Genomic DNA, 116437 nt, shown 5'->3' on the forward strand with positions numbered 1-116437 from the left:
GTCCCACATGCAGATTCTACAGCTATTATTATAAATGAGCTAGTTTTTGTGTACTAACCATGCAAACAAAAATATTGCCCTGTTCATCCTCCTCCTCCTCCTCCTCCTCCTCCTCCTCCTCTCTCTCTCTCTCTCTCTCACACACACACACACACACACACACACACACACACAATGTGTTTTACATCACAGTCAGAATCAGTATGCCTCTTCTGGTTGGCTACTGTGAGATCAGGATGCTTCACTTGACAGTAGAGGTTCTTATGTTCTTAGGTGCCTGAGTTTAGATCCCAGGAAAGAGAGAGCCAGAGATAGATCTTTACGGTGTCTAGAATGGACAAACAAATGATGTATATTCTGAAACCTTACAATTTACCTTGTTTTAGAGACGTGCGCATTCAAACCAGGCTTGTTTCTTATCTGGGCTTCCGTCTGTATCATGTCTTGCCTGTAAATATTAAATGTTGTTGTATTATTATTTGAGGCATGCTTCTTTTATTAGTTGGAAGAACGACTGGCTAAAGGAGGCTGCGTGGCAGAGTCCGCTCAGGCAGGCTTGCACACGTATCCAGTCTTGAAAACCACATTTTGCTTCATATCCATTTGCTGCAGGACAATTACATTCTTCCTCAAAAGAGATGAACGCCTTGAATTTTAAATTCCTAAACAGTGGCAAAGTAGGTTAGGCTGAGAGTAGAGATTGGTGATTTCATTTTTCCAATCTCTAATTCACTTCTTCATGTTTCCACATCAGTTTGCAAATTCTTCCTTTTTAAAGACTTCGGTAAGATTCATCGTTTTAGTGTGAATTGGGACATTTTTATGCAGTTTTCCCCAATATACACATTTTTTGCAATGCATTTTTATACCTTGTTTTCACTAATATACACTTTGCCCTAGTACATATATTTGCATACACATTCCTTGGTTGGAGAGCTGCATTGCAAAATTCAAAAAAGTGCTCACTACAAAGGATGGGCCTGTTTTGGTTTGCATCTTGTTTTGTGAATTAGGCAAGTGTGAATTACATAAGTTCACATTTAAATGTGAACTCGATCAAATTGCAGTTCCTTAGCTGAAAGACATTGACTTGCACAAGGCCACCCTAATGCTTGAGCTCTTCGCTCTTCGCTCTCCCTCTCCCTTTCTTTCTCTTGTATGCCCCCCCCCAATTCCAAAGCACCTTCCTTCTAAGTTCTTTATTAATTTGTATCCACTCTTCCTAACAACGAGGAAGAAATTCACTTCGGTTCACGAACCTACCTGATTTGTACTTCCCAAAACAAGATACAAACAGGAAATCCGCTCCACTTCCCAGTGAGGAGGAGTTGCAGTGGACCATGTGGCCACCCACTCCCCTCCGGGGGCCGTTAGGCATTGGTTGATCTTACGATGGGGGAGGGGAGGTGTGGCCATCACCTGCCCCTCCAAACTTAAAGGTATTCTGTTAAAGGAATCCAGGGGTGTAGATCTTGTCCAAAGTCCAGGGCTGGGCCTGGGCCATGCCACGACCCCGTCGGGAACCCAGGGGGAGTTTGAGTTGGTTTGCATCGACGGGGCTCCCCCTACCGGTGGTTGACCCTTACTGGACTCCCTGCATGATGGGCAGGAGTCAGATATAGTTGGGTCAATTCCAATGCCTAAGCCAATACCGCTCACATTCTTTAACCAATAAAGTTGTGGCCTAAATTTGCGTAATAACATTAACCTAATTTCTGTGACCTTGTGTCTTATTCATCAACGAGGGGGTGGTCTTGGGGTCTCGACACGCAATGCAACAAAATCCACGCGTCTCTGAATTCTGCAGTGCAGCTCTCCAATAAAAAGAGAGAGATTTGTATTAAAAGGAACGTATTAGAAAGCGTGCGTCAAAACATAATGTTGAAAGTAACATTAAAATGCATCATATCAGAGAAATGGTTTGCAACAATGTGTACACAAGGAGAAATGTGCTCCAAAATGGTATATAGGACTCTGTCATGCACCAAGTTAGATCACCATATCTCAGTCTTTCCCACAATCATTGGCAATGGATCTCCAGGGCTTCAGACAGGAGCTGAACCTGGGACCTTCTGCATAAGAGGCGGCACAGGATGTTTTGCTACTGTAAGCAAAACATCCCCCCTCCCCGCCGCTGCCCACAGATTCAGGCCCCCTCCCTGCCCCCACTGTCGCCCCTGCGCTACCACCTTGCCACCACAACTAACACAGAACGCAACTAATTTATAATATGATCATGGGGCATCCAGAAAGTATTGCACAATGCAGCTGCACAAGGACATGAATCATTCCCAAAATATAATTGCAAACCAGCCTCTTGCATAAAATGCACCTTAAGTATGCCTACAAACTCAATGAGCTTGCTTTTGCCAGGTAATTTCATTTACCGTATTTTTCCGTGTATAAGATGACGTTATTTTAGTTTAAAATTATGCTAAAAATTTTGGGTCGTCTTATACATGGGTAGTGGAGAGGGGGGATGGGCATTTGGTGGCTGCCATGAGCAGGAGATTGTCAGCGGCATATTTGCTGGTGATTGGCCAGTGCGGCAAGTTCTGCAGGCTAGTGGCTGCTGCGGCAATAGGGCGGGCGATTGGCGCTTGCTTTCTGCTTGCGTGCCAAAGATTGGTGGCTTTGTTGATGTGTGGGCGATTGGCTGTGGCGGTCCTGCGGGTGAGCGGTTTTCTTCAGAGCACCCCCCCCAAAAAAAAGCTCAACAACTCTGGGCAATCTCCCCCCCCCCCCATTTTCTTAATTTGGAGTCCCCAAAATACGGTATGTTAGGTCTATTCTGAGACACTCACATCTCTTCATCAACTCAAAGAAACATTTCTCTTTTCTGAACTTGATAGTATTCTGTGCTGTACACTGACATGTTTAAAAGTTTCTCCGATTGTCCTTGAATCTTCCTGCCACGCTTGCCATCCAGTGTGATGTGCAATGCCCTTTAAGAACCACTGCTCCAAGACTTCACTTGGTATCCACAATGCTGGATCTTTTTTGTTTGTTCCATTAATCTCTCATTTTCCCCTGGTATTTAAGGACACACAAGCAGAGATTGTTTAGTCTGTTGAGAGAGAGATAGGCGGGGTCCTATTCCAACGTCATAAACTGCTCTGCTCCCACTTTGTGCACACCCCAAGTTAGTCCTTCAGATAGCAACAGTTCGCCAGTGGAAGAGTTTGCAGAAGGTTCGTCCGACAAGACACAGGCGTTTTGCTGCTTGAACTTGGCTCCACTGCCGGAAACTCACAGCTCCTGATAGCTGGAGGAGATGGCTTTGAGCACAAGCGGCTTGGTGGCCCTAGTTGCCTTTTATGTTGTTACTTTAGCAACTGGAATATGGGCTTCCTGGAAAGCCAAGAAGCTGAAAAGCAGGAAGCCCAGTGAAGTGGCCATGGTGGGAAACAGGAAAATGGGGTTTTGCCTTGGACTGTTCACTGCTACCGGTAAGTACCAATTTCCCAAAAACCAAGGAGGTTGTGGACTCTCCTTCCTTGGAGGTTTCTAAGCAGAGGTTGGATGGCCATCTGTCATGGATGCTTTAGTTGAGATTCCTGCATTGCCAGGGGTTGGATTATAAGATCTTTGGGGTCCCTTCCAACTTACAATTCTAATGACTCATGGTGTGAGGCATCATGATGTTATAGATGGGCTTTGTAATGACACAGGATTGCCAGTTTTTAAAAGGAACTAACCTGATATCTAGGCAGGGTCCAGAAATGTGGCTGGGTGGTTATGCCAAAATTCAGAAGGGGAAAGTCAGAGTTTTCGTGTTTGTGTGTACGTTTTTGTGTCCGTGGTCTTTCCCAGCATTAATGGGGAGATGTTGGAGATGAAACATGAGACCTTTTGAATGCAAAGGGAGTATTCTACCACTGAACTACTGCATCTGAGTCTTAGGTCTAGAAGTTTTTTTTTGCAGCAGATTGATTTTAAAGCACTTCTTTCCCAAGGTTATTTATTTATTTATATTTTAAAGTTTTTTCTCCAGTTATACAAAATAAAGTGGGGAAAAAGAAAGAAGAAGGTGCAATATAGACTAATATAGCAGTTTTTATTTTATTTTAAAGCACTTCTTTTCCAAAGTTTTTTTTTATTAATTAATATTTTAAAGTTTTTCAGTTATACAAAATTATATATATATATCTTATATGCATATATGATTATTAATAACCTGCTATATTCTGTATACACTTGTTCCAAATATCAATATATTTATCCAAACAAAGCCTGCATCTATAAGCAATCCGTTCATATGTTGTGAGTGCTGTCAAGTCTTCAATCCATTGATTAAAGAGGGCCAGATTTTTGTTTTTCCAGTTCATCAATATCAGTCTTTTGGGCATACTTAGAACACATAGAATCCATTTTTGTTGTCTGTCCACTTGTCAACTTCCATATAATAAGTGTATAATTCAAAAGAATATTTCCCTCTGAATATTTTAAGTTTTTCCATACAGTTGTATTTACACAGTTCAACACTTTCACCCAAAACTTAGTGGGAATAGGACACTGTAAGAATACTATGTTTCCAAGAGGCATTATCCTCCAACAAGGAGCTGCATTCGACAGTCCTTTTCTATGCAAAACTAATGGAGTCCAATAGATTCTAAATATTATTTTCTGTTGTGTAAGCCTTAGTTTAAGATCCATCCATGCCTTTGCTATGGAAGCTAAAACACTGTCACACTGTCTACCTGGTCTACAGGAACAACCAAATCTTTTTTCCAGTTGTTTCTTATAGTCTGCATATCAAACTTATTTATTAATAACAAATATCTATAAAAAGTAATTGCCGTTTTTTTTGTTTCAAAAGATTTGGACAACTGTTCTAATACCTCTGATGTCTCAGAGGCTGAAAAAGCAGCCAATGCAAACACTGGTTTTTATTTTAATTAGTTTTTATTAAAGATTTTATTGTGCTACAAAACAAACAAACAGGGGAAAGTACCATATTTTTCCATGTATAAGACTAGTTTTCACCCCTAAAAAATAATGTCAAAAATTAGGGGGCGTCTTATACATGGGGCCCATCTCCCCCCATTTTCTTAAATCTGAGTCCCCCAAAATAGGGGGCATCTTCTATATGGGGGCGTCTTATAGACAGAAAAATATGGTACATCTTTTGTCTGCACTTTCAATTCATAGAGTCTTTTTCACAGTTTGTTTACATGTAGCGAGAGACGTTTTTGTCATGGACCTCTTGTGATTGGGGGAAAATAGAAGGGGGGAGAGATGGGGATGTTGTTCTTTGTTACAAGACATTGTAGCTGCAGATATTGCTATTGGAATGCATCTGATGGGTGGTAATTATCTCTTAAAACACTTAACGTATAAAATTCGTCTTCCTCATCTATCACTTGAACCCAAGTCATTATGCCGTTTCCATCCAATTTTTCCATACATGCCATCTTTTACCCAATTTTAAAAATGGGATTCCCCCACAAAGTTAATTTAGCGTGGATCAAATCTGGTTTTTTATTTGGCATTATATTCCATATCTTTCTAACTAACTTAATTGTGTCAAGAGTTTCCTTAATTTTAAAATATTTTGATCCTAATATCGTCCAACCAACCAAAGGTGCTATGTATGCCACTTCTTTTCCAAAGTCAATCAATAAATAAAACCTCTCGTCAGTCTGAAAGAGAAAGTATTGCAAAAGAGGTTTTCATTGCCAGGGATTGAGACCTGAGATGTCCTAAGTGCAATGTAAATATTCTATCACTGAGACATGGTCCTTCCCTTATTCAGGGGCTTATAGGAATTGGAGCTAAAGGCAGCACAGCAAAGCATTTATTTTTAGCTGGGATGTCCATTTTGAGCGAATGTCCAAGTTTAAGTGTGTTCTTCCTGCTTTCTTTCAGCCACGTGGGTTGGAGGAGCATATATCAATGGCACTGCTGAAATTGTCTACCTGCCTTCAAGAGGACTCATGTGGGTCCAAGCCCCAGCAGGATTTGCTCTGTCTCTCCTTATTGGTAAAGTTTTCAAAACAGCTTAAATATATAACTACAGTGGTACCTCGGGTTAAGTACTTAATTCGTTCCAGAGGTCCGTTCTTAACCTGAAACTGTTCTTAACCTGAAGCACCACTTTAGCTAATGGGGCCTCCCGCTGCTGCCACATGATTTCTGTTCTCATCCTGAGGTAAAGTTCTTAACCTGAGGTACTCTTTCTGGGTTAGCGGAGTCTGTAACCTGAAGCGTCTGTAACCTGAAGCGTATGTAACCTGAGGTACCACTGTATTCCATCCAATAAAAATCAGTACTGGAAATGATGAGAGCCTCATCCAAGGGGAATGCAGAAGTCTGACTTTGGTTCACATTGTTTCCTCACAAATTGCCCTTGTCGCACATACAAAAAGTCTCTCAAGGAGCAATCCAAACACAAGAGCCGCTGGGATGAGGGGGTTTCTGGATAGGTGGATCTTGGGCTGAATCTGGACTAAATTTCCCTATCTTGGGTCAGCCATAAATACTTCAGTGCAAACCCTCCATTTCTGATCCTGTGAAGCCGAAGCCAGGAAAATACCCAAAAAGGGGTGCTCCAAGGGTGTGGCAGAGGCAGGGCAGAGGAGAAGACACCCCCTATTTCAAACTCCTTTCAGCTCAGTCACATGACCTAGCAACCCAGCAGGTTGCCATCCAGCCATCTCTGAAGGTCACTGTGATGACTATTCCCAGGTCAGAGTGCTGGTCCAGGAGTGAGGAGACCCCGGTTCAAACCTCCACTCAGCTATGGAACTTGCTAGGTGATCTCAGACCAGTCACCTCCTCTCAGACTACAGGATTGTTGTTAAGGATAAAATGGGAAAGAGGAACCATGTCTGCCACTTTTAGCTCCTCAGGGGAAATTTTGGGTATCTAAAAACATTGCTTCCGCCCCGATGACAATAATAATTGCAATACAACTGCTTTTTAACAGGTGGGCTCTTCTTTGTCAATCCAATGAGATCGAAGAAGTACGTGACAATGATGGATCCACTCCAAGAAACATATGGGAATGTGATGGCAAGCCTCATGTTTATTCCATCGTTGATAGGGGACATATTCTGGTTTGCAGCTATTCTTGCTTCCTTAGGTAACTAAACATCTCTTGCTTGTCTTAAGGACTGAAGGCTTGTTTCAGTAAAGTAGGAACTGCTTTAAATACGGCCCATGAGTCGCTGCAGCCCACATTTCCACTTCATCCAATTCAAATGTCTACGGCTAGGGAAAAGTAGATGGAGTGATTTGCCCTAAATCGGATGGGGAACCTCAGACCAGGCAGCCCAATGTGGCCCTCTAGATCTCTCTCTCTCTCTCTGGCTCTTGGCATTCTCCCCAGGCCACAACCCCTCCTCAGCCTTGTCCTGCCACAACCCTACTTCATACCTGCCCTGAGGAATAATCAGAACTGAACTCCACATCTGGGAATGTTCATAATGTCTAGAGCAGCCTTTCCCAACCTCTGGCACTCCAGATGTTTTGGTGTTCAAAGGCCATCAGCCCCAGATGGTGTGGTCAATGATCACAGTCCAATGATTGGAACTGCAGACTAGTAACAACTGGAGGGCATCTGGTTGGGGGGAAAACATCTAGTCTAGAAGAATATCTCTCCCTATGTTAATGCTTGTTATCTCTTAAGGAGCAATTCTGTCACTTGTGTTGCACACTAATATAACGATGTAAGGGAAATCATGTAGCATTAAATTTCATGCTGTAGCTTAACGTTGTCCTTTTTTCCACAGGTGCAACCATGCAGGTCATTTTGGATATCCATGGTATTTTAGTCATTATTATCTCTGCATGCACGGTTATAATCTATACTTTATTAGGTGGCCTGTACTCGGTTGCATATACAGATGTAATACAGCTGGTCTTTATAACAGTCAGCCTGGTAAGTCCCAATATTGTTATTTTACTACTCACTTGAAATGTTGGTGTGATTTTTAAAAAAAAAAACCCATAACCATATTCTACACACATGGGGCTTGGTCTCAGTCTCTGCGAGGCTGTGATGGGTACAAAATGCTAGGACAAAATTATGAGTCTGGGGATAATCTTTGCCTGCAGTGAATCTGAGCACCATGAAAGTGAATGAGCGCTCTCTCTACATGTGTGGAGCTGGAGCTTCAGGTGCGAGCAGGAGCTTCTATAAGCACACTGGAGCCAGTTCTCTATAGTAATCATCAGCAACCAGCTGCTAGTAAATCAAATATTGTCTGTGGGTGAGCAGCTATCGACCCATCACTCACCTATGTCCTCTGTTTGATGGATTTTGGTGAGCAGGGCTGGGTATTTTATTTTACTTTCCTCTTTTCACTTGTGGGTAGCATATTTTGCAAACCAGAACTCAAGGCTGGTGTCCTTGTGGGAACCTGGTGGGGAAATAATTCTGATGTTTCTCTTTTTACCTCAAGTGGGTTTGTATCCCCTTCGCCCTCATGAACCCTGCAACGAAAAGCATTTCCTACACTGCTGGGCACGACGTCTTCCAAGCATCTTGGATTGGAAAAATGGAAGTGCAGTACCTTGGAAGGTGGCTCGATGACTTCTTATATTTGGTAAGAACTGCTCCTAAGGCAGATGGAGGGTAAGCTGGTGGCGCTTGCTGTTTTTATTTCATTCTGGCCAGACCGTAGAAATAGCTGTATTGGATGAGCTGGGGAAATGTATACCATGTCTGCAGAGGAAAAACACCCCTTCACAGGTGCAATTTGAATCTGAGTCCCATCTGTGGGTTAAACCACAGAGCCTAGGACTTGCCGATCAGAAGGTTGGTGGTTCGAAGCCCCGTGACAGGGTGAGCTCCCGTTGCTCGGTCCCTGCTCCTGCCAACCTAGCAGTTCAAAAGCACATCAAAGTGCAAGTAGATAAATAGGTACTGCTCCAGCGGGAAGGTAAACAGCGTTTCCGTGTGCTGCTCTGGTTCGCCAGAAGCGGCTTAGTCATGCTGGCCACATGACCTGGAAGCTGTACGCTGGCTCCCTCGGCCAATAAACGAGATGAGCGCCGCAACCCCAGAGTCGGTCACGACTGGACCTAATGGTCAGGGGTCCCTTTACCACATCTGAGAATGGATTTCCAAGTGGCTTCCTGTAATGCCCACATTACTGGCTACGCTGATAACTTTGAACTGCCCTGCTCTCTGCTCAAGTTTGGTCCACAGTGAGTGAGGGAATTAAATATTTGGCCCTCGGGCTAGTATTGCCCCTTTCTAACATTTATTTCTGCGGTTTTCTTTTTGTAAATAAAATCGGGATTAAGGGTTTTTCCCCCTCAGGACGGTGGATGGTTGTTTGTGTTGTGTTTGTGAAGTGGTGGTAGCACTTGCCCTTCTTCTGATAGGAAATGCTTTGCAGGGGGAACAGACCCAAAAATGGGGGGGGGTGTCAGGAAGGGTCAGTTGTTGGGGAGTCAGAAATGTCCCTACTTTCACCTCAGGAATGTTGGAGGGTATGAGATTGCCATTTGTTCTGATCTATTGCTGAATAGATTCCTAAGGGTTTTCCCTTCGAAGAAACAAGGCAAGAGGGAAACCACTTGGAACCACAGCAAAATTGGGAGTGAGCCCTTCGTCGCTCAAACAAGACTCAGTTGGAACGGAAGGCCACAAGGCCTAACAGCACTTGGATTGGATTGCCTGAAGCGACTTTGGGGCTGCCTGTATGTGGTGGGAGGCTGACCGATATGTTCATAACCTTCTGCTTCTCTTCCAGGTTCTTGGGAGTATCCCGTGGCAAATCTATTTCCAGCGCGTTCTCTCGGCTTCTTCTCCAAACGAAGGAAGGCTCATCTCCTATTTTTCTGGACTGGGGTGCTTCATCATGGCCATCCCTTCTGTTATCATTGGGGCTGTCGCTGCTTCCACAGGTAAGATTAGCACGCTCCATAACACCACCCAGAGGATCGCGAATCCTCCCTGACTCTTCTGGGGAGAAATAAGTTGCCGCCTTGGGTGTGATGAATTTTAGGGACAGCCAATTTCGTTCAACGATATGCTGTTCCTAGCCTAGCCTACTCTACCCGTTGGAAAAAGTGATAGGGAAGACTTCCTGTTCCTTTGCATGCGTTAACCCTCATCCTGAAATATGTTCAAACCTTTTAACATACATGACGCTTCTCTGTTTCCTTTCTAAGACTGGAATCAGACTGCCTATGGCCTCCCCAGTCCCAACGACAGAGGAGAGTCTGCCCTTATTCTCCCACTGGTTCTCTACCATCTGTGCCCAACGTATGTCGCCCTTGGTGGCTTGGGCGCCCTGGCTGCTGCCGTGATGTCTTCTGGCGATTCTGCTTTGCTCTCTGCTGGTACCTTGTTTGCTCACAACATATACAGGAAAGTCTTCAGGAAAAATGTGAGTTGTTGCAAATAATATCGACACCAGCGGGTGGAGGGAGGTCTGTGGGGGATCCAAGTGTCTTCACTATATTATTTTTGGTGCCTGCTAAAAAATTTGTTTTGTTTTGACAAGCCCACCCAGATATGTAGAATGTTGATTTGTATTTTAATCTGTTTTTAGTTTATCGTGGATTTTACGATACGATAATCTTTATTGTCATTGTCCTATACAGAATAACGAAATTGAAAAAAAATCTACATCAGACATTCAAAAACCAACAAGCCTGCTATCCCAACTATCCCAACCTGGTTAGCCCCTAAAAACTCTGATACCCCATAATTGAATACAATATACTCACACAAAGACTACCTTACACTGCGTTTAAAATCTCTATACTGATTTAATTGTTGCTTGCAACTGTTTTTACAAACAGTTTTATTGTTTTATTCCTTTCATAAATTGCATTGAGGGTTTTTTTAATACAATCAAGCAGTGCATACATTTTTATGAAATAAAATTAAAGAAAATTAAGCAGGAATTTCCTCCCGATGCAAAACAGAAGCATGATTTTCCCGCACCTGGGGAGGAAAAGGTTAAATCCTTTCTCCATGTCTGCTCTGATGCTGTCAATTGTCCCCCCCGCCCCACCATGATATTTGTATTAAAAAACGAAAGAAACTGAATGTTAAATGCAAGGCCAAATCTAGGTTCTCTCTATAAGAAGAGAGAAACTTGAAAGGCCACAACAGAAATATGCAGTGGAACATAATAAAATTTAAAGATAGGAAGCCAGTAGTTACACAGAGTTACACCACTCAGAATGATCACAGGAAATAGATTCGTAACATTTCGTAAAATATATTGCAAGGCTCCTCATCTCATTATCTCATTAGCTAAAATGGCTCTTGGGGTTTGTGGTAAGCAGTTGACTTTACCAGAAAGAATATCGCAGAGACCTTTCTTTTAAAACAAAATAAAATTCTTAATTTAAGGGATTCCTGGGAATTTCCAGGAACTGGTAACAACAGGGTTCAAGGCCACCCCAAATCCCAGAAAGACAATTTAAATAATAATACAGTGGTACCTCTAGTTACAAACTTAATTCGTTCCGGAGATCTGTTCTTAACCTGAAACTGTTCTTAATGAGAGGCGTGCTTTCGCTAATGAAGCCTCTTGTTGCTGCTGTGCCACCGGCACACGATTTCCATTCTCATCCTGGGGCAAAGTTCTCAACTCGAGGTAACTCTTCCAGGTTAGCAGTGCTTGTAACCTGAAGCGTTTGCAACCTGAGGCGTTTGTAACTTGAGGTACCACTGTAATAATAAGTGATATTGGTAAAAGTTACCCAGCTTACTGTAGTTGTGTTTAGGACCTAGCAGCCCACCTGAACTCAGCTATGAAGCTCCCTGGGAGACCTGGGAGGGCCAGTCGCCACGTCTCGGCCCCCAGCCTACCTCAAAGGGTTGTTGTACGGGTAAAATGGAGAGGAGGAGAGTCATGCACGCCACCTTGAATTCGTTGGAGGAGAGGCGGCTGTAAGAATAACGGAGGACGGCAGGAGGTTGGATACAGGGAGCTGTTGTGTGAGCAAGCTGAAGAGCAAGCTTCGCAGAGCCTCTTTTTATTAGCAGAAGTCAACAATTGGAAACGGTAGTGAAAACACTCTGAACATGACGTATTTCCATCTAAGCACATTTCCAGCGTTATCAAATACACTGGCACCTCGGGTTACATACGCTTCAGGTTACAGACTCCGCTAACCCAGAAATAGTGCTTCAGGTTAAGAACTTTGCTTCAGGATAAGAACAAAAATCATGCTCCGGCAGCAGGAGGCCCCATTAGCTAAAGTGGTGCTTCAGGTTAAGAACAGTTTCAGGTTAAGTACAGACCTCCAGAACGAATTAAGTACTTAACCCAAGGTACCACTGTACACGTGTTAGCAGGTGTTTCCCTAAAATGTTCCCCGATACTTGATTACATCTGCGTCCCCGGTCATGCTCCAGCCAAGCGTTATGTCGAGTGACCAAATCTGTGAGAAGACAAACGGTCAGGGGAAACCCCCTGTTTGCTAGCCAAGAGGCACAAGTTCAGGGAGCATGGGCGCAAGGCTCCTGGGCACGCTGTTGCCTGCCAGGTGCAAGGTGTGCCTCAGCACAAGCGGAGCGTTACCTCCACAGAAATGTAATAGCACCTAAACCAATAATAAAACACCTATTTCTTTATTTCCAGGCGTCAGAGGAAGAAGTGTTATGGGCGATGAGAATGTCCATGGTGATCTTTGGGATGATGTCTGCAGGTCTAGCTTTTCACTCCCATTCCATTTATGACCTCTGGTTCCTGAGTGGAGAACTCGTCTACGCTCTCCTCTTCCCCCAGCTCTGCTGCGTCCTCTTCATTCGCAACACCAACACTTACGGCTCCGCCGCCGGGTTCTTCTTGGGCCTCCTCCTGCGCCTCTTGGCGGGGGAGCCTGCCCTGGACATCCCCCCGGTCATCCATTACCCAGGATGCTCTCTGGTGGACGGGACCTACGTCCAGCTGTTCCCATTTAAGCTGTTCACCATGCTGGTATCTCTGCTGACCATCGTCTCCGTCTCGCATCTGTCCGCCTTTCTATTTAAGGCCAACGTCCTTCCCCGCAGATGGGACGTCTGTAAGATCGTGCGAGCTGACAGGGTGGTCATTTCCTTACCCCAGAGGCGTAAAAGAGTTGCCTGTGCCAGAACAGAGTTTTGAGCAAATGGGAGACAGATTGCATTGGTATTTTACCCATGATCCTTCTTGAAGGATCCTTAGCTCTTTGAATGAGGTCATCTTCCATGTTGTGTGATTTGTTGTTGTTGTTGTTGTTGTTGTTGAAGTCCATACTCATAGCAAAGGGCCCTCTCCCATTGTGGCACAACCTCCAACACCTTTCTTTTTTCCTAGTCCTGTTAATCCAATGGCTGGGCTCTTTTTGGAAAACATGAAGCCTTTGAAGCCCTTTCATTGGTGCTGCAGCTACAGAAATTCAGTGGGTGCAGAATGCTGCGGTGAGACTCCTTACGGGGTCCTCACCGCGGGATCACATTCACCCGGTGCTATACCAGCTGCGCTGGCTCCCGGTGGAGTACAGGATCAGGTTTAAGGTGCTGGTTTTAACCTTTAAAGCCCTATACGGCCTAGGACCCTCGTACGTACGGGACCGCCTCTCCTGATATGTCCCACGGAGGACCTTACAGTCTTCAAATAAAAACATCTTGGAGATCCTGGGCCACAGAGAGGTTAGGCTGGCCTCAACCAGAGCCAGGGCTTTTTTGGCTGTGGCCCCGATCTGGTGGAACGCTCTGCCACAAGAGACTAGGGCCCTGCGGGACTTTACATCTTTCTGCAAGGCACAGTCTGACCCCCTCCTTTGCCGATCCTTGTAGAACTCTGGCCCAGTGGTTGCCATTTGACTTTGAATTGATTTTAGAATGCTGTGTTACTTTTATTGCTGTTAGCCACTCTGAGCCCAGCTCCAGCTGGGGAGGGCGGGATATAAATAAAATATTATTATTATTATTATTATTATTATTATTATTATTATTATTCGATCGTTTAGTTGTATAGAGTGTCTTAATTGATTGGTTACTTTTGCCAAATTTGTAGCCCTCTGTGTAATGGGGGGGGGGGTGGAATTCCAATTCTGAAATGCATCCTTTATCAACAGTACCATCAACACTAGGAATGGAGCATGTGTCCTAATTTACAGAGGACGGTCCTCTATTTGAAGGTGTTGCCTGAAGGGTTGGCCTTTTTAAGATTCCCAAAGAGGGAGAGCAGGAGGAGCTCCACAAAGCTACAATTCCCAGAGTGGCTTAACAGCCAATGCCACTTCACAGGGAACTCTGAGATTTGTAGCTCTGAGAAAAGGAACAGGTATCTCCTAACATCTCTCAGCACCCTTAACAAACAACAGCTCCCAGGATTCTTTGCAGGAAGCCATGTTTAAATGAATGGTGTGAAAGTGACTCCAGTTTCTAAATAGCAGTTGCTCAGCACAAATAATAAGAGAGGTCAGTTGCCTCAGTGCCTTCTGTTTGTGATTTCCAGATACTGGACTTGATGGATCTTCCTTCAAAAACTTGATTTTCTTTTGGTATTAATAAAACGCATGATCTAAAACAAGACCTGCTTTGATGGTTTGATCACCTCATATTGCGCCTCTAATTACGTTGTCTTCCATATATTTTGCCGTATATTTTACTGTTATTTGCAAGCCACTCTGAGGCACTTGTGTAAAGTGACTAATAAGCCCCCAACCTGCAACAGTCAGCCATCATTCTGTACCCATTGAAATTAAAATTTTGCAATGTTAATTTCAGAAGGTACAGATTTCTGTTCACAAGTTGTGGAGGCTTGTCCATCTGAAAAATCTATTGGATCTGAAGACTCTGAAAGCAAATATAAGACATCATTTTCACGGTCTACTTTAAAAGCCCTATGGCAGGCTTGCTTAACCTCGGCCCTCCAGATGTTTTTGGCCTACAACTCCCATGATCCCTAGCTAGCAGGACCAGTGGTCAGGGATGTTGTAAACAAAAATTGCCCTTTTCCCTTATGGGGTATCCAAGAGCCCATATAGAGTCCTTACATAGGTTTCCTATTGGTAGGAGAGAATAACAGAGGCCAACCAGAGAATATTGAGAAGCAAAGCAGCTAGTAAGCTTGATCTTTCTTGAACTGTTGCAACAGGGTGCTCCCCTTACCCGCAGGAGAGGAAGAGGAACCCAGAAAAATGGCGTGCAAGGCCATATAAAGACTTTTGAAATTGCCACCCTGTAGATCAAGACTACCCCCAGAAACATCATACATACATCACAGAAAAGGTGGTCTAAAATAGAAATTTGAATGTTGTTTTTCTCCTGTCATTGTTTATCTCCTGTCTGGCAGGTTACTTGATTGGATTGCCTGGGGAGCCTGGCCAGTCTTTTGTAGTGATAAATACTTAGTTCCTGGGCCAGGTCACAGGCTTACACCTTATTCATATCTTAAATGTGCCCTTAAGACAGGATTTATGAGGAAAGAGACAATGGGGAGGTTTCCCACTTGACCTTGTAGAGAATACATTTACTCAGTTTAGGAATCAAAATGGTTCCAGGTTGGTCTTCTTGTGCTGATCTATGTACGTGCTTGGTTGGTACACTTTATGAACATTACCATATATCTAAGACCATAAAATTCCTATCACAGGGATGATGGGAATTGTAGTCTCAAAACATCTGAAGGCCCAAGGTTGAGGAAGCCTGCCCTATGGTTTGACCAGCCTCTCTCATCCCCTCATGCTTTACTTCAATGTCTACATTAACTCAAGCTTCAAATGAAAATTCTAACTCAGCCTGGAAGCTAGGCAGCGTATATCAGTGTTATAAGTCTGTAGTTAACTAACTGTATACCCTAAAATGTTCCCCACAATCTTTTGCTGAACTGCAACAGGCTCTTCAGAAAACAAGTTAACACGGAAAGGGATTCCCTTAAGGTAAATAATATGCTGGGTATAGGGAAAGGGATAGATCAGTTATAGCTAATCCTCTACACACCCACATATGTGGGTTAGCAAACAAAAGAAAAATGGCTGGTGCCTGTTTTAACAAATGCAGGACTTGCGCATAAAGAGCCCCAGTAGCATACTTTAAATCCCACTGTTAGGCAGGTTTAGTGAAACATAAGAAGAGGCTTTTAAACCTTCTTTTAATGCATTCAAACTACCTCAGGCAACTGGCTCCCTTTACCCCTCCTGCCGAGAAACAGACTACACACTGAAGTAAGTTTAAAATATACTTTACTTACAGTTGTGCATTGTTCTTATCAGTAATAAGAAAATGCAGATAAATGTTCTTAGTGGAAAAAATACATCAAAGAATGTTGAGGCAACTACTGAAATTGTTCAACTTTTTTTTAAAGAAAAAAAACAATGTTGTTGAGGTTTTTTTTTTACCAAAAATGACAAAAAATGTTATTTTTCAATTGACTTGTCTTTGAAATCCCAGTAATGTCTGCAAAGATGCAGATGTATAGCAACCCTAGGCATGTCTGCCTCTGTCACTTGCAGAGAGAGAGAGAGAGAGAGAGAAAGAAAGAGAGAGAGAGAGAGAGAGAGAGAGAGAGAGAGAGAGAGAAATGGAACAGGAAATGAACCTTACTTCCTCTCAGGAGGAGAGGAGAGGCAACACCACTGAACCTTCTCTAACAATTTAGAACTCTGTGATCCGTAACCCTTTCGCACCTAACTAGCATTGTTAGGTTTGATTTCAAATCTCCCACAGGTAGATACTTCTAACCTAAAGCATCCTAAAATTGCCAAAACCCACCACACCATTAGAAGAGAGACGAAAAGAAACAGAATTGTAACCTTTGTGCAAAATTTCTGAAAACCCTAATGCAACATAAGGCAGATAAGGAGTGTTGCAGCTCCTGCTAAGCCAGTGCTCCATTTGTAAATGCCTTTTTGTTCCATTATTAATGACTTTAGGTCCCACTCTTTATAGGAACTTGAAAAACCACAAGAGACTGCAGGAAAACTGCACTCAGAGTGATCTTGAAAGATGGATCTCTGTTTACAAAGGCAGACATGCAAAGGAAAAGGGCCCTTTGAAAACTATGGCTCTTAATCAGCAATCTAAGTTCAGATTTCACAGCAGAGACGGGCACCCTTTTGTCTGCTGAGACTTGAGCACCACATTCTCTTGGGGGCAATGTGTTCGGAGGTGTGTGGTAGCAGAGGGTAGGGCCACCCCTCTTTCTTAAAAGCATAAGAGGCGGCAGCTGGATCCGGCCAATGGCCCACCCCAGTCCAGCAACCTGTTCTCACAGTGGCTGACCATTTGCTGTGGGAAGCTCACAAACAGGAACTCAGCGCATTAACCCTCTCCCCTCCTGCAGTTTCTAGCAACTGCTATTCAGACACATTTATGCCTCTGAAAGTGGAGGTAGAACACAGCCGTCATGTCCGGTATCCATGGATAGCCTTGTCCACCATGAACTTGTCCAATCCTCTTTTTAATCCATCCAATGTGGTGGCCATCACTGCATCCCATGGAAGCGAGCTCCATAGTTTAACTATGCACTGCATGAAGAAGTACTTTCTTTGATCTTCCAACATTTTTTTTTAACCAGATGCAAATTTATTGCTGTATCTCCTGCCGCAACAAGATAATTCAGGGAAGCTCAGGTCAATACTAAACGTGTTCTAAATGTGAAACTTTTTTTTAATTAACGTATAAAACACATACATATACAACACACTACCTAATATCAACATACCTACCCACCTACCCCACCAAGTGACTTGACTTCCAGCCATTCTTGTTCGCTACTTTATTTTTCCAACTAGCTTAAACATTTCATTATTTCTTTAATCATATCTTTTATCTTACCTTTACTCTCCTTTCACTCTAATCATTTTCTGGAATCACTCAGTATCTGTCAGAAATTCTACTTTTTCCACATAATGATCTTCCAACATTTAGGTCCATGAGTTCATCTCATTATCAGATGAACTCTTTCCATGCCGTGTATAACATTTTACACTTCTGTTGTTTCAACTCTTATTCATCTTTTCAATGATGATGATGATGATAATAATGTTATTATTTATACCCTGCCCATCTGGCTGGGTTTCACTAGCCACTTTTGGAGGATTACAGCATATATAAAACATAGTAAAACATCAAACATTAAAAACTTCCTGATACAGGGCTGCCTTCAGATGTCTTCTAAAAGTTGTATAGTTCTTTATCTCCTTGACAACTCAAGGGAGGGTGTTCCACCGGGAGGGTGCCACTACCGAGAAGGCCCTCTGCCTGGTTGCCTGTAACTTCGCTTCTCGCAGTGAGGGAACCGCCAGAAGACCCTCAGAGGACCTCAGTGTCTAAGCAAAAAAGTCCCCATTGGTCTTATCCACTCAATCTGGTGGAGCTGTCTTCACATGCAGGGGAAGTCCCTAACTCACTGAGGGTTTGAGACCCATCAGCACCTTTCACCTGGTTTAGCCAGCCATGTGCCCAAAGTCACATGCTGACAGCTTCTAAGAGTCACAGATGAATGGAGGGTCAGGTGGGGACCAAAGGTGGACAAACTACCCAGAAGGAGCATGATGTGCTGAAGTGGAGGAAGGGGCGTGCGGTGGGCGCGTTCCACCCCAGGTGCCACCACTGAGGGGGGTGACAAAATGCCGGGCGGCACTCACCACAGGGCCTGCAGCATGCCCGAGCCACACATTTCTCCTGGGAGACGTGGTGGTGTGGATGCGCACAGGCTCCATGCTGCCCAAACGGTCCACCTGCTGCCTTCCCCCCAGCTGTAGGGCGGCTGAGTGGGAGGAGAAAGGCAGACTCTGGAGGCCCCATGGTGCGCCCTGCCCCTATGGGCAGCTTGCCCCACCCTTGGGCGCGCTGCCTCAGGTGCCCGAGTGGCTTCCTCCGCCGCTGATGACGTGTCCCCCACCAGGGGTCCCCTAGCACCCCAAACACTCCTACTCCCTGAAATTAGACCTACTGAAATTAATGGGCCTAACTTAGTTGTGCTAACCAGCGTGATATAGTGGTTAAGAGTGGTAGACTCGTAATCTGGTGAACCGGGTTCAATTCCCCGCTCCTCCACATGCAGCTGCTGGGTGACCTTGGGCTAGTCACACTTCTCTGAAGTCTCTCAGCCTCACTCACCTCACAGAGTGTTTGTTGTGGGGGAGAAAGGAAAGGAGATTGTTAGCTGCTTTGAGACTCCTGAAGGGGAGTGATAAAGCGGGATATCAAATCCAAACTCTTCTTCTTCTTCTTCTTCTTCTTCTTCTTCTTCTTCTTCTTCTTCATCATCATTCATGCATTCCAGTGGGTCTACTCTGAGCTGCATATGACCCTATGGCTGTTATGGCTGAAGTCCGGCTCAGTTTAGCGTTTCCCTCAGAAGCAAGCCCGGCTCAGTGCAGTGTAACAGGCAGAACAGAAACCAGAGGAATTATTCATCCGCTTGTCATGCAGCAGAGCCGGCTGAGTGGCTCATTTCCTGAAAGGAACATTACACTGCGTGCTGCTCCTGTTCTCCGCCAATTGCATCCTAAATCAATAGCGGAGGGAGGGTTAGATATTTATTTATTTTAAGGGCGTGAGAGCCGAGGCAAAGAGCCAGGCTTCACCTCACAGTTCGGTCTGGGTTTTCCGAGGGAAGGCTCTGCGTCTGAGGGAACGCAGTGAAACCTGAGGGAACCTGCAGAGACTGACACCTCACAGCCCCTTGGGTATCCGATTGTTTGCTGGCTTGCAGGAACAGGAGATGGAAGAGAAGAGCGGGGTGTGGGACGGACAAGACACACATGCACACCCCAATCTGGATTCTGACATGCGGCTCTCCCGACACTGGATTAAATGAAGGCCGGCAAACGTTTCCCTTCTTCTGATGAGGCCTCTCGGCTGTCTGCAGAGCTGCAGACAAGACGTACGGCTAGCAGTCGCCATCCTCTGCCTGACAGCTGGCTGGGCTCTGCCGAGTAAGTGCTTTGGGCTCCTCGCAGTCCCCACACTTCTTTCCGCCGCCAGACCAGGTTGTGGTGCCAGGTGCATTGTTGAGCTTGGGTCCTGCGCATAGGTGTCAACTTTTCCCTTTTCTTGCGAGGAATCCTATTCGGCATAAGGGAATTTCCCTCAAAAAATGGAAAACGTTGGTCCTGCGTGCAGGTTTGCCACAGGCGTCATCTTCTTGGCCGCTGTGAGAATGGCGTACTGGGCTAGATAGGGTCATTGCTCTGATCCAGAAGAGCCCATGAACATGGTCCCACAGTGGCCAGACAGATGCTTGTGGGAAACCCTTGAGCAGGATCTGAGCAAAAGAGCCCTCTGCTCTCCTCCTGGTTTCCAGCATGTTCCTTGTGTGTTCCTTTCCTAAACAGTCTCATCACTTCCATCCCTGCTGCCTCCCTGTGTGGTGTGTGTTTGTGTGGTTCGAGATGCATCTGTATGGAATTGTTTTTTTAAGACCTTTCGAAGTTGCTTCTGTTGTTTGCGGGAAAGAAGGGCCACGTATAAATTAAACAGATTAGTGCCTTTTGCTAATAATCCCCAACTAAGCATGCAGCTCCTAAAGCCCAGCACTGCTAGAGGGGGGAACTTTAGCCTAATAAATTGTCTTCCTCCATCTTCTTTGCCTTCGGCTCCCTTCTTCCTTTGTGGCGAAGTGTAGGCGTTTGCTGGGCTGTGGGCCAAAGCAGGCATGGCAGGTCGTTTAGGTTTAGAATAATAGAATCACAGAATTGTAGAGTTGGAAGGGACCACGAGGATCATCTAGCCCAACCCCCAGAAATCTTTCGCCGAATGTGAGGCTTGAATCCATGACCCTGAGATTAAGAGTCTCACGCTCTACTGACTGAGCTATTCTCTGGGTTTTTTTTTCACTTAAGGTATTTGGGCTTGGTCTGGAAAGGAACACAGCCTGGTGCTCTCTCTCTCTCTCTCTCTCTCTCTCTCTCTCTCTCTCACACACACACACACACACACACACACAATCTCTCTGCACACTAGAGTTATTCCTTTGGGCATCGGGAGTCCATATATTACATATTTTCCAAACCGTGTACAGTGGTACCTCGGGTTAAGAACTTAATTCATTCTGGAGGCCCGTTCTTAACCTGAAACTGTTCTTAACCTGAAGTACCACTTTAGCTAATGGGGTCTCCCACTGCCGCCGCACAATTTCTGTTCTCATGCTGAAGCAAAGTTCTTAACCCAAGGTACTATTTCTAGGTTAGCGGGGTCTGTAACCTGAAGCGTCTGTAACCTGAAGCGTCTGTAACCCGAGGTACCACTGTATGTAGGTATACATGGTTGTATGTGTACCCAACCACAGTACCCAACCAGTCATTTGAGGCTCTGGTTGCCCCTACCATTGGACAGAGTGAGGCAAGTGCTTCAGGTGGCAGATGAAGGCAGGCAGCAGGGGCGATGCGCTGGAGAACAGATCAATTTGTGCCGCATGGCCTGTCCTATGGACCGGCTAGCTTGCTGTCCTCAGGTGTGGTTGGACATAGGAGACCACTTCTAGGGTCTGAGGTCCCTCCCCCCCTAAAATATTTGAGCAAGCTGCCCCCCCAAGCAGATGGGCATTTCCATTCAAATGGTGTGCCTCATGTGATAACATATACAGGGCGGGGCTTACCTCCCCCACCCCAATATTTTGTTCAAGTTGGTAGAGCATGAGACTCTTAATCACAGGGTTGTGGGTTCAAGTTCCACCTTGGACAAAAAAAAATAATCCTGCATTGCAGGGGGTTGGACTAGATGACCCATGTGGTCCCTTCCAACTTCACGATTGTAGGGTTCTAAGTTGGTGAAGGGTGCTGTCCCATTGCCGGTTTTGATGTAAAATCCCACTGCCAGTCTGTTCAGCATCTGTATGTAAATTCCCACCTCAAGCAGCAAAATGCCCTGTTTGAGGCTGAAGCACACAGGTGTATTCATCACTTAGAAACATAGGGAGCTGCCTTATACTGGGGCCATCTGTGTTCATCTATCTCAGCCTTCTCTGATCTGATGCCCTCCTGACAGCCCCAGCCAGCATGGTGGATAGTCAGGGACGATGGGGGTTAAATCTATGTTGGAAATGTAAAGAAAAGGAAGGGACCTTTTACCATATGTGGTGGGAATGCAGAGAAATTTTTTAAAAATGGGAAATGATATACAATGAGTTGAAGAAAATGTTCAAAATGACATTTGTAAAAAAACCCAGAAGCATTTTTGTTAGGGATTGTAGGACAAGACCTGCCAAGAAAAATAAAGAATTTATTTATGTATGCTACAATGGCGGCAAGAGTCTTGATAGCACAAGGATGGAAGAAAGGATGGCAAAAGAACAGTGGCAAGAGAAATTGATGAACTATGCAGAACTGGCAAAACTGACATGTAAATTGCGAGATGAGGACAACTGTGACTTTAAAGAAGAATGGGAACCTTTTACAATCTATTTAGAAAGACAACAAAATGAACTGGATTCCTTGGCAGGTTTTGAATAAACATGCACAAATTTATTGGGTTAAGATAGTGGATAGATAATATAAGGATGTAATACAATTTTACAATATGCAGAGAACAATATGAGTTGAGAAATCAGAGAGAGGAGCTGAGGGAAGTCTCGGGGGGGAGGAGGGAGGGTTTGTTGGAGAGGTGGGAGGGAAAAAGGGGGGAATAATGAAGATGATTTGTATTGATGATTTGTTATGTTGAAATTGTTAATAAAAAATTTTGTTTAAAAAAAAAGATAGTCAGGGACGATGGGATTTGTAGTCCAAAATTATCCGGAAGGTATCTGGTTGGGGAAGACTGATCAAGCCCTCTGCCTGCTCTGAATGGCAGTCATGTTTCTGAACGCTGGTTGCTGGGAATCCCAGGTGGGCAGAGTGTTTTTGTGCTCATGCCCTGCTTGCAGATTTCCCTCTGTGGTATCTGATGTGAGAACAGGATGCTGGACAAGATGGGCCATTGGCTTGATCCAGCAGAATCTTCTCAAGTTCTAACTTTCTGATGCAATACCCAAACTGAAACAGGGCTACAAGCATCTCTGACCTTTGCAATGCAATTTTCCAGCCAAGCAATGAGTACAAAAATGTATGTATTGGAGAAAATAATGTACGAAAACGCATTATATAACGCAAAATTGCATACAGAAATGTGTGCGTTGGGAGAAGTTGCACTAAAATGCCAATGAGTTTCATAAGGATCTCTTTAAAATAATAAAAAGCAAACTGATGTGGACTTGCGAGAACTTAAGGTGTAGCAAATATAGACCTAGAGAGAAACCAAATGTAACGGATTTGTCCATCCCGAGTGACACTGAATAGCTGGTCTCCTCACAACCAAATTTATTTTTATTTATTGCCTTTATATCCCACCTTTCACTCCAGGCAGCACACATGTGTCTCCCCCTCCTCATTCAGTCCCCACAACAACCCCAAGAGGTTAGGCTGAGAGGTAGTGACCAGCCCAAAATCACCCAGAGAGCTTTGTGGTTGAGTGGGGATTCGAATCCTGGACTCCCTGGTCCTAGATGAATGCTCTAAGCCAGGGTTTCCCAAACCTGGGTCTTCAGCTTTTTTTTTTTTTAACTACAACTCCCATCATCCCTAGCTAGTAGGACCAGTGGTCAGGGATGATGGGAACTGTAGTCCAAAATCAGCTGGAGACCCAAGTTTGGGAGACGAAGCTCTAAGCATTGTTTATATGCCACACTAGCTCAACACAGGACGCGGGTGGCGCTGTGGGTTAAACCACAGAGCCTAGGACTTGCTGATCAGAAGGTCGGTGGTTCGAATCCCCGCGACGGGGTGAGCTCCAGTTGCTCGGTCCCTGCTCCTGCCAACCTAGCAGTTCGAAAGCACGTCAAAGTGCAAGTAGATAAATAGGTACCACTCCGGCAGGAAGGTAAACAGCGTTTCCGTGCGCTGTTCTGGTTCGCCAGAAGCGGCTTAGTCATGCTGGCCACATGACCCAGAAGCTGTACGCCGGCTCCCTCGGCCAATAAAGTGAGATGAGCGCCGCAACCCCAGAGTCGGCCATGACTGGACCTAATGGTCAGGGGCCCCTTTACCTTTTAGCTCAACACAGACAAGGCCAATCCAGCACCTAAGAAAAGGACGACTTTCCCCTTTGCTTTCTTTTTCCAGCCCAAGGAGGAGAAGCATCGTTGCTGGTCTCACAACCCAACGTGAACACCACAGTGGCGCAGAACGTTTTGCTGTCTGTTGCGCACACCTTCGGGGGCTCCCCCGTCATCAAGTGGACCCACACGTCACCCAGGGGCACGTCCAAAATTGCCGAGTGGAAACCACGAAGCTACGCCAACATATCCAGCGGCTACATAGACAGAGTGAAGATTTATGACAATGGTTCTCTTCAGCTGCTGAACGTCGATATCAGAGATACTGGTTATTACTTAGTCACGGTGAGGGAAGAGTTTGGGATCACCATCTATGGCACCATCCTGTTGAATGTTTATGGTATGAAATGAGAGGATTTAATATTTTCTCTAGGGCCGACTGCTCGTACTTCACTCTTTGGCAGGAGTTGGGAGCTAAAGCTGGGCTGAATATCCCCATCCCACAATTTCATAGGAATGCTTGGCTCATGCAGAAATGGGAAGGTGATAGTTGGAGAGTTTTCAGGGGGCAGGCAAACTTTTAAGACTGTGGCAAAGGTTTCCCTTCTTTATTTTACCTCCTGCCTTGCCACCCAAAAGCAGGTAGGTCCCTGGTCGCCACAAGGTGTTTTTTCACACATCCAGGTGAATATGAGTTAGAAGCCTCTTGCAGACCTTCCCTGCTCAATGCGTGGGAGCTCAGGAACACAATGCCCACGGATAGATCATTCACCTGTTCAGGTAAATGTCTGAGAATGTGCCAAGAAGCTGCCATCTGACTAATAAATGAACGGATATTTATCTAGCAAATTCATTGCCACCAAATTACCAGCATTGGTTCAGGGTTGGGTCATTGTCAAATACCATCATGGATCATTTGCTAAACGTGTGTTGTTGTTTTAAAGGTTTATTGGATGAATAGATGTATATCCTTTGATTCAAGGGGATTGCCGTTTTACCTCTTGTTATCCTGATCTTGGAACCCTAAGGCATTACAGCAGGACAAACAAGTAATGGGAAATAGATAATTAAAAACCTGATAAAGATCAGGTTTTCAACAGATAGAGGATGGTGGTCAGTGGCTTCTCCTCTCTGTGTTTGTGTGCTGTCTGCCTTTGCCTTTCTCGTTGCTGAGGGAGACTTGTCAGAGCATGGCAAAAGAAGGTAAAGTCCTGGGGGAGAGTAACCTGTGCCAGGTTTGTGGCCCCGTTTCTGAATGCTTCCTACATATCAATCCCCAACTCCTCCCTGAAAGTAAACAATAGCATAGGATGGTGAATGCTTTCTATTTGCATAGGGAAACATTTCAAAATGCAATTGCTTTGACTGCCCGCCTCCACCAAAAACCCAAAACAGATACAGCTCATTTCTATATCATTGCTCTACTGCAGGGGTGGCCAACTCCCAAGAGACTGCGATCTACTTGGGGGTAAGTTTTTAAGCTTTTTTTAGGGAGGAGGAAAGCCCCATTTTTAGAAGGGCAGGGCAAAGTTGTTGAGCTTCTTTGGGGCGAGCCAGTGACCTACCAGAGACGTCCAGTGATCTACTGGTAGATCACGATCTACCTGTTGGACATGCCTGCTCTATTGCATAGGTAGAGCAAACTCCAGATAAGTCACAAGGGTGATTGATGGCAGTGGCAGTGGGGAAATTCGGAAACAGAGAGATCCAAAAGCAACGAGGGCTTGGCAGAAAACAAGGCTGAACTGGGATCCTGCCAGACAACCTGTTTATTCAGCATTCATCCTGATTTGCTTGCACAAAGCTTAAAAGTAAAGGGACCCCTGACCATTAGGTCCAGTCGTGGCCGACTCTGGGGTTGCAGCGCTCATCTCGCTTTATTGGCCGAGGGAGCTGGCGTACAGCTTCCAGGTCATGTGGCCAGCATGACTAAGCTACTTCTGGCGAACCAGAGTAGTGCATGGAAACGCCATTTACCTTCCCACCGGAGTGGTACCTATTTATCTACTTGCACTTTGAGGTGCTTTTGAACTGCTAGGTTGGCAGCAGCAGGGACTGAGCAATGGGAGCTCACCCTGTCACAGGGATTCAAACCACTGACCTTCTGATCGGCAAGCCCTAGGCTCTGTGGTTTAACTCACAGCGCCACCCGCATCCCTGCACAAAGCTTACGCCATGGTTAAATGGCATCTGATATTTACTGAACATTTGTTTGTGGGGAGGTTATTCAACAAGGAACATTCCCCCTGATTTGCTTGATTACACATCCTCCCATTAATCATGTGTTCACCCCACACATCCCAGTGCACTTCACTGTCACTTTCCTAGCTGCAAAAGGTGTTATGGTTTTTTTTCTTTTCATAGTGCATTTGTTGCACTGGGGCGACAGAAGACTTTAAACCTCTTTAATTGTGCAAACCTAAATAAAGGGTGTGCACCTGAATCTATCCCACAGCATAGCGATAATCTGGAGACACCCCTCAGTGACTCGTGATTTCTTTTCCAAGCATCCTATCAACTTCCACTGTGTTGTCTGTCTTCCCTTCTCCTTCAGAGATTATCTATGAAGACCTGCATTTCGTGGCCGTCATTTTTGCCTTCCTCACAGGTGTGTCGGCCATTCTAGTCTGCCTCATGTGGCTATGCAATAAATTAATGCAGCTGTTTCAGAAGGAGAGGCACCGGATCAAAGGTAATCTTTGCAGCAGCACGTAAAGGAACCAAATAATCTTTCACTTGCTCCAACTGACCCTGTTTGCCAGAGATAGCTCCTGATTTTTTGGGGGGTGGGGGTTGCTATCCATTCCCGGAAAATTGTTGTCTCTTTGGATGATGCTTTGTTGAATTGTTGTTATTGCGAGTTGCAAACATTGTTCTTCAGCAGGAATCGGAAGCCAGCGACTCTGCAGTTGGTGTCCGGCTCCCATCAGCCCCAACAAACATAGCAGTGTTGTAAACAAAATCTGCCCCTTTTCCCTTATGGGGTATCCAAGAGCCCATATAGAGTCCTTACATGGGTTCCCTATTGGCAGGAGAAAATAACCAGCCAGAGAATATTGAGAAGCAAAGCAGCTAGTAAGCTTGATCTTTATTGAACTGTTGCAACAGGGTGCTCCCCTCACACACAGGAACGGAGGAGGACCTCGAACAATGGCGCCCAAGGCCTTATATAGACATTTAAATTCCCTGCCCTGGAGCTCAAGACCACCCCTCCATACATCATAAATATATCACAGAAGGGGTGTAACCCAAGACCACCCCCCCACAAACATCATACCTACATCACAGAAAAGGTGGTCTACAACAGAAATTTGAATGTTGTTGTTTTTCCTGTCTGCCAGGTTATCTGATAATGCCTAATCTGATTGCCTTTCCTGGTAGTCTGTCACCCTTTGAGATGGTGATTTCCCAATTCCTGAGACAATGGGAAGGCTCTCTTACCCCCTCCCTCCTTGCAGAGAAAACATTTGGTCAGTTTGGGAGTCATAATGGTTTCAGGTCGGTCTTCCTGTGCTGATCTATGTACGTGCTTGGTTGGTACATTTATGAACATTTATTATATATATAAAACCTTAAATTTTATTATTACAGCAGCGATCAGGAATTACAAGAGTTGTAGTTCTCCACTCCTCTTAAGAAGAGTTTAGCTCCATGGACATTAATCTGGGAAGCACATGCATATTTCTTTAATGCACATCTGTAACTTTAAAAATACATGCGCATGAGCACTAAAGCAGCTAGTGCCACTGGCATTTTACACACTGCAGCAGCAGCATAATTTGAACTCTGATCCGACTCAGAGACAATGCTGAATGCATGCCAGGAAACTTGCATGTATGCATACTTCAACTCTTAAAACACACCTGCAAACGATGCACATCTTTTACAATGCACCACCCTGGGAAGGGACATCGGGACCCAGGGATGCTCATCTACACCTAGATCTCAAGTTGAATGCCAAAGCACAGTTACACACGAGACAGCTGCAACAGTATATTAAACAGCTGTGACATTCTTCCCCACCTCTTGAGGAGGCAAGAATTCCTTAGCAGGCAGATCAATGTGGAAAGAGTGCCCTGAAAGTAGGACATTTTAAAAAATCTGCCCTGAGTGTAAATCAGGGTATACGGTACAGTCAAACCTCGCTTGTTGAACATAATCCGTTCGGCTTCCGAAATGTTCGACAACTGAGGCACGGCTTCCAATTGGTTGCAGGAGCTTCCTGCACTGAAGCGGAAGCTGTGTCGGATGTTCGGCTTCCGAAAAACGTTTGAAAACTGGAGCATTTACAGTGGTACCTCGGGTTACATACGCTTCAGGTTACAGACTCCACTAACCCAGAAATAGTGCTTCAGGTTAAGAACTTTGCTTCAGGATAAGAACAGAAATCGTGCTACGGTGGCAGCAGGAGGCCCCATTAGCTAAAGTGGTGCTTCAGGTTAAGAACAGTTTCAGGTTAAGAACGGACCTCCGGAACGAATTAAGTACTTAACCTGAGGTACCACCGTACTTCCAGGTTTTCGTCGTCCGGGAGCCAAAACATTCCAAAATGGAGGCGTTCAGGATCCAAGGTTTGATTGTACCAGCAACAGGGCTGCAGTATTCAGACTTAATCTCCCCCCACCCTTCTTCCGTTCCTCTGCACCTTGTTTGCAAAAGTGCATTATCTATTTGGCTTGAAAGATCTTCAGGTGATTTCAAGCATGCAAAGACATAGACAAACACAGCAGGCTGTTTGCTTTACAACTATGGCAGTGGCAGCTGAGAACACCTGCGGAGAAGAAAGGCCCCATTGTGCCAGAGCCCTTGAGCAAACAAGCGGACTTGTCATATCCCTTTCCATGGAATGTCAGAAGTTGCCTTAGACAGGAGACAATTCTTTTCCAACTGGTGGTAGCAGCTCTCCAGTGTCTCAGCTAGAGACCTTCCACATCACCTACAGATAATTTTTTAAAAAACAAGAGAAGCTGGGACCTTTTGCTTGCTAAAACAAAGTACACTGCTACTAAGGCACGCCCAGTCCATTTAAAGCCACAGTCCCTTCCTCTTCTGACATGTTGCAGTCCTGCTTCCTTTGCCTCTTGTTGCAAGGCAAGACCGCAAACTCTCCCGCTGCTCAGTTTTATAAAACATTATGAGCTTCCGATCAGATTTTTGTGAATGGGACAACCACAACGTCCACCATTCTTGACTACAGCCCATCTTGGCTGAGGCTGATGGGAACTAACTTCCTTGCTGAGTGAAAAGAGCCTCTCCTTTGCATATAGAAGGTCCCCCTGGTTTAGCTTCATTAACTCAAAAATTTAGGATCCCATCCGAACCTGTGCCAAAGTTCTGCAGCCATTTTGCAGCAAAAATCCTGTTTTGCAGTGCCCCCCCAAAAAACCTGAGTAATTGATACATCAAACCGGGGTTTTTAGTTAACCTTTTCCGAATTGCTTCAAACCGGAGCCAAAGTTTGGCAATTATTTTGCAGTGAACCCTGGCATCTGCCCATAGGGCTGGTAAAAGGGCAGTGCCTTAAAAGGGCAATGCCTGGAGAGCCATTGCCTCTTAGCATACACGATACTGAGCTGGCCTGACTCTCCTACATTCCCCCTCCTGGCGACTCCATTGCCTTTCCATGTTCCATGACTGGCTTTTCTCCATACAACTGACACCAGAGCAGATCTGGAAAAGGAAGTAGGGATATCAAGAGAAACAGCATCTGCAAAGCTGCTGCAGATGTAATGCACACACTTGACACTTGCATCTTTGGTACTGAATGAGTGGCTCACCATTACAAGTCTTGGTTTAATTGGTACAGATTTTGGAGAGGTGTAGTATAAACATGGGCCCTGTTTAGGGGAGATTATGTAACACTAATGCCCTGTTTGCAGCAGGTTTCCACTATGCTCACGAGTTGTACGCCATTATCTCTTAGCTATATTTTTATTTTGGAACTGCTCCTTTCCAGTCGATCCGTTCTCAAACTACATTCTCCTTTCATTTACAGCAAGCGCAACTGAAGAGACTGAGCTGCAAATGATGGGGTGTTAAATGTGGAATGGTTTAAACGGACGAGACAATTTTCTACCTCAAAAAGAAACACTAGTAAGAGAGGAGACAGGCATCCAGAAGACACAAGGTGTACGTTTCTTCTGTTGTAAGATATTTCCTGAACCAGAAAAGCAAAGATTAATTGGAAGCTGATCCAGAGACGCTGTGAAAGATACTGTGGATTCACAGTATCATTATTTACAATGGACAGAACATGTAAAGAGGACAGAATGCTTCTGTTGTTTCAACCTGTATCAAGAACAAACACTTAAACTTTGCATTGGCAAATATCGTGACGATGTGACTGAGGACTTCATGTGCTAAAATCTGCACCCACGACAGCGGACAATCTTGAACATGCATCGGTAGGAAAAAAATGCAGCCTTTTAAAGAAGGTGCAACTGTTTATTAACTTATTACATTTTAAAAACATATTAAAGTAGTAGTGGGCAACTCACATCTAAAACGGTTACCAATGATTGGGTGATTAATTTAAAGACTAAACCAACATTATAAGGATGCTGAAGCTCAAGTTCTCTCATTGACTTTTTGATGTTAGATGACAAGATGAGCATCTCATTTACTTATTTCTAGCCCTCCTCTTTTCTCTGGCACTCAAGACGGTGTAGATGAGGATCATCTCATTTTGTCCTCACAGCCACCATGTGAAGTAGGTCAGGCTAAAAGTGATATGGCTCAGTGGGGATTTTAATATGGCTTTCTAACTTCTAAGTACAGTACTGCAGACACTATGCCACAAGCTTGCATTGATATTTTACATTTAATTCCCTGTGCTTGTATGTCTTTGGAATGACAATAGCATTCCAATAGAATGGTAAAACTCAGTGGTGCTCGCAACTGTCTTTAGCTGTGGCTGTTGGTGAATGTTTCAGGAATAAAACTGACAAATAAGCTGCCTTGTTTTGATCATCATTAATAAAGAGTTATTATCTGAACATACATATTCATTGGTTTTCGGACTGAGACATCACACAGAGCCCATCCGATCTAACCCCCACCTCCTCTGAATTTAGTGGCACTTGCTCCTGAATTCAAGGTGGGATCAGTAAGAGCTTGTAAAGGTTTTCTTCCACTTTGCAATCTTTCACCTTCACAGGTGGCGTGTAAAAATTCAATCTAAGCCTACATTCAGTAGTTATCCAGAGTCACAGATGCAGATCTGAGCACTGCAGAAGTAACTACTACTATGGCAAAGACCTCCTCTAAATGTATGGAAATGTTCCAGCCTGTTCTGGGCTGCCCTTGCTAAGCTGGGCGTAACCACATTTTCTACGGAAGCAGTCCAGGTAACCCCTTTGTAAAGATGGGAGCAAAGACGAGTTCCATTTTACAAACATCAAGAACTTGGGACTCGGACAAGACAACGGCACAGTTTAATTCAACATTCAGAAATGGCAGGAGAAATTGCTTCCAGAAAGGAAGACTTTTGATATTATTCTGGGGGAAGGAGAAAAATGAAATTAATGGCGTTTCACAGGTTATGCAACTTGGCAACTATCAGGAGTGTAAGAGAGTCATTCCCTTTTGTGCCAAAACAATAGTCCTTTTTGTTTTGTTGCTAAGCCTAGGAGCAGGGTGTCAGGGCTGCCATGAGGAGTTCCATTTTGTACACAAAGTTGCGTCCTTCCATTTTGTTCCATTGAACCTCTTTGAATGGGCCACGAAGGTTGTTCCATTTGCTGTCCTGAAGCACGTCGCTTTTGGGGAGGTCTTTGCACTGGGAGCGTGGGAACTGAACCATAATCTTGCTGCCACTTTCTGGACCATTGCGTACTGCAGAAAACAAGCGCAGCAACACAACAGCATTAGCTATGCACCATTTTGTAAAGTTTTTAAAACTAAAATTGTAATCCACCCTTTAACCCAAAGGTTCCCGTGGTGACATAATCCATCTGTTAAAATATGCAAATAATATATAAAATGAAACCAAATAAAAAATATCAGTCTGGTGATTGTGTCTTCAACAATTCTTAGGAACCACACAAGTCCTCATTAAGTCATACTGTGCCATTTTTTACTTTCCAATCTGAGTGGGTTGTGGTTTTAAAAAAAACAAACCCTGCAGTATAACAATGCTGTATTTACTGTACTGGTTCCTTTCACTGCAATTTCTTTCTTTTTAGCTCACATGCATGCAGCATATAGGTTCTCAGCAAGTTTTAATTCCCAGTACGGTACCTGAAATAGAATAGTCTCCATTTGGTGACGCCACAGTTATGGCTGACGCATTGCCAATACTCTCCACTGGGCCTAGACCCACGTGATTACCAAAACTGAGCACATGCCATCCCATAACTTTGGCTAACTGCTGGACTGCATGCACTTGATGCTGTGACATCTGAAATAAAATTTAAAAAAATGAATGGGTGAATATTTCAGTTGCGTTTTCCCCCCTTAGCCCCTGCCTCCTACCACATTCTCTCTCATTACTCTCTCAAAACACAGAGCAGCTATTTCATTAGCTACTGTAAGATAAATACACATCTGCATTTAATCTACAGCAGTTTCCACACTCAAGAGTCACCAGTGCAGAAGCTCTGGTACCAAACAGGAGTGTAAGACATTCAGAGATGCCAAGTGACACAGTACTGCACTTTTTGGTTGTCTGTGACTATGAGCAAGCCATCCTGACTCGGCTGGAGGCTCCCAAGGCAAAAAGAATAATTTAACAGAAAAGTATACTTTCTAAAAGGGATGCAGGTGGCGCTGTGGGTTAAACCACAGAGCCTAGGACTTGCCAATCAGAAGGTTGACGGTTCGAATCCCCGCGACGGGGTGAGCTCCCGTTGCTCGGTCCCTGCTCCTGCCAACCTAGCAGTTCAAAAGCACGTCAAAGTGCAAGTAGATAAATAGGTACCACTCCGGTGGGAAGGTAAACGGGTGTTTCTGTGCGCTGCTCTGGTTCGCCAGAAGCGGCTTAGTCATGCTGGCCACATGACCCAGAAGCTGTACGCCGGCTCCCTCGGCCAATAAAGCGAGATGAGTGCCGTAACCCCAGAGTCGGCCACAACTGGACCTAATGGTCAGGGGTCCCCCCTTATACTTTCTAAGCATACTACTGGTAGAATCAAGCTGGCTCAACAAGTTCGGACTACGAACTTTGGACTGAAAACAGGTCCCTAGTCACAGACATCATTTCCCTGTTCTTGCTATTTGCCACTAGTGCAATATTTTGCAGATGCAGCATGAGAACTTCAAACTCCTACAACTGTATTAAATCTACATCTGCAATCCCAAGAATTCCATTTAAAAAAAGAAGGCATCCAAGGTCCTGCTGCAATCACACGCCCATCACAGAAAGGCAAAAGGTTCCTGGTTTTCACCTGAGAGAGAAGAAAATCTTGTAACTCTTGTTCTTGGTGGGATAGCGTAATTACTCTTCCGTCTCTATGCACTACTCGGATCTGCTCAACGCCAATATTTAGTTGCAGCTGAATGGACCTTTGAAAGCAATAAGATATGAGCACAACTGGAGTTTCAGGGTGGTGGAACAGGGGTTCCGTCCATTGCCTGAGAAAGTCAAAAGCATAGCACTGCACCACAGTTAAAAACCAATCCTTCAACAGCAGCAATTCTTAAAAGCAGAGTGAAGTAGAGCACTATTGTGAATAGGGAAATGATCTTTCAATTCAGCAAATATGCACTGCAAACACCAATGGGAATAGTTCACGCTTAGTGCTCCCTTTTTCAAAAAGGCATTTGAGCCTCTAAGTTCTGGGTATTGGGGAATGACCTCCCCAGCTGGGTATTTACAGAGACATCAAAATATTTCCTCCACCAAAGGAGCAAGGTGCAAACATTTCCCCCCTTTCACACTCACTTGCATATCTGCTCATAACCTTGAGAAGTGATCAGGACTTTGACACTTGATTCATAGACATCATTGATGTTTGACCAGTGTGCCTGAATTTGTGGATCCTCAATACGGCTGGCAAGACTGTCGATGGTTCGAGCAGTTCTGAAAACAAAAAGAACAAGATCCCAAAAGACTTGGAGGCACTGCATTTTTATACTGGTGAGGAAAAATAATAAGCTCTGCCTGATCAAATTAGACATAAATGCCCATAAACATAAATTGATATTGATAATATTTAAAGCCTGACACATCTCAAATGCTACTGAGACTATGATGCCTAACTTTAAGCGAACCTTACGTTGCACATAAATGTTTTATAGGTATTCTTGAAGACAACAGGAGGCATATATTATTCAGCACATTGATCGGTTGAAGCTGCACGTCTTGCAAAACAAGACAATAAATGTAGGAAAAAGACTCAGAGCATTGCAAGGAAGACAGAAACAACCACCAGTAAAACATACATACACTGAAAAAAAGAACGAAAAAAGAAGTGGGCTTTCCTGCAATCAGCTTTCCTGAAGTAACACTAAAAGGTAAAGGGACCCCTGACCATTAGGTACAGTCGTGACCGACTCTGGGGTTGCGGCGCTCATCTCGCTTTACTGGCCAAGGGAGCCGGCGTACAGCTTCTGGATCATGTGGCCAGGATGACTAAGCTGCTTCTGGTGAACCAGAGCAGCGCACGGAAACGGCGTTTACGTTCCCGCAGGAGCGGTACCTATTTATCTACTTGCACTTTGACGTGCTTTCGAAGTGCTAGGTTGGCAGGAGCAGGAACCGAGCAACGGGAGCTCACCTCGTCAAGGGGATTCGAACCACCAACCTTCTGAATGGCAAGTCCTAGGCCCTGTGGGTTAACCCACAGTGCCACCCCATCCTGAAGTAACATTACCTTGCAGGTAAAACATATTAGGTTTGCTCCCTCACTTTGTTTTTTATTCTATTTTTATCCTACCCTTTCCCCCAAGGGGCTCAGGATGGTGTTTCTCTTCCCAGCCATTATATCTTCACAACAACCCTGCAAGATAAGTCAGCTTGACAAGCTTTTCCTGGTCCCCAGTCAGCTTGTGTGGAGATCTGAAGCTGGGTCTGCCTGGGTGCAGTCTGACATTCTAACCACTAAAGCACACTGGCTAAGTCTAGATTTCCCTGAAGAGATATCTGGACCACCCAACATAATTGAAATGCTACCCACTACTTGTTGCATTCTCTCCTGAATTGAGCCCCTTTCCCGAATCAACTCCACTCCTTTTCAATTTTCATTCCATGTTGTCCCTGGAACATCAGTCTGGCCATCAACCAGCAAGGCTCTCCCAAGCAGAGGAGTCCATCATTTGGACATCACTGTGCACTGATCTATATAGCATCTACACTTCATATTAAACATGCTGAAAAATCAGTGTGGTCCAGTACAGACAATGGACAGTGTTACTTAATATGTTTATGGGAAACGGATTAAAAGTTCTGCCTGTGATAGACAGCTTCCTATAGGAATCATCTGGAAGTGTAGTCAATGCTCTGCTTGCTGATGAAAGGAATCCATCTGTGGAACTGGCCAAAATGACGGGAAGAATCTGAGAACAGCGGGACCAGAAGTTCATCGAGGACTGGACTAAATTTGTAAATTATTTGAAAGACAATTGTAGTCAATCAAACACATTGGTAGGATTGCAAGAAGCTTTGTAAGGAAAGGTATAAAAATCACTGCACAGAAGAATAAGGAAATATGATGCTTTGATGTTTTTGTTTTGAAAGCAATGGTTAAGTAGTGAAAATGCAGAAACTTGAAATGAAAGATAGAAAATCAGAAGGAAGGTTTGAAGAAAGTCATGGCCCTAAAAAGCCAAATTGTATAATATAAGAGGAGAGATTGTAATGGAAAGCATTATTGTAAAATTAATAAAAATGATATGGCAAAAGAAAAAAGAAAAGAATCCATCTGTGGAATGGAGGAGGGGGATGGTTCTTCATCACCCCCCACCCTGCTGTTCTCCCCTAAATCTTCTCCTGACAAGAGCTGTTATTCAGCAACATCTGCAGGGCCAAAGATTCCCCGCCCCTTCTCTGAAGAATTCCTTCCATAAACTGACAGAAAATATTGGATATAATCCCTGCTGCACAAGCGAAGCGTTCAGGCGAATTATCTTGCAAAGCCTCCAAAAGATGCAGTTGCATACCTGCGTCTCAGAAAGATGTGTTTTGCCTGCTTTATAATCTTCTCTAGCAGCCCCTCGCTTGGTTGCAAGGAATTGATTTCATTTTTATCAAAAGCCTGAGGCCCCGCTAGTCTCATTCTCTTATGGCCAAAAGGTGCACTAGCTGGGTGAGGCATCATGGTGGAGCTCAGGGTCTGCTTGTGAAACTGAGGAGGAAAAAAAAGTTGCTATAATGAAGCCAAGAGAACAAGCAAATTCTAGTCTTAAGTCAGAAACTGTGCAAAGACTAACAAAACAGAACTGTTTGCTGAGTAACAACTGTACACAACTTGATTAAGCGATTTTTTTACTATTGAGAAAATACAAAAGCAAAAACACACCATGATTTTGTATCAAACAAGCAAAATTTCTCCTAGGTTTGGTAAGGCTCAAGAATACTGGCCAGGATAGGGAACACATATCCTGAAAGCCATTTTCAGGAGAAATACCTAGTTCTTCTCTTTTTGATGTAAAGGAGACAATTAAGAGATTGTCTCCCCCTTCCACCTGGGAGAGGGAGTGATCATATGACCTAGTGGGTATATTAATTAATTAACCACCCTGTACCCATAAATCTCAGGGCAGTTCTCAACATAAAAATTACAATATAAAAAATACAAAATACATAATAAAAACAAATACAACCCAATACACCCTCATCAGAAGGTCTAGCAATCAGAGACTTGTCCTGAAATCCTTCACTGCCTTACCTATGAACAAAGCTCTCCACTATAGTTCCTGAATGTCTTCTGTCTTTTCTCTAGTTTGCAGGAGCACCTGCTCTGTATCAGCTATGTCACCCTGGAGCAGCTCTGGGGAGCCTACAGTCCTCCAAATATTACTGGATTCCCAACTCCCATCACACCCAGCCAGCATGACCAATAGTCAAGGATGAGAATTAGTAGGTTCCCCACTGGTGAGCTTGAGGTTATCAGCAAATAATGACACTTCAAAGGAAATCGTTCTCGGAAGCACAAGAGCTTAAAAGATATTTGCTTCCCAGAGATCTGTAGTTTTAATTCCATTCGCTTTCCTAGATCCTCATGCATGTATGATAAACCTCTCCATACATACTCAAGTACATCACATGACTTCTCTCTCTGTATTGCAAAAATAACAGTGCCTTTCCTCACCCCCAAAGTCTTTGATACTAATTCTTCCTGTAATGCATTTGCAATTGTACTCTGGGGAGAAGTTCTCAACCATACATGGAGATCAAGGAGGGCTAATGGAATAAAAACCATAGGGAACAATATTCTGTCATGATTAGAGGCAGACCCACAAGTTGCCAGTTTGCACACTGAGATAATAAAAATGCTTCTCAGGAACCCATCAAGAAGCTGTTCTGCAAATGGAATATGCTCTTAATTTTTTACAATCTACAAGTTCCTGCTACCGAAAACAGAATCCACAATAGAGGAAGGGAAGAGTTAGTTGTGTGCTGGTTCCGGCAATCGAAAGACACAAATCCCATGCAATCATTTTGTTTTCATTCCCCGCTTCAATTGGCCTTGCAAGAAGATCTGCTACAAGTTCCACTCAATGATACTGGGTGGGACAATGTTTGCTGGATAGTGCTGATTGTTTAATCTAATTGGCAGCACTGTGAGAAAAAGCAGCACAGCCTAGGTGGTTGTTCTTGTTTAGAATTAACCACTAAAGTAAACATAGCCTAGATACTACCACCCTTCCAAAAAGAAAAAGAAAACGTTTAGAGAAAATTCCACAGCTCTTAATGCAAATATTACACACCCTCTTAGCTGGCAATTAAAACAACAACAGCTGCTTCCTATAAGCGAGCTAACAGGAAGAACAGAGAAAGCTGACATTACCTCTCTAATCAGCTGGTGCAAATTATGCTCTAGAACGTAAAGATGATCCTCTGGACTTTGCTTATCGGAAGCAGATTTCTGGGATTTCTTGTCATCTGAAGAGTGACACAAGGAAATGGACAGCTGCAAGCCTACATAATGAAATGGGGCAGAGAGAAAGCACGGCTTAGTTTTAACATATAAGAGCACAGCAACACATACAACATATCTAGATATATTTTACTACATTTGTCCTACACATAAACTTGCTGATTTCTTACATATAAGACATAAAATTAGCCTATGGAAACGGTAAAACGCTGGCAGCTTTGCCTGGATCAGTCCATACAAGCAAGATAACAGTTTGGGGTATCTTTTGAACAGAATAGAGCCATGCACCTGAAAGAGTCTTAAGACTTGAGAGGTACTGGGTTAAATGACACATCTTTTGAGATCTTGTCTCTGCACGCATGCAAAAATCTGCCAGATCCTTCATTTTAATTTGTCTCGGAACTCTTACCTGGAAATGGCTGGGAAATTATTTGGTTCTTCACAACTATGTGGGGAATCTGAGATTTAATTTGTACAGCTTCTCGAGACAGCTGAGCAAAGATTTCTTTACATAGCAATACATTCTGTGCCGTCTCCAGCTTCGTTTGCCAATGCAGAGCCCCTGAAGGAGAGGAAGGGAAAAACACCATTGTAAAGTTGAGAGAAGCAGCTATATTTATGTGGACAGTCAAAGTATTATACAACCTAAATGATGAGAAAAAGATGGCTGATAAAATGTGCACACAATTTGAATTTTTTTTAATACAACTCAAGTTAAAGACAATACATATCACCTATGCAGAGCTCAGTGAGGGTGGGTGAAAAAGAACACATTTAATTTCACATCTAGATCTTTGAGCAGAGTATTATGAATCAGTGAAGATATTGGGCTTTTCAAGAGTATGTTTATTTTTTAATAGCTCTATTTAGTTTTCATGCTTACACAGTCTTTTGAGACATACCATTCAAATGCAGACCATAACTATACCTGGCTTTGATTTCAGAAGCGGCCTTTTAAACAGATTTACTGTACCCAGATCCCCTATATCGGGTGCTTGCTTCTGAATGGACACCTATATTCAAGAAGAAGAAAACAGGGTCATTTTGTATTCAAAGAACATACTAACAAAACGTTAAAAACAAAAACTGGGCAAACCTTTATATAGGCAGATCCCTCTAAATCACTTGGGATTTGAACATCCAATGGACAGTAATCTTCAGGAATCTTTTTATCCAAATCAATGTCTGTGTTTTTTATGACCTCAAATGTACCGTGATGAGGAAAGAGAGACCCTAAAAATAAAAAAATGTTTTGGTATTTCTTACAATGTTCATACCACAATAATAAGAACAAATGAAGTACATACATGCTAAATTATAATCTGTAATGTTTTAGACAACATATTACTACTCTACGCAACAAATAACTGCTATCACAAGCTACCAATATTCAGAGTACTGGATTTTTCTTCTATGTCATCCTAGTATTTTCACTGAAATAGTAACTTGAATTATCCCAAGGAAACAGAGTGTATAGTGTAGCTCAATCACAGTAATCCTTACAACAACCTTGCAAAGTAGGTCAGTACTATTATCCCCAAATTGTAGACTGGGGGAGGGATTGGGGGGTGGATGATGCTGAGAGACAGTGGCTGCCTAACAAATTCATGGTAGAAACAAGAATTGAACTGGACACTATCTTAGGTATAGTTCAAAGCTAAGGAGTAGTTGCTACAATACAGGGGTTGGCAACCATATCTACTACCTAGCTCCTCAGCTGCCAATATGTCTTTCTCCTTCTGCTCTATGCTTCTTGACAGGGCCAGCCCTATTATTAGTGAGTCAGCTGCCTCAGGCAACAGATCTGAAGGGGGCATCAGTGACAAGCTCCCTGCTAGCCGATTCCTTCTGAGCCTCCACACATTCCCCTCTGCTAGAGAACAGCATTGCACACGTCCCCTAAGCTAGCCTGCTGCCTTCAAGTGCAGTGGAGGACGCTGTCCTATTGCTCATGTTGAAGAAAGATCCAACAGCCACTCCAGGCTGTTTCTGTACATGCAATGTAGGGGGTGAGGCACCATCTTGTTCTTCACCTCAAGCAGCAAAATGTCTTGGGCAGTCCTGCTTCAACTCAGAAGGAGGAGATACAAAGCTCTATCATGCGTGGAAGATGCGGTGATCAAAAACATTATTATTAGACTCAGCAAACTTTAGACCAATCCTTTGCCTACCATACCTGCACTTTTGTAGCTCAAGTCCCCAAGGATCTTATCCCCGACCTTCCTCAGCTTCCAGTGCTGCCTCAGTCTTAGTAACTCAGAGTTGAAGTCTCTCTGTCGCTTATTTTCCTGGCTCTCTGCAACCGATTTAGATAACCTTTCTGCTCCCTTCAGAAGAATCTGGGCTGCTCCAGCTAATGACTTCTTCTTGGAGATCAGCTGCAAAACTTGATTCTAGAAATGAGGAAACAGAACTGCAGTTTTATTTAAATGTGACCTTATCTGTCGACACCAGGGATGGGGCAACCTGTGTCCCTCCAAATGTTGCTGGATCACAACTCCCACCATCTACAACTAATGGCCATGCTGGCTAGTACTCCCATCCTGGCTAGTACCAGTGGGAGTCCATCACTATCTGCAGAGCCACTGGTTCTCCTTTTACATTATAAAAACAACAAAACAAAACTTCAAGCAAAAAGGAAACTTATACTGTATTTTGTCTTCCAGGCAACAAATCCAATTTCAGCTTAAAAGCAGGTGTGGACAAATTCTAATTCCCTCTTGAAAAGGAAACTACTTCATATTTGACAATGTAGCCCACAATTAACAATAAATACAAACAGAAACAAGTCATGAAGTTTAACCAAAATGGAACATTTCATCTTTCCCAATATTTTAATAGTGGTCTGAACAGAACAGGTGTGCTGTACCTGCTTTTGGGTAAGTGGTTCTTGCACAACTGGATCCAGAGTCATAAATTTTTTATCCTTGACAATGCTGAGAACATCATAGAGCACACACATCTCTGTCAAAGCGCTTCTCAAGTTATTCCTCACTGAATCCCAGGGCCAGAGCGAAGGCTGGAACTTTACCAAACCTAGAGCGCACAAATGAAGGAAAAACACAGGATGTCTATACACTAATGCTGGAATCATCGAGAGAGCTAGTCCTTTACACAGGTGCTGCTATAACTATGGATAGAAAGCTATATGCCATGGAGTTGCATCCCATTCGTGAAGGGTCAAAGGTCAGTGGCAGAGCATCTACTTTGCACGCAGAAGGTCCTATGTTCAATTCCTCACTAGTTCCAGGTAAGGCTTAGAAGAGACCCACCTGAAACCCTGGAGGATTGATGAACCAGTGGTCAGAGTCACTATAATGCAATTTCCCATCCTTGTTCAACTCAGTGAGAGGGGGTGGGCAGCTTTAGAAGCTTCCCAATAAAAAAATGACTATCAATACTGGTAAAGTGTGCAGGAAAGCAGTTTTCACCTATAGATTAGGAGATACCTGCTAGTGGAGCGGGCTGCCTAAGTTCTCCTTTGCCTGCAAGTATGTAAGCAGAGGCTGGATAGCTATCCATCAAAGATGCTGCAGCTGCAGCTTGTGTATTGTAGATACACTGAACCAGGGATTGAATTATATGAATTCTTGGAAAACTTCTAACTTCATTAATCCGTGATTCAGTGTGGTTGAGGTGTGTACTCAACATCTTCCAGGATACACAGAGTTGGGGAGGGGCCACACAGAAGTCCAGGAATCCTTAGTAGCAAAACGCAGAAACTGAGTACATACAAAAGCATGTTTATGGCCCAGAATCCTCTGCAACTCATCAAAGTTCTTCATTAGCCTTGTAGGAAATTCCTTAATAAACAAACCAATACAGAAAAAGTTTGCCATCCACCAGCTGATATTTTGTGTCTCAGGTTTAGGTATCAGATATTTCATAAAATAAACCAGACATTTTGAATTAGGTGAGAAGCTTGGTTTTTTCCTCCCCCTAGAGACCCTGCCTCCTGTGTCAAAATCCACCAAGGCCTTTCCCAGAATGCCTTCTTCAGTTGTCCACACCGACCAGATATTTTTAAAACATCCAAGCTGACAACTCTGAAAAAGGAGTTGGCATAAACACCCTCCCCTCCAGCAGAAATAAGGAAGTGGGCCAGATTGCTGGCAGAGGGGTCACATTTCGTATTGTCTCCCCAACTAAAACCAAATAGTAAAAGCACCTTCTAGAAAGGAAAAAAAAAGTGTGTTGGGGGCTTGGCTACACCTTCACTAGATTTGGATTCGCCTGCGATTTCTACAAGGGAGAGAACACAATTAAAAACGTGATTTCTCTACCTGCAGCCTGAAAGCATCTCAGTGTTTTCGTTTTGATCGCATTTGTGTTCTTGCTTTATATATTTATGCCCTTTTTAAATGTGTGTATTTTTGTGGGGGGGCCCTATTGGGTTGTTGTTTTTTTAATTTTATTATGTATTTTGTTATTTTACATCTTGCTTTTATTCTGTGAACTGCCCTGAGACCCCCCCCGGGTATAGGGCCAGATATGTGTGTGTAAATTAAATTTTAAAAAACGTGGTGGACCGCCCCTCGATCTTCAGAGGAAGGGCAGCATGCAAATGCAATAAATTAATAATAATAATAATAATAATAATAATAATAATAATAATAATGCTTCAGGTTCGGGCATGGCAGGGGCTTGGACTACATGACCCTCAAAGGGCCTCTTCCCAAGTCTACGCTAGCGGTGGCGACGGGCAGGCCTCGCTCCTACCTTCCTCCTCTTCGTCCTCCCCTCCTGCGGCTCCGGGCCATTCTCTTCCCCCGGCGGCCGCGGAGGGCTCGTCCTCCTCGGAGCCGGAGCTGCCCTGGCTGAAGTCGATGCGCTGCGCCAGGCGGGCCAAGTTCTGCGACATGGAGAGCGGCTGCAGGTAGGTCTCGCTCCCGTCCAGGCCCACCTCTTGAACATGCTTCTCGCAGGCGGACTCGATGCTGATCCGCACCGCGGGGACCCCCGACATCTTCGCCTCAGCCTGGGTTCCCCTCAGAGGCTCTGCGTTCAGGTGTACGAGAAGGCCTCGCCGAGCATGCGCGTTAAGGGCTACGGTGCCTGCGGAGGGACAAGGCAGAGCAGCGACTCAGCTTTCCCTCAGCGGCTGTGTGTTTGTATGAGAAAGATCCCGGCAGGCCTTGCCGAGCATGCGCGTTAAGGACTACGGTGCCTGCAGAGGGACACGGCTGAAGCAAGCGGCGTGCATAGAGAAAAAAAAAAGGAGTTCAGGCTCCTCCTAGTGGCCGCCGGAGGTTACTCCCGGAAGAGCTCGGGATTCGAAAGGGGCGGGGGGAACCGCGAAACCAGCCGTCCCCAACCTGCCGCCCGCTGGGTATTTCAGACTACAACTCCCATCAGCGCGGCTCATTGGGAGTTGTAGTTTTTAGCATCTGGAGGGCACCGGGTTGGGGAAAGCTGAACTAAAGTGTATGGCGGCAGTTATTTATGAGTAGCTTTTACATGCATCTTTATTTATTTGCATGTTTGCTCTGCACGGAAAATTATACTTGCTGGGTTTTTGTTATGTACTGAGTTGAATAGGATCCAAAATGCAGCATTCTGATTGGTCCTAGAACAATAGGATTCAGAATGCAGCAGTCTGATTGGTCCACAGGAGCCACCCAATCCAGCTCCAGGTGGAAGTGAATCCACAACCTGATTAGCCTACAGGAGAATCCCGAATTAGCCAATCACGTGGGGCCCATTGTGTAAATAACATATATAAAGCAGAAATTCTGGGGGAACTTCCATTCCTCCTCACCACTATGAGCTGAATAAAGAGCATGAAATCCACTCTCGACTCGTGAGTATATTTCAGTTTTCCACGCTCCAAGTCAGGAATGGGGAAGCTGCCCGCCTTGTTGCTGTTGGGCTTCAGCGCCTATCATCTGATGATCATCTGTCTGTGCTGGCTGGTGCTGATGGGAGTGGAGTCCAAGGACACCTGGAGGGCTGCAGGTCCACGCATCCCTGCTCCAAGCTCCACAAGACTCATCAGAGACCTTGGAAGCAGGGTTTGCAGCAGGTGTGCAGGGCAATACGGCCAAGGTTTATTATGAAGCAAGTCCCACACTGAATTCCACAGAAGATGCTCCGAGACAAGTATTTGTAATATTGCAGCTGTATGTTACAAGCCTTGTGCATGCTAATTTGGGGGCCTGGTCCTGTAAAACTCCAATCCAAAGGTCCTTTCAGTCATATGTAGTTACTACTAAGCCCAGGGGGGCTGAGTCAGGTTCCCCCCATGCAAATTTCCCCTTGTTGGCAAAAAAGAGCAAAAAAGGCTCCCCATCAAATTGATAATTTTATAAGCAGAAACAGCTGTTTTGCATTGGGGGGCGCTCTGTGTGTCCTGCGAACATGTGTGTGGGGTGGCCACACTTTCCACTGCTAATCAGCGCCTAGGAGGAAAAAAAGCTTAGCCACTCCACTTCAAGTAACATAAAAATAACTTGAGTCTTTGAGGTGCCATCAGGGGGTTACTGTACTAGCACAGCAGAGGATCCTACACTGAACAAGAACTTTTATGGTCCTAAAGCTGTGCTACTTGCAAGGAGAAAATTGTCTAAACAAACCGAGTGCAGCAGATGACTCAGAACTGCCACTTTCCAATCAGCTTTTTAGTTTATGTGCATTTGGGGGGGGGGGGGAGTTTGCCTATCCTGCCTGGAAAAAAATGGTTAAAATAACAATAGATTCAAGTGCAATTTTAAGATGTTTCATCTGGGACAAAAAGTGCTAAGAAAAAGCGTCACACCCAAATGAAGCACCCATGGGTGAAATGGGCAATTGAGTAAATAAGAGACGTGTGGTTTTGTTGCAACCCAAAGTCAGGAGGAAAACACAGAATAAATTCAGTGCTCCAGTCCAACTTTTGGCTCTCTTGCTAACACAGCAACACGAGTCTCATGTACAAGGAAGTAAACCCTGCTGAATTCAATAGGGTTTAAAGTAGATGGTTAGGATTATGCTATAAACTGGAGACTTGCCCAAATAATAATAAAAAGTATGTTTTTCAGATCTCTGTGTGAATCATTGAAATTCGCCGTGCTCTTCTACGTGGCTGGGGAAACTCAGCTAGATGGGCGGGGTATAAATAGTAAATTATTATTATATAAATTATTATAATTATATATAGAGAGAGAGAGAGTACACCAGTCCATCCCCACTCCATGTATTCTCTCTGCTGCATCCAAATCCTGTTTGGGGATGGTCACATCATTTCTATGCAGCAAATTTGTAGGCTTGGGATGAGTTACTGAGGGATACGGCTGCAAGGGTGTATGACTTATCATGAGGGAACCTTGCACTTTTGAATTTGTTGGTGTTAAAGCAAGGGAGGTTTGGCAACCGGCAGCCTCAGGCCCAGACTGGTCCATTTGGAGGTGCTGCTTGCTCCAAGAGACGATATCACCCTCTCTTTCCTGAAGCGGCTTGGGGCAGGAGGCAGGCAGGCTCCCAAACAGAGGAGAAGGGCTTACAGAAAACTATCCTTCCCCCTGATCTCTCTCCCCTCCACCGTCTCAGGTGTTTCAGCTATGGACAAAATAGCAATATACAGTGGTACCTCGGGTTAAGTACTTAATTCGTCCCTGAGGTCCGTTCTTAACCTGAAACTGTTCTTAACCTGAAGCACCACTTTAGCTAATGGGGGCCTCCTGCTGCTGCCGTAGCATGATTTCTGTTCTCATCCTGAAGCAAAGTTCTTAACCTGAAGCACTATTTCTGGAGTGTGTAACCTGAAGCATATGTAACCTGAAGCATATGTAACCCGAGGTACGTGTTATATATGTATGTCGCTGCTGGACTTACTAAACAACAAAAATACAACAATGGGGAAGAACTCCTCACCTTCCACTCAGTGGCCTGTTTGTAAAAATGGTTATTAATGAAAGAAAGGAAGCTGAGAAAACGGCTGGTAGAGACAACCCTCCCGGCAATTAAGTAATTGACTCCAGGTGTTCCTTGTCATCAAATTAAATTCAGCTGTATTTCCAATCACCCATTAATTACTTGCCATCCCCCCTCGAGAACAAGCAAAATAAGTGCTATCTTCCTGTGGTTATTGGAGTCCATCTTGTGACCGACATTTCATTCCGGTTAAAGGCAAATTTCTACCAATTCGCCAGACTTCCTGTTCCTTGGCCGAGCTGGCTTCCCGCTGCAACCTGACCCCGTCTCGCTTTAATCCCGGCCAACCATGTGTGTCTCTTTGGGCTTGTCAATTCGGAAGAGAAACTCGGCGGGTTGAAAATACCCCAGGTACTCGACGGTCTCTGGGGTCGTGTCCTGGTGGTAGTGGCCTCCCTCACCATGGTGGCTGAAGCAGTGCGTGTGCTCGAGGCGCAGATCAAACCCCTGGGGAATATAGGAAGAAGTAAAATCAAGCTCAGGGACAAGGCCATGCCGCAGGCCCAGCCCTCCGTTATATGCTTCCTTATAATGAATTTATGAAAAGAGAATCAGAAAACAAGGCGAAGAACTGCCCGGTTGCTGGACTGTAACAATTCAGATTGCAGACAGAAAGCGATATGCTGGAATGCTCCCCACTGGGGTTGGTTGTGACCCCCAATAATGTCTGCGTGGTTAGACAAGCCAACATTCCCCACCCCCCCACAGAGCACACCCAAGAGAACCCACGCCGTATGCCAACAAACTGACTTACTGGATCATGGGAAACCAAAACGGGTTGGCAAATTAGCGGAGCCTTCATTTCATAAAACTTGAGCCAGTTGTTCACATCCTCATCCGTTTTCAAAGGACAGGCAGAAAATTCTGAGGGCTGTAGGAAAAACACAACTACAGTGGTATCTCGGGTTACAGATGCTTCAGGTTACAGACTCTGCCAACCCAGAAATAGTACCTCAGGTTAAGAACTTTGCTTCAGGATGAGAACAGAAATTGCACAGCAGCGGCAGCAGGAGGCTCCATTAGCTAAAGTGGTACCTCAGGTTAAGAAGTTTCAGGTTAAGAACGGACCTCCAGAACGAATTAAGTTCTTAACCCAAGGTACCACTGTATATTTGAGGAAAGGAAAAGTTGGGAATGTTGGAGCAAAGGTCAGCCTGGTAATGTCCATCAGAAAAATATCCTACATCTCACCATAGTGGGCAAGACTGGGCCCAGCCAGCCTACCTCTCTTTCTAGATGCAAAGTGTTGATGAGGCACTTCAAGACCCCTGGTCTCTCTCTTAATAATACTGCTACTAATAATAATTTATTATACCCTGCCCATCTGTCTGGGTTTCCCCAGCCGCTCCTTGAGGGGTATTTTTAAAACTTTAAACCAGACTTAAACTGGCCAGTCCTTCAAAAAGAGGACAACTTTAAAAAGAGGACTATCTTCTTACAGCTCTTTGAAAATAGGGGGCTATAAAGTAGGACACAGGGCCATCCTGCATAGTAACTATGGTTTGTTTATTGATTCATTGATTCATTTCAACAAGCGACTCTTCCTTATCTGCTGTTGGTTTGGGCGCCTGAGACACTCACCAAGTGGCTGTAAGTTCAAAATGCATACAGCAAACACAAGTTTGCAATTCAGAATATTTTCTACATGCATTTTTTCCTCCTATGCAGAAACCCAGACCTTGTTTATCATGGCAGTCGTACCGCTGTTGTATACTCTTAAAGAACAAGGGAAGAGAACCATTACTTATTTATTACTTACCATAATATGAATTTTTGCTTTTCCTTTCTGGATAACAAATGTCCCTCCCATGCCAACTGGTTTGTCACCGTAATATTTTTCTAAGGCTTTCCTCATACAGGATATGAAATTCTGCTCCCCAGTTCTTCGATTTGCTTTCACTTCAATGACCTTTAAAAAAAGGAGAGAAGCTGTGTTTATATTATGGGCACTAGTCGGCACGAAAATGTTGATTATGCAACTTTCAATTCCTGTTTTGAAAAAAAGCAACACAGCATATTTTAATGTAAAGCATAGCTCTCAGAAATATTGTAAGAAGGCTTCGTAGCTACATAAAGCTTCTTTCCTAAACAGCAAGTACTGTCACTACCTGCCCCACAGCAATTCGGTCAGAGCAGTGCTATCATTCGCCTGAAACCTCAGAGAGAACAGTTTCCTTTAACACAACTCAAATGAATTTATGATGGAGGCTATTCACCACAAAGGGAGGAGGGTGGCGCTGTGGGTTAAACCACAGAGCCTAGGACTTGCCAATCAGAAGGTCGGCGGTTCGAATCCCTGCGACGGGGTGAGCTCCCGTTGCTCGGTCCCTGCTCCTGCCAACCTAGCAGTTCGAAAGCACGTCAAAGTGCAAGTAGATAAATACTTCCTCTGGCGGGAAGGTAAACGGCGTTTCCGTGCGCTGCTCTGGTTCGCCAGAAGCGGCTTAGTCATGCTGGCCACGTGACCTGGAAGCTGTACGCCGGCTCCCTCGGCCAATAAAGCGAGATGAGTGCCGCAACCCCAGAGTCGGTCACGACTGGACCTAATGGTCAGGGGTCCCTAGAGAGCCAGTGTGGTGTAGTGGTTAAGAGCGGTGGACTCGTAATCTGGTGAACTGGGTTCGATTCCCCGCTCCTCCACGTGCAGCTGCTGGGTGACCTTGGGCTAGTCACACTTCTCTGAAGTCTCTCAGCCCCACTCACCTCACAGAGTGTTTGATGTGGGGGAGGAAGGGAAAGGAGAATGTTAGCCGCTTTGAGACTCCTTCGGGTAGTGATAAAGCGGGATATCAAATCCAAACTCAAATTCTTCTTTACTCACCACAAACTAGGCTTCTCCAGGGTTCCAGGTAGGGTCTTTCCTAGCTGTACCTGGAGATGTTACGGACTGGATCTGGGACAACCAGCAAGTGCTCTCCACCTGCAACTACATGCAAAGACTGTATGCGTTCAAGTCAATGAGACCATATACCTTGCCAGGAAGGCCTTCACTGGCGTACAAGTTGGCCAGCAGCCCAAATTCACAATCCTTATATTTGGAGCTGTACTGTTCCAGCAAGCACCCACCATCCTCCGGATTAATCTTGGCCAAGTAACTCCGATTGACAGCTGGCTTTTTCTCATTTTTAGCTTGAACGATAGGGATAAGCTAGAGAGAGAGAGAAAAAAAAGTAACTTTCCTGAATGGATCTGCTCTGTTTATCGGGCATCGCGATCAATAAAAAGAACCACCCACTGACGCTCCAGGTTAAGGTCTCTTTAAATATAGAATGTACTATTCAGAGGAAGGCGGAGGTCCTGAACCGTGCAGTCCTATATGTGTCTAATCAGAAATAATTCATGTAAAGTTCAGGGTGGGTGGGGCTGACCTGCTGATAAGCAGGTATAGGGATTTCAGCCTAGGTTCCGCTGAAATTAAGTAGGGTGCAACCAGGATTTGAGTCCGGTTAACGAAGGGAACCTTTCTTCTGAAAGAAGCTCTATGTACCGAGATGATTTAGTGTTTAAACACTGGATTTTGAGCATTCTAAGTTGAAATACTGTACCAACTTACATGGCTCAAGTCCCAAAGGGATAAGACCCTTGGGAGCTTACCTTGTGCCCTCTATTTTAGGGTTGCCATATGCCTGGAATTTCCTGGACATACACGGAATTCTGCAGTTGGAAGTAGTGTCTGGGCGGAAATCGGCAAAATTATTCAGGGAAAATCCAGACTCATGTCAGCCCATGTCAACAGTGATGTTTTAGCTGATTTCCCTTAAAAATAGCTCAAAAACGTCAACTTTGCGCAAATCTGAAAAATATGACAACCCTACTCTATTTTGATCTTTCATTGTGCCTATTTGCTTTTAAAGCTTGTTGGTTTTATTTATTTAAACAATTTATGTACCGCTTTACCGCAGTTTAAAAGGCATTTTAAACAGGTATTTTATACAATTTCACATAGGTTGCTTAGAGATGTGTTTATCCTTTATTAAGCAGCCAACATACGGCTCGTTTAAAGAAATAAAGGAAGGCACGTTTTTAACGTCACATGCAGCCTGGCCTTGACCCAAGGTCACCTGAGCAGGAGCCTGAACCCAGACCTCTCCAGATGAGCCCTCTCAATCATTACACTGGCTCTCTTGATCGAGTCTGGCATACATGTTAAGAGCTAATATTTACCTACCTCAGCGTTACCTCCGACAACTCTGGATGAAGCTGCTCCGGCTCCGAGAAAGCAAGCTCCCGGTAGCTGCATTTCCTTTGCAATTGTGTTCAGGTCATAAACCTAAAGAAGAAAGGTGTGTTGGGTTTTTCACTAGAATTGCTGTTCTCTGTTGGATAATCTGTGCCCGGGACATGCTTTGAAGGCGCATAACAGAAGGACCATAAGCTCAGTGGGAGAGCTAAGTCCCACTCAAGAGTAAGCCCACTTGGACATACAGTGGTACCTCGGGTTAGATATGCTTCAGGTTACATACGCTTCAGGTTACACACTCCACTAACCCAGAAATAGTGCTTCAGGTTAAGAACTTTGCTTCAGGATAAGAACAGAAATTGGGCTCCGGTGGCGCGGCAGCAGCAGGAGGCCCGATTAGCTAAAGTGGTGCTTCAGGTTAAGAACAGTTTCAGGTTAAGAATGGACCTCTGGAACGAATTAAGTACTTAACCTGAGATACCACTGTATCTAACAAAGTAATATCTAACAAAGTAAATCCACCAGCACAAGCATCTCTCCTTGCCCAATGGAACTTGCCCTCCCCGCCTCCTCTCTCCATGCTCCCTCCCACTCCCCAAATATGCTCTGGAGCAGGGGTCGGAAACCTGAGGCCCACGGAGGTCGTTTAAACGGCCCCCGAGCCACCCCCAAACCGAGCCGGCGAGTCCCTGTATACTGCGCTAAACCGGCACAGCGCGGAGCAGGAACTCACTTCCGTGGCACCGAAAATCGCATCTGCACAGACACCGACACCAGAAATTGCGTCTGCGCAGACGCGATCCAGCCCATGGAGCGATCTCCATGCGAGTGAACCGGCCCAGACGAGGTAAACCTTGCTGACCCCGGCTCTGGAGAGTTCAGGGAACCCCCAGAACAGATCTGGGGTCATGGGGAGCACACAGCGAGAGGGGAAGTTCCATTGCACAGCTGAAGTCTGCTTTGTTGGGATGCCATGCACTGAAATTAATGGACCTAAGTTAGTCATTATCCAACAATTTCAATGGATCTTGAGTACAACTCACATTAGATACAAATCCCATGTTTGCAGGCAGATCTATTATGTGGCCACAAGTAGTAACAACTCACCTTCTCTTTTTGTACAAGAGGCAAAAGGTATGGAACGCCGCCCACGTCAGCGATTCTAGGCTTGCCGCAAATACCTGCAAGGCGACCAAAAGAGTTTAGTTTCTTCAGAAAGCTAGGGCCAATGGTGGGGAGTCTAAGAACATCTCGAGGGCAAAATGCTCCCCATTAGCAATTTAGCGCCATTATGAATCTGCACTAGCCAGCGGTGGGCAAATAATAGGGAAGGCCTCTGCCTCTATGCTCTGCTTGTCAGGGAGAGACTCCATCAGGCAAGGCCTCCTTCTACCTTCCTTGTCCCACCCCCTGGCCCTGGGACTCCTCATAAGGAAGCTGTGCCTGGAGGAAGAACTGTGAGGGGAGAGACTTCATCAGGCAAGGCCTCCTTCCACCTGCCTTGCCCCACCCTCCAGTCTCAGCTTCTCATTTTGTATTGTATTAGGTTGTGCACTGTGGTTTGCTGTGTTTTATTGATTGGAGTTTAGAAATTACTTATTGTAACTGTTAAGAGTGGATTTCTGTTTAATTTTGAAATGCCGATATTTACTATTATTCATATTTACTATTATTCTATATTATTTTAATGAATGTTGAATGTTATTTTATTTGCGTATTGTATACTGTATTACGCATATTGTCTTATTTATATGATGTCAGCCGCTCTGAGCTCGGCTTTGGCCAGGGAGGGCGGGATACAAATAATTATTATTATTATTATTATTTGGCCAGCGACTGCTGGACCTAGTTTAGTAAAGAAAACAGATCACTAGTATAAAATGCAGAGGCTTTCTTCTTCAAGCACAGCCATTAAGGGCTCCATCTTCTCCCAACTTTGAGACAACGATAACCAAAGGAATCTCGAACTTATGACATGTTTGCAGCATTGGACCTGCCTATGTTATATCAACATCGCCACCGCCCCCATTTCAGGTTGTGAGTGTCATTATGTGGATCAGTGGGGAGCTTGTGGTCCGCAAGGTGTTGTTACACTACAACTCCCATTAGCCCTAGCAAGAACACCCAATAGTCAGGAATTATGGGCGTTGTAGATCAGAAATTGGAACGCGGGTGGCGCTGTGGGTTAAACCACAGAGCCTAGGACTTGCCGATCAGATGGTCGGCGGTTTGAATCCCGGCAACGGGGTGAGCTCCCGTTGCTCGGTCCCTGCTCCTGCCAACCTAGCAGTTCGAAAGCACGTCAAAGTGCAAGTAGATAAATAGGTACCGCTCCAGCGGGAAGGTAAACGGCGTTTCTGTGCGCTGCTCTGGTTTGCCAGAAGCTTTGTCATGCTGGCCACATGACCCGGAAGCTGTACGCTGGCTTCCTCGGCCAATCAAGCGACATGAGCGTCGCAACCCCAGAGTCGGCCACGACTGCACCTAATGGTCAGGGGTCCCTTTACATTTAGACCAGTAATTTTTTTAACTTTTTGGGTCGGGTTGAGGTTCCCTATCCCTGGAAGTCTCAGCAGGCTCAGAGGAATCCTGGAGGGTTTTGGAAGTGATTTCTTTTTAAAAAAGAAACACCCCCCCAAGAAAAGTGGGGACACTCAAAAACATCCCAGTGGGGAACATGGACATTGCTAGGGGGGGCAGCTGCTCTCCCTAGATCAAGTAAAACAATTAAACTACTTAACTGAGGTTCTGTCCCCACAACATAAATGCTGGCTACACCCAAGATGGGGACTAGGTATGCTCAACACAATGAGGATTAACTTTTTGAGGAGGATAAGGAGACAAAAGTGGGAGCAGGGGAAGAAGAGGAACCCAATGGAGTATCCTGGAAAAGGACGCGGCTGGCTGGCACCTTGAACAGAAGTCCTCTGTGAAATAGACATTTCATAGATTTCACTAATTACCTTTAACAGGAAATGTGAAGGGTTCTTTAGTCAGATCAGGGCAGTCCACTACAGAAACCTGAACATCCGCAAAGTTTTCTTTAAGTCCATTTTGCAAAACTAGAAGAAGGTAAAGAGTGCATTATTAGTGTTGTCTTTAGAAATACTTAGGACAAGCTTTCTGCAACGAAACAAAACAAAAAGCACCAATTCAGCAAGACGGTGAAGTGCAAAAGCCCCAACTCAGCAAGGCAAGGATATCGTATTAAAATGCGCACCCAACATTCAAACACCTTCTGGGTGGTGCAATAGTAGTGCAGGAAAGAGCTTATTTATTTATTGCCTCTTCTCATTAGGCATAGATATGGGACTAGTGGAGAGAGAAAGGTTTTTCTCCCTTCCTAGAACCCTTGGACACCCCAAGAAACTGCATGTTGGAAGAAGCAGGACAGAGAAAAGAAACTACTACTTCATGCAGCTCATCGTTAAACTGTGGAACTCACTTCCACTGGAGACTCCAGAGGTTTCCCCTCCCATTTCGTACGTCACAACATTTCTGTAACATCAAAGAGTCATATCTACTCACCTCCAACAAGTTCTTCCAGGCTAGGAATATGAAAAGCAAACATCTCAACATTGGCCATCTTTTTCTTATTTCACGAAGCAAACTCAACAGCTAAGCTGCGGAGAGATCAGAGTACACCCCAGAACAGCTTACAAGGTCTGTTAATGAACACATAAGTTTAGTGATTAAATACAAGCTGTGAGTGTTTGCACAGGCTTTTTACAATATACCTTTTCAGTTACTATTTGGGATACAGGCAATACTCATGTTATGTGAGGCTGCATCCTGAGTAACTAGAAACCTAGCTGTGCAAATAGTCCGTTTTCAAGGCTGCACATTTCCCAAGCTTTCAACATGTCTATTTTTCCCAGCTGCTCTCTGAAATCTTGTTCCCTTTCCACTGTCTCTGACTAAGAGGGTTACGAAACTCAGCAGCCTGACACCACTCCATTAATCATACACCAAATAAAAGAACAACACATTGCTGGGTTTGCATTTAGCACCTAAATTAACAATTTCTTCCAACCACTAATTTATACAAACCGCTATCATGTTCTCCCATTTGCAGCTTTGCTCAGGCGCATATCCTATTAAATTCAATGGGATTTACTTCCAGTTAAATGGGATTAGGATTGCAGCCTTAGCCTCACACTGAAAGGATAGGGGCAGTAGGCCAATTTCTGACACACAAAAATGAGGAGAATAGCACCTAGACATTTTGTCTTGTCTCAGATTCTACAAATTAGCATAATTAATGTAATCTAGGGGTTGTGGTTCATGGGATGCAGGGGACAACATCCTCACCTGGATGCCCCCGTCACTCACCCAACAACTGCCTTATGTGGTTTCCCCAGTGTGTTTCTGGGACGAAGGTTGCAGTTATCCATTAACAAGGAAACAGGCAGTGCAACCTTAAGGCTTGCTCAGAACTCCTGGTCCCTCTGAGTTCAGTGCAAACCTGCATAGGTCTACACAGAGGTAAGCCTCGTTTTCAACAGAGTTTGCTCAAAGGTCCGTATAGTTAAAGCTATGGTTTTCCCAGTAGTGATGTATGGAAGTGAGAGCTGGACCATAAAGAAGGCTGATTGCCAAAGAATTGATGCTTTTGAATTCTGGTGCTGGAGGAGACTCTTGAGAGACCCATGGACTGCAAGAAGATCAAACCTATCCATGCTGAAGGAAATCAGCCCTGAGTGCTCACTGGAAGGACAGATCCTGAAGCTGAGGCTCCAAAACTTTGGCCACCTCGTGAGAAGAGAAGACTTCCTGGAAAGGGCCCTGATGTTGAGAAAGATGGAGGGCACAAGGAGAAGGGGACGACAGAGGAGGAGATGGTTGGACAGTGTTCTCGAAGCTACCAGCGTGAGTTTGACCAAACTGCGGTCAACCAGGAGTGCCTGGCGTGCTCTGGTCCGTGGGGTCACGAAGAGTCGGACACGACTAAACGACTAAACAACAACAACAAAGGGAGAATGGGATTTCAACGCTAACCACAACGTTGTAGAGTTGGAAGGGATCCTAAGGGACATCTAGTCCACATTAACAATTAACAAGTTGCTTAAGCCCAGCGCCATGTTGCATGGCTGCAACTCGCTCTAGGCACCTCGGGTGGGCAAGAAGTTTAAAAAATAGCAATGCTAACAATAGTTAGCAAAGCGCCTGGGTTTGCAGCCTCGCCTTACAAACCCACGCCCAATTCCTCAGGCAGTCTCAATGAGCTTACTTCTGAGCAAAACATGCATTGCATTTCAGCATGCATCCCCCCAACCCGTGCAAACAATTCTTGGCATACACACACACACACCCCGCCCCATGGCTGCTTCAACTTACAGGAATGCAAACTTCAACTCCCTGCGGCCGTCTCAAGTTCCTTTCTCTGACTGCCTCTTTCCTAGGGTAGCCTCACCTGCCCCTCGTCCAATCACCTCGCAGCTGGAGCGCCGCACTCAGCCACGCCCATTTCTGCCCGTCGACACTCTCAAGATGGCGGCGCGAGGCTGCTCCTTCCAGCGCATCCGGTCCCTTCCTCCCATCGGCGCCGAAACCGAACTCTCGCGAGATCTGGGGAAAAAAACAGAGTACTTAAGCGGCCCGGCGGCACTTGCGCGGCCTTGTTGAACCAGCAAAATGGAGGAGGTGGGTTCCTGCAATCGTTCGGCATCGGCTCGGTTGGCGGCCTGTGGGGAGATAGGCCTCTTGGGAAAAGGTTTAGGGGCGCCTAATGTAGGATGTAGGTAGCATATTGTGGGGTGAGGGGGATCTATAAAAGGTGAATGGCCTGGGTCCCCCCGGCCGCTTTTCTGTTGCCTTCAACGGTTAAGGATGGGCCTGGGTTAGTCTTGGTTGGTAGACCGGGGAGCCGAGGGCGGGTTAATACTCGAGAATAGCTTTAGCACATAAATAAAAAGGGTTTGGGAGGCGATCCGTGTTTACTGTTATATCCTGGCTTTTCTCCTAAAGGGCGCAAGGTGATGATCGTAGAGTAGCTTGACGGGGTATAAATGATAAATTATTATTTTATATTCACAACAATCCTGCGAGGTGGGCTAGGTGGAGAAATCAGTAACAGGCCCAAAATCATGGGGGTAAACCATTTTGAATGCAAAGGGCTGACCTAGCTGGGGCACCAGGCTGATTTAATCAAACTCATTGGATTGAGCTGGCCTACCTCTTAACATGCCTTGGTAAATATGTGGAGGATTAAAAAGTACTATATTGTTGTGTATTTATAAGTGCCTGACGTGCACTTGAGGCAGCTTAAAAATAAAATAGGAACAGCTGAAAACGAGGTGGGATGAAAATGTTATTGGAGTATGATCTATTACAAACATGCAGATAATGAACATGTTTTACTATAATTTTATGGAGGATGCTATGCAGATTTGTGAAAATCCCACTGGATTTTAGGGTGGATTTATTTTGTCCTCATCAGAGCCTTTGTGATTATACTAGTAAAGTATATGCGATGAGATAGTTTATTTTCTAAATATGTATCATTACGGACACCTTTTCAGTAGCATGCTTGGGCTTTTTCACACCTTTGGTAACTCTATCAATTGGAAGCAAAAGATAAGTCTAGATTTAAAAATGTCTTTAAAGGACTAAGAGCCTGTGTTGGGCAAATGGATAGAGTGTGGTTTCTTTGAAAATACAGCCAGACTTTGTTTAAGGGGCTGAAGTCCTGAAGTTGCCTTAATAATTTAGCAAATAGTTGATGTGCGTACCTGACAGAATTTTTTGCTGAATATTGCTGAAGGCAAAAACTCAATTGTTGAGCAGTGCTGAAGACCACCAGCGGCCATGCTTCCCAAGACTTGATACAGATGCCAGCATGCTCAATTGGAGTTTGTTCTGATGAGCACCCAGATTTCTGAATCATGGTTCTTTTATCCTTTTTTTTGTATGTAAATATATCAAAAAAGGGGCCTACACTGAAGATTGTAATTAAGGTTAGCGTCTGATTAAATGGTTTCTGTATTTCAGACACAGCCTGACAAAGATAAAACCTGTTCACTGTCCTTCAGCTTTAATCAATTCTCCCTCCATCTGTGTAATGGCTTTGCTACTTATATCAATGCATTTCCATCTACATTCTTCTTTTAGTGAGACCCCATGATAAATTTTCCTAGCTGGAAACATAACACCCATATCCCCAATCTTGCTTTTTGGCCCAGTGGGTCTGCAGTATGACTGATAGTGACAAGATCTGCAACAGTCAGTAAAACGATAAAATAATTAAAAGATCAGTAGAATGTAAAGTTGACAAAAATGGGAGTAGACTAAAACTGTACAAGAAACAGTTTAGGAAGAATCTACCTTGTCCCTGTAGGCTTATTGAATATGAAGGCTGCAACCACAGCCCCATGGGCTCTGGAGGTGAGGGGTCACTGCTGTAAATGCACTCTGCTAAAGATTTTCTGTATTAGACTGGTATGCTCTGGTCTAAATAGATTGATTAAAATACCATCAAAGAGTAATCATTTTCTTTCATTGTTTCAACAGGATTAACTGGTTTGCATTCACTGAAGCCCTCAAAGAAAATGAAAGGTATGCTGCCAGCAAGTCTTGTTGGTCAATCTCCTGAGAGTCCATCTGGCAATAAAACACAGAATGGCTCTCTAAAGCCCAAGTTGCCCAAACCTAAACTTGACCTCAGAGCCCTCTTTGACTACTTCAGAAGGAAGCAGCATCTGAAGAGCAGAAAGTGGAGGCCAAGTGCCAGGAAGAAGAAAGTAGCAAAGAATAAAACTGCAAAATGCAAGGAGCGAGAAACATGTGAGAGGAGACAGCAGCCAAGAGTCCCAGGAAAGAAACGGAAAAAGAAACTTACTGAGAAAGTTGTTAATTTTCCTTTTGTGGAGAGACTGTACGGAGTGAAACGCATTCCCTTTAGAATGGTGTGTCTGTATGAGGTAAGTAGCAGTTAAATTACAGCAGAGGTTCCCAGACTTATTTGGCCGACTGTTCCCTTTTCCGGGGGGGGGGGGAATTCCACACACCCCTGGAAATTACCTTCTATAAGTGAACAGACAGATTCAGTGACAAATTTGCATTCTTTTATGTATCTATATTTACCTGCATCCTGCAATGTAGTAAAGAAAGATGATGTTATTAAATAAGACACCTTAAAGCTTGAAATCATAAAATTATTAAAATCAACCAGAGTAACATTTACATTATATACAGAAATGAAATAAAAATGATGAACAACCTTTAAAATAATCCTAACGAGAAGGATGAACCTGGTACACTGCTGTCAGTATATTGATGTTTGGATCTACTTTTGTCAGCAGCATTTTTCAATCACTGCAATTAGCTATTTGCAGTAGATTTCTTTTTTTAGGTAACCTGCATTTGTGTTTGGAAAATAAAGTTTGGGAACTTGTGGAAACACTGATTTAGAGAAAGCAACTATATACAGTAATGCTCTGGTCTTTCGTACTGCGTAGTGTTAATAATTTGCTTCCTGAGTAACAAACTTGATTGGGAAAAACTGCTTTGCGGTTGAAAGAAAGCCTCATTGGTACACTGCATGATCAAATTTGTGGGCTTTTTGTCCTGGTTTATGTTCATAGAGCAAATTTCTTCTCCCCCAGCAAGCAGCTTTAAATGGATACTTCAGATACATTGAAACGCTGAAGTTAGAGAAGCTCATGGAAAAATCTTTGACGCAGTTGAATGCTGTGGATGATCTAGAAAACGAAAGTCTGGCATCAAGAAAGTACAAATACGTGGATGAGGATGAACCTCTTTCTCCCATTGTGGAGACAAAGTATGTATAATTACGCTTTCTAAAGCTCTGTCACATTTTTGCACTCGGTAGAAACTTCAATGCAAGGGAAGAGTTGAAAATGGGAATCTGCTGATCTACATCATTCTAAGCCATCTTCCTCAACCCTTGCTTGTATCAATAGTTGATTGTTCACAGCGCTTAGATTATGCCATATAAAGTATACTCTTCCTATAGACACAACCGGAAATTAAACTTTGAGAGAAACAGATAAAAACCTATAAATCTCTTGAGAATGTGTCTGACATGTGGCGCGCTTTCAGAAACATTAGGATTGCAATGTTGTAATGTGCTTCCTATTTAACAAATGTATTCTTGCAGATTTTACAGGAACACACCTTAATTCTTGAGTTTCTCAGTGGACGGGAATAAAATCCTTCCAAGTTCAGGCTTACTACAAGATGCAGTACAGAAATGAAAAGGTTTCAGTAACAGTCTGTAGTGGGGATAATACTGACACCTTGCACTCTGTATAGGGGAGTTGTAAGAATTATAACTAGGAAATGCACAGGAAGCACTTTGAAAGCTAGAAAGCGCTATGTGAATTATTCAATGTTTCTGCTATTCTCATATACAACTTACATACAGATAACTGGGCAATTGCTGTATTTCAGTGGAGATGACCAAACTGAGAGTTCTGCAGATAAAGAAGAAATGGGTGCCAAGATAGTGGTAAGTCTTTGCTGATTTAAGTCAATCACTTTAACTCAGTGGTTTTCAGCCAGTGGACTACTGCTCCCTGGCATGCCTTGAATTATTGTCAGGAGTTCCACAGGCAACACTAGCCTCCTTCCTCCTCTCCCTGTCTCTGCCTCCCAAAGGCTTGCATAGCTGTTTGTTGCAGCAGCTCTGGCTACAAGCTCCTCAGGTGAATGCTGCCTTTTGGGCTGGTTGGGGTGCTGGATGCCAGGAGCTGAAGGAGCATTGGAGTAAGCAATCAAGCGGGCTGTGAAGCTCAGCCAGCCATTGCTGTTGGGTATGGACAGACAAATCCTAGGCCCCTGTGGGGCAGGGTGAGGAGACACTTCTCTTTGGGGCAGGTGGGACAGTGGCTGCCTGGAGGACTCCCAAGTAGAGAGGAGAGGAGGCTCAGGAAACACTCTACAGGGGAGGGTGTTTGAAAAAGGGTGAGAGGCTGCCAGCTCTACAGGCAAGGGGTGACAGAACTGGGCTCCTGGGCCCCACAGGGGTGCCGCAGAAACAAAAGTAGTTGGTCAAGAGCCATGGACTAAAAAACCTCTGCTTTAACTTGTTGCGATGATCTGTAAAACACAAGCTGCATTTCTCACTCCACTTAATTTGAGAACAATGAGATTTCACACCAATCATTTTGAAGGCTGTACTTTACTCACTCTTGCATGCAGCAACAATACTTCTCATCAGGACGTCCTGATCGTTGACTTTGGTGGTGCTGTGTGATTAAACCCTTTCCCCAACCTGCCTTATTTCTATAGCTTAGCTGGCAACAGCATCTGTGGGAGCTGGAACCCCGTACTTTCTCCCCTTAAAAAATGTCTTGAGACTTGTTTGCCCCTTCTTGGCCTCTCCTGTGGTGGGCACATGTTCTTTAAGCATGCCTGCATTTAATAGGGTACAAGGATTGGACATTCCCTCCTGTCCTCTGAACAGAGGGGCGCAGAGAGCAGCTTTTTGTAAGCAAGTTGTGGTGAGTGATGTAGGTGCCTCCCCCTGCCCATCTTTCCCCCCTGTTTGACGTGGGAGGGCATGCACGTACCATTTTATGCTTGTCTTCTTAAGCTCTATGTGTGTCAGGAATTAGCTTTGTAACGAGAAACTTCTGTATATTTGGTTGATTTGATCTCTGTATTCACGTGTTTGTGTGTTACCTTGTCTGTTTCTTTGCCATAGGAAAACAGCTGTTTCGTACTAAGTAGTGAAATTCCAAAGAAGAAACGCAAGAGGAAGTCAAAGTAAGTGGGCCTATTTACAGAATATAGCAAAGAAAGTAAGGAAGGAAATGAGCAAGAAGCTTCAGTAGTGGATACCTTTAAATTAAAATGTTAAAATAACATGGCTTCAGACTTGGGCTTGTTCTCACTAAACCATAGTTTAAATAAATTACAATTGGAAGCTGGAGCTTCTGATCTTGCTGCTGCAATAAGGTGGAGAGTACATGCACACAAGACTGGTGCCTCTTTTGCCTAGGTTTAAGTTGTGAGATTTTCCTGCTTTACACTAGAGTAGGAGGGTAGTGATGGAGTTCTTCTAGACAGGCTATTAGCTGTGGTCATATGTTCCTTTAGCTAAGGGACCCTTTAACAAATGCTTTTGAGGCAGGTGTTTGAGCAGCACTACTTTCTTCCCCTTGCTGAATTGATTCCAGCAGGGTTTTTCTTGCAGATCTTATGGATAGCTTTTACAGTTGCAAGCTGCCTTGCTGAAAAGGTGGGCAAGGAATCTGTCATGGGGAGTTGACAAATTGCAGTTCTAGGGGCTGCCATCAGTGTATTGTTAAATATGTTGCCCCATTAACTAGGTGCAAAATCCAGCTTTATTGGACTCTGTAGCGTTAGCAAACATTCTTTTTTAAAGGGAACTTTTGTGTGCTGGAGTATTTTTTCTTATGAACCCTGTAGGACTTCAGGAGAGTGCATGGGATTGTGGCCTGAGCCATTTAACAGCTAAATGGCTTCTGTGTAAATCTCATTACTTGAAAATGGCAATCAAACTATTGTATTACCTTAGTGTGTGTTGCTTACTTGGGGCTTTCTAAGTTTCCTAAAAGCAGGAGTTGGGCATCTAATCTAGCAAGATGTGATAACTGGGTACTGCTCTTGGTAAGCTCTTCCCATCCCCAAAGTGCTTACCTGATCACTCCCTTTTAATATGCCAAGCATGCACAGCTTATATGCTGCACATGCTCATATCTGAACATTGCTTGACTTGATGAGTTACTAGATCTCAGCACAGTGTGGTAGCGTTTATCATATTCCATATACCTCATTTTAATCTAGAACAGTGGTTTGTTCTGGAGTAGTACCATCGGTGCCAGCAATCTTTTTATCACCTGAAATGAACGCTCTGGCATGAGGTATTAGGATCTAAATTTTTGGTGTGATTGTACTATTATTGGTATTTTATTAGTAGTATTTTATTAATATATTACCATGTACATGTATGTGGCACTTCACAAAGAACAGGTATGACAGAGCCCTGCCCCGGGGAACATACAATCTAAAACAGACAAGGGAATGGAGGAAGGAGGAAAGAAAATGAGGCATAGGCAGGGGGAGAACATGTGAATATTTCATTTCCCTGTACTTTGACTTTGCTGAGTCTAGATTCTGCACAATAGTTCATGTGATGACTGTTTTTAAGTTCAACTGCTGAGTGATTCAGAAATGAACTAAAACCTAACACACTGACCAGAACTGAGTGCAGAATGAGAGTTGCTTTGGGTATGCCTTAAGCACACAGCTGCAGTGCGTGTACATCTGGCGGTGTTGGCCTGCGGGGGGAGATGCTTTTAGTAAAAACTTCAGGGGGGAAAGCTGCCTGAACAAAATTTGATAAAATCAGCACACAGCATCAGAAAGGCCAAAGATCTTAAATTCAGTCTGAAAGCCTGAAGAACCACTGCTAGTCAATGCAGATGGCACTAGATAAATCAACAAACTATTTATGAGGCAGTTGAAGAGAATGCAGCCAAAGCTAAAAGTTGATGTATGTTTGACATGTGTTCCTCCAGCACTACCAGCAACTGAAGCTACTGATAGCCATGATAAGCAATGGTTCTGAGAATACATGGAAGCAGCATTTCTCCATGGCAGCAAGGAAGAAGACTTCATCCACACTGGTTCTTATAGTTTGCAGCTAGCCTTGGATTTGTTCTGCTTCACCAGGTATCCTTTCTCCTTCAGTGGTCTTTTCCTTAGTTGGAGTTTCTTAAAGCGTCACTTTCCTGGCTTTCCTGTAGATGTTGGAGAGTGGAGGCAGCAAATTGGCTACCAGGATGGCAAAACAGGTTTACAGTTTGGCCTGCAGAGATCCCATTCAATGATTCCTTCATCACATTCATACCTAAACCAGTAAGAGAGTGGCAAGAGCTATAGGAAAGCACAAGACTAAACTCCTTAGCTGGCATAAATACACCTGCCATGGTTGGTACATCTAAAGAAACATCCAAAAATTATGCCTTGGCAAGAAATTTTAAATGTGAGCCCTGTATTTGCTGAAGGAGGCAGCTGTGCCATTGATGTGTTCCTTGGTAACATACACAATGTTCCATTCGGTGTTAAATGTCCACATTTTTAAGATTTATGCAGGTCTGTGTTTTTTTAAAGCTTCATTCACATGCTTTCTTGACACTGGGAATGGGACCTTCCTGCTGACATGAACTTGTGAAAAGGCTACTGGAAGCAACATCTAGTGTAGCACAATATGTTCCAGAAGCAGTTTCACCATAAAATACCAACCTTGCTTTTTCACCTGGCCGTCATCCCAACTGGAAAAGTGGGGGTGGGATGCTGGTTTGGCTGATCGTAGGTTTGTGTTTGGAGAAATGTGTGTTTGAAAAGGAATTGGGATGTTTGTCTGAATTGGTGATGACCTAGAGCAACCTGAAAATTTTGAGTAGGTAACAATAAGTTTAGACATTTATGCAGTGTTTTTTCTACCTTGAGCACTTTGCTTATCAGCACAGCTTCAGGTTTTGGCTACTCTCATAGACAAAAAACCATGGAGTCAAGTGCTAAGAATAAATCCTTTTTTGCAACCCACAGCTGATCTGTATTGGCTGTGTTACTAATAGGAAGGAACATGACTTGTTAGTCCCAGGAATACTGTACTTTTTGCATAGGACAATTTGAGTTTTTCTGATATCCCATAAAAGCTCTCTATCTCAGAGGCCACAGGCAATTAGAGGATACAGTGGGGTGGTAATTCTTGTCAAATAGTGTTTGGTCACTATTTTGAATATTTGTAAGAAAGTTTGTGAAATAAATCCATTTCTAAGACTATTCCCAATTATTGTTTTCAGTGTTCTAGACAGTGATGGTTAGAAAAAACCCCGGCTTGCAAAAGAGGTATGTTAAGATCCATTGTGCTGTGTACCAGTTTGGAATATATCAGGGGGTAGAGGAATAAATTGATAAGTGCACTGTATGGTATCTGCATCCAGCAGTCTGTTCCTGATGGCATGTTCAAAAAGCAGTGCAATAATAATTCAGCATATGGCATCGTTGGTTCTCAAGCTACTGTGCTTGCTAAACCTGGTATTTTTGTTGAAACAAATTACATCTGTTATTTGAAGGATTTATAAAGTACACAGTTATTTGATTCTAGTTTATTCTTTGTTCCCTGGGTGGTTCTTCAAAGTTCTCCCATAAGCACATACAAAAGAAATTTTTGCTTCTGGAATACATTGTCAAAATACTTGACTGAGACTGATGGCTGAAAGCAGGAATCTGCATGCCTTTGGAGTGGTCTTGTGGGAGGGCATTACAGATTTGGTTATCCTAAACGTGCCCATAGAAATGTGATCAGGATCACATAACTTCATGTTGACTGTACAAGCTAGGTTCTGATTCAGTATAATTTTGTACCATTTAGTGCATGGGAAAACACTGGAAAATGTTTTGTATCCTGAACCATCATGAAATGGTCCAATTAAGATGTCATGTCTTATCCATCAAAGCAACAGCTTTGTGCTAAAGGTAATGTGACATTGATTTAAATGTGATGCTAAGAAGTGGTGCTGGGGGTTGGTGTTTGCCAGTTTAACATGCTCTGCCTTGTTGGGTATACAAAATGTAGGCGCACTTCATTGTGCCTGAAGTAAGCAACAAGGCTACAGAAAACACAGGTTATGCTTCCATCCTTGTAAGACAAATTGCATTGGTGACAATGAGACCTGTAATAAGCTTACTCTGACATCTCTGCTAAATTGTGGGTGGACAGTCTTGGCCCTTGGCCTGTTTTCATGTGGCCCTCTTCAAGCAATCAGTTCAGCTAGGAATAGTATCCTTCCTTCTCCCCAGCAGGTTGCTGGATGTGGAGAAAGTGAGAGAGAAGGGTTGTCAGAAAGAGAAACCTGGGGTGATTTAGTCCATTTGGCTCTGACTTTAGGCTCTGCCCACTAACAGTGGATGAGTGACAAGTCCTGAAGAAACACAGCCCATTCACAGAAAGATTGTTCACTTATGCTGAATGGAGATAGAAGGTAAATAGGCTTGCTTTAGTGACAAAATCCATTCCAGTATTAGCAGGCCGCGTTCACAGAATTCAGAGGAGGGGGAAAATAAGTCATTTTGTCCCAAGCAGGACAGTATACTCACCGGCTCCCTACAGATGAAACTTTCCCTTGCACTGACTAGAAGAGTGTACTTGGTGGTGATCTACCTTGTTTATAGCCAGGATACGTGCTTGAAGTGTTAAACTTTCATGCCAATATATTGGCCCATAAATGAAGTTCTATGCTGATTTTTTAAAAACCCTCTCTTTTTTAAAGGAATCCAGATAATGAACACCTGTCGCCTAAATTGGTAAGAAACTATTATGCCTGAAACATAAACATTGCTAGTGGAGATATATTTCAGCTTGATGATGTTCTAATTATTGGTTGCTACTTGCCTAACCTGCTTCACTGTATAAAGGGAATTATGCAGATATGTTCCATTCCATCTCTTTGGAAGAGACTGAACTTTAAAGGCACTATCTGTGTCAAAGTGATCATACTTTTCATAGTAGAAGCTATGGTAAAGGATTGTTAATGATGATTGGCAATATGTTCAACTGCTCTGAAAAGCGTGAATGATAAACAGCCATTCTGAACAAACAATAGGAACAGCCAGTCCAAATTAAGTACGTAGGTTGCTGGCTGTTGCATTCTTTGCAAAGGAGACTTCCTGGAACTTTGAAAGCCAGGTGACAAGTGGGACCAATGAATGTACTGCTGTGTAACTGGGTCTCAGTTCTTGCCTGGAAGCAAGGCAAAGCCCTCATTTGCAAACCGTATGGTGAATAGCATGAGGAATCTCCAGGAAGCAGATTCTGCTGAAGCGTCATTGGGATACCCAAACAGCTTTTGCTTGACATGTGCTCTCTTGTGGCTGCAAACTGGCAGCTGGCTCTTTCAGGTAGAAAATTCAAATGGCATGAAGCTGCTCTAGTTTGGAACAGAAGGACGTTGAGGTATGTGACCTTATTTTAGCTTAACATAAGGCCTAGGGCAGGGACAAGTGCAGGTCTTTGTCTGGCCCTTAAGACTCTTCCTAGACTGTACACCTCACTAGCCCTTTCTTTGCGCACCCCTGAGTGTTTCTGGCTGGCTGGAGTGTCCTTGAACTCTTGGTGTGCTTGCCTGCCTGGATGGAGGATAGGGAGGGAATATGTAGAAAGGAGCCTACAGTACAAAGGTAAAATTCACATTTGTTCTGGCATGTGGCCCCCAGACCCTGGGGGAGGAGGGAATATAAATAACAAGCACCGTATTTTTCGCTCTATAAGACGCACCAGACCACAAGACGCACCTAGTTTTTGGAGGAGGAAAACAAGAAAAAAAAAATCTGAATCTCAGAAGCCAGAACAGCAAGAGGAATCGCTGCGTAGTGAAAGCAGCAATGCCTCTTGCTGTCCTGGCTTCTGTGATAGCTGCGCAGCCTGCATTCGCTTCATAAGATGCACACACATTTCCCCTTGCTTTTTAGGAGGGAAAAAGTGAGTCTTACAGAGCAAAAAATACGGTACTTTATGGTTTTCCAGTATAGCTCAAGTTGGCATTGCAGCATTGGAATCAAGGTAACAGAATGTACATGCTATTTGATTAAAGCTGTTCATCTCAACAATGTATTAACTAAAACGCAAAGTTCTGGGAAGAAAATAATTTGTTTTGTGTGTGGAAAAAAATAAATGGACAGAAACATGTGACACCTTATCAGCCTAATAGTAATAATGTATTATTTGTACCCTGTCCATCTGACTGGGTCACCCCAACTATACTCTGGGCAGCTTCCAACAGATATTTAAAAATATAAAACACTAAACATTAATGTTGAGGTCTATCCCGATGCCACCTTGCTGTAGGTTCCTATCGTTGGAAATACCTCACAGAGAAAACTTGTGGTTTCGCTTTACCCACTAAACTGTATGTTAGGTTAGTGGGATAAAACTGCAAGACAGCAAATTATTGGGTACTTGCAGCTCTCACTGTGTGAAATTGAGCATTAAGAAATGTCTGTCTGTCTGCAGGCATGGACTTGGATGAAAGCATGTGATGCAGCTTGGAAAAACAATCTGCTTGAAAAGGTAATGTTGCTCTTAAGTATTTGCTATATTGTATTTGTAACCAAGCTGTCTTAAACAAAATGCTAGCCACAGTAACAGACAACCTCCTGTCCCTTCATATTAAATATAATATCCAGGTAGTGCTAACATGCGCAATGACCCAAAATGCAGTTCCTGTGTAAATGGGGAGTTGCCTGTATACAAGGCTATAGGGAACTGTAGGTAATGCTTATTTTTAGTCTTCAACATCTTCCATCACTTGTGAAACCATACGTTTCACAATACCACACTTTTTAAAAACTCTTTGGGTGCATTACCTGGTCTCTACCAAGGCTGCTAGGAAATACCATTTCTGGTACGCTGTGGACATGACCATAAAGTAAACTCCTCCAGATTTTTATTGTTGCTATGGTAGCATCAAATCTGTTGGAAACACCTGGCAAAAGCTAGGAGCATGTGGCCAATAGTTTGAACCACTGCTGCAATTCAAAGTTGGGTTTCCTAGAGCTACTTAATCCTAATCTTGTGCTAACTGTTTGTTTTCCAGTGCTTCTAGACAATCTACAAGCCTGAAAAGGAATCTGCAATTTAGGCAAATAAGCTCTGTCTGGTGCTAAAGGTAAATATTATAGGTGCTGTTTGAACTGCTTGTTGCAAGGTCACTTCAAAGAGGGCTGTATGCTGTTGAACAAACGGCTCTTAACGCAATGACCTAATATGGAAATCCTTTGCAGGATGTCAAGGGTACTTTATATGTACTCTGTGGTCTATCCCAGAGGAGATATGTGCTTGAATCCACTTTAGGCTTTGCAGGGAAATTTGGAGGTGGCATTGGTTGAATTTTGGCCTCAAATGGGCCTTTGCATAAAATGTCCGTTTGGGATGAACTCCTTAATCACTGCAATTGGAGGAAGTACACCTCCAATATTAACTATGGGGTGGTTAGAAGGGAATGAAACCACGCTGGTTTTATAATGTATTCACTATTTTTCTACACATTTAGGTACCTTAACAGCTGGATAGAAAATGGAAGAACACACCGGGGTGCTCTTTTGTCGGACAGCTTTTAAATTACACGAATTGGTGTATTTCTTAAAGCTTCAAAAGTGAAACTTATGGAATTCTAAAATGTCTGCTCAATAAACAAGTCCTTGCTGGAATGGTGTGTTGGTATTCTGTATTAATGGAGCTTGTGCTTATTTGAGTTCGTTCCTGCTCCCTTTTCTTTACAAATGCTGGACTTTTCTCTCACTATACAACCCATTTGACCACTCCATGAGATTCTGGGATCACAGTGAGAAGCTGTCTCAGATTATTGATCTACATGTACAATGCAGGACTGATAAGACTATCTGAACGTGGCCTGCTGTTGGACACAGCAACATAACCACTGAGCTTGGAACTGGCTATCTACCTGGAGTTGTGGGAAGAATCATTTAGTCCAACCTCCCTGCAATGCTGGAATCTCAGCTCAAAGCATCCATGGCAAATGGAGGTTTTTAAGCAAAGGGGATGGCCAAGGAAGGAGAATCCACAACCTCACATGTATCCACCTTCCCCCACCTAACCTCCCTTCACTTGCAGCTATACCAAGAAGGTGGAGACTGATAGGCTAGCACAATTGGGGTTGGATCCGGCCCAATCGCCTTCTAAATCCGGCTCGCAGACAGTCCGGGAATCAGTGTGTTTTTACATGAGTAGAATGTGTCCTTTTATTTAAAATGCATCTCTGGGTTATTTGTGGGGCACAGAAATTCGTTCATATTTCCCCCCCCCCCCAAAATAGAGTCTGGACCCCCACAAGGTCTGAGGGACAGTGGACCAGCCCCTTGCTGAAAACGTTTGCTGACCCCTGGGCTAGCATATACAGCACCCTGCCAAACAAGCCATGTCTGTAGTTAGCCCAGCTGGCCCCCGGAAAGAGCAGAAGCTGCTGAGAGTAATGATGACATACTTTTGAGTCCATACATGTTAAGCCCCACTAAGAACACTTACATGCTGTGGCTCTTAAGACATGCACTTCCAAGTGAACAGTGAATACTTTGCTTAAAGCCCAAAGCAAGTACAGTAGTGGACCTTCTTAACTGACCTGTTTAGCTCTGTAAGATTACTCTGTTCCCTCCCCCTGGCAGCTTGTTTCCAATTTGTCTCTAGCCCTTGCTCCAGTACAGCCCTTGACAAGAAACTCCCCTCATGTCATGAGAGGGCAGGTGGTTATTTCTACTGATGGGGCTGGTCCAAAGCACACAAATCTGATTTCCATTTTCAGTAATTCTGGGTTTAGGTGCTGCTTGGGGCTACCCCGTCCCAAGATGCCAGACGCAGGTCTCTACTTTGTCTTACAGCCTGTCATCAGTGACTGACTGGTGGCAGTTCCAGTGTTAGACGCTTCAGGTTACAGACTCTGCTAACCCAGAAATAGTACCTCGGGTTAAGAACTTTGCTTCAGGATGAGAACAGAAATCATGCAGCAGCAGCAGGAGGCCCCATTAGCTAAAGTGGTGCTTCAGGTTAAGAACAGACCTCCAGAACGAATTAACTCGAGGTACCACTGTATCCAAAAGGTAGGATGGGAGCTGTTTTTAAAAAGTAGTTGGTGCTTGCATATAGTTGCTTTTGGGTTAAAGCCCCATTTCAACTGCTGGTCATTACACACTGAAAGGCCAAAGTGAATTAGAAGATAGTTTAAAGGAACTACCACCTCCCCTTTAGTTACAACTGTGACTCTCATTGTTCTGCTGCCAATGACTTGTAACTTTCTGGTGGTGGTTTAACAAAACCAAATGCACTAAAACAGTGCAATATGTTTTAAGTTTCATAGTCCTCTTTTAAAAGTAAGATAAAGTATTTCTTTTGAACGTAGTTTTCCCTTGCTAAAACAAACTCAATACCTAGATGTTAAAATTTTATTATAAATAACAAAGTGATACAAAAGCGGGGGGGGGGGGGTGTGAAGTTAAAAAAAAAACATTCCTTGATTTAAAAAGTCATAATTGTAGAAAATATGGCAATTCACCCTATACAGCTTTGGCCATATTGGCAAATTATCCAAATTGAATGTAATATATATAAGGCTGGCACATCATATATTTACAAAGGTGACCTTGAGTCGTTTTTTTACTTTGCAGCGAAGAAATAGTCCACATGGAAGTCCCTTCTGAAGCACATTATTTTTTCACTGTTTTTCTGGCTCTTAGGTTTTCCAATGTTTTCTGTATTGAGATGGAAGGAAAAGTCAACTGTCAGCTAGGGAGAGTCAGCAAATAAGATGCACATAACCCACTCAATGGGTTTCAAGGATAATCAATGGGCTCTTTTCCCTAATAAATAGCTCTAGAATATTTCTCAATTTTAACTTAAAAGTCATACATATGCTTGCAAAAATCTTAAGATTTCACAGAATAATAATGTAGCAGCAGCAGCTGCTTTTTCATTTTGGTGCATACAGCTTAGGCCCTAAATATCTTCTCCCCTATAGGCTTGCCCATCTGTTAAATTCCATGGGACCCTCTTGACTGCCACATTTTGTACATGTCAACATGGGAATGAGCATTCTTGAGGCAGGTGCCCTGATTGTGGAACTCCCTCTCCCTTTGAATACAGCTGAGTTTTCAGCGTCAACTGAAGACCCTCCCAATTGTTCAGGCCATTGTGAGATCTGCTGACTTTGCTGTTACGATTATTTTAAATGCTGTTTGCATTTTCTGCTGTCATGCACTCTGGGATCACTCCTGCAATAAGCAGGTCAGAAATACCTGGAGGCTGAATGGTTTCTCTATTCAGCCTTCGGGACTCCCCAGGCCACACCCAAATGTCCTTTTGCCATGATGGAGGGGAGTGCAGGGTTCAATCCTTGTTTGGCAATAATGTAGGCCACTGCACAAAGGCAACCTATTGCTCCACCCACTTCTTGCCCTGCTTACCACCGATATTTCCCTCCCTCCTCCCCAAAGGTTGTCCATGAGAGAATGCATGCCTCAGGTTGAAAAAACCCTGCTTCCAAACCACATGGAGTTTGCAAGCATTTTACCTTTTGAAATGCCTTTGCTCTTTCCCGGTTTTTGGCATAGTTTTCTCGTCGCTCTCTCTCCTGCTTTCTGGTTTTCACTTCAGCTAGATTATTATACAACCTGCCCAAAGGTTTAAAAAAGTGCACATTAGCAGTGGACTGTGCAAAACACTCTCCAGAGGGGAGATTAGACAATAAAATAGTAAGATTCAGTGTTTATGAATAATGAGGCACTTTAATGAATAATGAGGGGCTTTAAGGCAGCTCTTGTTTCAATCTGAAATGGGAGCATGAGGCTTTTCAAGTCTCCAGACCCTCCCATTTTAAATTTCCAAGGCACAGCTTAAAAGGGGAGGTGGTTGGAGACTTGCAAAGCCATGTCTTTGACAGATGGGCAACCTCTCCCACCTGTGACTGACTGCTGAGGACTGTCGCTCCGTTGGGAAGTGCAAGAGTCTTCCAACCAACTTGGATGTTTTTCGAATGCACCCCATGTTTTTGTTTTAAGGAGGGGAGGGGAAAATCAATCTATTTCTCAAAGTAAAAGGCAGGCCTTCTTCAAGCAAAAATCAAGTAGCCTGATCAGCTAAACTAGATCGGTTTCTGCCCAATGTGGCTCCCACAATACCTTGAAGTGCGTTGGTACATCTGTGCTTCTGCTGCCTTCCTGTCCTCTGCGGAACACACTTTAAAGTCTTCTACTTTCTTCAAATGAGCAGCTGCTGCACCTTGGAGTTAATCAGAACACACTAAGTTAAACAAAGTTCACAAGACCACATTCAATAGGCAGTGTTTTTCCCCAGAGCAACTATATATTTTTCATTGGCAATGGAATAGGAAATGGACTGCAGAAATGTTTGAATTTTAACCCACACTGAACAAAGTGTGGAAGGCGTAGCAACAGCATGCTGGATCTGACCAATGGCGCATCTAAATCCAACATCATGTTCTCATAGCGGCTGACCAAATGCCCATGGGAAGCAACCAACACTCTCCCCAGCAACTGATAAACTGTTCTATAAGGACCCAGGGTGAGCAGAATACTTTGTAAAGCATCTCTTGAGTATTTCAAGGGGAAAAGGCCCCTTAATAACAATAACTATGAGAAGAAAACGTATCGGCTTATTCCATTCCTTGCTTGGTATCTCTGTCCCCCTTTCTAAAGCTCTGAATGGCTTGCTAATAAAATTACCAGGAGGCGACAAGTTCTCTCTTGGTTTATGAAGATGTACTTCTTTCTCTTGAGATCCCTGATCTGGAGGCTTTTCAGAACTTCGCTTTCTACTTTTGATCTTCTCTACTCTTTTACAGGATCTCTCAATGAAATCTTTCTTCCGCCTGAAAAACGCTTCCTGCAAGCTCTCGGTGGCAGATGTGAACTCTGGCAACAGTGCTGTAGAGGAGGGAAGGGGAAACCTCTACCTTATTTCATTTACCATATATCATGTGGGAGTACGGTTTTTAGTACATGTAAGACAGCTTTAAAACTTTCACAGATCTAATTATTATATCTCGGCTTATTGAAGAAGAAAATAATTAAACTAGAACATTAAGAGGACTATTGGTGAGCATAAGCCATGCCTTTCAGACACTCACAACAATGGAGGGGAAAACACATGTTTTCTCACCAACCAGTTTCTACAGAAGGGAAGAAAATGTAACCAAAGGAGCCAAAAGCATGTAGATTTCTAGATCGGGATATAATCAGTTAATTGAGAATGCACTAAAAACAATGTTTTATTGCCCACAAGAAGGCGAGAACATGTCTAATAAAGGCTTTGCAGAGGACAGCTCTGTGCCTTTCTGGTCTTGGCATGGCCTAGAAGGATACTCTCCTGAAAATATGGATAAATCATTAGCTAAGCATCCATCATTCTTTTCCTGACGTAAGCTGATATGCTGCCTCAGCTCTTGTCCTTTTGCTGAAACTACTGCACACCTACCTTCTCGTTTGGAGCTTTGACAAGAATCCTCTTGGGTGCTGCAAGCTGCTAATGGATAGTCAGGCTGAGAGCAAATGGAGTTGTCCACTTCTGAATTTAAAGGTAAAAATTCTCTGTTCTGCTAAGAGAGTAAAATTGGCTGTAATAAGTAACGTGATGATTGTAAACTTTAATGTCACTTCATTATGAGGAACAAAGTACTGCTACAAAAGGAATTGCAAAAATTTAAAAACCAAATGGAAGTAGAAATTGTGTTTTAAATTGGAATTCACTGGATTTGAGATATGAATTCGATCTCAAGCAGTGCGATGATTCTTAACACAGAGGACTCCAAGCATGTACAGAACAGCTAGAGAACTGAAGGGGCACAAGAAGCTTCAGTTGATGTCGCTTTCCAGTGGCTTGGCTGTAGGAAAAAATGTACTGGGGGAACCTATAAACACCACAAATATTGTGTGTGTATACTGGACAATGTATAGCAAAGGCTCAAAGGGTGGAATAGACACACAAGCACAAGAAGGTGCAAAGAGATGGAATTTGTCTTAGCAGCTTAACTCCCACAAACAGCAAAAGTATGGAAGGCTTGAATGCCCTTCCAAAGGATTCTGAATTCGTAGGAATGACTACTCCTCCCCTCGCTCTGTCATTTCAATCTGTTGTTTAATTTTAATGAAGTTCCCCTAAGGAATAGGAGTCCTGGAATCTGTGCCCCAACTTTTCACACTCCTGCAGCTGGCTACATACACACAACTGTGCAAAAGTAGTGCATGCTCTACTTATCTCCCGCTTGGACTACTGCAATGCGCTCTATGTGGGGCTACCTTTGAAGGTGAGCCAGAAACTACAACTAATCCAGAATGCGGCAGCTAGACTGGTGACTGGGAGTGGCCTCCGGGACCATATAACACCGGTCCTGAGGGATCTGCATTGGCTCCCAGTACGTTACCAAGCACAATTCAAAGTGTTGGTGCTGACCTTTAAAGCCCGAAACGGCCTCGATCCTATATACCTGAAAGAGCATCTCCACCCCCATCGTTCAGCCCAGACACTGAGGTCCAGCTCCAAGGGCCTTCTGGCGGCTCCCTCACTGCGAGATGTGAGGTTATAGGGAACCAGGCAGAGGGCCTTCATGGTAGTGGCGCCCACCCTGTGGAACACCCTCCCACCAGACGTCAAGGAAATAAACAACTATCTGACTTTTAGAAGACATCTGAAGGCAGCTGTATTGTGTTTTTAATATTTAGTTGGGAGCCACCCAGAGTGGTTGGGCAGGGTATAAATAATAAATTATGATATTATTATTACTATAAAAGCATCTCTGTGCACTTGTCCATGGGTTGTTGCTGGGCTGGTGAGAAACGTCCAAAGAAGGAGAGAGGTTAAGCTCAAAGAAGTTGCTAAACAGGACAAGAACACACCTGTCAGGGGCTCGGGAGCAGGAGCACAGGGGAGAGAGGAAATGGAGAGTGAAGGGGAAGAATCAGAGGGCAGCGTAGGGGAGTATGACAGTGACCCGAGAGATTCCATGAGCTTCTCCAGCGAATCAGAAGATTCCCAGAAGGGGGCGCCGATGGTCAGGGAAAGGGGGGTCCCAGGGGGGACGCACCAGAAACAAGGAGCCAGCGGGGAACCCCAAAGCAGCAGCGGGGGATCAGGACCAGTTTCCCCACCAGAGCGTAGTGGGGGGGAAGAGTCACATGTGTCAGGACCAGCGTCTCCTCCAGCGGGGAGAGAAGATGAGTCAGGGCTGACCACGCCTCCATCGGAGAGTGGGGGAACGGAGGGGAGGTCAGTTGCAGCTAGCCTCCCCGAAGGGGGAAGCAGTGACAGCAGCAGTGAAACGGTCAGGAGGAAAGTTGCTGGCTGGGCGCGCGGGCCAAGTTCAAATGTACAGGCGCGAGGGACAGCAGGAGACCCGGATTGGGAACCAGCTCCTAAAGCCCGCCGGAGGGAGGGGGAAGGCTCAGGGGATTCAGCGTCAGAAGAGTCTAGAAAGGGCGAGACCCCGGCGGACAGGCGGAACCAGAGGCGGAAAGAGCAGAGGAAAAGGTGGAGCAAGGCTAGAATCTTAAATTGGTGTCAAGGGGGAGGAGATTCAGACGGAGCTTCAGCGGTCTAGAGTTTGAGACGTAGAGCTGCACGCTGCGGCTCTGGAAGTGAAACTGAACTTCAATAAAGACTTTCGTACTTAACAACGAAGCGGCGTTGGTCCTTTGTGAGCTGGGACCTCGGGCAGCTCTGACAACACCTATGCAATCATGCACGCACTTAAAACCCAATAGGCTAAAGACTTCTCTAGCACACTCCCTCTCTCTTCCATCATACATCTTTATTATAAAGCACATTACTTCCTAAGTTACGCTAGGTGTGTGCTCAGATTGCACATATTTCCACGCCCTTCTTAAAGTTCAGTTTAACAGCTAGGATCTTGTTAAACCTAAATATCTGAAAGACTGTCTCCTTCCCTACAGACCCTCCTGGTTGTTAAGGTCAGCAGAGGGGGCTCTTGGTAGTCCCACCTCGTTCAGAAGTTCGGATGCGGTGGCCAAAAAGAGGAGAGGACAGTCTCTGCGGCAGCTGTGGAATTCCACCCCCACCGAGGTGCTTCTGGCTTCTTTATTATACAGCTTTTGGCAAATGCAGAAGACACACCTCTTGACCCCGGCTTTCAACATCTGAGACAGGTGGTTCAGGATACATCTCTGAATGTAATATGTTTTAACTGTTTTTAATCCTGAATTTTAAAATGTTGTAACCCACCATAGGACCTGTTGAGGAAGGGCAGGCAATCGGTTTATAAATAAATAAATAAATAAATAAATGAATGAATGAATGAATGAATGAATGAATGCTGCAAATTCAAACCATGCTGTAATTTAAATTTCACAGATTATCCCTATTTGCAAACTAGTAAAGAAAACAATCATCTCACCCACATAAAATGGGTCTATTGGGGAGGGGGAAGAACCAAAATGTTTACCGTGGGACAGCTTATTGCTTCAGAATGATCAACGTAAGACAAGTTTTCGGTTTTCTCCTTTCTGCTCTCTGCTTGTCCAAAGAACTCCAAATCTGATTCTGCAATGCTGATGTCATTGGAGCTTATTAGAGTCAACTCTGGTTCTTCCATAATCCCTTGCCCTGTATGTGTTTCCTAGAAATTAAAATGACAGAATGCTATGTTTTGGATGTGCATGATTTAATATAATTTGCACAGACATCACACATACCTTGACATTTAGCTCAATATTCCTTTACATCTGTTGAAAATTCAAAAACCCCAACGGAAGCTTAGGTGCCGCAGATGACATTTCAGAAGGTTCACAGGTAAACCGCAGACCTTGTGCTGGCTCTCTGTGATTTAGGTCAATGCTCTACTTTCATCAATATGCTAAGAAAGGCATGATTTGGACAGTTTCAGACTAAGCCCCAACTTGATACCACATGCTACTTAATAGTTTTAGTTCACTCACCCAGACTGGTACGTTTCTTGACAAAGAGGAACGTGAACTTTCAGCCTGCGTGGCAGTCAAATTTGGTTGCTGAAATGCATCTGGCACTCTGCCAGTTTGCTGCACAGAATTTTGCACAGGGCTCACTGAGATCTTAGAGTTCATTTCTGGAGTCAAACTCGGCATCGTCTCTGTTATTAGAGGACTCTGATCTCCCATAGTTTGCAAAGTACACTGAGAGAGATCAATTTCTAAATCCTCATTTATAGCTGCCTTTTCTGTAACTGTATTACACTTGCTGTCGGTTGATGCAGTGGGTAATTCGGCAAAATACAGGCTCTCTTCTTTTGTTGACGTGTCTTCTTTCTCCGATTCTGTGGTCCCAAGAGCACTATTTCTTTTTCCATTATCCGGAACTAGCTGATAAAATGAGCCTCCATCTTCTGCTAGGCTTGGACTACGGAAATTTTCAATGGAAGAATAAAGGGTGGTGATCTCATCATTTTCCTGCTCCTCGCACTGTGTGCTCTCAGGTGCAATATAGATACTGCTCCCATTAGTTTTACTCATTTCAAGGTTTCGTTCAGACTCCGCGCTGAAGGATCCATACTTATCACCACTCTGTGGAAACTCTCTTAAGGAAGATTGCAGAGGTAGGTGTTCAAACGCTTCTTCGGCACCTGGAATGGAGAAACAAAAACAAAAATTCTAACCTGGATCAAAGCAGAGCTGAATTTCAAGATGAGGTGGGGTGATTTTTTTCCCTTTCTTCATTAGGGAAGTTTTGTTCAGGGAAGTTTTTAATATTTAACGCTGTATTGTTTTTAACACTTGATTGGGAGCCGCCCAGAGTGGCTGGGGAAACTCAGCCAGATGGGCGGGGTTTAAATAATAAATTTATTATTATTATTATTATTATTATTATTATTATTATTATTATTATTATATTAAAAACACTGGGTGCTGGTTGTAGCTTAGTACAATACATGATTTGCATGCAGCAGATTGCAGGTTAAATCCTGGTGTTTCCAAGTAGGGCTGGGAAAGATTCCCGGAACCCCTAAAGAGCAGCTGCCTGTTAGTGTCAACAGTACTGAGCTAGATGGGCATATGGTCTGATTTTGCCAAATACTGTCTACTCTGGCAGGTAGCGGCATTCTAGGTTCTCAGGCAGAGGGGTCTTTCACATCACCTAATATCTTAACCTTTGACTAGAGATGCCAGAGACTGACTTTCTGACTAATTGCTGAATTATAAGGTTAAAAGGTAAAGGACCCCTGGATGGTTAAGTTCAGTCAAAGGCGACTATGGGGTTGCGGCGCTCATCTTGCTTTCAGGCAGCTTTCCGGGTCATGTGGCCAGCATGACTCAACTGCTTCCGCCGCAACAAAACAGCCGTTTATCTTCCTGCCACAGTGGTACCTATTTATCTACTTGCACTGGCGTGCTTTCAAACTGCTAGGTTGGCTAGGACAGAGCAACGGGAGCTCACCGCGTCACAGGGATTCGAACTGCCGACCTTCTGATCGGCAAACCCAAGAGGCTCAGTGGTTTAGACCACAGCGCCACCCACTGAGTTACAGCAGTTCCCTTCTGAAGCTCTCTCTAATAATGAGAGAAGACTGTGCAGAAGGTGATTAGCCAGGCAGAGAGACTATCTCTAAATGCCAGACGCCAGTGTCACGGAAGCTACAGAACATCACATGTCCAGAGGAGGGCAACCAAAATGGTCAAAGGCCTAGAAACAATGCCTTATGAGGAACGGCTAAGGGAGCTGGGCATGTTTAGCCTGGAGAAGAGGAGGTTAAGGGGTGATATGATAGCCATGTTCAAATATATAAAAGGATGTCACATAGAGGAGGGAGAAAGGTTGTTTTCTGCTGCTCCAGAGAAGCGGACATGGAGCAATGGTTCCAAACTACAAGAAAGAAGAATCCACCTAAACATTAGGAAGAACTTCCTGACAGTAAGAGCTGTTCGACAGTGGAATTTGCTGCCAAGGAGTGTGGTGGAGTCTCCTTCTTTGGAGGTCTTTAAGCAGAGGCTTGACAACCATATGTCAGGAGTGCTCTGACGGTGTTTCCTGCTTGGCAGGGGGTTGGACTCGATGGCCCTTGTGGTCTCTTCCAACTCTATGATTCTATGATTCTATCAATGGAGCTAACAACCAATCTTATCAAATGCTCATACCAGCATGCTAAGAATGTTTACCATCATTATGTCTTTGCCACCAGATTTACTGAGAAAATCAATTAAGAGTTTCAGCCAAGTCAAAAGATTTCAAACCCAACTGAACCACTTATCCAAACTTCAAGGATTAATAGAAATAGACCACACTCTACTGAAAGAACCTCAACTTGATGATGGATTCTATTAACCAAGTATACACACTGTGGGAGTGGTGAGGAGTTGTTATCCCACAACCGCACATGCATATATCGCTTAGCGCTTCCAGCAAATGACTATTTGAAGAATGCTTTGGTTGCTCCAGCCATGTAAAGTAATGCTTACTGCATACACAACCAGTATAGTAAAGAGAGAGACATTAGTTCAGTCTATGTTTATGAGCAGGGACGCGGGTGGCGCTGTGGGTTAAACCACAGAGCCTAGGACTTGCTGATCAGAAGGTTGGCGGTTCGAATCCCCGCGACGGGGTGAGCTCCCGTTGCTCAGTCCCTGCTCCTGCCAACCTAGCAGTTCGAAAGCACGTCAAAGTGCAAATAGATAAATAGGTACCGCTCCGGCGGGAAGGTAAACGGCATTTCCGTGCACTGCTCTGGTTCGCCAGAAGCGGTTTAGTCATGCTGGCCACATGACCCAGAAGCTGTCTGCGGACAAACGCCGGCTCCCTCGGCCCATAGAGCGAGATGAGCGCCGCAACCCCAGAGTCGGTCACGACTGGACCTAATGGTCAGGGGTACTTTTACCTTTACCTTTATGTTTATGAGTATCTCCAGGCTTGGTTATGCACATTGCACTTTAATTTGCTTATTGTTTAGTAGGTTTATGAGTTTATATACCTATTCTAGTAAAATTGTCCTTTATATTCATAAGCCAGTTTTTGGTGTTGCTGGTTTGTTGGATTCCATTAACCGGCAACCAGAACAGTTTCTGTCCTGTGAATTACCTTGACTCTGCTCCTTTTCCTCCTTGCCACTCTGTTGCATTGGTGGAATATCACTTAGTTTTCCTGTACTGAGAAGAGAAAGGTTGTTGCTTCCTTCTTCCAAGCTGGAAGCTGTTAATTCGTGGCTCTTCAATAAAGTGGAATTCTGCGGATAGAAAAATGTGTGCAGGCAGAGAGAGATCAAGTATGTTATGAGAAATTTAAGAATTGAGACATTCAAATTTTACTTTCAATTAATATATCTGTTAAATGACAAGCCAACTGACAACATCCACTGTGGAATCTTATATGGCTATGCAGTAATCTGAAGATAATTCACATTCCCACAGAAGAAGGCCATGTGAAGATCTAACCTCTAGGGGTAAGGTGAGCTAAAGCCTGTCACCCACCAGGTAAGGAGGAAATGAATAATCTCCTGGACTTGCCCCTACTTCCCCTGAATTTTGTAAGATTACAAACTGCTTCAACACTATAAATACCAGAAATGGTTTTATGTGAGAATAATAGTAATCAGTTCTAAACTGTAATAACCTGTGACGTGTAGGAATAAACACTTTTTAAAATACCTTGCTTAGGTTCTTGCTGTTCTGAGAAAAGGTTGAGAGCGTATCAAAGTCAGGTCTTGGTTCCAAAGGCTTAAAAAGCTCACGGTGAAAATTTGGAAAACTTCTCTCAAGGTCAGTAGTATCGACTGCTAGATCTTAAAAAAACAAAAAAACAAAAGGTTAAAAGGAAAAATCGACTGTTGCCAAAACAGTATGCTTCACATCACACATCAAACACATTGGCAATGAGGCAGCATGTGCATTTAAAAATAAAACAGCTAAACACTCTTTAATGCTTTCACATCTTCAAAGATGGTCTTCTGGGATAATCCCCACTCAATCCAGCAGTCTCAACAATTAAAAGGTTGCACCAAATGGTCACAATCATTTAAAAATACAGTGGTACCTCTGGTTAAGTACTTAAATTCGTTCCGGAGGTCTGTTCTTAACCTGAAACTGTTCTTAACCTGAAGCACCACTTTAGCTAATGGGGCCTCCTGCTGCCACCGCGCTGCCGGAGCATGATTTCTGTTCTCACCCTGAAGCAAAGTTCTTAGCCAGAGGTGCTATTTCTGGGTTAGCGGAGTCTGTAACCTGAAGCGTATGTAGCCCGAGGTACCACGGTATGTATTAATTTATCATACTTTTCAAACGCCCTTAATCCTGTAGGACCCCAAGGCATGGTTATTAAAACTCTTAACACCCCAAGCTATACAGCAGGAATGGGGAACCTGTGGCCCTTCAGATGCTGTGGGGAGTACAAACACTCATCGCACCACTGGCTGTCAGTCATGCTGGGCGGGGCTGCTGGGAGCTGTAGTCCAACTTTATCTGCAGGACCACAGGTTCCACATTCTGTTATACAGTAAAAACATTTCCATCAGTACACAGCAGCAACAGCCGTAATACTCAACTCTATGCAATCTCTCGAAGGCCTGAATTTAAAAAATGTGTCTTAAGTTGATGCCAGAAAACTGTCAACAAGTAAGACAGCTATACTTCCAGGAGACAGAGTGCCATAACTATCCAGTAAGCCCCTATATCCCATATGGGGGTTATAGTCATTGGCAAGACAATGGGCTTTCCCCACAGCTCTCAAGGCTCCAAGTCACAAGGTGTAAAGACTAAGGAGAATCAACCAGGTCAGCACCTCATCCCACCCGTTTCTACCAATCAGGGTGACCAAGGTGTTTTTCTGCGCCAAACCCAGAACTGAAGCCATGTTGAAATGGGTATACAGAGATGTATGTTTAGTATAGCTATTGACCAACAATGCAAACCACAATAAGAATGGGAAAGCCAAAAAGGAACTAGAAGCAGAAGGGGGGTGGGGAGGTTATATCAAAAAAGAGGTTCACTGAATCAACATGTTGCAGACTCTACTGGTCTTTGTTCCGTGAAATTCAGATATACCTCCTATTTCTCATGCTATCAAGCTATGGTATAGTATTATGAGCTTAGCCGTGCACCTTTGTCCAGCCCTATAAAGAAGAATATGTTGCTTCGACAACACACAAAATTAAGTTTTTAAAAAATTACAAATTCATTCCCTCTGAATACTTCTGAATTTGCTATTTTTCACCTTCTACTAACATTACCATGGGAGGAGACATTGCTTAAAGATGACCAGCTGAAATCTCTTGTATATTTGTCTATGATCTGTTGAATTTTACGTCGATCCGAGTGCAACATTTCTCCAAACAGATGGGAGCCAGGCGCTTCTGAAGGATCATCCTGTTTACACAGCAGAGGAACTGAAGGACCCAAAGCAGTATTTGCTTTCTCTTTCAAAGGAGAACTGAAGTGACCCGGTTGCTTCCTGCCTGAATGCGACTCTGCAAGACATAGCACAACCATGCTCAACTTCGTTAAAAAATCCATGCAAATCAAGAAAATAAATGCTTCGATCCGTAATTAAAAGAGCTGTGCAACTTATTCGGACTACTCCACAGCACACTTTCATGTCGGGCACAGCCATGTAAACAGAAAAACCCAGTCTATTGTATTACAGTTTGTAAGAAAATGTACCTGTATTGGCAAGACTTCCGTCAAGATTGGAATTGGCAATGAAGCTGGTAGCAGAAAGGGAAGATGAAGCGAAATAGCCACATGCTACCTGTTGTGTAGATGTCTGTGGACTTAATGAAGAAGGACACCATTCTGTAGAAAGTGTTACCTAAGGCAATAATACATATGAAATATAACAATTATAAATTCCAGAACCCCAAGTGCTTGGAATTGCAACACATTTTGTTTTTTTTTTTTAATTAAATATTTATTGGTATTTTCAGAAAACACACAACAAACAAAAACAAAAAAAAATAAACAAAATATTCGAAACTAAACAAAAAAAAATAGAAAAAACACATACAGTTTCTGATACTTATTTTCCTCAACCTTATTTCTCAGACCTCCTCACACCTCCCCTTCTTGTATTCCAATTTAAATTGTCAATTCAGCAAGTCCTTAACTTATTTCTTCACCTTAACTTAAACATTTATTCTAACATACTGTTATTTTACTTTACTTCTTTTTTCCATTTCCTCCATTTATTTTTTAACAGCCTTATTCTCACTTAGTTAAAAAAAAAAAAAAAGAAGAAAAAAACCAATTTCACCTTATTAAAGTTACACATCAATACTTATACCTCATTAATTTACTCTTGAACCTTTTTCCTAAGGTCGACCAAAATTTCCCTTCCACGGTTTACCCAATTTCCTTACCACTAACAAAATATAAAACAAACAAAGCAATGCAAATTATCCTTATGTACCCTTTGGATTCCCAACCTCCACCCACCCTTCTCCCGGTTCCAGTCCCCAACCAATATCCATCAGTCTTTATATTATTTATTTAGCCTGGAGATCTCAGGTCCGAGGCCCTTATGTCTCTCTCAGTTCCTTTCTGCCGGTCTCTTTGATAGACCTTGATGTTAAGCCCCAGGTCTCGGAGGGGCTCTGGCCCAACAGAATCGGTGTTGCTTCTAGCCAGTCCTCCATACTTAAAAGCAAAAGCAAAGCCTATGGGGTATTCCAACTCTTGTTTCAAATTTCTTTCAAATCCAAATGTCCCCACAGCTCCAGCTTCCACCTTCAACAAATTTATAATCCTCAGGTCTTCAGATCTCCTCAAAAGAGGATCTCTCCATTTTCCAAATTCCCAATCAAACCAGGCTTTCCGCATCCAGTTTTTATTGTCCTTTTTTGTCATCATGTCAGGCCTCATATTGTAGCTCTCCTTTGACTCCTGCAAACCTCCATCTCCTCCTTCGTTTTCTTCAAAAAGAACATATTGCTCCATCGTGTCTACGCTTTCGGTTTCATTTATTTGTTCAGTTGAATAGGCTTCCTGTTTCAAATCCTTATCAGACTCCAAGCTGTTGTTTACTGTCCAGTGTAATAGCGCTACCTCTGTAGACAAAGCATCGTACTCATCTTGTAAGTTTCCCAAGAGAACCAGTGCTCTGTCCAATTCTGCTTGGAATTTAGACACTCCAGCCATTTTTGTAATGTAGTATCCTTGTTACCCCTCTAGGGGGATTTAATTCCTTGATCTTCCTTTCAGCTCAAAAAACCAAAAGTCCAGTTATTTTGTATCAACCTTATTTTCAACAAGTTATCCCGAATAAACCAGCAAAAACAGCAGAAACAATGTTCTCTTTTTCCAGCTGACAACTAGCTGACTAGCAGCTCACTTGACAGCTGTCAAAATCTTCCATGCAACAGGCTTTCTCATCGGACGTTCCCGGGTCTGGGGGGGGTGTAGTTTCAGCTCCCAAAATTCTTTTTATCCTCCAGAATATCCTCTTATAATGTCCAAACCGTGAGGTCAGGATCTTTAGTTAAAAAAAAAAGCAAGAAACAGATTCTCTCGACCTTAGCTGCCCAGTCCTTTGCTTTAAGTTGTTTACAAAGAGGGGGGGGTGGACTTCCTTTTTAGCCCCTTCCCGCTCGTTCCAAATCCAAGATAAGAAATTTTTTAAAGTTCCAATCTCCGTATTACTCACGGGTTGATGTTTTAGGATCCAATCACTCTTAGAAGAAGTTGGCGCTCTCTGTCAATGGCTTGCGGCTTCACTCCGTAGACGAGGGAGTACTCTCAGCACCACGCCTTACCCTGCCTCCGTTCCGAAGCCTTTCAAAAAGGCTCCGTCGCGGATTGGGGGGGCGCAAATGGTGCCCGCCGAGTCTCTGTGTTCACAGGCATCCGCGCCTGTGATTTTAAGGGTCCCCGCTTCGCCGCAGCGGCCAGACCCAGACGCTACGGAGCCGATTCCCTCCGGAGCTTGGAGGGAATCCGCCATTAAACAGTGGCACCAACCCGGAAGAATTGCAACACATTTTGTTCTGAGCTCAGGTCAAGTGTATAAACCTCCACGTATTCAATTGTCAGTACACATCAGGCTCATCATTGCTCAGTAAAGTCTCTCTGTCTCTCTCATTCATTCATTCACTCACTCAAATTCCACTCACTCATTCACTCGTTCCATTCACTCATTCATTCAACAGTAACCATACATCACAAATCACCATGCTCTCAATTCAGACTTGTATTGCTTCCCAGAACAGTTTACAAATCATGCACCGCACAGACCAGCTGATCTTTTTGGCGCTCAGATTTGGCTAATTCTCATCACAGAGTCAAGTAAGAGGCTCTCAGAGGAAAAGTGAAGCAATGCAAGACACAGTCATGCTTATTTACTAATGGGAAGTGGTTTGTGTCTTTTTCTAATGTTATGCAGTATAAGAGATGTAAACGTCAGGTTTTTAAAATAAGTAATACTATTCAAAATATAATGCCCTGTTTTCCAGATTATTATTTTTAATAGTCAAGGACAATTAAATGAGAATTTTAACTCCACAAATAAGGGAGACAGACTGCACAACTGGTGCTATATTCAGCACTGCTGCGTTCCATTTAGTATTTTGTCGCCAGAAAACTTTTGCAAAACAAAACTAGATATGAAAGTTAAAGACGAAGAGCGGGGCTTTTCAGAGCTCCCTAAAGCAAAACCAAGAATGAACAGTGCTCACGTATGAATGCAAGTTTGTAATTAACAGTTCCAATTAATAATATTTTTTTTTGGAAAAAACACGAAGATTAGAAAAAAGGAAGCAAGCTTGTTTAAAATAAATGCTGTGCATTACATGTTAAAACCCAGTGGTGACTAACCATACAATCCGGTCTACATGAAGGATCGGGATACGTAGCTATTATCTTTCCAGTATCATCAGAGCTTGGTAAGCCTCGATCTCTAAGATGGAGTTCGCAGGAGTGGGCTGAACACACAAAAATAAAATAAATCAGAATGAGAAAGAGTAGGAAAACAGCAAGCATTTATGAATCTGAACAGGTTTTATTCCATAAGCCATTCCCACTTCTTCATTTCTGCCCAGGTTTGCTTCCATCTATCAGAGAGTACATGCTCTGCTCCCATTTCATATGTTGCAATCTCACCTGCACACAGAAGAGCACGTCCTTCATAGACTTTGTTTGGAAATGCCAGCTACTGCTCTGCAGAACAGGAGTGCTCTCAGGGACTTAGAATGATTCATACCAGGACAGAAAGAAAACCTAACTTATTCAGGACTGAAAATGTTCTAAGAACCATTTAATACATTATGGCGTTATCAGTTTGATTTTAGGGGTGAAAATCAAAGGGATGCTTTTGATAACAGGCCAATAAACAGCTTCGGCTCAACAAACTGCCATGTTGTTGATCAAAAGTCCCCAAACTTTGGGGGCCTGGGGGCACATTTGGAAAACTAAGAAACAGCTGCCACTGTTGCAACATGGTCTCCTTTATGAGGAAGGGCACGATATAAATTGGTTAAATAAATCAACAGAAACAAAATCAAACCCATTTCACAGACAAACCCCTCTGCTAAAACTGGACTAAACACTTACACATACCAAAGCAAATAAAACACGGATAACAAAACAGGCAACACCGTTTCCCCAAAACAATGCCCTCCCCACCCCCAAAGAATCTAAAAGGCTTTAAAAAACCAAAAAACAAAACAAAACTTGATTATTTTTTTGATGGGGCAAGCAGACCTAACAGGCACCAAGAGGGGTGATTGAAGGGCACTGTGTTGCCATCAGGTGCTCTGTTGGGGACCAAAGGAGGCTCTCAGCTATATTACCCATGAACCAAATTGAATCAACTTGTTATGGGAGATATTATGCAATGATGTAATGGCCTCCCCTTGGAGCTTAGGTGTTCTTCAGAAGCAGTGCCGTGGCACATTAGCTTTCCATGGATCTAATATAAAGCAGACACAATATTTGGCTTAAGCTAACATTAGCATCATTAGGTTTGACGAGGCAGATTGCAAACCAAAAGGGCCCCCAACCTATCCATGCTTCAGAAAGCAACACTTCTCACCCGAGTCACACAAGCCACCGGCTTCCATCGCTGACTTTTCACACCATAATTCACTGAACTGGATCTCACTTTCATCAGAACTTGGTTCTTGGCCATCCGCTGTAATTCTTAATAAATCTGTTTCTTCATGGAGATCTTCATCTAGACTGATGCTGGAATGCCACTTATGGACCCTTGAAGCCAGGCAAGTATCTCCAGTAAGAGGTTCTCTGTAACCTGCAAGTGTCAGTTGCCAACTGTTAGAAGTAAAGACCAATACTAGGCCGAACTTTTAAAATACCTTATTTCAATTAGAAGATTAAAAAAGGATCCCTTTTGAAAGCAGCTTGATTCGGCTGCTGTGCAGCCCTAACAGATTTTGTAGCGGCAATACCGTATTTTTGTAGGTTCCTTCTGCTCTAAGCACTACTTAATGAGAGGATATTGGATTTGTTCGCCAATCATTACCTTGGAATTATGCTCCGCAATTTCTGATAAGTCTAGGAAAGGTCAGAAGCTTTGGGATTTTACAGCAAGAGAGGATGAGCCATAGCATGTAAGAACTTCTGATCGACACCACACTTTTACAATTTACCTGTAGAGGAAAGTCCGCCACTCCGTGGTGTGTCAAGTTCTGGTATAGCGCTAAGTTCATGCTGTTCCAAATCGAGCCCTAGCTTTATTTTTGACAAAGGTGGCTTTGAAAGTCTCCATGTCTGTTCTCTTCCCCAGGTGTCTTGAAATCGCTCTGTAAAGTAAAGGTAAGTTCAGGTGACCTGCAACTGATATAGCAGCTGAAACACTGAGCTACAAACTAAGAGATCCCCAGTTAACATTTCACTTCTACTCAGCCTGAGGCATGTCATTCTCTTGGCAATCCAAGGAAAACAATACTTACCTTTGTTCCATGGCTGGGAAATAAATACTATTACCCTACTAGGTAGGTGCCTGCAGGCATCAGGTTACACCTGGGATCCTGATCCCCCTTTTTGAAAACCTGTGTTTCACTTAAGGCATGAAATAGGTCTGAGTAGCAGTCAGGCTTTCCTCTTTTAAAAAATGGGATCAGCCAGTTCATCCTAGAATCCCTGATGAAGAGTTCTGGAGAGCTGTGCAGTGTATTTTGTTCCAAGTCTGAAAACAGATCAATTTGAAGGAAGAAGGGAACTCAAAACAGACACAAAAGCAGGTTAACTTGACATAACAAAAGGTGCTTACCAATCTGTTCATTTGGACGAACACTATGAAACAAAATGTCCTTTTCAGCATGACTGCTCATATCAGCAACGTGAACCATTTCTTGGTTGCTGTCTTTTGCTCCTAGTGTTGGCAGCAGATGGAAGTCATCAGTCTCTCGCTGCTCTGTCATATCTCTGCATGTGCTGGACTGTCCTGCCTATAAGTAGAAATTAAGAGTACCTAAACACAAGCATTTTTCCCCACTGTAAGGCATCACACACATCCAAGAGATGATTAGATCATCTCTAATTTAGACCAATTCTATGGTTGCTTACTTATAAGTTCTACTGTGTTTAATGGGGTTTACTCCCAAGTTAATGCGCACCAAATTGCAACCTATACATAACACTGGAGCAGACTTATTACTAATCCATCTACCCAGGAGTGTGTCTGCCAGAAAGAGGCTAGATCCTTTAACTAAATATTAAAAGTTTTGAATCTGGGATCTCCAAATTGCAAAGGATGCACTCCACCACTGAACTGCACATGTTGCCTCTTTTCCAGGGACTTTCAGTTATGTTCATAGAGCCGATTCAGAATAAAAAAGCTAAGATTAAAAAAAATGATTGCAAAAATGCTCTTCCATTAATACACTGAAGAAGGGAGGAACATTTTCCTTTAAAACTGTGGCAAGAACAGAGCTAATGGGAAGTGTGTGGGTGAGAGAGAGAAGCAGAAATGTTTTCTGAGGCCTGAAATAGAAGTATTCATAACTTTGAAGGGAAATTGGTATTTTCTCCCAAAGTTATGAGTGAAATACTTTCAAAAGCTGTGCTTTGAAAATATTGTTACAGCCAACTCACATTGCTGCCACAGTAGTTGTTTGAACAAAGGCATTTAAAATTTAATATACCCAAATTATATGGTAAATTATACTCTTCACATACTTAAAAACAGAAATATTTAGGATACATTTCAGTGCTCCCCAAAATATCACCCCCCTAAAAAACAGACTTCATAATTTCCATAAATTGTACATCTCTAGACAAGAGCTGACTGAAACGATGGCAACGAAAGTGCAGCTACTCAAAGTTTAGGAAAACAAATCAGAGAAAAGTTCTCATTCTGAATTAAACTGAAGAACAGTCAAAATGTTTTCACGCCATGTGTTTAAAGCATACCTTTTTAATAAACTCCTTTAAAGCTTCCTGCTGCTGTTCCATTTGTTGTTTCAGCTGAGTATGTTTTTTCACGAGCAAGTCCTCTTGTACCTTCTGCCGAGAAAGAAGAGCTTCCCTTTGCTTATCTAGCTGCTCTTGTAGTTCTTTCAAGTGTTCTTGCTGAGCTTGAATGCTCTCAGAGGAAGACATCATTCTGTCCCTTAATTCCACTATATCAGAATAACCGGGAATGGATCCACTTCCATTTTTTAACGCGTAGGATTCCTGGGTCTTTTGACTCTTGCTAGAAACAAAGGAAAGCACAGACGAGAGGGGCCGCAAAGGAGGGAGCTTAGCTTGCTCCAAGGTTGTTCTTGTCCAACTTTCGGGAGGTTTGTGCTGGTGCTTTAAGGTTGCTGGCAGGAGAATCTTCTCCGCTGAAGGTGCATGAGACGTCAGTTTATCAGACCAGAGTGTTTCTGCAGACACAGAAGAGCTGCCCACAGGGAAAGTGAATGGGGCATGCTGTGTTTGAGCCACCGGCTGAGTTGTAACTGAAGTGTCCTGTGACTTAAGCGTTAATGATTCTGGAATGTTGTGAAATTCCAATGACTGTACTGAAGGTGTCTCCACTGCGCCCGGTTCTTCTGTCTGTTGGTGTGAACCGTAAGCCTGTGTCAACTGAAAAAGCCTTTGACCCTCCAGAGTACATGCATGCCGGCCGCCCACATCAAACCGTTGATCTGTTCCCCCCTGCTCTGATGATGGCACTGCCAACATCCAAGGCGGTTTTGAATGCTCAGCTGACTCTTGTACAGGAGCAGTCCCAAATGGCTGGTCTGCTGCTAGACTAACTCTCTGCAAACCACGATATCCTTGCAATTGTGAGGGCACGTCAGGGACAGAATCTTGCTGTGCAAGTCTGTTAGCAGGACCTAACAATGACGCAGAAACTGAGCGGTATCTCTGTTTCAGCTTGTTCTGATACTCATGCAGACGCTTCCTGGCTTCTTCGACCGACTCTCTGTGTATCCTAAAAGAGGCACACACATATATATATTTGAGCAGATAACACTTTTCAGGAGCAGAACCGCCAAGATAGCATCAAGCAGATAGCCAGGAATCTCTTGTGTTGACAGAAAAATACCTGTTTTGGATTAGAAGGCGTTGTTGATAGTCGCGAATCATCTGTATATGATCGTCCTCTGTATGATCACCCTCTACAGAACTGCCCGCTGCCTGTAGCTCTATGGCTCTTTCAAGCTAAAGAGAAATTAAATGAAGAAAATATCAAGCACTGTGCAAAAGGCAATCACTTGAATCAGTTCTGTGGGGAACTGTCAGTTTCTGTTTCAAAGCCAACTGCAGTCACAATATGACAGTATTTACTGAGGTGGATTTTCTTTGAGGGTAGCCATATGCTTTACATGTATGGTGTGGATCCACCCTTATAAATACATCCAAACTGGGGGTCATGATTTGTTTCACTCCAAACAAACCACGATCTTAAGCAAAGGCTTATGATTGGCTTACGAATCATGGTCTCTTTGAGCAGAATCAACCATTTCAAGGGAAAAACTGTGGTTTGTTGCTCCTGCTCATGAGGTGGCAGGAGTGATCTTCATTTTCACATGGAAGCATCATCTATGGCTTAGTATGATGTGAACAGCCACAGAATTAGCAAATCCAGCATTATGTCAGACAGAACAACTTTTCTCCTTCACCTTATGTTGTACTTCCTGCTGCTGGTGTACAAAGGGGACCCTAATATCCACTTGTTCCGTTTGGGATTCTTGATCTTTCATTTCTTGCTCTTTTTTAAATTCCTGCTCCTGGCGCCGCAACTGAGCCTTCAGAAAATCAGCCTCCAGACGTTTCTTCTGCTGTTCAATTTGCTGTAGCAATGCCAACTGCTGTTGCTTTTGGTGCTCTATCTAGTCAAAGGAATAGCAATTCCATATGTCAGTTACAGAAGGAATCCATGGTACACAATGAACCTCCCATTAAATAAATTCTTTGACAGAACAACATTTATCACAAGTATTAATTTGGATAAAATATAGAATCACAAAATAGTTACTCATCAAGAGATTCTTGTAATTAGTAAAAACTACACTGCATCCCTGTAATTAAACTTTCTATGGAAACGGAGAATAAATAATAACACCCATAATTTTACAATACAGCTTTGAATTGTATGATATTGCAATTACATCGTAGTGATCACAGATGTCTAAGAAAAGGAAGAGTGAAACCTAGAAACTAAATTGAAGTTAACTGGATATTTAAGACTGACTTCTATACATTCCTGGCATTGTGACTGTCACAAGTTTGAAGCCATGCAAGTACAAGCTTACATTACAAAAAAAAATTTTTCTTCCAGTAGCACCTTAAAGACCAACTAAGTTAGTTCTTGGTATGAGCTTTCGTGTGCATGCACACGAAATACACATGTGTATCTGAAGAAGTGTGCATGCACACGAAAGCTCATACCAAGAACTAACTTAGTTGGTCTTTAAGGTGCTACTGGAAGAAAAAAAATTTTTTGTTTTGTTTTGACTATGGCAGACCAACACGGCTTCCTATCTGTAAGCTTACATTAGCAATTATTCTTGGCTGTCAGAAGGAATGAAACGAGAGAACTCTATCAATTGTGTAGGTTTCCATTCCTCTCACCCCACAGAGTAGAGCAGGGATAGGAATCTCAGGAAGGGCAGGGGGGAGGCAGGCCACACACCCCTCCCAAACCATCCACTTTTGTGTTGTTGCCTTGCTGCAATGTGCCCTTGAACTCTGACAACTGCTTGCCTGGAGGATAGAGGTGTCTGTGTAGAAACTAGGGTACTTTACAAAGGTATATTTGCATTCATGGCCCCACCCACTTTTGCCTCTGACCCTGGAAGGCTGTCCAGAAGGGAATGTGGAAACTCAGGCCAAAAAGGTTTCCCATCCCAGGTGTAGAGAATAGTTAAAGCTATTGTGAGGTCACTGTGGGAAGCAGCTGGGTGTTTTGTGTTTCATTATCCTGACGTATGGCCTTAACTGTTCTTGAAATGAGTTTTCTGACATTCAGTTTCCTGTAATTTGAAATCGAAGCACTAGTGACTTAAGTGCCCCATCTTATTGGTGTTAATTCATATTCTGCTCTTCATTATTCACACAACCCCAGAGGGAAGGACAACACTGGCATATCAGAACCGAACTGCCGCACTGCTGTAGGCTGAAAAACAGTTATACCTGGTTTTGTCTTTCTGCTTCCTTTCTGAGTTTAGTTGCTTCTTCTTGTGGGTGATCTAGAACTACATTTCCAGCAACAATACTTTGGTCCAGTATCTGTGGCAGTTCTAGGTAGACACACATAAAACATGAATATGTAGATTAAGGATAGTTACTTATGTTAGACCCTGCATCCTTTTATATAATTTATTATTTTAATTTCTATGCCACCCTTCATCTTAGATGAAGGGCAGTTTACAATATAAACACACAAAAACCACAGCATAGCCTTAGTTCTTTTGATAACAAATTAAATATAAAGTCATCTTATAATTTATGACAGTCATACTGATGCCACCACTGCTGGTCAGCTTCCAAAGAGGTGTTTCAGCTCACAGAAGGGGTTTGTGTCCTCACCCTGTTCCCTATCTAGCTTTTTTTCCTGCTGGCAGGAAAAAGTTATTTGAAGGGGTGTAGGAGTAATTCTGTGTCCAGGGCAGTTGGTACGCAGGCTGAGATCCTACCTGCCCATGGACTGTCTTGTGCATGCTCTGGTTATCTCCCGCTTGGACTACTGCAATGTGCTCTACGTGGGGCTACCTTTGAAGGTGACCCGGAAACTACAACTAATCCAGAATGCGGCAGCTAGACTGGTGACTGGGAGTGGCCGCCAGGACCATATAACACCGGTCCTGAGAGATCTGCATTGGCTCCCAGTACGTTTCCGAGCACAATTCAAAGTGTTGGTGCTGACCTTTAAAGCCCTAAACAGCCTCAGTCCTGTATACCTGAAGGAGCATCTCTACCCCATTGTTCAGCCCGGACACTGAGATCCAGCACCGAGGGCCTTCTGGTGGTTCCCTCATTGCGAGATGTGAGGTTACGGGGAACCAAACAGAGGGCCTTCTCAGTAGTGGCGCCCGCCCTGTGGAACATCCTCCATCAGATGTCAAGGAAATAAGCAGCTATCCTATTTTTAAAAGACATCTGAAGGAAGCCCTGTTTAGGGAAGTTTTTAATATTTAATTTAATGCTGTATTGTTTTTAACACTCGATTGGGAGCCGCCCAGTGTGGCTGGGGAAACTCAGCCAGATGGGGGGGCATTATTATTATTATTATTATTATTATTTGCTCCTTTGGCTCACAAATTAGTTTCAAAGTTCTTTGAATCCTGATCATCATCATGGTCGGTTTTAATTCCTAAGTGCAACCCCGCCCCCAAACATACCCCTGGCTTCAGAGACAGGATCACTCTTTGGTTCCGGCTCAGATTCGGAGTCGTATAATCTTCTCTCTCTACTAGAAATTGTTCCAGATTCAATTGATTCAATTTCACTTGTAATTTCTGGTTCACTTCCTGTTGTCCAATGGTCTTTTTGGTTCCTGATCTTGTTTAGCAATTTTTTAAGAGCCAATTTTGACTGAGGCTCGGGTGGCTTTTCAACTTCACTACCTAAAATAAACCAACAGTACACACATGAGCAAGAAAACCAAGGAAGCTGTTCTTACAAGAGTAACCCATGCAACTCATGGTTTGGTGTGACATTCATATGCGGTAAATATGTTAAGGCCTGGCATCACTGGACAGGACGTGCATAGGCCAGTCACTTTCAAGTGACAAATATACAGAGAAGGGCAACCAAGATAATAAAGGGTGTGGAAGCTAAGCCTTTGGAAGGACGGTTGAGGGAAAAGAGGAGACTGAGAGGGTGATATGATAGCCATCTTCAAATATCTCTGGGCTGTTACATGGTAAATGGAGCAAGCTTGTTTTCTGCTGCTCCAGAGGGTAGGACCCAAACCAATGGATTCAAATGGTAAGAAAAGATGTTCCGACTAAGCATAGGGAAGAACTTTCTGATAGCAATAGCTGTTTGGCAGTGAAAACAGACTGCTTTGCAAGGAGATGTACTCTGCATGATGGGAGGCTTTTAAGCAGAGACTGGATGGGCATCTGTTAGGGATTATTTAGCTGTGATTCCTGCATCGCATGGGGTTGGACTAGATGACCCTTTGGAGTCCCAGTTCCAAGGTTCTGAATTTTGAACAGATTACAAACTCATGAAACGGGCTGAAGTTTGCCAACCCAGGTCAATCGTTATTTCTTGTTACAAATATGAAATGTTTCAGTACTCTACCCTGCCACATGCACTCTTAATCTCTGGCACGTATACTCTTAGACTTTGCAGTGCCACCAAACTGCACATTCCTCCCCAAGGTCACACGGTTAACAGACAATTCAGAAACCACCGAGCAGGATCCAACTCAACCCACTGAAATTTCTCGAGTTTACTGATTCAAATAGGGCTACTCCAAGTATGACTAGCATTTTGTTTCATCCAAACATCATATGCCAGTGTTTGGCAAGATATGCATCAATGTTTATTTCTATCCTTATCATTTGACAACTGCTTTATACCATCTTATATCCAGTAGTGAATATAACTGATAGGCCATACTTGTTTTCTAAGTGAATATTAATTAATAAGAATCAAGTTTTCAAGTTTTCTCTTACTACTTGGCTCACTGTCCTTCACCTCATCCGACAAACTTGGTGGCACCTCAAACACAGAACCTGGCTCCTGGGAAAGTTCCAGCTCATCATCTTGAGATCTACTTGGCAAGGGCTGTGGGTCAAGGTGCAAAATAAGGTCTCCTTTCAATTCTGTGTAAAGAAATTAGACCATATGAAACCAACACACAACATTCTCTACTGAAAATTCCAACTACAGAGGAGGTGAGCAGTAGACATTTAATAATGTTTTTTTAATCACACAATGCCAAGGAAAGTGAAGCTATGAAGCAAGGTATTCAATTATACTAAAGACCAATTCAGAAGAACAACTATTTCTCTTACCACTAATGACTATCACTTAACATAAATTTATATTGTAGTAAAGCAACATGTAATGAAACTTCAGTCAATAACTAGTTGCAACATGGGCAAAATGGATGCCAGAATTCATTGTAAATATCACATTTGTAACAAAAATGCAAAAGTGTCACCCATCTAAGAATCCTTAGAGATCCCCAAATTGAAATGGTTTTTGAGTTTAAACCAGTACATTACAAACAAACTACACTACCTATGGTAGGGAAAATAAATAAGTTATCTGGGATGCTCTGTCCAAAAAAGTCCTGTATTATATATGTGAAAATTAGTTCACTGGGGGGCGCAAGCTGCAATATGGCGATTCCAGAGCAGCCCTAAAATAATCCTAGTAACTGAGAATATTCAACTGTAGGCCAAAAATTGAGAATCTGTGACCCTGCAGGTGTCGATGGACTGTCAGCCCTGACCATTAGTTGTACAGTAATACCTCTGGTTGCGAACCGTCCTCCTTGCGAACGCTTCGGGTTACGAGCTCCGCTAACCCGGAGGTAGCTGCTCCCGGTAGTGAACTTTGCCCTGGGATGCGAGCAGAAATCGCGCACCAGAGGCGTGCAGGCAGTGGGAGGCCCCATTCACGAAAGTGCGCCTCAGGATAAGAACGGTTTCCGGTTATGAACAGACCTCCAGAACGAATTAAGTTCTTAACTGGAGGTTCCACTGTACTGGTTGAGACTGAAGGAACTTTGGAATCCAACCTAAACTGGAGGGTCACAGGTTCCCCATCCCTGCTGTAGGCCTAAAGTAGTACAGTGGTACCTCGGGTTACATACGCTTCAGGTTACATATGCTTCAGGTAACATACGCTTCAGGTTACAGACTCCGCTAACCCAGAAATAGTGCTTCAGGTTAAGAACTTTGCTTCAGGATGGGAACAGAAATCGTGCTCCGGCGGCGCGGCAGCAGCAGTAGGCTCCACTGGCTAAAGTGGTGCTTCAGGTTAAGAACAGTTTCAGGTTAAGTATGGACCTCCAGAACGAATTAAGTACTTAACCCAAGGTACCACTGTATTCCCCCAATCTGTGCTGGTGTGGAGCTTTCAATGGAAGATGAGCTTTTGTGCAAGACCAATGGAACTGGCTAGGGACTACAAAGAAGATTATATCATTGATATTTCCAAAGCAGTGGTTTTCTAATTTCCTGTTTCTCCTAATTGATTTGTCTAGTGAAGTCCCCCCTGAAATCTACCACGGAAAAACCAATGAACAGCATCGTGTGTATGCCAAAATATGCATTCAGATTATGGGATGCACTGGCCAGGCCTGCTGGGCTTCACCACTGCCCTTTGGAAAATGACTGTGCAATACAGAATATGCTCAACCAATGTAAAACATAACGGTGGGCAAGCTTGTGTCTTTCAGGGAAGACTGCCTGACATTACTCCAATCTCCAATAAGCGGCAAAGGAATCTCTGGGTACCCCATAACAGTCCAAAAGTCACTTATAAATACTCACTCCTGTCTCCAGTATACATGTCTTCAAAGGCACACTCCAGCTCTCTCTGCCATTCTTCCCTGATTTCCACACGCTTGTACGGTGGCTGAAACAACTGAGGTGGCATCTGGGCAACAATCTGTCTTCTGCGTGCCAGGTCCATATTCTGCATATGTTCAAGCTCTTTCATTAGCTTTTCCCTGTCCTTTAACAGCAGAAAAAAATGTCCTATTAATAAGCTGTCACGTAAGCCAAGCCAGTTTATTTGACACAGCAAAAATACTTTTAAAGCTATGATGATGATTGCTTAATGTTGGGTGGTTTCTGAAGACTCTTAGTTAGCAGGTCATAAAATTAACTTTAGAGGAGCGGCATTTATTCATGTAAATTACACTCTGCTGGACAGACAAGTTTGAATATATGCACGCACGTGCACACAAACAATAGGCAGGGAAATGGAAGCTATCCATTTCAATAAGAACAAATGATGTTGTTGAGTTTTCTGCTAAATATACCACTTTAAAAGCACCTGCAATTCCTTTAAAAAGGGGGACAGTAATCTACTGCACATGATTTATAGATCAAATGCAGACATTTATTAGTCATACTTCATTATCAAACGTCAGCTTCATTTGAAGATATTAAGTGTATAATTTCAGAAGGCATATTTTGTTAATTACCACTTAAAATGAAATATTGTTTCCTTTCTCCACAACATCAGGTGCATTAAAATTCCATTAAATATTCTGTCAAGACAAGCCCACATTATTCCCCCTTAGTATCCTAGCTTTCTAGTGCATCTGCTGAATTAATACAGCCACAAGAAATAAATCTCAAATGCAGGAAGCTGAAAATTTTAAACAAGTTACAGAGCAGAGAGAAGAAAGGGTTGGGCTTTTTAATATGTCAAACACCTCTTAGTACCCACTAGAAGTCAGGCCTATAAGACAACAGCCAAGTAAGTGAAACACTGGAAACAAGTGCATGGATTTTACCTGCTTTTTACATTAGCTTCAAAGCCTTCATTTTTTTAACAGACAATACTATTGTGATTTTCAACACGGTACACTTTTTTATTATTCCACATTGGCTTGGGTCCTGAGCTGGCAGAGAGGGGAACTGCTGAAAACTGAGTAGAGGCACATTTCAGGAAGGCTTTTATGGAAGAAGCAAGAATGAACTCCTTCTGCAAGCTTCCTTCTACTCACTGAACTCAGGATCCGCTCTTTTATATCTTTGTGTAACTACACCAGAATAGGTAGCTACATTCTGTGAAAGTAGGTCATGCTGAAAAGAATTCTAGCTGTATTGAAGTTCAACTCTGAAGTACCTGCACAATGCAGTTAAAAAACAACAGCCCTCTTCTCCCATATATTAGAATGCTTTGCGTTTCATCAATCTTACGCCCACAAATGCCAAACCTTACCTACCCTGAGGCCTGAATTACTTCAGCGTGGCTTTCTAAATGTTCAACTATATTTCATCTTTGACAGTGGAAAGAACATTGCACACTGTGAACCTAGAAACTGAGGATAAGGACTACGAACGCTTTAAGGGCTTGAACTTTAAACAATCCATTATTTCAGAATCTTTCTGGAGAAAGGTTAGGTGATTGTACTTTGAATTCATTAAATATACAGTGCCCAATTTGCTATTATTACTCATCTGATGTTGGGGGAATGTTTCTGCTTTGCTTACTCGTGCAAGACGGACCATCTTCAAGGCATGCTTCCCTCTTAGGCGAGCTTTTTCTTGCTGTTCTCTCCTCTCTCTCTCTTCATTGCTTTGCAGTCCTTCCTTCTGTTTGGCTTCCACCTTGGCAAGTAACCGAGCATCTGGCTGGGAGTCAACCAGCAACAAGTTAGGAATACCAAGTTCTACGGTGCCTCAAAAGACTATACCCAGAAGTATAGTTTTGTAGGTAAAAGGTAAAGGTAAAGGGACCCCTGACCATTAGGTCCAGTCACGGACGACTCTGGGGTTGTGGCAATCATCTTGCTTTATTGGCCAAGGGAGCCGGCGTACAGCTTCCGGGTCATGTGGACAGCATGACTAAGCCCCTTCTGGCAAACCAGAGCAGTGCACGGAAACGCTGTTTATCTTGCCGCCGGAGCGGTACCTATTTATCCACTTGCACTTTGACGTGCTTTCGAACTGCTAGGTTGGCAGGAGCAGAGACCGAGCAACGGGAGCTCACCCCGTCGTGGGGATTCGAACCACCGCCCTTCTGATCGGCAAGTCCTAGGCTCTGTGGTTTAACTCACAGCACCACCCGCATCCCCAGGTAAAAGGTATTGAACCCAAATACATTTTGGACTAACTTCCCCACCCTACTACCCAAGAGTGGCCCTCAAATAATATGTCAAGCCTCTGTGATTTCAACCTCAATTAGACAGTAAACTATAAGGAAATAATGTACTGTTCAGTGTGGCAACTGATTCAGTGGCATGGCCTAGCAGAGCAGCAACTGTGTGCCCTACTAAGGGCAACAGCTTTGCAGAATACAAAATAATTCAGTAAATTGTGTGAAGTGTGGGAGGACTGCAGCAGAATATATTGGGGACCTCCGAAGGACCCCATAAGAACCTGCTGTAAGAGCATGCCGTCCCTGCTTCTGGTTTAATCAAATGAGAATCTGCTGCTAGAGTTAAACACAAAATAGTGGGAAGAAGGAAACAAAAAGAGAGGCAGAGAACACGTGAACTTAAGAAGAGCCTGTTGAATCAGGCCAAAGACCCATCTAGTCCAGGACCCTGTTTGTGCAATGGCCAACCAAATGGAAGCAGCACTCCCCCCCAGTTGCATACCCTGTTGAAGTGGTGCTTCCTTTTGTATGTCCTGAATTTTCAAATATTCCACTTCATTTAATGAGGGAAGGGGTTGCAGTTCAGCAGTAGAGCATCTGCTTTCATGCAGGAGGTAAGTTCAATTTCCCACAGACATGCATGGTAACAAGGAAAATTGGGTGAAACAAACTTATTTAAGGACTTGCTATTTAGATTCTATGATATAGCCCAGACATAGGCAAACTCTGGCCCTCCAGATGTTTGGGACTACAATTCCCATCATCCCTGACCACTGGTCCTGTTAGCTAGGGATGATGGGAAGTGTAGTCCCAAGTATCTGGAGGGCCAGAGTTTGCCTATGCCTGATATAGTAGAACATAAAGAGCGTGCACAAAAATTGTCTTCATTTTCTTTTGCAAATAAGGCTATGCTGCATCAACAGTCTCCATCTTTTACAGGTTTTCAGTAAGAAAAGCTCCAGTTTTAATACTTGTTTTTGCAGGAATGAAATACGTTAATTTCAAGTATTCCACTTATGAATTCCATACCCACAAGAAAAAAAGTGGCTATAATCTGAAAGGACACTGGGATTCCAACTGTTGGAAAGGCAGAAAGGCAAATATGTGTGTTTCCCAATGCTTAATGCTGATTGTCAATTTTCCACAACAGACAGCAAAAATTCAGTAAGTGCTTCTGGGATACTGCTACTGCTGTTACACAAAGTATGCCACATGCAAAGTAAAAATCAGTCACCTGGTCTATGTTCATTTCTCTATCTACATATGGTTCACAGAGATGATGGTGAAGATCACAGAGATGATGGCGAGTAATCGAAAAAGTGTCAGTATCACAGACTTTGACTGTAGAAACACTCTTCAACTCAATATTCTGAAAAGTTTGAAGAATAAATTTGTTTTAATAGGATGGCTGTGCTAAACAACCAAGAACATGAACAGTACAAGGTCACCCATTACAATGTAAAACCCATCTAAAGACAGATGTCTCCAAACTCCCACCAAAACTGACCAAAGTGAGATAGATTTAGACATGTCTGTAAGGGGAACTCCACATTTTCCCATATATGAGGCTATAAGATTATATGAATATCTGTGTGTCATTATTCTTATACTAATGTTTAGGGGGGTTCCCCCCAAAATTGAAGTGCAGTGTAGCTAGAGATCGGCACAATAAATACTAGGAGTGTGCATAGCTCTGTAGGAAGGTCAAATAAGAAGACAAATATAGGTCATTCAGGAGTTCTCCCCATCCCAAGTCAAAGCAACATGTCAATAACCCTGGGTCAAATCAGGATCCCAGCAAAGCCTTTGTCACATCTGTTCCATATACCTCTCTATTTTCCTAGGGTCTTCATCCTTCTCTATACCCATGAGCTTTGCAGAAATAAGGCTATTCAAAATGTTGTCTGTGGAGCACTGAAGAGCTCTGGATTGTTTTTGTTACTACAGTGGAACCTTGGGTTGCGGACATAATCTGTGACGTAATCCACAACTTCTAGGCCTCTTAAACTTTTTTTTAAAAAAAACGAACCTTTTTTTTTAAAGGAATGCATTAGTCCCTATGATGAGCCTTTTAATTAGCTAGGCTCCAACATCTTTTAAAGTCTCTGAAAAGAATACTCACTTCAAAAGGGGGAGGGGGAGGAGGCGGTAGGCTTGCAATTTTAGCAGCTCTCTCTTTTTCGACATCCAAGGCATTCTTCCGTGCATTTGCTCTCCTTGTTTAGAAGGGGGAAAGCAAGAAATAAGACATTCAAATCAGATTTTGTGCATGGCTAAATCAAACAAATAGTTAAGACATAATCAATAGTTTTATTAGTTGGCAATATACTGAATTTCAAGGATAATAAAATTAAGAGGCAGCAGGCTGTTATCCAACTCAGTGACAAGTGTTTTTTAAAAAGGGCGAGAACCAGAGGGCAGAATGCAACTTCCCACAATACCCTGCAGGTTATTTTGACTCGCTTCCCTTTGTTACGTTGCCCTTCCAATTCCCACAAAAAGGAATGGCCTGGTCTATGCCACATGTTTTGGGCTACAACCCCCACCAACATGGCCAATAGAAATTATGGAAGCTGTAGTCACAAACATCTGAAGGGCAACAGGTTGGGGAAGGGTAGTCTGAAGACAAGAGCCAGTAATGGTTGGAGTGTCAGACTAGAACCTAGGAGACCAGGTTTCAAGTCCTCACTCAGCCATGAAGCTTACTGTGTGACCTTGAGCCGGTCACTCACTTTCAGCCTAACCTATCTCACAGGGTTCTTACAAGGGTAAAATGGGGAGGAGGGGACCTATGTACACCAATTGAGCTCTATGACAAAAGGTGGGGAAAATAAATGCAATGAATAAATGCACAGCTGTTGCAGTCCTCAGATCAAAACAGAAATCCAATGCTGTTAGGACGGTAATTCTATGCACGACTGTTCACAAGCTAGTCTCAATGAATTCAGCAAGTCATAATACAGAATGAAAACACATAGGATTGGGCTATAGGAGTATCTTTGCACAGCACAAACAATGTATCTCAGGAAGTGGAAGTTAAAAGGAACCATGGAAGGAGAGGAAGGGAAGTCCATCAATGATCATTGTTTTTTTTAATATAATAGAATATGTAATATGTAATTTTCTTTTTCCTATTACTTTTTGGGGGGGGGTTGTTTTGTTTTTTTCTTGCGTTGAAATCTAACAGAAATGCAAAAAACCTCCAAAACACAACAGCTGTAATATTCTTTAGAAAATGCAATTCCTAATAATTACTGAGAGGTTCTGCCAAAAGTACGAGTAAGCAGAAAGGCACGTGCTAAAGCAAGGCAGCCCCATGCCCTCTCCCCCTAACAATTCAGCCTTCTGCTGCAGCCCCAACTCAAGAGACACTATTGGGCTGTGCAGGGGGCTGGAAAGCTTCAATGCATGAACCCAGGTGCAACCCTACACATGCACACATGCAAGAGACTTTGGGACATTAAAGCAGTGAAGGTTCATTTTATGTACAATTTACCTTGTTTGCTCCCTTAGCAACTTCTCTTTTTTATTTTTCTGCTCCTTTAGCGCTTCCTTATGCCTCTTTTCTGCTCTTTGTTTCCTTTCCTTTGCCAGCTTGGCCAGAGCCTCCAAATCCGGTTCCTTTGAAATTAAATGTATAAGTTGAACGATTGTCATAGAAACAAATTAACATCAGAATTTTAATTCAAACAGCTTAAAAGTGTATCTAAGACTTCAGGTAAACTTCCCTTTTGTGCAGATGTCATGACCCGTCTTTGTGCCAGCTTTTAATAGAAAATGTTTGCAGGGGCTCAATCTAAGGAACAATTTTGCCATCAAAATGTGCTGTGGAGCTAGTGTTAGCTCTAATGGCTGCCTTTCCACCAGGACTGGGTCTATATTCATTGCTATTGAAGCAGGACCCACCAGAGTAAAGCTACTGTATCAACTTATGAGTAAAATGGATTTTTCTAATTCCATGGAAAGTTTTGGCATTTTACTCTAATACCTTTTCTTTGTCTCTATAGATGGTGCTATGTTAAGTACTTGCTTCACTTTAAGTGGACGTTTAATGATCAAAATGTTGATGGCATTAATATTTTGCACTGATAAAAGGGCAAGGTTTATTCTCAGTATGGGAGCATCTTTGTAAATATCAGCGTTCCACACCATTTCCCCATTCATTCGCTTTCAAAGGTTCCAATGATCATTATAAATTTCAAATCCACTAATTTGTCACTAGCTGCCTCTTCAATATACAAGTTGAACAATTTCACAGCTCCACTTATCCTAGGATTTAACATACTTCAATTATCAACAGATTAAGTAGTGTCACCCCCCTTGACAAACAAAACTGAAGTCTGCAGCACAGCTGTGTACTACCATCATTTTACACCTGCCCAACATTTAACTATTTGCCTTATTTTGCTCTATTTGCATGTTTAAATGTATTGCACATAAATTCAGAGAGTCTGAATTTCCATATGTCTTCCTTCACATATACAGATGTAAGAAAAAAGCAACACCTGCCAACTTTGTTTTATTAGTACACGATTACATATATATTAGTAAAATATACAGCTTTTCTAATTTCAGTTGAGTAGATATTTGCAGAAAGTCTTGGTTGCTATAGTATCACATCCATAATTTACCTACATTTTCCTTTGCTTGTCTATGCCCTTCTCCTATAGCTCTTAAGCTTGACAGATAAAGCTTTTCCAAGGCATGAATCTTTTCATCTTGTGCTCTTTGCCACTCTGCTTTCAGTTCTTCTGCCAAATGATGCAGCTGCTCATCTCTTCTCTGCTTAACATCTTGCCTTATCTGCAAAGCAATATTCTTCTCCTGCTCTCTAACCTGGAGGAAAAAATATATTTGTTGATGATTTTATATTTTGTAGAGGACTGTAGACTTCTTTTTAAATTGTTATTCTACTTGAATTCTTTGCTCACCTTACTTAATCCCACTTGCTTTACTATGCTAGACCGTTATCTGCTTCTTGACAAATAGGACACCTGTGAAATAAGGGCCAGCAACAAGGAAATAGAACAGGCATAGGCAAACTCGGCCCTCCAGATGTTTTGGGACTACAACTCCTATCATCCCTAGCTAATTTGACCTTGTATAGCTGACACCTCAGCAACACTGTAGTCAAGTTCTCTCTACCCTTTTTTGCTCCTGAGTGGGAAAGTATATGTGGCTGAAGTGCTCTGGTGTCTTGGTGACACAACGGACAGCTCTTCTCTCAACCATGGAACCAGAGAGGGGGGCAAGAATTGCCATACAACTGAAGATAGGACCCGCTTCAATCTCTGCAGCTCCCAGGTTGGGGCAAATGCTACAGCTTGTCAGACTCAGAATCAGTCTGCTCCCATGCAGAATGAAAATGTGGAAGCCTGCAGATTCAATTGTCTCATGCATGGTTTCCCAAGCTTGGGTCTCCAGCTGTTGTTGGACTACAACTCCCATCATCCCCAGCTAGCAGGACCAGTGGTCAAAGATGATGGGACCTGTAGTCTGGAGACCCAAGCTTGGGAAACCCTGGCCTAAAGGAAGGCCATTCCCAACAATGCAAGCACACCTGCTGTAGCCTTAATTTCCTTCTCCTTTCATGTTCTTCTTTCAGCAGCTGAGCTTCTTCATTAGGACTAAGTCTAAGTCCCACAGCTTTGGCCACTTTTCTTTTCATCTTTGCAGACGTGTGTGATGTTCTATTCTGCATTAGCAAAACAAAATACAACAGGAATAAACTTCGTTTCACTCTAACTTAGTGAAGACAAAGCACAAAATTAACAGGCGTCTGCAACAGGAACCAAAAAGCTTATTCTCACAGCAATAATTATGTTCAGGTAAGACAACAGCATGGGCAGGAAATGAGACTGAGATTAATCAGCTACCCTTCTGTAGGCATATCTGCCTTCCTCCATCTACCAATCCAAACCAATCCAAATAACTTTATTGTGGGTAGTGGAGAACACTATCTGGCATTGGCACCACCTGACTATAATTAACAAGAGCAATGTGCAAGTCGTAAGAATGGACTAACATTAATTTTGAGCCATTTCTCTACAGCCATCAATGAAATGAAATTCTAGTTCTTTTTTTTTACCCAATACATATTTAGCCCTCTTCAATATGGCATACAATCTTCTAAGCAAATGCTGAACATTTTAGCCGTACATCCTTCTGCAAGCACAACACCCCATTCACTTCACGAATAGCATATAAAGAAGACTACTTCCACCCTTTCAAATGGAATGCTTTTAAAAGTAATGAAGTGTGCACAAAAATAAAAGGAAGAGAAAGTAAAATGAATGGGGTTTGATTACTTGTCACCATGCTTTTCAGACACACTGTCATCTTGTTTTCAAATTTCTCACCGCAATCAAAATGCTGTTCTGAAGAACTGAGCTAAAGCTTTCCTGGAGAGCTGAAAATATAACAAGCAATATGAAAGCACCTCAAGGTCACGCTGCCTTTGGGGCATATTCCCTCCATACTTCAGAACTCGCACAGATACGTAATTACTCTGGTGGATAAATGGGCACAGGATTCAGCTTACATTTTTCAAAAGCAAAAGTGTATCGCACAAGCTGCTTCAAAAGAAAAGCACCACTGAGGGTTCATAAGGCCTCCAGTGGGTAGAATTTCATAAAGTTTAACCAACAAGCAAAATCTTAAGATCTTCCTTAATGCATCTTTTACCCATGGTATGTTCAAACAAGACTGTCTTGGGAGCTCTCTAACCTTGTGTAAAAAAAAGAATTTTAACTATGTAAAAAAAAAGAAAAATGAAAAGCAGACATTTACATTGAAGTGACAAATATCAATACAACGAAGATTCTCCAGAACTTAAGTCTTCTCTGACTACAGTGGCTTGAGGCAAAATAGCTTTTTGTTTCACTGCCCTAAGGCTCCAAAATAAATGACAAAAACCCCACACATTGACAATTAGCCTGCCCTTACTAACATTTAATCATATTCATGCAAAATTAGCTGTTGCTTATAAAACGAAGAGAAACCTGTTTGCTGCCTTAGGGCATGTTGCTATTCTGAGAACAGCAGTCACATCAGACCCCAGCATTTTCAAAGCCCACCCAATGCTATGAAGGGTAAACAGTCAAAAGTCACTTACGCTGTAGAAACTCACAGAGCATCTTCTATAACATGGAAAACAGTTCAAAGAAAACACAGCTGGGGAGGAGGGAGAGCATATTTAAACATGTTCACAGTGAAGGGAGCTTAGCTTAAGAGAACTAATAATGCAATCCTCAACAAACTTGCTAGAAAGTAAGCCCTGATTAGTTCAGGGTGACATACTTCTAAATAAAAAGCATAGGATTGCACAACATGTTTGTGGTGTGCATGCTTATTTTTAACTAAAATTAATTTCCTTGTTGAACAGGAACCAATTCTATATCAGCCCTGGAATCAACATCAAGATATAGTTGGGACAGCAGTAAGATTGGATTCAGGAAACCCAGTTAAAAAACCATGCTCAAGGGCTTATTCACAATGTTGCAACAAATGTATGTTATTGATCTAAAGTAGGAATGAGGAAAGCCTATGTCTGCCGAAATGTTCTTGGTCTAGAACTCCCTTATCCATAACCATTGGCCATGGTGATTGGGGCTGACGCGAGTTGCAATCCAATAGCATCTGAAGGGCCACAGCTGATCCCTAATCCTGATTTGAAGTATTTTGATCTTGCCTCTTGATCATGATGCTTAGTGAAATCGCTAACAATATAAAATCACAAAAAGCAAGGTAAGAGCAGTTAAAACAATTAACAGTTGAAAGAAACAACGAACGATGTCAGAGCAAGAAACAGTGCTCGGTTTCATTAAAAGCTTTGGAGAACAATGTTTTCAACCTCTTTCCAAAGGTCATAAGGCATGGCCCCCCCCAGATGGAAAGAGAAAGGGTATTTCAGAGGCTTGGCACCACAACCCAAATGGCCCCATTCGTTTCTGACATGTGGGAACAGTTTGCCTTGTCTTATTCATGACATAAAGCAAGAAAGCATGACACACACCCTACACTACACAACACAATCACAGTTCATGGCACATGTATGAAAGTATTTACAGGCAACTAACACTGGTGTACATACAGCAAATCTGAATTCCTCATGAGCTGCAAATCAGTTATTAGTGATGAATCCTTGTAAGTCTTTAAAATGAAGTGAGGAAAGTCAACATAATAAATAATAAAAAACCATGTCTGGTTCAGAGGCAGAGTTATGGAGCAGTAGAGGTCAAATGTGACTAGTGGATGCAGAATTGGGAGTTTGCAAAACAATAACACCTGCCCTCTCAAGCCCCAATTTACACTGGGCATACTGTATAAGAATATACTTCATTGGTACTATGCTGTTTTTCAGTGATACGTTATCCCCCAAGTATTTTCTCTCATTGCTATTAGCCAAGCATCCTTGGAAAAGCTATTCCCTCTCAAACTGAGGTTTTTGTGAGGGCAAAATAAGCAAAGAATAGCAAATTAACATTTAGCATCTATATCAAATCTGAAGCATTCTAAAAGCTAATTCACATATATTACGCAATAACGCTACACATATTGAAAACTGTTGAAGAAACTCTTCACTTGGAGAAGAGTATACTAAGATTTAACGTGAATTCCTCCCATGTATTAGCAAGTCTTATGGTACCTTAAAAATTAGCAAGTTTATTGAGATACAGTATTTGATACTGTTTAAATAAAGAGAAGACAAGACTTCGAAGGTGCCCTAAAAACAGTACATTAAGTAATAATGCATTTAGAATAGTACAGTTCCTCTTGAGGGGCATTTGACTGAATGACTTTGTTCAGAAGTACATTCCACAAACCAGTTTATGAGGCTGGAAACCAATTCTGAGCTGGTATATTCCTTCCCACACCCCGCCACACTCCTCTCCCTCACAGGGCTTGTTTTAAAGCAGAATTTCCGGCGGCACACAAACCAGCACAATGTTGGTTAACTAACCAGGATAATAAGCAGATTATTTGACACAAAACAGGGTTTGAACATAATCACCCATTCCCACCACCCTTCTGAGTAATACCCCTCCCCACCCTCTCACTATATATAAGGGTCTTCTGACTTCTGTTTCAGTGTACAGTCTTACCTCGGGTTGAAGACGCTTCGAGTTGAGTGCGTTCGAGTTGCGCTCCTTGGCAACCCGGAAGTAACGGTGTGCGTTACTTCTGGGTTTCGCCGCTTGCACATGCGCAGACGCTCAAAATGACATCACGCGTATGCGCAGAAGCGGCGAAAAGTGACGCGCACGTGCACAGACGCGCCATCACTACTTACGTTTACTTCTAGATACGAACGGGGCTCTGGAACGGATCCCGTTCGTATCTAGAGGTACCACTGTATCTGAAGAAGTGTGCATGCACATGAAAGCTCATACCAATAAAAAACTTAGTTGGTCTCTAAGGTGCTACCGGAATTTTTTCTTTTTGTAATAGGGAACTTTAGTTTAAGACAAAGTCAGGATCTCTGCTGAGTTAGACAAATTGACAGGAAAGATCAGATATATAAGAGACCAAAATTTCATCGAGGACTGGGGGAAATTCGTGGAATATCTGGAAAGTATAAGTAATGGTCAGATAACGCTAAGGGGATTTAAAGAAGCACTGTGAAAAATTATGAAAATATTGTCTAAAGGGAATAAATTGATAGATATAAAGAATGTCAATATAAAACTAAGAAATGCGTAATTTAGATGATGGCTACGAATGATTTGCGGAAAAGCTGAAGGAAGTCTAGGAAAAGAGTAAACTGTGAAACAAATGATGTGAACTAATTTGTTTATTGTTTTGATGTAAATCAATAAAAATTATTTTGGAAAAAAAAAAAGACAAAGTCAGGATCTCTGCACCAAAACAAACGTACAAGGAGAGGGGCGAATTCTTACCTCTGAGTAAGTCCTGCTACTTAAAAACAACTTGGGCTTCACTGTATTTTCCTGAACGTGCTTTTGAGATCTCCTCCTGTTCGCTCCTGTGCAGATTCCTCCAATAAGCTTCCATGGGTCACAGCCTACTTTGCCAGGTTCTTAAAGAGGGTAGAGGAAAAGCTGAACCGATCCCCTCAGCAGATTCCCAACTGCTCTTTTTATGCTAGCCGTAAACACGCACCTACACACTCGGATACATCACTTCATGCATCTGATAAAAAGTGGGCTACGGCTCATGAAAGCTTATTTGTTCAATTTATTGTCATTTCTCTACAATATTTATATACTACTTTTCGGGAAGGCCTCACAAAGCGGCTTATGCCTCGATACCTACGTTGGCCTTAGCGCCGCCCGCGAGGTTCTTCTTTAAAACGGACTCCTCGAACAGCCTCGCCCCCCTCACAAGAGTTTCCGCCTCTGGTCGCCGCTGCCGACGTCACATCCGCCGGCCCAAACCGCCTTTCCGCCCCGCCCCGCCCCCCCCCACATGCCTTCTCCGATTGGCCGGCGGGTGGAAACCGCCCAAGCCGCGCGGGAAACCGGGCGGGCTCTCGCGACAGGGTGGTGGGAGGAAAGCGTTCTGCGCCTGCGCGACTGGTCCGGAAAAAAGGCGAGATGACAGGCGGTTTCACAGTGCGGATCCGAAAGGGTGACTAGAGCCTCGAAGTGCGCCTGCGCGGAAATGGAAGGAGCGTTCTCCCGGCCTCACCCGTAAAGGGAAGCACGCATGCGCAGCTGTTGGTTTTCCGCGTAGGGGGTGAATACTTTTAATTACACGGATAATGGTTTGGTGTTTCCCTCCCCCCTCATTCGTCATGGGTATGGATTGGAGATCAAAAGGAGATCCTCTTTGAGTGCATGGTTGTAGCGGAAGGGGCGGGGTCGAGGTCTTGTCCGCGTTAATGACTGTACACGCATACTTTGCTGTCGCTAAATTAACGTGCGAATTACAAGAAGCGTGTACTCCTTGGATATGTGATGCATACCTGACTTCTTGCTTCAGTGGCTTTAAAAAAAAAAACTTCATTTGCCTTTGGGAATTGTGTCGTGTAGTTACATAGGCTCTGAGTGCTTGTCACAGAAATCATGCAGGGGGTGTTTTGCCAAAACTGGGGTGCAGATTTGGACTATTGGTTGTTGTTGTTGTTTAGTCGTTTAGTCGTGTCCGACTCTTCGTGACCCCCTGGACCAGAGCACGGCAGGCACTCCTGTCTTCCACTGCCTCCCGCAGTTTGGTCAAACTCATGCTGGTAGCTTCGAGAACACTGTCCAACCATCTCGTCCTCTGTCGTCCCCTTCTCCTTGTGCCCTCCATCTTTCTCAACATCAGGATCTTTTCCAGGGAGTCTTCTCTTCTCATGAGGTGGCCAAAGTATTGGAGCCTCAGCTTCAGGATCTGTCCTTTCAGTGAGCACTCAGGGCTGATTTCCTTAAGAATGGAGAGGTTTGATCTTCTTGCAGTCCATGGGCTATTGGTAGAGCCTGTTATTGCTATGCCTTGACTTTCTGCCTCTCTAGTTGCTGGGCTACAACTCCCATCACACGCCAGAGTAACGGCCTGTCAGCAGAGCTTATCAACCATTACTAAACGTCCCCCTCCCTCGAAAACCCTCTCCCGTATAGCTGCTTTACAATACCCATCTAGCTGAGCACTGTCTATACCAGGAGTGAGGGGCTTCAGGCCTGGGGGCTAAATGTATCCCCCACCCCCACCCCTTTATTTGATCCTCAGAGCTTTCCCCACCGCTCACTTCACACCCTGGTTTTTTTTTACCTGGAATGTGGTCTTGAAGTCTGATATTGTCTGATATTGGGTGGAGGATAGAGTAGAAACCGGCTTACAGTACAAAGGTAAAGTTAACTTTTGCTGCACTGCCTACTTCCGCCTCTGGTCCTACCCACCACAGCCATGGGGCCCTCCAGAAGTTGCCCAGAAAATAATGCGGTCCTTGGGCTGAAAAAGGTTCCTCACAGATAATTAGAAGGTACTTGAAAGTATCAAATAGGCCTAGGATTAGAATAAGAATGTTGTATAGTAATATGGATTTAAACTAATAAGAAAAGAGATGAATATAGTAAATGGAAGGAGTTAATTGTATTAGAAAGATGGTATTGGAGAACTGTCACAAAGGTGTCACAATGAAATTCAGTTAGGGGGGATTTGAGGAAGTCAGGTAACAATGAAAGTTAATTTGGATTTTAGAAGTAATAAGTGTTTTTCTTTTTCTTTTTTCTTTTTAGTACAGTGGTACCTCGGGTTAAGTACTTAATTCGTTCCGGAGGTCTGTTCTTAACCTGAAACTGTGCTTAACCTGAAGCACCACTTTAGCTAATGGGGCCTCCTGCTGCCGTCGCACCGCCGGAGCACAATTTCTGTTCTCATCCTGAAGCAAAGTACTTAACCCGAGGTAATATTTCTGGGTTAGCGGAGCCTGTAACCTGAAGCGTATGTAACCCGAGGTACCACTGTATTGTAATGTGTTTTGTTTTGTGTCTTTTATATGTTATATTTGTTGTAAATGTGGAAAATTAATTAAAAAATTAAAAAAAAAGAAAAAGGTTCCTCACCCCTGGTTCATACTGACACTGACAGCGACTCCTCTAAATTTCAGACAGGAGACATTCACAACCCTACCCGGAGATTATGGGGATCATCTGCATGCAAAGCAAGTGATCTCCCCCTGAATCCTTTCCCTCCTCATTTGGTTTTCTCCTCTTTTCTCCAAGGTTTGCCTCGGCCTGAGAATGAACAAGCAGAAGAAGGCAGCATATGCTGAGCAGACCACAACCCTTGACAAGTTTGGTTCTGATACCATTGCTGAAATTGAGAAGCTCTTTGGGAAGAAGTTCTCGTACATCAAACCACCCAACAATGAATGGCAGCTGCCAGATCCTAACCAGACTTTTAGCTGCGATCACAAAGAGTTCAGTTCCCTTGCCTCCTTGAAGGATTCCCTGAATGAAGTCAAGAACCAGCTGAGCGACAAGAAATTAGATGAGTGGCATCAGCACACATCCTTCACCAACAAAGCAGGGAAGATCATTGCTCACATCAAGCAAGCCGTAAATGCTGAGTTGTGTACCCAAGCTTGGTGCAAATTCCATGAGATCCTGGGCAGCTTCCCTCTCCTCCCAAGCGATGCTCTTCAAAATGGGGAACTCAACTCTGTCCATCTCTGTGAGGCTCCTGGCGCCTTCATAGCCAGCCTCAATCATTACCTCAAGTCTCACCGCATCCCTTGTGACTGGAATTGGGTAGCTAATACCTTGAACCCGTACCATGAAGCAAACGATACCCTTATGATGATTATGGATGACAGGCTTATCGCAAACACTCTGCCCTGGTGGTATTTTGGCCCTGAGAACACGGGGGATGTGATGACGCTCAAACATCTCACGGGACTTCAGCAGTTCATCAGCAACATGGCCACCGTTCACCTGGTCACATCCGATGGGAGCTTTGATTGCCAAGGAAATCCAGGCGAGCAAGAAGCCCTGGTTTCCTCTTTGCATTACTGCGAAACGGTCACTGCTTTAATGACCCTTGGCCTCGGGGGCTCCTTCGTTCTGAAGATGTTCACTCTGTTTGAACATTGTTCCGTTAGCTTGCTGTATCTGCTGAACTGCTCTTTCGAAGAGGTTCACGTGTTTAAACCAGCCACTAGTAAAGCTGGGAATTCTGAGGTGTATGTGGTCTGCCTTCACTATTTGGGCAGGGAGGCCATACACTTGCTCTTGTCCAAGATGATGCAGAACTTTGGGACGGACATGGTCGAGAAGGCCCTCTTCCCCCAACACTCCATTCCAGAATCTTTCCTTAAAGTCCACGAAGAGTGCTGTTCGTTCTTCCACAGGCACCAAATTGAGACCATTGCTGAGAACCTTCAACTCTTTGAGCGCATGGGTGAGGTGGAGCAGGCGAGGCTGAACGCTTTACGGGATTGCGCCGTCGAGTTCTTCTTGAAGCGGTTCCAGATGAAGCCTATCGCCAGAAATAACTGGCTTGTGAAGAAGCCCCGTGCGGGCTGTAGCATGAACTCCAAATGGTGCGGGCAGAGGAACAAATACTTTTGCACGTACAATGAGAGGAAGATTCTGGAGTCTCTGACATGGGAGGAGAAAGTGGCCAAGGGCTGCCTTAATCAATGGGCTGAAGAACATTCCCTCGGTAACGTTGGGAAAAAATGCATCTTGGAAGGGGCTTCTTGCAGCCTGGAGTGTCAGTTATGGTACATCTTGGAGGGGCGGAGGTTGCCGAGAGTGAAGTGTTCTCCCTTCTGTAATGGTGAGGTCCTGAAGAGCCTCAATGAAGCTCTTGAGAAATCTTTCGTTGGCAGGGCAAGCGTTGGCACCCTCAGAAGCCTGGCACAGCAAGAGTGCCAATCTTGCAATGTTCTTACGGAGTCACTGATATTGTCTGAATTGTCTGAACTTATGGAGGTTCCAAATGAAGGTTGCGTTGGCCATAGAAAGTGCTTGACTGTAGGCTTCCCATTGCTTTGTGATGCCAACAGCCCATCTGGCTTGGAAGTTAAACGCTTGGAGTCTGCATCACTCTCAACGTTCGGCTGTTCGTTGCTTCACGACGGGGAACCAAAATACCAGCAGCAGCTCCTGGAGTGCCTTTTGCATTCGTTCCCAGAGCTTCAGGAAGGGGACGCTTTGCTCCTGCCCATTCTTTCTTGTTTTACGCGCTTCACTGCTGGCTTAGTTTTCATACTGCACAGTTGTTTCCAGCACATCTCATTTGCTTGCCCAACCTCATCTCGTCTCTTAGGGGCCAGCGCTGTGCTGCTCTGTGCTGGCTACCAAGGTCTTCCAGATCCGGTTTTCCAATACCTGCAGCAGCTGAAGAAGCTCATGGGTGTCCTGCTCGACTCGGACTCCCCGCAGCAAGTCTTGCAGTTTGTGCCTATGGAAAACCTTCTAAAGGGGCAGTTGCTGGAGTTTCTGTGGGACCTAAATACCGCCATTGCAAAGAGACAGCTGCATTTGATTGTCCAAATCGAGCAACAGCAAATGACATGACTTTTAGTTCAAAGCAGCAAGTTGCCACCCCCTTTTTCGCCTATCTGCTGGGGGGGGGGGAGTTTCTTTTTAAACCATAGGGAACCCTTTTTTAATATATGGTATTTTGAGACAATAAGTCCTCCTCTGCTGTCCTTTGTACTTTACTATCCTGCTGCTTTATTCTCTGTTTATATACAACTTGTGAGGCCCTAGGGAAATTTTATTATACAGGAGTCACAGCTGTGATGGAGAAAAGAGTCCTTTTCTATGCCTAACTCTGACTTATAAGTTGGGACCAAATCTGCCTAGCTTAGTGCTTCTTCAGAAGTGGCACTGGCTTCCGTTAAAGGTGCCTTCAGGTGAATAGGAGCAGTACATTGTTGGGAAATGTATGCTTATCGTGTGGCTGCATGCGCAGAGCAAATCACCTGAGTCTTTCCCAACTGATCGTTGCCCTTTGTGGAGAGCAGCAATAATAATAATGACCCATTTGACAGAGTTGCTCCATCTGATATCACTTGATAAAGACCCCTACCTGCTTGGCTGGTTCATGCATCTGACTCTGTGGCTGCATATAGACAGGTGCTTCTATGGAGGTATTAGAAATTAAAGGCAACCCTTCCACTAGACTCGCCTGGGTTTTGCATACGTGCTTCAAACACCACTTTTAACTGTGAACATAATTGTGCCTTTTCCGTGCTGTTGAGTGTTTCAGCATATGTGATCTTACGGTAAAACATTTACCCACTTTTCCAGTTCTCCAAGGCCTTTCCACTCCCATCCTGGATTACCCTTCTGTGTTTCTCCAAGAACAGATCCCAGGGTCGTAGCAGGGACAGAACTCAGGTGCAGGAAGAGCTTCTGTTATGAACATAAAAGCCACAAGATTGGATCATCAGCAAAGTCCCTGTAGACTCTTACTGTCTGTCAGACAAAGGCGGGCCTTTGTTCTTCTTCCACCTCCCCTTTGCAATACAAGATAAATGGAATTCTGGCATTGTTTTGGTTTGGGAACTGCCTGTTTAATGTGGGATAGTGTGAATCTTGGACACATTTTTCCATTTTTCATGGTTTCAGTTCACCCTTTCCTCATTCGGGCGCAATGAGTGTCTTGTGATGGCTCAGAGCTGCAGGGTTGGATCCTAACCACGCTGTGAGCAGCTGGTCTGGAAGAACATTGGCCAGCAAGGGGCTGTTCAGGCAGTGTTAGCATGTGAATAACAAGCAGCTATTGAGTATCTGTCAACCAGCAAGAGCATTCAGCTGGCTGAAACTCCCAGTGCTGTTATGGAAGCTGCATGCAGCCTTTCCACCTGAGAAGTTGTATCTTCTGCACAACTGCCAAACAAATACCTTAAACTAGCATCGCCTGGGAGGTTCTCCTGTGCAAGCCCTACCAGAGCAGACAGGAGCTGTGTGACTCTGCTTCACTATGAGGCTAGGCCGTCACTTCCTAGTAAACTGTGCTCCTAATGTGCCTGTGGCCTTGAGCTAATGTCCGTATCCAACCCTGCCATTGTACAATGAGGATAGGCCTCCTGGTTGCGCAACAGGACTTCCCCTTCCTTTTCTCCTCCTTGCAGCCTCCCACATGCCCCCAAAATCTGCTCTAGAGGGTTGGGGGGACCATCCAGAGCAGATTTTGGGAGTGCCGGCTGCAGGGTGAAGAGGAGGAACACTCTGCATGAGCAGTGTTGAGTGCATCATGGTTGCAGAGGGAAAGCAAAGATGTGCAGTTTCGCCACTGTAAAATGCATCCTCTCCCTGCCAGGTTACACTTCTTTTACTTTTTTCAATACCTAAGTTATTATTGGTCAACAAGTGTCCACAATCTTGTAGCCCAGGCTCTCTCAGTGCCCTTCTGACTCTTCCCCCATTTTCCAGATACAAATTTTCCAGAGAGAATTTTCATTCCTTTTCACCTGTAAGTTCAATGTAGTGTATTTTGAGGAAACTGGGTGTTTCCAGGTGTGCTTAATAAGCTGGATTTGGTAAAAAAAATATCTCCAGATGCTGTTTTTCCCTTGATTTTTTATTTTAAAAAATTCTTTATTTTAAGCTTCAAAAGGATGGTTGACATTGTTTTGGAACAAATGGTTGGCGCCTCATGTTGCTGCTTTGATTTGGCTACTCTTATTTCTGTTTTGAGCTTTGTAAATTATGAACAGCAAGAAAGTTTGATCTAGAGGAAACTAAGAAAAAATGACTTTGAAAATACAATTTATCTTTTATTTTCTGTGTTGTGTGTGATTCTTCTTGAAGCATATACTTAAAAAAAAAAACAACCTTGTTGTAGCTGTGAAGAAACACCACACACGTTTGGAAATTGCTGAAGAAAAGTAGAACTGATTTGGTTATTGCAAAAAAAAAAAAAGTAATAGAAATTTCAAAATAACTTAAGGTTTTTGTGGGGTTTTACTCGTTATAAACATTTTGCTTCCAGTTAGTTTTAGCCTGTAATGTTAAGTCTATCTGAGAATAATGCTTTCTGCTGACCCAGTTAATATTTTTGCTGCACTCAAACTGGTGTCCACATCAGGCAATACTGATGGACTTCTTAAATTCAGTTATTCGCATTTTCCATTGCAATCTGAGATACATATTTTTTAAATCGTCATTAGAATTTGTAGGCATTCGGTGCGAATTTCTCCAAGTAGAAACACCTTTGTTTGCAATTTTGACTAATGTCCACATTAGGAGAGGGTCCCTCTTTTTTCCTTCTTCCTTTATTCTCACGACAAGCTGTGGAGGAAGCTAGGCTGAAAA

The 116437-nt window shown here is 43.5% G+C and overlaps 7 protein-coding genes across 26 annotated transcripts; 4 read left to right on the plus strand and 3 right to left on the minus strand.

The window, feature by feature from the left end:
- Positions 1–3274: 3274 nt before the first annotated feature.
- Positions 3275–13278, plus strand: LOC310760780 (high-affinity choline transporter 1-like; the record flags this gene model as incomplete). The annotated part of the gene is made up of 8 exons (XM_083609941.1): positions 3275–3449; positions 5869–5982; positions 6929–7084; positions 7734–7882; positions 8406–8549; positions 9705–9858; positions 10126–10343; positions 12558–13278. 8 exons carry the CDS (start codon positions 3275–3277, stop codon positions 13062–13064), a joined length of 1617 nt encoding a protein of 538 aa, XP_083466067.1. The 3' UTR covers positions 13065–13278.
- A 6131-nt stretch (positions 13279–19409) lies between these two features.
- On the plus strand, positions 19410–30922 carry VSTM5 (V-set and transmembrane domain containing 5). Of its 2 annotated transcripts, none has more exons than XM_083610212.1 (4): positions 19410–19833; positions 23995–24327; positions 26536–26619; positions 29923–30922. In XM_083610212.1, the coding sequence occupies exons 1-4, from the start codon at positions 19743–19745 to the stop codon at positions 29964–29966; spliced, it is 552 nt and encodes a 183-aa protein (XP_083466338.1). In that variant the 5' UTR covers positions 19410–19742; the 3' UTR covers positions 29967–30922. The 2 variants fall into 2 exon arrangements, with proteins under 2 accessions (XP_083466338.1, XP_083466337.1); XM_083610211.1 differs by having other exon boundaries at positions 19413–19833; positions 26482–26619.
- Positions 30923–31338: 416 nt separating this feature from the next.
- MED17 (mediator complex subunit 17) lies at positions 31339–43494 on the minus strand. The gene is made up of 12 exons (XM_083609894.1): positions 42683–43494; positions 40833–40999; positions 40140–40356; positions 39060–39196; positions 38892–38976; positions 38373–38525; positions 37874–38004; positions 36024–36208; positions 33808–33945; positions 33311–33428; positions 32166–32325; positions 31339–31760 (listed from the first exon to the last, which is right to left on the minus strand). Exons 1-12 carry the CDS (start codon positions 42927–42929, stop codon positions 31552–31554), a joined length of 1947 nt encoding a protein of 648 aa, XP_083466020.1. The 5' UTR covers positions 42930–43494; the 3' UTR covers positions 31339–31551.
- A 2437-nt stretch (positions 43495–45931) lies between these two features.
- On the minus strand, positions 45932–55465 carry LOC310760884 (ester hydrolase C11orf54 homolog). Of its 3 annotated transcripts, none has more exons than XM_083610098.1 (9): positions 55389–55465; positions 53580–53674; positions 53015–53113; positions 51159–51232; positions 50040–50141; positions 48843–49019; positions 47631–47780; positions 46626–46742; positions 45932–46318 (listed from the first exon to the last, which is right to left on the minus strand). In XM_083610098.1, the coding sequence occupies exons 2-9, from the start codon at positions 53635–53637 to the stop codon at positions 46145–46147; spliced, it is 951 nt and encodes a 316-aa protein (XP_083466224.1). In that variant the 5' UTR covers positions 53638–53674; positions 55389–55465; the 3' UTR covers positions 45932–46144. The 3 variants fall into 3 exon arrangements, with proteins under 3 accessions (XP_083466224.1, XP_083466225.1, XP_083466226.1); XM_083610099.1 differs by having other exon boundaries at positions 55363–55435; XM_083610100.1 differs by lacking the exon at positions 55389–55465 and having other exon boundaries at positions 53580–53692.
- Positions 55466–55617: 152 nt separating this feature from the next.
- TAF1D (TATA-box binding protein associated factor, RNA polymerase I subunit D) lies at positions 55618–68252 on the plus strand. 4 transcript variants are annotated; one of them, XM_083610186.1, is made up of 13 exons: positions 55618–55694; positions 57561–57970; positions 58655–58830; positions 59463–59520; positions 60718–60779; positions 62558–62711; positions 63848–63893; positions 64420–64523; positions 65318–65351; positions 65933–66000; positions 67057–67113; positions 67640–67711; positions 68096–68252. In XM_083610186.1, the coding sequence occupies exons 2-6, from the start codon at positions 57599–57601 to the stop codon at positions 62571–62573; spliced, it is 684 nt and encodes a 227-aa protein (XP_083466312.1). In that variant the 5' UTR covers positions 55618–55694; positions 57561–57598; the 3' UTR covers positions 62574–62711; positions 63848–63893; positions 64420–64523; positions 65318–65351; positions 65933–66000; positions 67057–67113; positions 67640–67711; positions 68096–68252. The 4 variants fall into 4 exon arrangements, with proteins under 4 accessions (XP_083466312.1, XP_083466313.1, XP_083466314.1 ...); XM_083610187.1 differs by having other exon boundaries at positions 65946–66000; XM_083610188.1 differs by having other exon boundaries at positions 55633–55694; positions 62558–62743; positions 62903–63893; positions 65933–66296; positions 66539–67113.
- A 1732-nt stretch (positions 68253–69984) lies between these two features.
- CEP295 (centrosomal protein 295) lies at positions 69985–109113 on the minus strand. 10 transcript variants are annotated; one of them, XM_083609520.1, is made up of 30 exons: positions 108996–109048; positions 108620–108744; positions 104281–104415; positions 103356–103556; positions 102217–102341; positions 100843–100936; positions 99955–100089; positions 98114–98254; positions 96437–96620; positions 94607–94756; positions 93320–93544; positions 92112–92218; positions 90599–90808; positions 90022–90137; positions 88896–89907; positions 87754–87931; positions 87131–87283; positions 86557–86772; positions 85341–85447; positions 82197–82344; positions 81767–82003; positions 80190–80323; positions 79624–79768; positions 76518–77176; positions 76025–76198; positions 73045–73165; positions 72294–72494; positions 71730–71829; positions 71123–71222; positions 69985–70304 (listed from the first exon to the last, which is right to left on the minus strand). In XM_083609520.1, the coding sequence occupies exons 3-30, from the start codon at positions 104386–104388 to the stop codon at positions 70260–70262; spliced, it is 5526 nt and encodes a 1841-aa protein (XP_083465646.1). In that variant the 5' UTR covers positions 104389–104415; positions 108620–108744; positions 108996–109048; the 3' UTR covers positions 69985–70259. The 10 variants fall into 10 exon arrangements, 9 of the variants coding, with proteins under 9 accessions (XP_083465646.1, XP_083465652.1, XP_083465649.1 ...); XM_083609526.1 differs by lacking the exon at positions 108620–108744 and having other exon boundaries at positions 73045–73162; positions 90650–90808; positions 108996–109113; XM_083609523.1 differs by lacking the exon at positions 108620–108744 and having other exon boundaries at positions 90650–90808; positions 108996–109113.
- CMTR2 (cap methyltransferase 2) lies at positions 74539–115902 on the plus strand. Of its 5 annotated transcripts, none has more exons than XR_014547111.1 (3): positions 109263–109418; positions 111389–115189; positions 115443–115902. XR_014547111.1 is itself a non-coding variant. In XM_083609795.1 (2 exons), the coding sequence occupies exon 2, from the start codon at positions 111407–111409 to the stop codon at positions 113687–113689; it is 2283 nt and encodes a 760-aa protein (XP_083465921.1). In that variant the 5' UTR covers positions 74539–74544; positions 111389–111406; the 3' UTR covers positions 113690–115902. The 5 variants fall into 5 exon arrangements, 3 of the variants coding, with proteins under 3 accessions (XP_083465921.1, XP_083465922.1, XP_083465920.1); XR_014547112.1 differs by having other exon boundaries at positions 109308–110512; XM_083609795.1 differs by lacking the exon at positions 109263–109418 and adding an exon at positions 74539–74544 and having other exon boundaries at positions 111389–115902.
- The last annotated feature ends 535 nt before the right edge of the window (positions 115903–116437 follow it).

Source organism: Podarcis filfolensis, assembly GCF_964270895.1.
Source record: "Podarcis filfolensis genome assembly, chromosome: 4".
Lineage (NCBI taxonomy): Eukaryota > Metazoa > Chordata > Lepidosauria > Squamata > Lacertidae > Podarcis > Podarcis filfolensis.

Bases quoted from the DNA above. Each gene is read 5' to 3' on its own strand.
- VSTM5 (XM_083610211.1), top strand. From the start codon at position 19,743: ATGAGGCCTCTCGGCTGTCTGCAGAGCTGCAGACAAGACGTACGGCTA. The intron at 19,834-23,994 runs GTAAGTGCTTTG...TTCTTTTTCCAG, and splicing joins AGCTGGCTGGGCTCTGCCGA to CCCAAGGAGGAGAAGCATCG. The intron at 24,328-26,481 runs GTATGAAATGAG...CTTCTCCTTCAG, and splicing joins CATCCTGTTGAATGTTTATG to AGATTATCTATGAAGACCTG.
- MED17 (XM_083609894.1), bottom strand. From the start codon at position 42,929: ATGTCGGGGGTCCCCGCGGTGCGGATCAGCATCGAGTCCGCCTGCGAG. The intron at 36,209-37,873 runs GTAATGTCAGCT...TTTCCTCCTCAG, and splicing joins TGCACCAGCTGATTAGAGAG to TTTCACAAGCAGACCCTGAG. The intron at 33,946-36,023 runs GTATGCAACTGC...TTTTGTTTTCAG, and splicing joins CACATCTTTCTGAGACGCAG to AACTGCTCGAACCATCGACA.
- LOC310760884 (XM_083610098.1), bottom strand. From the start codon at position 53,637: ATGGCCAATGTTGAGATGTTTGCTTTTCATATTCCTAGCCTGGAAGAA. The intron at 47,781-48,842 runs GTATATGGTCTC...CTTTTTTTAAAG, and splicing joins GTGAAGGCCTTCCTGGCAAG to GTCATTGAAGTGAAAGCAAA. The intron at 46,319-46,625 runs GTAAGTCAGTTT...TATATTCCCCAG, and splicing joins TTTTGGTTTCCCATGATCCA to GGGTTTGATCTGCGCCTCGA.
- TAF1D (XM_083610186.1), top strand. From the start codon at position 57,599: ATGAAAGGTATGCTGCCAGCAAGTCTTGTTGGTCAATCTCCTGAGAGT. The intron at 58,831-59,462 runs GTATGTATAATT...GCTGTATTTCAG, and splicing joins TCTCCCATTGTGGAGACAAA to TGGAGATGACCAAACTGAGA. The intron at 59,521-60,717 runs GTAAGTCTTTGC...TCTTTGCCATAG, and splicing joins AAATGGGTGCCAAGATAGTG to GAAAACAGCTGTTTCGTACT.
- CEP295 (XM_083609518.1), bottom strand. From the start codon at position 104,388: ATGAAAAGAAAAGTGGCCAAAGCTGTGGGACTTAGACTTAGTCCTAAT. The intron at 90,809-92,111 runs GTATAACTGTTT...TCCTTTGACTAG, and splicing joins AAGCAGAAAGACAAAACCAG to ATAGAGCACCAAAAGCAACA. The intron at 86,773-87,130 runs GTAAATTGTAAA...TGACACTTGCAG, and splicing joins TGGCGGACTTTCCTCTACAG to GTTACAGAGAACCTCTTACT.
- CMTR2 (XM_083609795.1), top strand. From the start codon at position 111,407: ATGAACAAGCAGAAGAAGGCAGCATATGCTGAGCAGACCACAACCCTT.